The sequence below is a fragment of the Mandrillus leucophaeus genome, unplaced genomic scaffold (assembly GCF_000951045.1).
Source record: "Mandrillus leucophaeus isolate KB7577 unplaced genomic scaffold, Mleu.le_1.0 Scaffold582, whole genome shotgun sequence".
Lineage (NCBI taxonomy): Eukaryota > Metazoa > Chordata > Mammalia > Primates > Cercopithecidae > Mandrillus > Mandrillus leucophaeus.
In genome coordinates, this window is record NW_012106275.1 from 723,415 (window position 1) to 829,872 (window position 106,458).

Here is a 106,458-nt window from a genome sequence, read left to right on the forward strand (position 1 = left end):
CCTGCCGGCCTCCGCCGCCCGCCTCCACTCTAGCGCCCGCCGGCCACCCGGAACGTCCGCGCCCAATAAAGCGTTCCTCCAAAGCGTGTTTGTGCAGTTGTCTGTATCCCCGTCTCTTGCAGTCGCTCTCATGTTAAAAAAAATCTTTGACTTTTCTTTTTCTGACTTCAGCGAAAATCCCGCTCCCGGTGCCCTTAGCCCAGTTTCATTCATCCAAGTTGTGGCCTTTCTTGCGCCTCCAGAAGACACTTTATTCCCCCTGCTTTTGATTGATCTTGAGGTAGATGATTTCACGTTTGGAGGGATGCTAAGCGAACCAGCAGCCCGTTCCCTTCAGGTGACGGCGTGGCCAAGGACAGGGGCCCGCGGCCCGGAGGCAGCTCACTTCGTCCTCTGTCCTGGGTCATGTACTCCTCAAGTCGTCGCCGAAATCCCCATTCTCCCGTGAATTCGGAATTCGGTAACGTAGTTTGGTGTATGGTTTTGTGTTTTTCCTCCACCAGGTGTAATAAACAAAAATCATTGTACCACGTCCGAACTTTGGAAGCACAGCTTCCTACAGCGCTAGAGGGGTGGACGGATTTTTACGTTTGAATCAGGCTCTGGGTCAATTGCGAGGAGTATTACCAAGTTTGATTGAACTTAAGCTCAATTGATAAACTAACAATCACGGAGCGTCGGGAGATTGTTAGGAAGTGTGCTTTGCATACTGTTAACGGGGAAAGAACTCGAGTGCCTCTCTATCAGGTCCAGACAGCCTGGTCAGGCATGCCATTGTGTCCCCCAGCTTGTTCTTCATGGATTTGGAAGAAGTTAAGATTGTATTGTTCAGCCTCTTGAATATCCCTCTTGGCCCTCCTCATCCCTTACCGGGATATGTAACTCGGAAAGGATAGGAGCAGTGAAAACAAAATATTATTAAAAGGGAAGATTTTTAATTAGGTGGAAGTTGTTTAAGCCCTCCCTTTAACCTATGTGTTTTAGGAAATGTAGAACCTGGGAAATTCGTTACTGAAATTCCGTTTGTTTACTTTCCTTGTCTTGGGGAGGTAGCAGGTGATACTGAAAGAGGCAACCTGTAGGCATAATATTTGTGCATTCTGTAACCCTTTGAAACCTTTGAAATGAAGACTTGCACTACCCTTTGTTTTTGTCATAGTTGCCAGTTATCTTGGTTAACATAGCTGCAAGTATAAGTTAAATGTATTTCTTTTACCATACTGTTTTATGTCCTGTAATAACATAGCCTTTGGATGTGGAGCACCCATTTTTTACTCTAGTTCAGATCAACCGAGTGTAATTTGGTTAAAATAATTGATAACTTTCCTCGTAAATCTTCCGCATGAGGGAAGGGGGCAAAAAAAAAAAAAAAAAAAAAGAAAAACCCTAGAAAGTAGATAATAAAGGTGAACTGCCTCTTGGAGAAAGAGGCCCCATGGCAGTAGATAGAAGGCTGTAACAATGGTGACTTATGTACAATGGTGAAGTTATGTTGAGATCCTTGACCTAAATAAAGTAATATTAAACAACAGCTTCTCACTTATTTGTTCAAAAACCTATCTGTAGCTTGTAAATGTGTCACAAACAAAGACTTTCAGGTTTTAGACCAGTTTGCTTGCTTTCAGTGTAGGAAAATAGGATTCTAAAATAGGAGGACTATTTGGGGGGAAACGGATTTAAAAAGTTAACTCTAGGCTTATGAAATGAAAAATGTGACTGTGAGTTTGCACATCGGTAGCAGGCCCTGGAGAAAGCACAGTTTTAACCTGAGGCACTTTGGGCTTCTGTTGCAAGAACGGTATTACTGAAGCTCCTCAGTTCTAAGTTGCATATCTTTCACGTTTTTAGATTCTTAAATGTACCTCTTTACCCCTTTAATATGATATATTTTCCTTTCCTCCTCCAAATCATTTATGCATCTTGGAATTGAGGAAAATGCTGTGTTAGGCAACTTTAACAGCGGATATGGAAGTTAAGAAACTATAGGTTTTCCAGCCTTTGGACTCCCAGAGCTGCTCTCCTGTTTCTTCTCTGTGGTACTCAGCCTGGAGAGCATTCTTAGTCTGTTTGGAGAGTATTAACTCCTCCCTGTCCTCATTACTTTTTTTTGACCCTAGCTTGACTCCTTTAAATTGAGCTTACTAAATTTTAAAATTTAAAATACAGATCATGTGTTGGTTCTCACAGTATCTGCATTGTAGCAAAGTCAATTGTGGGAACCCCCATTGAAAGATTTCAGAGTGTATTATGTGGAATAAGTCCTATTGAACTATAAAATTGTACAATTAGTCACCCAGAAATTCCAATACTATGTTTTTCTCAGTTTGTAAGTGGGAGTTGATTATGAGCATCTACTTTTGTATTTCCAAGTTTGGGCATTTATGAATGATACTAGTCTTTCTAAGAAGAAATTTATTTGCAGGTACCATTTAGCTTGATTTTTTAAAAATGTGTGTGCATAAAAAAAATTATTTCTGTTTTATCTCTACTTTAGCGTGAGAAGTGGGTAAAAGTGTGGTTAAATTCTGAAATATGACAGTAAAGTGATGGATGTTGTGAAACTAGGCCTTTAAAGGTGACAAGCAATTTGAAAAACTAGTTGTTTAAACCAGTCTTAGACCATATTTATGGAAGAGTCTCCAGAATAAAAAGATTTCAAAAGTCCTGTTACACCCATACCAGATACCTTCAAGAGAGTTTTATTAATTTCTGGAAAACACAGTATTCAAAGGCTGTAATGTGAAAGGACATAGCCACAAAGGAGAGGCCAAGGCTGCAGTCCCAGATAGCCTCACTTCAGCGTGAGGAAGACCTTCTCTGACAATGGAAAAAGAAATGGATTGCCTGTGAGATGGTGAGGTCTAGATCCACCTCTACCCTGCCCTCCTGCAGTGAGAACTTTGAGGTAGATGAGGAGAAGGGATCATACATTTGGTGAGAGTTTTCTTGAGAGTGGGAAAATGGTTGAAGCCCTTTGGTTTTACTTGATAATTAGATTTTAAAGGTTGGTGTTTCAGTTAGGTAAAAGGCTGAAGTGCCAATACATGAATGGTAAAGCCACATACTGTGTAATGTAGAGGAGTTTAGGAGAAAACGAAACTTTGTAGACACTTTTTATGCCTTGGGTATACAGGAAGAAGAAATTTGAGGAAAGCTGTGCAATACATATGTATTCTTTAGTTATTTACTTTATGAACACCAATTACTTCTCATGCCCTTTGCCCTGAAGGTGTTCACAGTTGGCATATTTAGATTATGAAAGCCCTGGGATAATACTTTTCCTGAAATCTTCTCATTGGTGGTCAGGAATTTTTACGTGAAGAATTAAAGGTTAATGGCTTAATAACTAGTTCACTTGCTAAATGATTGCATGTACAAAAATATAATATTTTATATTTAAGATAGCTCATTGAAATAGTACTTTGTAGGGTAGGGAGTTTTATGTAATCTGAATTTAAGTTCTGACTTGGTTTAATTTAAATATAGAAAAGTATAATAATCAGTTCCTAAAATGTAGAAAACAGTTGGTTTTCTGGTAGGGTGATGAAGAGTTTTTCTCTAAACTAGCAAGCCTTTTTTGATTAGAACACCTGGCAAAAGTTTTGTATTTGTTGTAGAGAAGTTAGGATGTTCTGAAAGTAATGCCTATGAAGCGCCTGTATTTTAGATACCTTTTGGAGATGGAGGGTGCTAATAAACTCATGTATTAGTCAGGTCAACCCTAGGTCCTTGTGGCTTGCTTAGCTTGCTTGGCAACCATTTGCCAACTGGGAAGTAGTGAAGTTTCTGCTGTGTGTTGGTGGGAGACATCAGTTCAACCCGAAACATCTAGCTGTCAAGTGGTCAAGTCTTTTTTTTCTTCCCATGGGCCCTCCCTAAACAGCTTAGCCTTGTATCTTTAATAATCTCTTTGTGTTTTATCTGCTTGAAACCAGGCAACTTAAAATAGTTACCCAGTAACGGAAGACTTGACCCTGTGAACAATGTTATACTTTGATTTGGTATTAAATTTTCTTGGGTTACAGCTTATTGCCGCAGCAAGCTATTGAAGAAGGAAGGAGTCCTGTTCCTGCCCCTGAGCTACAGCTAAGGTACAAGGAATGGCTTGGGGGTAAGGAGTCCTTCCGCACCAGATCTGGTTTGTATGTGTGAAGACTGCTTGTCAGAAGTTGACATTCTGCGCTAATTTTTTTTCTTAATTCATGACTCATACATTCAATACTGATGTTTCTAGATTTTAAAAATCTAGGTTATATCTAGTATTGTATGCAGACTGTTATCGAATCTTCCAACCTTTTAGATTATAAAATCAGTTTCAAGAAAATTAAGAGTTCAAAAGCAATGACTGGGAAATTCTGAAGTAATATCTTTAATCTAGTGTCTTGCTGTGTTTGTACTACTGCATGTTTAACTCATCTGAAAGAAACCTGGAATACCAGAATGGGGTTTAACATCAAGGTGGAAGGAAGGGTAGAGAACAGATGATAAAATACTGTGTGATTACTCATGTTATAAAAAGGTGTTGCTATTTAATTATCAAACTTTTCCTGTTTCATGTTCTTAGCTTTGGTTAGAATTTCCAGTATACTCATGAGTTTATCTGTTTTTAGTGGAAGGCAGTATTTTTAAGACACGTGTTATCAACATATGTGGTTACCTCTTAGGGGAATCCTTATTTAAGGAATTAATCAAATTAATGAATGGTAAGTTATCAATTTGTCTAAAGGAAGAACTGCCCTTGGGTTTGGAAAGTAACAGTTAATTCAACCTCTTATCCTTTTTGTTGCTCTGAAATTAGAGCAGGGGTTGGCAGCCTGTGGCTTTCAGGCCAGATCTCACCTGTCACCTGTATTTTTATGGCTTGTGAAGTAGGAAAAGATTTTACACTTAAATAGGTGGGGAAAAAAACAGCAATACTTTATGACATTTGAATTTCATAAAACTTTCACTTTTCAGTGTCCATAAGTAAAGTTACATTGGAACATGACCCTGTCTTTTGTTTATATTTATTATCTGGTCCTTTACAGAAGAAATGTGGCAGCCCCTGATTTAGAGTGTATAGACACAATTTTCTAGGTGCAACATTTTTCTTGGCTTCTCATGGTGCTGTTTTCTGATGTTACTCCCCTGATTTCTCCCTTCCTCCTCCTCTTCTTTTTTTTTTTTTTTCCAGACGGAGTCTTCCTCTGTTGCCAGGCTGGAGTGCAGTGGCGCGATCTTGGCTCACTGCAACCTCTGCCTCCTGGGTTCAAGCGATTCTCGTGTCTCAGTCTCCTGAGTAGCTGGGATTTACAGGCACGTGCCACCAGACCCAGCTAATTTTTGTATTTTTTTTTTGTATTTTTTTTTGTTTGTTTGTTTAAGTAGAGACAGGGTTTCACCATGTTGGCCAAAATGGTCTCAGTCTGACCTCGTGATCCATCTGCTTTGGCCTCTCAAAGTGCTGGGATTACAGGCCCTGTTCTCTTTATGTACAATTCCTTTAACCTTCATGTGGATAATTTGCTGCCTTTTTTAACAAGCTGACAACTCTGGCATTTCCTTTTGTCTTCTGTGCTGGTTATGGCCTCCTGGGTATCCCCTTGGCACTGCAAACTCAGTGTAGTTAGAAACTTAAATGTATTACCTATCCCCGAAGTTGCCTCTGTTATTGCTGATTTCTGTTTATCGCTTCTCTGTCTTCTGTCATCTGGGCCTGAACAAATCCAGTTCTTTCTTTTCCTGCAGTCTCCATCACATATAGTCTTCTCTGCCCTAGTTGAACTGCTCATGGTTGTTTCTTCCTTAGACTCTTGCAGTTTCTTAGCTGGTCTCCTGACATACTACTGAGGGGAGGATAGCTAATACCTGTAAATACACTTGTAGTGCAAATATATGTCCCTGAGATACTTTAAAACACCTAAATAGGTGCACTTTTGACAGGGAAATGGTAGAAAGCATTGTTAAGTGATGGCTTTCTGATTCCCACACTAATTGATTGTATCAACCTTGTTGCTGAATTACTGCATACTTCTCATTTTCAAATACATGCAGCATGAAGTCGCATCTGAGGCTGCCTCAGATATGACTCCCAACTTATTTTTTTAACCTCATCTTCCAGTTCTTTTTCCAAATTATTTTATATGCCCAGTAAACAAAATTGTGCAGATTCTTATACCATTCCATTTTATTTTATTTGGTGCTGGCATCTTGCTGTTTCACTGTTTGGAACGCCCTCCCTTTCAACAATACCCCACCACTGCCATGAAAAACCAGTCTCATGTTCTTCCAAGTTCATTTTAACTCATTTGGTACATTAAACAAATGTCAAGGGCCTGCACCATTAGGAGTATAGACTAATCTTTACTTTGGTTGCATGAGTCTCATCACATGTCTCCTATCACATGGATCACTTTCTGCTTTGTATTATAATTAATTGGTGAATGTGTTTTACCCCCTTTGCTAGATTACAAATTCTTGAGAGTTGAGTCTTTCATTTCTGTTCTGCTATGTTTTACATATATGGTAGATACTCACTAAGCTGCCTTGAGGGTTTACTACTCTCATCTCTCTAAAATAGTTATTTGCTATGATACAGCGTGTTGACCTCAGGCTAATAGTTTGCTTACAAGTCAGTGCACTTTGCTCACGCTGGGTGAGTTGTATGTTTGCTAGAAGTTGTGTTGATTTCCAAGACTATTTTATGACAGATAATCTTGTTTCTATAAAATAATTCAAATATCATGTGAGCTGATGAAATGAGTGCGAACCTTTGTTTCCTGAAAACCAAGTTGGATTCTTTGGGAAGACTTGATAAAAGGTGAGTCATTAAAATAATGGCTATAGAATTAGATATGGCTGAATGACTCAAAGTTTGGGAGGAAAAATAATAGGAGGATTCTGTATGTGGAGTGTTTTACAAGGATCTTTTAAAACTTTCCACTTTAATGAAGCTGAAACTGGAAATTGTAGATAATGCCATTTATAGATGTCACTTAGATCAAGCAGAAGGAACTCAAATCATCAGGGAACTCCAAGTCATCGATTCCATTCTCCAAGTGCTTGTCATGACCCCCATATTGAGGTTGGCAAATGAATGTATGTTTGTGTGTTAAATAAAATACTTAATAAAATACTTAAGGTACGTATATATGGTTTTATGACTGGATATGGCTTTGGGTATGAAGGCTTCTGCTTTATAGAAAATAGCTGATTTTTTTGTTTTCTCTTATAAATGAGTAGAAAAACCTTGTAAGATCTGAAATGAAGACACTGGATGTGTTACCATAGGATAAACAAAAGACTGGCATTGGGAGACTAGAAGGAGCTTTAGAGGCAGCTGGGACTGGGTTTTGGATTCTAGCACCTACTTCCTAAGGACTTTAACCTTTTGGATCCCCAGTTCCTTCTTCATAAAATGGAAGTAATTCATTTGGGAGGGCATTTGAAGATAAAAGTGGTTATGTGACCTTAGAGGTGGTTAAGTGTAGTTCTGTCATTAAAGTAGCTTCAAGATCTTAGGCAAGTTGCTGTGAACTTCATTGCCTGGTTTTTCATTATTCCCAGTTTATTAATGAAACCCCAAAAGATAAAAGTTATTGTTATATCTAAGTTTATTTCATCAGAATCCCAAACTAGATCAAACCTGAAATACAGTTCTTGCTCAGTAAATGTTTGAATTAGTGGTATTGGTACTTACTACTCTGCTCTCATCTATTATTGCCATGAGGGGTATGGGACTGGTTTTGCCAGCTTTTTTTCTCTCTTCCTACTACCAGCCAGAAATCCAGATTTTATAGGAAATCTGTGTGTGTGGTTTTGTTTTGTTTTGTTTTTTAAGATGTTGCCAACTAATTGAAGAATACGTAGGTACCATGGATCAAATGTAATGTATCTGTGGGTTAGGTTGGCTCTCAGTTTGTAATCTAGATATTCAGATAATTAGCTGTAGGTAGCCTGTAAAGCTCTTAGCATCTATGTTGACAAAGCTCACCTTGTTAATTGGTCACTGGTTTACAATAGGACTAATTTCAGTGATGGCAGGCACATTCAATTCTTAAAAGTAGTATCTATAGTTAAGGATTGTTGGGTTGTATATGTCCATTTAGGCTAAAATGTGCATGTAGGCTTCAGAGCTGCACCGTGTAATCTGTCGGGGAGTGATATTCGCAGTCCACTTTTTCTTTCAGTGTCTGAGTGATTGCTTATTTTAGGCATGTATTAGTACAATATGATTTGTACACATTGTATTAACCTCTTAGGTGTTTGAAATACTATTGGCATGCAAAGATTGCTTTGTCTAGAAAATATTTTTTTTTGCTCAGAGTATATCTGTGGAATTAAAAATAGTTTTCCCGTGATCCTTGGAAAATAGTATTACCATGAAAAAAATTCAGGTGCTCTCTTGGTAAAGAGTATAGAGCAGGGACGTGATGACATTTTTATTTTTGACCAGGCTTTGTGTTTCCATGAAATAGAAGCCAAGTTATTACCTTGACTAACTTTACTTTTTTTTGTCTTTTGTTTCTTTCACTCCCACTCCAGATAGATAACATCAAATTGCAAATAAAACGAACTCAGATCCCAGGTTGTTCTTACCTACCTTTTGGCCCATGGTATAATTGACTTGTTTTGCTTTCCCTTCCAATCATTTTTACTGTGATTACAGTCCCAGGTAAGGGAATTTCTATTCACTTTGGGCATACTTCAGTAGAGGTTGGTGTAGATGAAATTGCAAGTGAAATTGCAAGTGAAAGCACAGACTTAGCAAAACTTTCTTTATTGCAGCCCTCAATCCTCATAAACTGGCATTTTTCTGCTTCTGTCCCAGAATCGAGAATTCCTGGTTTTGTCTTTGTTTAGACTTCAGTTTTTAAAAGTTTCTCTGTAACACCTACCCTGGTGGTTAAGTGCTTTAATTTTGTCAGCTGAAGAAACCAAGTGCAGTTATAGTAGCCAGGTTGCTGTGGATATAATCCAGTTTGAGAAAATTCTCATTGTGGTGATCAGAAGTGCAGTGTTATGGTTGCATTTCAGCTGCTGGGAAGATGCTCCTGCAAATCCGTGTGTCGTCTTTGCTTCCATTAGAAAGGTGCAGAATCAGTATAAGTTCCAGATATCTGCTCCCTTTTCATTTTGTGCTCAGATGCCCTATGTATGAATTCTGATTATAAAATATCTGTTTGGTCTGGTTTTGATTCAGATTTAAGGTGAATTTCTGTTGCTCAGTTGAAAAGCTAAATTTGAGAGTAGGCTCTGTCAGGCATGTTGTAGGAAAGGTGTATGGCACTGAAGTGTGTGGTTTTGTTTTTTAACTGCTTGACACTGTTAAGTAAGCAAATGACCCAGTCATGGGTTGTTTTGATTGCCTTTCTTCTGTTGGTGTACTGCTTGCCTTCTGTTTTGTTAATAGTCATATGAGAAAACAGTTGCATGAAGTATAGTATCTTGAAGCTTTAAGACACCAAGTTTCCATTAGGGAGTCTGTCTTGCAGACTTTGGTAGCATTATTGGTCTCGTGGGAATGCCATTCTCATGTGTGGACTAAGTAAGGGCCAGGAGTTTTTGCAAATTTTGTGTGTGTAAGAAGATTGAAGAAAACATTTTTCCTAATGTCATTTTCTTAAGTATTTTATCTGATTAGGATGGACTCATTGGAAACTACTGATAATTTCTTTCTTTTTTGATGGAGTCTCGCTCTGTCCCCCTGGCTGGAGGGCAGTGGCGTGATCTCGGCTCACTGCAAGCTCCGCCTCCTGGGTTCCCGCCATTCTGCTGCCTCAGCCTCCCGAGTAGCTGGGACTACAGGCGCCTGCAACCGCGCCCGGCTAATTTTTTGTATTTTTAGTAGAGACGGGGTTTCACTGTGGTCTCGATCTCCTGACCTTGTGATCCGCCCGCCTCGGCCTCCCAAAGTGCTGGGATTACAGGCGTGAGCCACTGCACCTGGCCAACTATTGATAATTTCAAGATTTCCTGTCAACTGGCATCCAAAGAAAACAGTTGTGACCCTATTTCCCTGGATTTTTATATCCCTTTACTTGTCCTGTGTTTGCAATGTAAGAGGAAAATCCAGCTGCCTTTATAATCTAGAATACCACGTTTCTGTTTTTATTTCTTAGGTTTAATTCAGGGCATAATTTCTACCAGTCCATCCAAATACTGTTAAAGTTACCCTATTTGTGGTCTTACTTCTTACTTCTTGAGTGTTATATTCTCCAAACGTTAGAGAAAATTAGAAGGTTTTAAAGTTTTCCAACTAAAAAGTATCTTTCAGAGGAAATACCCCAATTTCTGAATCTTCTGTTTATGACTTGGCCTGGAGAATTATAATCTGGTCTACCAGGAAGATGCTTGTGCTTAGGTTTTCTGCCTTACTCACATGGAAAGATGAGTAGAAACTATTTCCTTCTAGAAACAGTTTTTTTCTAGAAACATAAAATTGGAACCAAGTAGGCGGAGAACAGAAAAAAACACAAAGTTGACCTGTTAGGATGTTTTACCTCTATAAACCTTAAAGTTGCTAGCCTTTGAGGGAGGCTGGATGAGTTGATAATAATAACCTAACCTTAGCAGTTGATTGAAGTAGGGGTGCAGGGGTTATGTAGGTGTGTGTATGTATTTAAGATATATGTACACACATATATGGATATTATACACACACACATATATACAATTTTCTCGAATTCTTAGCCATCTTAAGGTTAGGTAGAGTGATTTCCATTTTACAAATGGAAAAACCGAAGAATTAAAACACAGACTTGGACATACGTAACGGTAAATACAGTAGTTTAATGAAACTTTATATTGTACCCATTGCTCAGCTTCAACTGTTAATTTTCAGTCTCCTCACCTCTATTTTCTTTATCTTAAAATTTTTTTCCGTTAATTTCTGTTGGCTAACATGACTAAAAAAATTTGAAACTGTAAGAACAGTTCATTTAACACTTGTATGATTTTTGCATAGATCACTAATTGTTAGAATGTGCGTTATTTATCTTTTTTTAATCTGCATTATTTTGAGAGTTGCAGACATCTTGACATACCTTTCTTAGGAATAAGGGCCTTCTTCCTAACCACAACATAGCTATCACATTCGAAATTGACATTGATATGATACTACCACCAAATATTCAATTCATATTGAAATTTATGCCATTTTTCCAGTAATAGTTTTTAGTGTTTTAATTCAGTATTCAATCAAGGATCATGTATTTACTTGTTTAGTCTCCTTGAACAGTTCCAAAGCCTTTGTCATTAATAACAGTGGCACTTTGAGGAGTTTTGGAGTCCAGGCCTACTGTTTTGCAGAATCCCTCACTTTGGAGTTGACCGTAGTTGGTTTTCATGATTAGAGTTAAATTAGACATTGTTGACATGAATGAATATTCTGTAGAGATGTCAGTGCATCACATCGGGAGGCATACCACTTTGTTAAGCAGTCATTTGGTTAGGTGACATTCACCAGAATGCGCCATTGTAAATGTACCCTATTTCCCTTTTGTATTAAGTGATCTACGGAGTAACGAACTTGAGACTGAATATTTTGTTCTCCAACAATCTTCCATTGGTTTTAGCATCTGTTGGTGACTGAATCAGTTATTACAGGAGTACTTTAAAGCAAACCTAGGTATATCATTTCACCTGTAAGTAATTAGTATGTAAGAAATAAGGACTTTTAAACAACTGTAGTGCCTTGATCACACCTAACTACAATTCCTTAACACCTAATGTTCGTGTTCAAATTCCTTGAATTGTCTAAAGTGTCTCTTTGCAGTTTTGGTTGACTCTGAATCTAAACAAGGTCCACAAGTTATGTTTACTTGATGACCTTAAGTCTCTTACTCTGTAACAGCTTCCCCCACTCTTTACCTTTCTGGATTTGGATGGTCACTTATGCTGTTTATATATACATTCTTCTATTCCAGGTAATTTCTCTAGACCCATAGGTAGAAATTTGATTAGATTCAGCTTTTGTTTTGTTTTGTAAGAGCACTTAAGTAGTCTTGGGAGGGATAGATCACATCAAGAGGGACACATGTTTGCATTTTAGAGAAAAGATTAATTCTTGGTGTGGGTACAGATATTATCAGCCTCATCCATCCATTTTGAAGTCTCCCAGCAGCCTTTCTCCTGAAGGTTGTAGCATCCCTGTACTCATAGCCTGGGTGCATTACTTCAGGGCTTACCGGTGGTGATTTTTCTCATTACATTAGTCCTTTTGCATCAGTTAGCTGGATTTTATCTGACTTGTGTTTATTTGTAGGTTTAGTGTGTGTGTATGTCTTCCTGAAAAGTGTTGTAAAAGAATGCTTTCTTCATCTTTATTTCAGAAAGGATGTTCATGAACTCCCTTAGTGATCCTCTCAGATGTCCTCAGTTTTCTCATTTGTAAATTGGGAATCATCATGTCTGCCTCTTGGGGTTTTTGTGAGGATTAGATGAGCTCAAACATGTAGTATGAAAATAGTGGTTGGCACATGGTGTTTGGTAAATGCTAGTTACTAAGATAACTTCTTTAGTTTTGTGGGAACTGAACCCAACTGTAATGGAGAGGTGGAAGAGGGAGTTCTTCATGAGTTCGTATCAGGGTGCTTGGGTTTCTGTTGGGTGAGCTGAAGGGAATTGTTGCTTGCCGGCACTGACCTGCTCTTTCAGCTGTGTGGAAACAATTGCCAGACAGACACGCACAGGAAAGGTCTGCACATATCACTGCACACTAGGAGGTGGATGTTGACAATTGCAGCAGTAAAACTCGAAACACATTACACAGTGGAGTTAGCACAGTGAAGGGAAGTGGACCAGTCTGGTGGTAGGCGGTAGGTTGAGGGAGATGGTGGCTCTAGAATATAGGTTTTTACTATGTCATGGTCCACTTAGATTTTTATCTGAGTGAACGTATTTGCCTAGTCCAGTTTGCCTTGTCATTCCACATACCCTCAACTAGAGCTATTTGAGATTGCAGATCACTGGTGGGGGAGGGAGGAGACTATTTTTCCCTTTAGGCCTCTTTAATTTGCATCTCTTGTCGCTTAAAAAGCTTACTGTCTACGGTAATATAGGATATTGGAAGTTTAGCAGTCTTGATGGTGAAGAACTTAGTTGTTAATATTTGATTTGTTTATTTAACAAACATTTGAGCACCTGTAATATGTAAGATGGTGTTCTGGACACTAGGACACATCAGGGAACAACACAGAAAATTCTGCCCTCATGGAGTTTACATACATGGTAGTGAGGAGACAGAAGAAACGTTTAAGTTTTATAGCATGTTAGGTGTGGAGTACTGTGGATAAATACAAAGTTGGAGAGGAGGCATTAAGATGGTCAGGGAAGTTAGTTTGTGCAAAGACGTAAAAGAAGAGGAGACAAGTCTTGTGGAAATCTGGGGTTACAAAGTGTTGCCTGCATAGGAAATAGCCAGTCCCAGAGGCTAGTTTGGTCCATTGTGATGAAAGGGTTGACTGCTTGCTGTGCTTGTGCCTTGTAGTGGGCCAAGGGCAGAAGCATGGAGACAAGAGGCCAGGACAGTGATCTGGGTGAGATGGATTGGTGATTTGAACCAAGGTGCTAGTAGTTGTCTTTGATTCTGGATGTATCTTAAGTAGAGCCAACAGGCTTTGCCGATGGATTGATTGCATGTGGGTTGAGGGAGAAAGTGAGCAGTCAAGGATGACTAAAATTTTTGGACTCAGCAGTAGTGAGGATGAAGTTGCTATTCTGATATGGGGAGGATTGAGAGTAGAACAGGTTTTTTTGGGCAAAAGCAAATTATTCATAACCCTGAACAACAGGCAGCTACAACACTTCATCCATTAAGAGCAGTTGTCCATAGATTTTACTGTGAGAACCCTCGCATCTGTAGATTGTACAGCTAATTCTTTCGGCTTAATGTTTTAAAGTTTTGGGAGTTGATAGATAAAGATTGGCTAAGATAGAATCCTATGACCTGTGATGACTGGGTCAAGTATAGAATATGCCTTAAGACTTACTATTTTTCCCCCTCTGGTGGAATGACTAACACTGATAAAAAGAATGAAGGCAAAAAGCCTTGAACTTGGATGATGAGAACATAGATGGGTCTGGTCTTACAGCTGACTCATCCGGGCTTTGCTGTATATGAAGCCTATGCCTGGGACTTCTTTTTGTTTTTAATCTCTTTGTTTTCTCCATACACATCCATTCATATGATCACACAAAGATTTCAACTGGTTTTTATCTTACGTGCTGTTTGCAGTCTTACTTTGTTAACAGTTGTTATATACCCATCTTGGGTATTTTCAAGCACAACTTTTTAAACATGCATGATCTTTTATCAATATCGTTAATGTTTCTTCCTGTCAGTAATGTCCTTTTCATTGAAGGTAGTATTGCATAGTGATTAAGGGCAAAAGCTATTTAGACATACAGATGGGAGTGCACATCCTGGCTTTAACACAAACAACTGTGGCCTGGAGTGAGATATACTACCTCATGGCTTCAGTTTTCTCATCTGTAAAATGGTCATAATAATTGTACTTATCTCATGATTGTTAAAAGGATTAAAACAATGCACATAAAACTAGACATAGTACCTAGATGGTGTTAGGACTTAAGTTAGTGTAAGTTTTTTTTTTTTTAATTTCCATTATTTATAGTTCACTTATCTTTGATAAACAGTCTTTTACAAGCAGATAGTGTTGAGCTTCTTGAATTCTCATTGAGTTACACAAATGTTTTGGTCGAGATTACATAGTAATAGGCATTACTGCTCTGTTATTTCATATTTTCTTTTCTTTTTGAGACAGATTCGCTCTGTCGCCCAGGCTGGAGCACAGAGGCGTGATCTCGGCTCACTGCAACCTCCGCCTCTCTGGGTTCAAGCGATCCTCTCGCCACAGCCTCCTGAGTAGCTGGGATTACAGGCACGTGCTACCACACCTGGCTGATTTTTGTGTTTTTTGTAGAGATGGGGTTTTGCCATGTTGGCCAGGCAGGTCTCGAACTCCTGGCCTCAAGTGATTCACGAATCCACCTTGGCCTCCCAAAGTGCTGGGATTACAGGCGCGAGTCACCATGCCTGGCCTGTTATTTCATGTTTTCATTTATCTTTAAGAAAATGGGTTGTTGGGAGTTGGCTCCTATATGTGATCTAGTATCTTTCACATAAAAGTTAAAACCAGTAGTAGTTTCGTAGTTGTTCTTCCCTCATTGACTGTCATATCCATAAGGTCTTATTTCTCTGAGATTTCTTTAAAAAAATTCATGATGAGCCAAACTTGTTGGTAGAATCGGGTTAAAATGAATATATCTTGGGCGGAGTGTGTATGGATGAAGTAAATCTGGTGGTTTATGAACTTTTCTAGGTGAATAAGATTTTATTTGAGGAAATGGTTTACTTGGGAAATTATCCATTCTCCCCACTCCTGTCCCGGGAGAAACTGATAAAAGTAGAGCTGTTTTGGTGGTAGAGGGTTGGGAGGAGGGCCGCAGTCCCTCTCTACTCTGCCTCAACTTCATGCATCAGAATACAGCTTTAGTACCATTTGAGTCCAGTCAGAGCTTTGTATAATTATTAACTTTTAAAAACTTGAGGGTGCAAGTTTAATAGAAATGTTTTGTCAAAAAGATTTAAGGGCAATTCTTTATATTTTAGGTACGGTTAAAGCATTACGGTACAGGTTGAATATCCCTTATCTTAAATGCTTGGGACCAGAAGTGTTTGGATTGTGGGATATTGCATATTACTTGGTGGCTGAGCATCCCAAATCTGAACATCCCAAACCCCAAATGCTCCAGTGAGCGTTTCCTTTGAGCATCTTGTCAGTGCTCAAAAAGTTTTGGATTTGGGAGGAGCATTTCAGATTTTTGATTTTTGGATTATAGATACTTAATCTGTAGTGTTGTCTTTAGCTCCACTTACAATTTAAAACTGGCTGGAGTTCAGGCCAGTTGTATTAGGAAAACCTGTTTTGCTCTGTGTTACTGATGAACCGCTACAATACCCTAGCTCCACATTTTTAAAGTAAGCAAGGGTTGAGGACAGTCCTGTGTGAGTACACATACACTTTGCACCAAGCATTGGTAGTCTATTCCACAGCTGGAATTTGCTCTCCTAGACCTTGAGTCAAGGTGACAAAAGTGAAAGCTTGTATGAAAAGTCTTAAGAATTTTATATAAATTTTTTCTTTTTGTGTTTTACTTGAAGTGATTTAAGTAGGAGCTAATAGTTGATGAGACAGTTGGGAGTCTAAAATGTTAGAGCTGCGTCTTTAATGCGTTATTTTATCTAGTTCTTCTATATATAAATAACTTGGGAAGATTCTAATATGCCTTGCACATAGTTGACAGTTTAATTTGAAAGGAACTAATATTACTTCTAGTATATTCAGGTTGTAGGGAGTAAACTGACATTTACTGAGCCACCCTCCCCATTGCACTGGGCAATACTAGCTTTCTGTGTTACTTATTCCTTATAAATCATAAGGAGCAAGTTGGTTTCATTTTAAAAGCTAGACAGTTGAGGCTCATAGGCATGAAGTTGTTGCCTGAGATCCTACAGTTAGGAAGTGACGGAGCATGGATCCCACCCCTTAAAAGCTGTGCTGTTTTCTTCTGTACCATGCCACCTACATAGATGTGGTACCTACACCCACCTCCCTTCTTACAGAATCATGAAATCTGTCTTGTCTGTTGGGGTGGGGAGAAAACAAGCTTGGGTATGCCCATGTTTTTTGTTTTTGGTAGGTTACACAAAAGTGATTGTAATTCAGGTAATTAGGTTTTCAGAGGTGTCTGTGTGTTCTATAACCCTAAATTATTAGCTAAGTGAATATTTTTCGTTTGGATCAGAGGATGAGCAGGACTTACCACGCTTACCATTGACAGAGTGCTGGGCTAGGCGTCTCAGATTGTACCTTGAGTGTGTGGTTTGTAAATTGACTCCAAAGCTAAAGAGGTGGTTGTTTGGTCACATTTAAGATTATTGCATTCTACTCTTTGCAGGCCTGCCTGTGTCATTGAACTTATTATGACTTGAAGCCCTGACTGAGTATAGGAGATAATTTTTCTTGTTCCTTTTTTGGTTTTTATGGCAGGTGATTTTAAATTTTATTAGTTTTTATTATTTATTATTTTTTTGATAGTGTGCCCATATATCCTGCAGTTTACAGATAGTTCCAGAATAATTTTCTGGTTTGGAAAATAAATGATATGGTCACCCAGATAGTACAGGAGAGATCTGGTCATGATAACTAATTACATTTTGGTCAATGTGGTTATATCACCTGAAGAAGTGGTTATTTAAATTTGGTCTTACCTTTTTGTCTCTATTTGGTCTATTTGGTCAAATGCAGCAAATATTTACATTTACACTTCTCTATTTGGATTAATTCTTCAGTTGCAATTTAATTTATCCAGATACATGGAATAGAACTAAAACTGCATTCTAATTCTTTGCAAAACAATAAAATACTACTTTCTGAGAAGGCTGCCTTCTCTTTTGGGAAGAAGGGGAATCTGCTCTGTTTCAAAGCACCTGTGTGTTCAATGTTTGGCTCAATCTGCTCATCACCACTAGGGGACTGTTTCTTTTTGCATTCTACAAGTATAGTCCCATTACAGAAGCTTTTTAAGAAAAAAAATGGACTACCAAGGAACCCACTTACAAGCTTTTCATAACTGTACCTATTTTATTGTCTTATAATTTTTACTTGAGAGGTTTGCCTGAATGGTGAACTGTGACAATAGGCATATATAAATATAAAAATACAAATTAAAAAGCCTCATGTTAGCTGAAGATTCTTCCATGTATATTCTTGTAAAAATAAGGGAACCCTGGACAGTGCTCATTGTATTTTTTCTTTAAAAGGAAGAAAAACATATATATATATATAAAACATACTGTATATTCAGAACCATTTTTAAGGAATGTACAGTTTATCTCTTGAAAGACTGAAATTCAAGGCTGTGACTATGACTAGAGTGTAAAATATAGCTGTATTGCATTATAGTATTTTATATATTCCTACAAACTAAATTGACCTGTTTTTGGTTTTGTTTTTCCTTTTCCAGTCTTTACCAGGTGCTGGTCTCTGCATGTATTTTAAGTTGGAAAAATCTAGAAACCTACCCACAGACTGGTATGGTATCCAGTAAGAAGGGAACTGTCTGCAGTGGCTTTGAAGGATCTGAGGAAGCCTAGGCCGAGAGTTGAGAATTCAGCCTTGAGCTAGTGTTAGGCTATTCTCTGCTACCTCTCCTGTGGGCAGAGCAACTTTACTAGAGAAGTTAGGAGTTAGGGCTAGCATGAGAACTTCATGCAGTTTGAGCATTCATCAGACAGCAGAATGTAGCTTCTATATCTACCTTGCATAAATCAGATTTGACAGTGAAAAACAATGTTACTGATAGTAACAGTGCTTCCCAGTGATTGAGGAAGTGCTTGTTTTCTTTTTGAGCACTTTGTTCTCTGAACAAATAAGCTGCAGCAGCTACTATGACGCATAACCCACCCTATTTCCCCCCCAGTTAAAACCACAAATACCCAATGTTTTTCTTTCCCTTCTTTGGAAAGCATGGTTGCTACTGCCATTGGGAAGAGTGATACCTGATTAGCCAGGTAGCCTTCTGAAAATTGAAACAAGTGGCCTGAGGATGAGGTGGATGGCTATTGGGTAGCAGAGAGCCCTGGAGGCAGGGTTTCATAACTGCCAACAGCAGTTTTCCTTGTAATTGACACAGCAGTTTTCATTGTAATTGACAAGCTTCCCTTACGCAGAAACATTTAAAGGTACCCTTTTAAATAATGTTTGCTAGTCATCTGATTAGATTTTATTTAAAATTTACATGATTCCTCCTACATAATGTCAAAGCATTTGTTTAAAAACTTGAAAACTTTTGGGGGTGGGGAAGGTGGTCATGGAAATACGATCATCTTCAGGATTTGGCAGGTGTGAAGTGATACAAATCTCAACTTTCAAGATTTTTTTTTTTTTGCTTTTCTCTGGCAATCTTATTTATGCCAGCCATTGACACTTAGAAAGCATTTAAATCACTTTTCATAGCATAATTATTGTAGTGCTTAATGCTTTAAAAAGGCATGCAGATGGGATTGAGACATTTCTATCCAGGCAGCTTTTTCTGCATTAGATCTAAGAACCTAATTTTGTAGGGCAGTGGTCTCTAGGCATTATGTTTAGCTCCTTTTGTCAGTGAGAAGTGTGTTGTAAAGTTTCTAATACTGTGGTCTGCTGTGAACAGTTTTGAGAACAGGGAGCTTTAGTATCATTTATAGGACTTAAAAGGAAAATGCCTAGATTCATCAGAAAAAGCATGGAAAAACATTTTGCTCTGAGGTTGCTTTACTGCAAAAGGAGAAATCACTTAGAAGTTAATGTGTGGAAGGCATTAGGTTGAATAAAAATGTTTTTTCGTATTGATCTGTCAGCTACAATTACAATTAACTTTGAAAATTCAGTATTTGTCTCTTTTTCAGGAGAAAAGACATCAAATTAATACGTTTAATTTTAGGTAAATTTAAATGTCTGTTTTGCAGAGTGATTATCTTAATCCAGAACTGAGAAATTCCTGATGGTCCTACTGAAGATTTATCTAATGGTCTACAAATGTCTGTTTTGTTGAGGTTTGGCGGAGATAATAATAAATCATTTTTTAGTCTTCAGAAAACTTTTCTCCTCTTCCCTCTTTTCTCTGCTTCCCTATACCCTTCAACAAAAAGCATTAAAAGGAAAAAATACTCAATAAAATCACCTTTAGTCAGTGCTATTATCCTCTCAGAGGTTCTTTTGGAAATATTGCCTGATGAAAAGGAAGAGAAGGAAATTACCTCTTTTAAAGTTTTCTTTTTGTTTTCTTGCAGCGTCTTCTAACTAGCAGAAATAATACAATTTTTGAGTTGTTTTGTAAGTTGGATGTTTCTAGTTTTGTGTGGAATATCTTGTTTCCCATTAGGGCAGGGGACGTCTCACAAGTTCTAGGTTACTGTATGACTACTATATCCATTTACTGGAGTTTAAGAAGCTTTGTAACAATACATTTCCAGAGACTGGGCAGTACTTGGTTTTCTATATTTAAATTTTCTGAGGGTAGATGATAACATCTAGTAAACACCACCAGGTTCCATCCAGGACCCTAACTGGCCATAAAGTTAGCCCCATACTCTCTTAGGATTCATAGTATTTTAAGATTTCATTTTTGTGCCCTTATTATTAATTAGTGTTTTCTTCCCTTTAGGGTGCTTTAAGATCTTAGTACCTGTTCCAATCTGAGACTACCACAGTAAGACAAGAGAGGGCAATGCTGTGGTAGGCAGTTAGCTGCTGAAGTTAGGCCACTTAGTTATGAAGTTGATTAATTTTTGTCCTTAGTTCAAAATGATTAATATTCTCACTGACATAAGTATCAGCTGTGATCATATAGATTGCTCTTTCCTGTGGAACTGAAGTGTATTTAAAATTTTTTTCTTTTTATAAAGAATGTCTTGTTGCGCCATGTTTGCTAGACTGAAAGTTTCCTCATCACGTGGTGAGACCCTCCTCTAATTCAATCTTTGTCTTTTGTCTTTGCTGCCTTGCAGGGTTGGTACAGTAGGCTTCACTAGACTTAGCTGCAACTCAGAATTTCTCCTCCAGCACCTGAGTAAATGCTGATGGTCTTGTGGAGAGTGGATTAAGAGTACGAGCTAAGTTCTCAATCCCAATTAAGAAGCGGAAAATTTAAACTGTCTTCTTCAAAGTTTATCACAACCACCACCATCAAGACAGCAAACCAAAGGACAAAGACTTTGACCTGCTGTGTTGCTCTGTGTAGTCCAGTTCACGTATGGTTTACAGACTTGGCTGGGGTTACTAAAAATAAATAAAGTTGGACACTTCTGTCATTGGACGCTATTATTCACAAGTTACCAGAATGAGAGCTGTACTGGACACAGCAGACATTGCCATAGTGGCCCTGTATTTTATCCTGGTCATGTGCATTGGTTTTTTTGCCATGTGGAAATCTAATAGAAGCACCGTGAGTGGATACTTCTTGGCGGGGCGCTCTATGACCTGGGTAGCAATTGGTGCCTCTCTGTTTGTGAGCAATATTGGGAGTGAGCACTTCATTGGGCTGGCAGGATCTGGAGCTGCAAGTGGATTTGCAGTGGGCGCATGGGAATTCAATGCCTTACTGCTTTTACAACTTCTGGGATGGGTTTTCATCCCAATTTACATCCGGTCAGGGGTATATACCATGCCTGAATACTTGTCCAAGCGATTTGGTGGCCATAGGATTCAGGTCTATTTTGCAGCCTTGTCTCTGATTCTCTATATTTTCACCAAGCTCTCAGTGGATCTGTATTCGGGTGCCCTTTTTATCCAGGAGTCTTTGGGTTGGAATCTTTATGTGTCTGTCATCCTGCTTATTGGCATGACTGCTTTGCTGACTGTCACCGGAGGCCTTGTTGCAGTGATCTACACAGACACTCTACAGGCTCTGCTCATGATCATTGGGGCACTTACACTTATGATTATTAGCATAATGGAGATTGGAGGGTTTGAGGAAGTTAAGAGAAGGTACATGTTGGCCTCACCCGATGTCACTTCCATCTTATTGACATACAACCTTTCCAACACAAATTCTTGTAATGTCTACCCTAAGAAAGAAGCCCTGAAAATGCTGCGGAATCCAACAGATGAAGATGTTCCTTGGCCTGGATTCATTCTTGGGCAGACCCCAGCCTCAGTATGGTACTGGTGTGCTGACCAAGTCATCGTGCAGAGGGTCCTTGCAGCCAAAAACATTGCTCATGCCAAAGGCTCTACTCTGATGGCTGGCTTCTTAAAGCTCCTGCCAATGTTTATCATAGTTGTCCCAGGAATGATTTCCAGGATACTGTTTACTGATGACATAGCTTGCATCAACCCAGAGCACTGCATGCTAGTGTGTGGAAGCAGAGCTGGTTGCTCCAATATTGCTTACCCACGCCTGGTGATGAAGCTGGTCCCTGTGGGCCTTCGGGGCTTAATGATGGCAGTGATGATTGCAGCTCTGATGAGTGACTTGGACTCTATCTTTAACAGTGCCAGTACCATATTCACCCTTGATGTGTACAAACTTATCCGCAAGAGCGCGAGCTCCCGGGAGTTAATGATTGTGGGGAGGATATTTGTGGCATTTATGGTGGTGATCAGCATAGCATGGGTGCCAATCATCGTGGAGATGCAAGGAGGCCAGATGTACCTTTATATTCAGGAGGTAGCAGATTACCTGACACCCCCAGTGGCAGCCTTGTTCCTGCTGGCAATTTTCTGGAAGCGCTGCAATGAACAAGGGGCTTTCTATGGTGGAATGGCTGGCTTTGTTCTTGGAGCAGTCCGTTTGATACTGGCCTTTGCCTACCGTGCCCCAGAATGTGACCAACCTGATAACAGGCCAGGCTTCATCAAAGACATCCATTATATGTATGTGGCCACAGGATTGTTTTGGGTCACGGGACTCATTACTGTAATTGTGAGCCTTCTCACGCCACCTCCCACAAAGGAACAGATTCGTACCACCACCTTTTGGTCTAAGAAGAACCTGGTGGTGAAGGAGAGCTGCTCCCCGAAAGAGGAACCATACAAAATGCAAGAAAAGAGCATTCTGAGATGCAGTGAGAATAATGAGACTATCAACCACATCATTCCCAATGGGAAATCTGAAGACAGCATTAAGGGCCTTCAGCCTGAAGATGTTAATCTGTTGGTAACCTGCAGAGAGGAGGGCAACCCAGTGGCATCTTTAGGTCATTCAGAGGCAGAAACACCAGTTGACGCTTACTCCAATGGGCAAGCAGCTCTCATGGGTGAGAAAGAGAGAAAAAAAGAAACGGAGGATGGAAGTCGGTACTGGAAGTTCATAGACTGGTTTTGTGGCTTTAAAAGTAAGAGCCTCAGCAAGAGGAGTCTCAGAGACCTGATGGAGGAGGAGGCTGTTTGTTTACAGATGCTAGAAGAGACTCGGCAAGTTAAAATAATACTAAATATTGGACTTTTTGCTGTGTGTTCGCTTGGAATTTTCATGTTTGTTTATTTCTCCTTATGAACTTAAGGATATGGTGAGACACTAACTTAAGACAATACTGACTGGTCTTTGGGGAAAAAAAGTTATGTAACTGTTGCATCTCTCAGGCATTGTTTACGCTGTAGGTTTTAGCCAAATTTTACTTAGCAGAAAATCATCTATTTACAAGACTTTATTTTCCCGGAGATGGATGAAAGTAAATCTTCAACTTAAGTGAAGCAAAACCTAACAGACTGAATTGTGCAAATGTGGTTTTAAATTTTGCATACCAAAGTAAGGAGAGACCAATTATTCTCACAGAGCACTTAGAGCAGAATATATGTTACGTTACCATGAATTAAGGTATACTGTCTGCACTGCCAAGTCTTGGCAGACCTTCTTACCCTGAAGTAGAAGATTTGCTCATTTCTAAATTTTTTTTCTGTCTCTGTAAGCCCTCCTACCATTAAGAAAAACTTATTTCTTAGACATTGTACTATTAGTTATGTACTGAAAATTGAATGTGCTTGTGTGATACTTGTTTCAGGACAAGTTTGTTTGCCAGGTTCATTTTGTTAGCATGAGCCTACGGATTCTGATTGCCAAAAGAAAGAATGTTTTCCTGTAGGTATTTTTGTACCACCAGTATGGAATGTTAGGGAAAAACTTTGTTCCAGTTCCTTTTTTTTTCTTTCTACTTTCAAGTTTAAGTGAACCATACTGAAATGACCAACAAGTCTGCCTGTAAAGTTACATGTCATGATTGTATTGTTAATTGATTATGGGGGAGAAAATGAAGTAAATGTTGCTGATGATCCCCATATTTATTGATCATATTAAGGACCAGCCCCTAAGCAGTGTTTAATTAACTTACGCTAATCAGATGATTACTCATATATTCTGCTAATTTTCTAGCTTTGTTCTTGTTATTTGGAAAAATTATTAGCCAAATGCCTTCCTAAGTGGATCTAGTTGGAAGATATGTCCGGAAACCTAAAGAAAAATTGACGCTGCCTTTGTGTGCTGGATTGCTCTACTTGATTAGATCATGATATATCAAGGTTGAATTTTTAGAGGGAAAATTTAATTCTCATATCTTATTGCATCCTTGCCGAGTTTTTCCCTGATTTTTCTTTTCCTCAAAAGACTTGCCATCTGTACACAACCTCTGTGTTTTTGTTATAGTGACTTAGAGCATGAGGATATTTCAATGCAAGCTGGCCATCAGTAACAGAAAACTCAGTGCGTACTTTGCTGTTGTTAGGTTGTCAATATAGTCTTTCTGTAGGATGGATAGCATGTTTGAGAGGTGCCAAACAAGAACTTTTGGGGTTAGTAGTGTGTCTTGTGGAGGGTATTACAGGACTGTGTAATTATAGGACTCTAACTTGACATGGCTTGGCACCCACTTGCAGCTAGTGGGTGGGTACAGGGTACAAAAGATGTTAGAGAAAAGCTCTGCAGATTATGTACTTCTGTGTCTTTGTGTGCTCAACACTGTCCTTTGTCCTCCATGAAAGATGAAGGAAGCAAATTATGTATGTACTTTCTTTGACTTTCTTTAATCTCTGATACTTTTTAGATTGCATGATTTTACTAGACTTGTATTTAGGGAAATTACTTTCATAAATACTTTTGTAGATTTTGAACTCAGTCTTGTTTTTAATTTTTTTGTAGTCTATAAACTAGTTTCATTATGATGGACTTGATTAGTCCAAAGTTAATTTTAGAGATCATCAGGTAGCATAGTGTCTTCCCATGATCAGGAGGCTTTCTGATGGACTGAGTCTGTAAATGAAAAAATAATTTATGTATGAATAGCATGTATATCTGAAGAGCTTAGACTGCTAGAGTGCCTTGTAGAATTTTTTTGTCAGTTTTATTCTTGAGGTTTATAATTTGGGGGCCAAATAGAGATCATCCTTTTCTTGTTTGGAGGTTGAGGCTGCGACATGTTCAAGGTTATGAAGTCTTATTTGGGAAGAACAGAAACCAGGTTTCCAAATCTGGTCTTATGGTTTGTTTAGATGTGTCTGGACAAATGGTTTGTCAATGTTTTGTCCTATTTTCTCAAAGGAACTGTTCTTCCTTTGGGACAACCTTACGGTGTTTGGGAAAGTAATAAGATCCTGGATTTTTCAAATTAACATTAAGTTGTAAGAACTAAAATTTTCTTTGAACAACACTGCTTTTTAATTTGGTGATAATTGACATATTGGCTGGGCAGCCTTTCTGTCTCTTCCATATCCAGCGTAAATGAATAGGAGGTGTTTGTGATTTTTTTTTTTCCTCCCTTTATTTAACATTGAGTCCTAATAGTTTGGAGAATTAGGGTCCCTCTACCTTCTTTCTGCTCTTAGTAAGATACATAAGGTACATCATCTTGTGTCTGTGTGTATATAGCAGTAGGTCAAGTTTAGAGTACTAAAGTCTGTAAATAAGGAATGACTATTAGCATATTCATTAGAGTTGTTTATTCTTGCCAGTATAAACATCACTTTATTTAGACTAAAGTTCCTGAAGCTTGTCTTTCTTATTGCTTCCCAGTAATAGATAATGTGCTCGAGTAAGTTTGTGAATTGCTGATTGCAACTTCATTCAGGGACCAGTCTCCAGTCTATATTTCATTAGAATGATTGTTCCTGGAATGATACGTGGACTGTCTTAAGCTAGCAAAGTGTTCATACTTTACACTGATTAAATGGATCCTAAATGATGACATTGGTCTTTAGACATTAACATGTGTATATTTTTATATTAGCTCAAGCTAAGGTTCAGAATTGAAGGTTGATATTGACTAGAATAGCTAAAAGTCAAAATGAGGTGAGGACACTGGTCTTGGAAGGTAGAGAAAAATAAATGTCTTACCAGGTGTTAATGGTATCCCCAATTCTTAGACTTTTGTCTTCTCAGGAAATTTTCGTCCCAAGATCTGATGAGAAGGGCGTATTACATTGGTATGCAGGATGATTATTGCGTATTTTGTGGGACCTCTAATTTCCCTGGTAATCTTTAAGAATATTCTGTTCTGCCACCCCCAGAGAGTAAACACTTGAGCCACTTTCTGCTTCACCAGCTATTCTTTCCCGGGGGTAATTATGCTTTGTCTTCAGATAAGAGAAGCATCAAGCAATAGCAGTGGTGCTGTGTCCTTTGGCCTAAATTCAATAGATCTTATCTCCTAGGGCTTCCTTTTCACTTGGCTCAAAGGATCTATTGTCTTTGGCACAAAGAGGCTGGCCAGGGTCATGTAGCCGTAGCTTTTAGGGATGGTACCTCAAGAAATTAGCTGGGACCTATCACTCTGAAACTTCACATTTTAAGAACTGAGTCGAGGGAGTTGTTATGCACTTCTGTAACCTGAGGCTAAGCAAGGGGTTCAGTCTTGTGAGGGCCAATTGAGTGTGTCTGTATTCGCAGTCCATGGCTTATTTCTCTATAGTGGGCATATGGATCTTCCCCTCTGACTTTGAATATCATTTGGTGTAGCCTATGGGTTATTTTCATTCTTTATCACCAAGTAAAGTGGCTTACTGGCTACTCAGTTATTTGCTACTCAAAGGTTAGGTCTTCCCTGTTCCTGCTTGGCAGTGTTAAAGCTTACAGGGTTACCTTATGTTGATTCCCCTGGCTCATTTTCATCAGAGGCATGATGACTGGAAGGGGATCACATGGGTCGCTGGTGGTGACACCTCACTATTTCCTAGGTTTGAGTAGAGAGATGTACACAACACCATTCCTGTTAAATTATGTGACCACAGAGACTTGTCAGGACAAAATTTTCCTAAGAAATCAGAAAAATGATTAAGTGAGATAAGTACCTGGGTGACACAGACATTAGCCCGTTGGTAAAAGACAACAAATATTAGTTTAAAATCTGCATATGTAGAATCATTTTCGTTGGATTCTAGAGCTTGAAGCACCTTGATTCTCAGCTACTTTAAACTCCTCCCCATATAAATTAGGGCACTAATAAATAAGATTCAGCTTGTTAAACCCTGATTTGATGTCTGAGCATTATAAAGTACAAAGTTTGTTAATACAGTAGAGATAATTTAGTAGAAAAATGCTTTGAGGCTTCAATATTTGTAAGATTTTGCATTAGCCAGGTGCTAGGTTGTTGAAGGCATTTCATTGTTGATAATAGCCTGAGCAGACTTCTTTACAAATGGGATATATTTCTATATGTGTATATGCCCACTTACCATTCAGAGAGACTGGTCTTTCTCTTTGTCTTCCTTCACATTACTGTGTCAGTTCTACACCTAGTCTTTTCAGCACTTAGCAAATTCAAATTTTGATTTGTCAGCTTAGTTCACTTTAAGGCATATTCGCATGATGTGTGAAAGTGCCATTTTGCCCCAGGATTGAGGACTTTTAGATCCAAATAATGATTCATTAAATATAATTATGCTTTAGGTATACTGCATTTCTGTTAGCTTAAAATGTTAATTCTCGAGAATGATTTTCTCACACTTTGTGCTGGCTAATAATAAAAGCACTATTTTATTCTCAGAATTCCTTTTTCAAAAATTAGGGATAGAGCAGTAGTGATCATTTATGTGAGCCCCTTTGAAATGATGGTGTCAGAGTGCAGAGAAACAATGGAGTTTGTTTTGATGCCAAAAAAAGTTTTTTTTTTTCAGTAAAAGTAAAAATTTGGGATTAGTTGGCATACAGAGGAACCCTTTTGTACTGGAAGGTATGGGGCTGGACTGTGAAAAAGTAATCTTTCGATTGCTAGACTTGGTTAACTTAGGACTGCAAATCTTTTTCTTCTCTCAAGGTCACTTAAAATGGAATGTTTTTGTCAGACTGTCCTCTGTTGGAATACTTTAGCTGTTCAGCTACTTATAATGTTTTTATTTAAACTTCTCTCTCTCCGATGCTGGGAATAAGGCTTTAAATTACTGATTCACCTTTAAAGGAATGTTGTGAGAATTGATGTAATTTGTGTTTCTGTTTCCATCTAAACTTCTTTATAAAAAGAGGGATTAGTTTTTTTGTTTTGGGGTAAGCACCTAATTTATCTGGTAACCAACAACCCTAACCATTGGCATACAGTCTTTCATTCAGAAATAAACAAAAACTGTTTGGTGTATCTGTATGATTGCTAATCTTGTACACTTTACTTTTTGGGCAGTACCATACATAGTCTGAGGCTGTTGACTTAAACCAATAACCTTACTTTATATAATGACTCTTAAATTTGGTTACCTGGGTTCACAGCCTGCTTGAAGAGAAAGGATGCTAGAATAAAGTAAGCAGCTGAAGAGCAAGCAAATCAAGACAAAACACAGTGGTCTCAGATTCTTCGTAGTGTAGGAACAGTGGTTTTGCTCCGTACCACCGAAAAGCACTGTAACATAATTGTTGCCCATGATACTGAAGCTCTCCCCCTCACTTCTAGGTTGTTTACATTCAGAGCTCTATTAATAAGAGGAATACTTATTACAGTGAATTTGACAACAGCACAAGTTGGCAGTAGCTATCCCCAACCTAATTTATCTTAGTAAATTCACCCTGTTTCCTAGTGCTGCTGGATAAAAGGATAAAAGTGTTTACTTTTTATTGCTCTTGGACAGAGTAGTCTAGATAAGTTTTCAATTTATCAACGTAGCTTAGACTTTTGTAAGTGGAATGTTCACTAGTAACTCATCTTTTTGTTGTTATAATTGGAAATAGAAACGAGGCTTATTGCTATTGTAGAAATCCCAAACTGGCAAAGGCCAGTATATGTAGTATTCCATAATATAACCAGCTTATGAAATTTACGTGTTTGGATTAGTGCCTTCTGGTTACCAGTATTGACTCTGCTTGTTTGCACCTTTCCGTTCTTAACAGAAAATTTGTATTTGTTATTCCTTTTAAATTTTGTCATAACTAGTGAAGGAAGTAAAAAAAAAAAACACACACACATGCATTATATTTACATACTTTACTTGCAGCCTTTATTTAGTTTCATTGAAACCAAGTAGTTCTGTATTTGTGTTGCAGCCTAAATGTTGTTTCTTTTATATCCATAATTAAAAATTTAAAGTTACTTATGTTCTGTGATCTTAATTTTGTTGTTTTTCCATTGTAGGTTGATAGGTATATCTGAGAACAGGTACGTGACAACAGTTTATATTCCATGATAGAAAGCTAAAGTCCATAGAAAGCACAAAATCGTGTTCACACATTAGTGTATCCACACATAGAAAGCACAAGACTAATAGTATTCTCTGTGTCCCGTAAGTGCCAGTCATAAAGGCCACCAGGTATTTGTCTCAGAGTTGCTATGAGGACTACAGTATTGATAAGCCCAAGACAATGCAGTATCTAAACTGGTCCTAATTGTAAGGGATCCAAAGGAATGATCTCAATAAGTTTGTACCACATTGATAGAGGGAGAGAATATAAATGTCAAGAATGCCAAAATTATATTTGGGGGTTACTAGCTAAAATGGGGTTTGAGGACTTTTTACTGCAACCTGAAACTGGAGACACAGGATGGATATCTAGGTTTTTGGTGGGTGAAACAGGTGACACATTTCTGCTTTAAGCTGTAGTGTCATTGGGGTTTTTTGTAAAAAAAAAAACTTAAATCTTTTAAGAAATATTACCTCTTATCAACAGTGCCCCCCCAAACATGCAGAAAGTCATACTTTTAACAGGGCAAATACTACTTGTCTTTGATTTTTTTGTGTACTTTTGTATGTGAGAGATGAAGTTACCTTTATTTTTTTCCTGTACTTGACTGTGCTTCATTTTAATAAAGGATAATTTTATCTGAGTGTTCTGAGCATCAAACTAATTCTGAAGCAGATTTGCTAGAGGTGCTACTTTGCTTTTCACAGTGGGATGGAGAGGATTCTTTCACCTGTCCCATTAACCCTCTTCTAGTCTAGATGAGATGAAATCTGTTAATGTGTGTGCAAAAGAGAACGTATATTCTTCTACTCAGCATTGCCCTTTTCCACCTCCTCACTTCACCTCTGAGTAGCTTGTTTATCAAGAATGAATGAATGTCTTTGTCTTAAATTTTGCCCATGTGTTAAAAGATGTAATTCTCAGAATGGGAGAGAAATGACTACCTTTGTTCCTACTCTTTTATATAATTATCTCTTTAGGGAAAGACTTGGTCAACTCTAATATATCTATAAGGAAGACTATATCTGGTGTGGACTAATATGAGATGTTTTAGAAGAGTTAACCTGAACACTTTGAGGGAGAGATTATTCTTGCCAGCAAAAAGCTAGCCAGGTATGAGCCTACCACATTATTTGAGAATATCAAACCTCAGGCCTGGGGGGATGAGGGGAAGAAGAGTACCAGAAATGCAGGAAAAAGAAGTTTGAGTAACATCCTTGGCTTAGCAACATGTGATAATGCAAAGCTGTTACAACCTGTTAATCCTACATACTATGTGTTCTGTACCTTTACATGTTTTTAAATTTAAGATAGTTTGTTAGAAGTGTACAAAAGAATGCTTCTGGAGATTTCTTTGGCAGAAATGCCTTTCATTTATAATTTCATGGAGAACTGCTTTAATTAGCCTAGGTGAAAAGTAGTCCTAGCAGTGTAAATATGTATAATTAGAGTTTTCTAATTTCACTGTGAGATCTCTAACTTTTGAGTGGCAAACAGATCAAGTCTTTTGCTCATGGACTTTTCTGTGGGGTTATTAAAATGCAAAAGCTTTATTTTTTTTAAATAATGCCATACTCCGTTAGTGTCAGATGATGGTATGGAATTTGTTCCCTTGCTTTCCCCCACTGTTACTGCTTCAGTTTTTAGATTGCCAGCAGAGTTCAGAAGTAGAGCAGGGATTTACCCATTCTTTGCTTGGACATTCCATTTTCTTTTGTCCAGACCCATGTTGGCAATCACGTATGAACTGTGTTACACTTCTCAGTGCTTTTTTTTTCTTTTTGATAAGATGGATATCAAAAATAGTTGCTGTGCAAAAGTTAGTAGTCTTCTTCAAGAAGAAAACCAATTCTTTTTCTAATAATATCCTGTGAAATTGCTTCATTCATTCATTTATTTTTAAGCCAAATGTCAGCAGAGTGCTGCTGCTTTTATCTAGTAATTTTGATATGTAAGTATTAATGCATTTTTAAAAGATGTCTACATTGAAAAATGTTCTTCCCAGTGTCCTGCTTATGATGTTTTATTCAGATTTTTTGTAAGAGACCAGTTAGTACACTGGGGGTGTGTATTGTGTACATGTGTCATTTTTGTTAGACATTGTTGACCAAATGTGATTATAAATGAAGTTGATGAACATTAATTTTGTTATTAGTGAGTTTTTTGAATTGTAAGTGGATTTCCAATTTACCCTCTGTTGTTCACAGCTTTTTTAATTTTAAGATTTGACTAATTGGATCCATCTCATTGTACAGTGTTTTAGTTGCAAACAGAAAGTAGAATTTGGTATAAAGCAGGTTATTTCTATATTGAAAGGAGTACAGTTGAAATTGTAGATTTAAGATTGTTAAAATCATGACAATTCTAACTTGTCTATTCTAACCTACTGTGTACAATCTGATTTTTTATAATTGTAAACATGTATGATCTTGGTTTCATGTGTTTTTGAAAGTGTTATTGTTTAAAAAATGAAAAAAAAAAAGCATATCTGCTAAAGAGCTGTCAGTTTTCATTACTGACTCTGTAAAATACACTGTTCCTTGTGTACTGTGTGTTATTTTGCCAGCTGCTGCATTAGCCTTCAGAAGTATTTGGAAACTTAAGATGAACTACATTTCTTGCAAAGTACATTCCTTTCTGTGGTATTTTGTCCTGTAACTGAAGTATAGTAATTATTTTATGGAAATGTTAGCAATTCTGTACCAACTTTGAATAAAATGAAAAATTTATATTTCTGTGACTAAGTATTTTCAGTATGAACACCTCCACAATGTAGTGTTCTGGGTCTCAGAGTTGAAAAAGAGTTTGTACCTCAGTTTCTTTTGCCCTTCGCCCATGAATGGTTTCCAGTGAGTTTCCCTCTACTAATTTTTGACATTTTAAATCTTTGTAAACACTGACTCACAGGTATTGACTGAGAATAGGATTATATGTAAAACGTAGAGTAAATTAAAATATTCTTAATTTTTTCACTTCTAATTTTGAAATTTCAAGTTACAGGAAAGTTGTTAAGAATGGAATGAGGAATTTAGGACTTGACTTCATCCAGGCTCACCAGGGGTTAACATACTGCCTGCCACATTGGCTTTGCCATTCTTCTGAAGCATAAATATTTTTTCTGAACCATTTGAGATACTATTTGCAGACATCGTTCCCCTTTACTCCCTGAGTACTTTGTGTGTATATTTCTTAAGAACAGTCACTCATAATTATCAAACTCTGGACGGAAACAGTGATTTTGAATCAAAAGACTATTCAGATATTCCTGGGTCTAGTAATGTCTTTATAGCAGGTGTTCCCCCCCTTTCAGAAGCCAGTTCATTGCATTTAGCTTTTATGTCTTTTGCCCCCTTTAATCTGGATCACTTACTGGCTTTTGTCTTTCACAGTACTGACTTTTTTTTTTGGTGGGGGTAGGGTGGGAAATGTGACTTGCTCTGTCACCCAGGCTAGAATACAGTGGTGTGATCTTGGCTCACTGCAGCCTCTGTCTCTGAGCAATTCTCGTGCCTTAGCCTCTTGAGTAGCTGGGATTACAGGCTCTCGCCACCACACCTGGCTAATTTTTGTAGTTTTAGTAGAGATGTGGTTTTGCCATGTTGGCCAGGCTGGTCTTGAACTCCTGACCTCTCAGGTGATCCCACCCTCCTCGGCTTCCCAAAGTGCTGGAATTACAGGCACGAGCCACCATGCCCAGCCTGTATTGACATTTTTAAAGTAATACAGGCCAATCATTTTGTGACTGTCCCTTTTCAGTTTGGGTTTATCTGTTCCCTCTTGATTAGATTCACAGTATGCATTTTTGGCAGAAATACAAAAGTGATGCTACACCCCTAAAGCTTCACATTAGGAGGCATTGGATGTGTTGTCCCATTATCGTTGATAGTAACTTTGATACTTGGTTAAGGTGGTGTCCACCAGGTTTCTCCCATGTTACTATTTTTTCCCTTTGGTAATACGTAATTAGTGGGGGGATACTTAAAAACCATGTAAATAACCTATTTCTCATCAAACTTGAACCCCTGGTTTTAGCATTCATTTATCTAGGAATCCTGCCTAAGTTGTTACTATGATGGCTATTTTCTAGCCTGTTTTTGATGGGGAGGATACTGAACTCAAGAGCTTCCCCTTTTCCCGTTCATTTGTCAGTATGAACTCCTGGATTATTTTGTTCAGTGAGTTATTATTCATGATTATTTTGCTTAGATGTTTCCAGATTTAGCTGGTTTCTTTATCTATAGTTTCTTTGTCCTTTGTGATGTTTCCCTCAATTCTTGAGTGCTTTGCATTTTCCAGCGCAGTAAGATGTCCTGGGTGCACCGTGTCATTTCCTTGCCTCAGTCTGGGGATTGGGCATTTAGTAAGAGTGGCTTGGAGTACTCACTGCTGTAGGGGTCTCATGACTTCTGGGCCCTTTCAGCGTACAGAACTAGGAAATATGCATAGAGTCACATGTCTTTTTTTAATTATTTTTATTTATTCTTTATTTTTTTATTTTTTATTTTTATTTTTTGAGATGGAGTCTGGCTCTGTCGCCCAGGCGGGAGTGCAGTGGCACAATCTCGGCTCACTGCAAGCTCCGCCTCCTGGGTTCTTGCCATTCTCCTGCCTCCGCCTCCCGAGTAACTGGGACTACAGGTGCCTGCCACCACACCCGGCTAATTTTTTGTTTTTTTAGTAGAGACCGGGTGTTTCAGTCAACAATGGATGACATATATGATGGTGGTCCTACAAAAGAGTGGAGCTGAAAAGTTTCTATAGCCTAGTGACTTTGTAACGTACCATAACGTGTTACTCCTGTTGGTGGTGGTGCTGGTGTAAACAAACGCTGCTGCCAGGGATATGAAAGTGGACGGTAATGTCTTAAGCTTTCACGCTCACTAACCACTCACCCAAAGCAACTTCAGTCTTGCCAGCTCCATTCATGGTAAGTGCCCTTTATGGGTGTACCATTTTTTATTTTTTATACCATATTTTGACTGTACCTTTTCTGTGCTTAGATGGTCAAGTACTTACCGTTGTTGTGCAGTTGCCTATGGTATTCCCTGCAGTAACTGCATGGGTTTGTAGTGTAGGAACGGTAGGCTACACCACATAGCTTAGGTGTGTAGTAGGGCACACCATCTAGGTGTGTGGAAGTACACTTTATGATCGTACAAAACAAAACTGCCTAACGACACATTTCTCAGAGCATGTTCCTGTCGCTAACTGTGCACATCTACAGATGCCTCCAGTTCTAAACCAACTCCAGTGGTTTCTTCTTAGCCTTCCCTCGGTGTTTGTATTTCTCTTCTCCAGCAGTGAGAAATCTGATGATACTGATGCAGCTCATTTTGTTGAATCCTGTAACACCTTAGAATTAATTTTTGCATGGATCGAGTCTTTATTCTACCTCATATTTGTTTACAAGTTTGGCTGAATGTAGAATTCTACCTTCTGAAATTTGAAATCATAAGACCATAGGAATTTTCTAGCCTCTAGCCTCCGTGCTCTGAAGTTTCAGTTAGGTGCCTTGACAGAAGCTTTTCTTGGACAGTGCTGGCCCTGGCAGGGTTCTTTCAGAACGGCAGCTCCGCTTGGGGACTGTGATTCTCCCTGCTCTCTTCTGCTTAGAGCCCCTTTTGTTTAGCTCTTGGACCTCCTTGACTGGTACACTTGGTTTCATACCTTTGCTCTTAATTATCATCTCTTTTTGCTCTTTCTAGGGCAGTTTCTAAACTTTATCTTCCAACCCTTCTGTTGAAAAAGAAGAAAGTTTCTGTCAAGTTTTTCAATTTTAAGAGCTCTTTTGTTCCCCAAATCTTTTTTTGTAGTCTCTTATTCTTGTCTTATATCTTGTGTCTTCTCATCTCTGAAGGTACTGTCATCTTCCATTCCCACGTTATTTACTTCAAGATAGTTTTTTTCTGTGTTAATCTTCCATGTTAAAGGCTTTTCTCCAATATATGCTGATCTGCTTATTTTTAATAGGGTGGAGCATGCTGACATCACGCTTGGGCCTGCAATGGCCTGGCCGTGTGTTGGGTTAAGTCCTGTGATATCTTTAGAATAAGTCAGGCTTTCCACAGAATGTTTTGAATTTTAAACTGAAGGGTAAAAGGCCTTTTGCCATGATTGTGAGAGCCAAGTGGGGAAAGAACACAGGGGCCCCAGCGTTCACAGCGTGCATTTTTTCCTTAATCTCTTCTTGGTACAGTACTGCCATTTAGAGCTGTGCCTGTGCCCTCCAATGCAGAGCCCTCTTCTGTCTGCCACAGAGTATAAACCTTCAAATATGCATCTCAGGATCCAACTAGTCCTTCAACTTTCGACCAATTGTATTTATTTTAGTGTCACTTCACCCCCACTTCCCAGAGGTGCCCGGTGTTGGTTTGGTGGATTCTTAGTTTTTCCCATTGTTGATTTTCTACTTCTGCTTCCTTTCTTCCAAAATATTATTGCTGCTGTTTCTTCTCGTATTCCTGTAAGGTTGTACCTGGAAAAAAAAAAAAAAAATCCTGCACAATAGGTGCATCAAAACATCCCATTGTTTACTTTGAATATGTATCGTTTTTATTTGACAATCATACCTCCATAAAGCTGAAAAAAATCTCTTTACAGTAGTTCTAGTAGGTTTTCAGGTGGGAGCATAATTAGGTGCTTGTGTTGAATCCTCTGTCTTGCCTGGAAATTCTGGTACTCATTCTTTAACCTTTCTAAGGTTGAAATTGCAGAGCCTATTGCCCATTTCTGCGCTTCCCTGAGATAACATGTTGACTACCAGAAGCACAGTTGGAGTTTTAAAATTCTGCTTATTTCTAAGTGCAAAATGATGAAAATTGTTCACATTTCAAACGGGCCTTAAAAACTGTGTAGTTGGCTGGGCACAGTGGCTCCTGCCTGCAATCTCAGCACTTTTGGGCGGCTGAGGCTGGTGGATCACTTGAGCCCAGGAGTTCGAGACCAGCCTGGGCAACATAGCAAAACCCCATATCTACAAAATACACAAAAGTTAGCCACATGTGCTGATGCACACCTGTAGTCCCAGCTGCTCAAGAGGCTGGCTACTGAAGAGGCCGAGGCGGAAGGATTGCTTGAGCCTGGGAGGTTGAGGCTACAATGAGCTACTGTTGTGCCACTGTACTCCAGCCTAGGCAACAGCGTGAGATCTTGTCTCATTAAAAAAAAAAAATAAGACTGTATAGGTGATTCTTTTATACAATGTGTGAATACCACCCATCAAAGCTATTTTATTGTTTTAACATACTCTATAAAATGACACATGTACAGTGTAATAAACACGGTTTATTTGTGGTAGTTATGTTCTGTAAATTTACCTCGAGGGCTGCATGAGTGAATTCGGAATCATTGGCCCTTGCGTTAGATTCATTCCAGTGTGTGGTCGTGTCATTTTTGTCAATCAGTACATCACCTTGATTTATGTATGTTTCTGTTTAAAGACACCATAGTTACTAATTGTCGATAACATTGATAACAATGATAATTTTGTGCTCAAGACCCATAGCGCTAGAACTCATGCCTGCATGAAGCTTATCTAGCATAAATTTTTTTCCCTAAGGCACATCCTTAAGCTTAGGAACACTAGACAGCCCTTCAGCACTACACTTGGGAGCCATTTTAAAAAACAAAATGACCCCCAGAAAGCACACATGCAGAAAACATGGTACTAAATAGACGGCAAAAGGACACTTGTTTATGATATGTCAGCTGAAACGAGGGCAGGACATTGCCTTTTTCTACCTCAGCTGGGAATGTGTACAATAAGCAACTGTAATTTTCCACCACACTCTGCACGTGTGCATATCTACAGATGACTGCAGTATTGCTGGGAGTATTGATTTGGGGGCTACAAATAAATTCTATCAAGTAGGCAAATTGGCATATATGGATTCCATGAGTAACGAGAATCACTTGTAATTGTGAAGCAAATACCTATGTCACCACACCACCCATAGGAAATAGAACATAACCAGCACCACCACCCCCTTCCCGCCAAGGAGACTCATTCCACCTTCAGAAAGTTCTAAACTTTAAGGGATTTTCTGATTGACCTTAAATCTGTCTCTGGCTTTTACTCCCAAGTTCTGCCTCTGAAGTGTTGTCCCCTCCCCCACTTTTATTTGAAGAGAAATGTTGAAGATAAATGTGCTCCGAAGTCTCAAAATCAGACAGCATGTTTTTCACTCTGGGTGTACAGCACAGGGCATAGATTTCAGACCCTTCGCCATCTTGCTCTTCTGTTTTTTCCTCTGGATAACTTCGAGGCAGTTGAGGTTCCTTTTCATATGTGGCCTCCATGTTTCAGTAATTGAGGAGAGACACTGCTAATAGTGCAACAAAATGAGAGCCACCATTCCCTAGGGCTTGCCCCCTTTCCAAGTCTAATTTGGAATCTCACTGGCACACCCTAAGGTAGGCCCCCTGTAAAGTCCTGTTGTCTCTTCATAGGGCTTGCTGACTCCGTTTCCAGTTTTCCATGGCTTTTCAGAGTTGAGGTTTTTTTGTTGCTGTATTGTTCCCCATGTGCTTCAGGAGTTGAACACCCATTGGGTTTTGTATTTTAATCCCAAGAATTTTTAGAAGTTTGGATATACTGTTAAGTGTTTCTGCCTGTGCCTTAACCTTTGTTTGTCTTTTGTCTTATTAGTTCTAGTTCTTTTACACTGCATCTCTCCTTTTGACTAGTGGGATGTGTATTAACTTCATTATGCATCTCAGTCTTTCAAAAAATATTCTGTTTTCCTCTTTGCAGTGAAGATCTTTTAAATTTTATGACTCAGTATAATCCTTTCTTCCTTTCTAGTTGTATTAAGTACAGTTAGCAACTTTTATTTCTCAATTTTCTATTTATTCTTTGACTTATATAGTCATCAAACATTTATTGAACATGTATTGTAAGCCAGGTTCTTTGGACCTCCAGCATCTAATAACTATGAGTAAGAAGCAGCCTTGAAGAGGTTTAAGCATGGGGACAGACTCCTAAATAATTACACTTGCAAGATGTATGTGGAATGAGAGAGATACCTACGGGGTTACAGAAGAAAGGCACATTTATAGAAAGTAGCTGGATCTTTTTGAAAAAACAGTTTCATTGAGATAAACTTCATATATCTTACAATTCCCCCATTTGAAGTGTACAATCCAGTGGTTTTTAGTTTGTTCAGAGTTGTGCAACCATCACCACAGTCAGTTTTAGAACATTCATAATCATTAGTCGTCACTCCCCAATTCTCCCTCCCCACACCTATTCTCTTCCCACTGTCCCCTGGCCCAGACAATTACTCATCTGCTTTCTGTCTATATTTGTCTATTCTGGACACTTTAAAAACTATTCCTCCATCTGTGATTATGTATCATTTGACTGTCAGCTCCCAGTCCCCCCTCCCCATAACCACCTAAGCCTCTGGTAACCACCATTCTACTCTCTACTTCTATGAGACCAACTTTTTAAAATGTCATGAGTGAGATTGTACAGTATTTGTCTTTCTTTGCCTGTCTTATTTCATTTAGCATAATTCAGAGAAACACAAAACTACATTGAGGCTGGGCATGGTGGCTCATGCCTATAATGCCAGCACTTTGGGAGGCTGAGGTGGGTGGATCACTTGATGTCGGGAGTTCGAGACCAGGCTGGCCAGCATGGTGAAACCCCGTCTCTATCAAAAGCAAAAACAAACCACATTGAGATATCACCTCATACCTGTCAGGATGGCTATTATGAAAAAGACAAAATACAAATGTTGACGAGGACATGGAGAAAAGAAACTGTTGCACACTGTTGTTGGAAATAAATTAGTGCAACCATGGTCGCAAACAGTATGGAGATTTCTCAAAATATTAAAAATAGAATGACCGTGTGATCCAGCAGTCTTACTACTGGATAAACAGAATAAAATCGGCATCGAAGAGGTATCTGTATTCCTGTGTTCGTGCAACACTATTCACAATAGCTGAGATGTGAAACAACCTAAGTGTCCATCAGTGGATGAATGGATAAAGAAAGTACGGTATACATACACGGTAGAATACTCTTCAGCCATAAAAAGGAAATCCTGTGCAACAACATGGATGAGCCTGGAGGACATTATGTGAAGTGAAATAAGCCAGACACAGAAAGACAGCACATGATCTCCCTCATATGTGGCATCTGAAAAAGTAGCTGATGCATGTTTTTATTCCTGTAATTCCTTTGTGTTTGTGCCCTTTCTCTTCCCTGCTCTGCAGAGTGGAGCAGTTCATTAGGCGCCTTCCTCCCACCACTTGAATTTGAGCAACACTGCAGTTGGCCTAGTTTATGGACATGCTTTTGGTCTGTTTAGCAAATTATCGAAATCTGACTTTCTTGTCAAAGTCCATGTTTGTCATTCTATGAATGTATGATTTTAAGAACTTCTCTTAACCCAGTCCACCAGGTGATATTTTTGCTAAACTTTACGTGGGTATGTAGAAGATTCATTTTCTTATAAACCTTTTGTCTCTACCATCTAAATCTTTGGTTGACTGCTCCCTCCCCTGGTTTTCTTGTCATACTAGTGCTGTCTCCCTTCTACCCTGTGAAGAGGTTGAAATATAAGGCGAAGGCAGGGAACTGAATTGTGCATGAAGGCGCGCAATCAACAAGGCAGGTGGCTCAGTAATGCCTACCTGATTCCTGTTCCCACTATCCATTTCACAAGCTTAGGCATTTCCTTTCCTTTACTTGCTGTCATAGTAACCAGGACTCCTGCCAATCTTCCCGTTTATCTTTTATCTGTGAGTGCATCTGAAGGGGGATGGGGAGTATAGAAATGGAAACCTCTCAGCAAGAGGATCATGGACTTTAAAATGTCCTCAGAATAGCAAGCAGAGTACCTTCATTTTGGCTTGTTTCTAGCTGATATAGTAGTATTTACCACAAATACTGGGGTTGTCATTTCTCCATTTCACATTCAGACAAGAGTCCAATATTGTTGGTGAGAAAGAGTGAAACTTCTATGTTCCTTAAATTAGTGTTGGAGAAGATCGTTGCTTTAAAATCTTTTACAAACTGCAATTCAGCCAGAGTCATTCATCTTTGGGAGGATGAGAAGCCAGCTAGCTTCCTACTGGAGTGTGGTTCTCACTTTTGTTTGCACCTGGGGAGCTTTAAAAAAAATCTTAGTGTCCAGGATTTTTGAATCCGTAAGCCAGTTGAATTGAAATATCTGAGGGTAAGATGCAGGCATCTTTATTTTTAAAGCGCCCAGGTGATTCCAGTGCTGAGGAATTCCTTGGTAATTTCTCCTCTTATCCTTTGACTTACCCAAAATCATGAAAGGAATGATTGATTATATGCAAGTGAGCCCCCAAATTTGTCCTTAAATGAGTGACATTTGAATGATACTCTTTGATTTGAAACCTCAGAGATTAGTTGATTAAGGAACAAAGGTATATTATCATTGAACTACAGAGATTAATGTTAACCAAGGCACGTGACTAATACATAGCTGACAACTAGTAAGTTCACACAAGGTTGGATCTCCTATAATTATGTCTTCCCTCTTGCCCAGTGCGTTCGTTTTTTTAAATGTATTCGCTCATAGCCTTTTGATTCCGATGCTGATATTGATGGCTTAGCATGCACTTGGTACAGGCGCCCCTTGGATGGGTAAGTGTAGTTTATGACTTAAGGGCATTTTGCCTACCTTGCAGCTCAAGTTGCTTTACTGCTCAGTCATCTGCTTTTTACCTTTGCAAATTCAGCCATGCATTATCTCACTGAGAAGATAACGATGCCTCTGCCTTGTTCTTGGGTCCTTCGTTTTGGCCCAGGATTAATCTGTGCTGAACTCAGATCAGTTACTGGACCAGTCATTGGCTTCTTGCTCCTGTTTTCTTTTTAACCTCCATTCTTCGCTGAGTTCTTTTTGTTTTCATCATGTAGCCCAAAGAATACTTCTTAATGTTGGATTTCCCAGGTCTCAAGAGCCTTATTCCTGGCCACATGGCCATAGAATGGGCAGGCTCCTGTTTCCACATCCCTTGGCTTCATTGGCCACTGTGGTGTCAGGGCCAGACTTGGTCTTGTCCTGTCACGTCTTTTTGGTGCGCTCTGATTCTGGGACCAGTACTTCTGGATCACAGTTTTTCCTCTCATTCCCCAAGAGACAGAGTAACCAGTTGTAATAATTAATGATGCTGGAAGTACCAGCTTGCAAGGCTCTTTCAGTAACCTCTGGAAGCCACGTGTTTATACCTCTCTGATTATTACTATATTATTAAAAGCCTGGATGGACATGGAGTCAGTGAATGAGTTTTCAGTGTTCAAGTGTAGATCTGGGACTTGAAGACAGGATTTACAAATTATGGCATCCGTGGCAAGATAGTGGTTGGGATAGACTTAGGAGAAGAAATTCTTTTAAGGAAAAATTGAATTTGTTTCAAAAGAAGTTTGTCTCTGAAACACCTTTTTAGTTGCTCATCATAAAAGAAATCAGAGTGTAAAAAAAAAAAAAAAAGGAATACTCCACTTGTTTTACTATCTAAGGAAGACTAATACCTTGCATAGTCATCCATACTTTTTCCATGTTTGTCTACATAGTCCTTTTTTCTTTTGGAAAATATATGGATGTACTCTCCATGCTGATTTTATTTTATTAAAAATGTGTTTATGCCAGTATGTGAGGATCATTCCCCACCCCAACCCCGAAAGGGTTTCACTCTGTTACCCAGGATAGAGTGTGGTGCCACAGTCATGGCTCACTGCAGCCTCATCTTCCCTGGTCTCAAGCAATCCTCCTATCTTAGGTCCCTGAGTAGCTGGGACTACAGGTGTGTCCCACCATGCCCAGCTAATTTGTGTGTGTGTGTGTGTGTGTGTGTGTGTGTTTCGTGGAGATGGAATTTAACCATATTGCTCAGGCTGGTCTCGAACTCCTGGGCTCAAGCGATCTGCCCGCTGCAGCCTCCCAATCATCCATGTTTTTTTTTTTTTTTTTTTTTTAAATTTCTGTAGGTGTTTTTGGAAACAGGTAGTGTTTAGTTACATTAATAAGTTCTTTAGTGGTGATTTCTGAGATCTTGGTGGATTTTTTAAATGGTTGTATAGTACTTATTCAATCAGTGGAAATCATTTATTGAACCAGTCTCCTATTGGACAATTAGATTTCCATTCATTCACTATCGTAATAACTTTATGAAGAGCATTTTTCATAGCTAAGTCTGGTACATGGGTATGGTAGTTTTCTTAAATTCCTAGAATGCCGGGTCTGTCCCGCAGACCCTGGCCTATGGATGAAATGAGTACTCAGACACAGGTATGCAATGTAAGAGCAGCTAGTTGACTGCCTGGCTTTAGTGGCCAGAGCAGCCCCAAGAAGCTGGAGCTGCTTGGTTTTGTTCAGTGCCCGCACAAGGCTGAAAACCTAGAGCAAACACAACCTGTAGGTAATTAACACTTGTTGCTCCCCTTTCAGAGAACGTCATGTGGGCGACGATCAAAGGTCAGTTCCCGGTCAACATAAATAAGCCTGTTTAAGATAAAATTCCCCTACACTGCCTTGTACCTACTCCTCGGCCTCTGCCTCAGGGTTATAGAACTGCTGCCTTCAGCTGTTCTCCCCTTGGGCTCTGCAGAACCTTCCAACCTTTCAGAAGGTTTGGGTCCTTTCCCTATAGTTTTTCCCACCACTCTGACTGATCCCCCACACTAGAAGTCGCTGTGGGGTTAAAGGTATACACATTTTAAGTTAATATATGTTGCCAACTTGCCTTCCAGAAAGTTTACATTTTTTACCAACAGTGTAGGTGAGTGAGTGAAGAAACTGAAATCTTACTGTTCTAGGCAAAATAGTGCCATAGGTGGAATAAAACAGTGGCTTCTACCTATACTAAATTTAGTACCCATGTTGATTCTATCCCAAATATAAATTTTGTCAGAATTTTCTCCCTTCCTTTCTTTTGTCTGCTGTTAGTTCAGACCCACTCTGAGAGCACCCAAAGTAGACCTCTTTCCCCTCCTGACAGGGTTTCCATTTTTCAGGGTCTGGCTGAAAACTACTTTCTTTAACCAACCAGTTAGTAGTAGTAATTCCTTCTTCTGAGTTCTTGTGGCATCATTGCTTTTCACATCAGTATTGTCTGTGTTTCAGTCTGCCTTTTATGAGTAACTTACAAGTATATGTCTTCCTATCTGTATCGCAGACCTTTTAGGGACAGAGACTTGGTGTTCCATTTCCCTGCAGCTACCCTTTTGGAAATGGGCTTCCCAGCGAGCAGGTTGGACATACTTGTCTTGAGGAAGACACTTTGAGAGGAATGTTTCCAGATAAATGTTAAGTTGAACCAAAATGGCAGTTTCCTAAGTTTCACCCTACATTTCTGATACCCACAGAATTTGGTCTGCCCGTAAGAGATCATTCACTTTGCCCTTTAACTCCACATGCAGGTGTCAGGATGTATGTATCTCCTCTGTACACCTGACTTGTGCCATTTAAGTTATTTTAAAATGACTTCCCCATAAAGATGCTTGATGTTTTCTTGCATGTAACTGTTTCTTAGAAAGATGATTATATAAATACCATATTCATGAGTGCTTTTTAGTTAATACATACTTAAGCAATTCTTAAAATTCTATACTATAGCCTAACAATTAAATGACCACTTGAAAAGCCTGACTGATTAATCTGCAGTATTTTTTTTTCAACATTTTTTTAAATTTTAAAATTTGGGGTATTTTTGTTTTTGCAGAGCACACAGCATTGGTTTATTAAAATAGTTTTTCTCTGCATTATACTTTGTTATTTTCTTATTACACTTTATGTACAGTTAGACCTTTGAACAGTGTAGGGGTGTGCATAGTTGAAAATCTGTGTGTAAACTTTTGACTCCCCAGAAACTTTACCAATAGCCTACTGTTGACCTGGAAGCCTTACCAATGTTATTTCGTATGTTATGTGTATTATATACTGTGTTTCAATAAAGTAAGCTAGAGAAAAAGGAAATTATTTTCCCAAAATGTTGTGACTCTTCAAAAATTTTTCTAATATATTTATTGAATAAAATTTGCTTGTAAGTCTTGTAAGTGGACCTACACAGTTTCAACCTGTATTGCTCCAGGGTCACTGTATAGTAGAACAACTAGTACATTAGCATAAATCTAGTCAGCAGCATTAACTTTTACTAGGAGTACATGTATTCTTCATCACTATGCAATTGCAGTTTTCAAAACTGGCTTCACTGCAGAATGTCCTTCAGACTACTAGAGTAGTATTTAGTCTTGGTAGGGGCTTTAAGAAGTTGTTGAGTTCACCCTCCCACCCATGCAGATGTTACTCCGACAGCCATCCTGTATCTATTTGTGTACTTCAAATGATGGGAAGGTCACTACTTCATAAGGCAGCCCACTTCATTTTCATGCAGCCATGTATTTTAGGAAATGCGTTCTTGTTTACAAAATACGGCTTGGTTTCTCTATTTTTTACCCTTTGATTCTAGTCCACTCTTGCGATCCAATCAAAATAAAACAAATCTACCTTTTGCATAATAGCCCTGCAGATATTTGAAGTTAGCTGTTGGGTTTTTCTCTAAGTCATCTTTTGTAGGCTAACCATTAGTTTTAGTAATTAATATAAAAAATTAGCTTTAATTTTTTCTGGGATTAATTACCTTTTTTTTAAAGTATTATACTATTTAGTTAAATTTTGGGATAGTACTTTATCTTACCTAATCAGCAAATAATTATAATAATGTAATTTTAACATTTATATTTGTATGTGTACTGTAATTTGATATTTGAAGTGTATAAAATATTTAATGTTTAATTTCACTTCTAGATGAATTGTAGGTATTTTTGAAATACAGTACTGGTGTGAACAGCATTTTGGTACTGCGTGAAGTAAATGGGAAAACATTAGTATTGTAATTTTGCCTCAGTGGTACAGTTGCCACCTTGGCAGTGAGCTTTGTTGAATATGAAAAGTGGCTTCAAGTTATATTAGAGATAGAAGGAAACTTAGAGTTCCTTGAGGAAAGATAGGAGTAAGTAAGCAAGAGACCCTCTTAAGGAGGTACAGTTGTCACAGCTATTTCTAGCACCTGTTCCATGATGTGTGGACCATTTTAGACTTTGGGAATACAGTCATGTACAAGATAAACAAAAGTCCTTGCTCTTCTGTAGCTTCCGTTCTAGTTGGTGAAAGAATATTTTTAGATCGCTGTAGTGCTGTTAGAAGTAAAAAAGAATGACATCAGGAGAACTGGGGGATGGGGGTGCATTTCGGGTGATGAAGATATCAGAATGGGGGGGCATAGACTTTCATCAAACTTTGTATGCCTGCAGCAGATGTTGAGAATTGCAATATGAATGTCGTTTATTCATGTGAAACTTGTAGCAACAGGAAAATTGAGAACTACTAATTTAGCAGATGAGGAAACTGAGGTACAAGTTTAAAATTGATAAAATTTAATAACTCATTCACTAATGAGTTATTAATGAGTTTGTATAACTCATTAGTGAATGAGCTAGGACTAGAGTCGTAGTCCTAGTTTTCCTAGTTCCCATTCCCATTCATTCATACTTTTCTGTATTTTTTTTTCAAATGAATGTTTTCAGCCCTCAGTCTGTGCCTTGCCAAAAGTGTATTTCGTTGGCGCATTGGTAGGTTGAAGGAAAGAGTTGAAGGAGTTGCTTTCAGGTGGGTGAGAGAAGCCCCTCAGAAGCCTGCACAACTTCTCTTAGAGTAGTTGGAATTGAGTGGTTCAGAGACCTTATAAATGAGAATTCTGGCAGCAAGATCATTGGCTTCCTGTAAACTATATGCTTTTATAAGTTGAACATTGTGCTGGATTGAGCAGAAATTTTTCCCCTCTAAGCGTAAGAATTTTATTTTAATACATCTGTAGGTTTCACTAAATGAGGAACATTCAAGTTGGCAACCTGCGTTGATAAAGACACTAGGAGCTTGGTGGATGGAATAGTGGATTAATGGAATCAGTTCCGAACCCTACAGTGAGTTGAACAGCCAAATTGATGGTGTTTGTTAGGTGGTACCCGATGTGTCTACCTGATGACACATCCCATGAGGAATACACCCTCTATACGTCAGTCAGTGGCCCAGGCTCATGGTTTTATTTGTGGTGCAGTTTAGGGTGAGTGGATTAAGGCCCTGCCAGCTTCCCTCAGCCCATCACAATGTAGAACAGGGGTTGGCCAGATAGTAAATAGTTTAGGCTCTGGGGCCGTATGGTCTCTTGTAATTACAGATCTACCTTTAGCACAGAAGTAGCCATAGACAGTATGCAGATGTATGAGTTGTCTGTGTTCCAGTCCAACTTTATTTGCAAATACAGGTAGCAAGCCAGATTTGGCCCAAGAGCCCTGGTTTGCCAACCCTGCTTTATTGTGAGGTAAGGTCTATGGGGCATTATTTTTGCTCCTCCTTCTACCTTTCTTTTTAGACTTCTGGGTGTTTTGAAATTAAAGTGAGATGAATGTGGCCATTCCAGTAGTCTACAGTTTGACCTTGACATACCAAAGGCAAAACAATTTTTTTATTTTTATTTTCCTGTTACATTCTTGTTAGGTAGCCTTTCCCCTTTTTGAGACAGATGTAAGAAGAAAATGTTTTTACTTTATGAGCTCTTACTTCAGAAGAGGGTAATGAGTTTTATACTGTAAACACTTCAGTTGGAACTTAAAAAGATATTGAGATATATTCCTTTTTAATCAGGCAAAACTGGAATTAAAATTTATTTGGGTAGCTAATCAGAAAACTAATCAATCAAAGGTTTTTTTCTTTTTTTTTTTTTCAGTGCAGGTAACAAAGCTGAGACCCCGCTCTTTATTTGGATAGACTGTTCCTTTACCTTATCATAAGTTAATTGATGTAATGCCAGGTCAAGAAACAGCATTTTCAGTGAAATGAAATACTGTGCTGCTGTTAATAATGAGTCCTCTGCAGATGTATGGTGATGTCTTTGTGAACCATAATGAAATGTGAGAAGAATATAGTCTTCATATGATTAGAACTGTCTAGGAATGTGTTTGATACAATCGTAAGGGTAAATTGCCTTAGACTTTTTACCTAGTGTTAATGGAAAGAGATTTTGACCTCAATTTTTATTGTCTTCAGGAAATTTCTGTTTTAAGATGGTTAAATATATAAACAATGATTCAGTAGGAATTTTTAAAATCCCTAATGGACTTCAATATGAAAAGAAAGTAAAGAATGTTTTTTTCTAAGCCTTAAAGCCAATACTTAGCACATTTCATACCATTTTAGCAGGACTTGTTAGAAAGAACATTTTAAAAATATAGTGGATTTTGTTTGGTTGCCAGAATGCACACTTAAACTTGTTCTGCAGTTTTCTCTTCGTTTGATCCCCAAATGAACCTCTGGAAGGTAGCCTTTTCTTAAGTCTCCTCCCGCACTTTAAAATCTCCCTGCTTGCACCTCTTCATGTAGGTCTTTGAGGAGACGTGCACCTTGTCTTTGCCAAGGTGCGCCTCTGGCTCGCTCCCGAAGGGTTTCCACAGCTTTCCTTATCCTTGCAGCAGGCATTTCCACTTACTAGCTGCCCTGTCAGCATCTCTCTAGAGATCCAGTCCCAAATCTGTAAACCTTCTTGGCTTTGTGTGTGTGTGTGTGTGTGTGTGTGTGTGTATGAGAGAGAGAAGATAAAATACGTAACAATAAGACACTAGACCATAGAGTAGTTATCCAGTAAATCATAGCTGTCATTGTTGTTATTTTAGAAACCCTACATTTTATCCTCTTGCATGGTCCACTCCTTTTTGACTACCAATTGCCCATGTGTTTTCTCCTAAAACACGTTGCTCAAGTTTCTTGTCCCTGGAGCCCTGGCGTTTTCTCCTCCTCACCATTGTTCTCACACCTCTACCATGGGAACCTTGGCAGCCTGCTTTCTGGCCCCATCTTGCTAAATGCCTGTGTAGCTACCACACTGCAGCTTTTTCTTGATCTCTGTCCTCTACCCTGTTGTCATTCTGGACGAGGCAGTCTCCCGATTTTCCTTGTCCTGTTTGACGGTACGTTTTCTATTTGCTTCTCTGACTTTGAGTTGTCTTGTTAGCCCCTAAATGTTTGTGCTCTGCAAGGTTCCGCTGGTGATCTCCTTTCCTCTCACCCTCCACCCTTTCTAATGATCTCACCTCCTCGGGCTTCAGAGAGCCATCTGTGCAGGTGACTGTGAAATGTGTATTTCTCATCCACCTGCTTTGAGCTTAAGATTTACATCTGGAGAGGTCAACCTAGGGGAGCCATGGCATCTGAGATTCAGTGTGTCCTAAATCAGATTCATCTTTTACTGTCCTCACCAGCTTCTCCAGCTCTCCTTTTAGCTGTAATGACAGTTCCACTCTCCCAGGCACCAGATTGTGGTGCTCTTCTTTGCCACATCTTGCCTTCGTTCTCCACATTGTATTCGTTGCAGTTTTCAGGCTTGTCCTTATAAAGTATCTTTTCTTCCAAAAATTCCTTGTGTATACATATGCATAGAGAGATATCTGGAAAGAAATTCACCAGAAAGTTTAATTCACCATCCAGTCTATCTCTCAGTGATGGGATTCTATATTGTTCAAGCTTTTTTTTTTTTTTTTTTTTTTTTTTAAATAACTGGCCTTAATTACTCATAGACTTGTGCCCAGCATATATCCAGTCTGTCTTCTCAGCACTCCCTTGCCCTGAACCCCATCACTGAGGCTCAGTTGCTGGTTCATTCATTCTTTGTACCTCTGGTCATCATTTTCCAGGCGCCTTTCAGGGAAAGTTTTTTCCTTAGTGAAACCCTTCTCCCAGCTGAATGTTTCTTCCTTCCGTGAACCCTCTGGTCTCCATGCTATTTCCTGTGTTCTGCCCTCTGCTCTCCATACATGTGTATTTCGTGATCTGTCCTTTATTAGATTGTAAGCTCCATGAGGGCAGAGATTGGGTCTTAGTCATCCTTTCCCCCTTTTGGTTACAATCTCCCAATTTTTCTTTGGGAGACAACACCTTTTCCCCTGGCTACAGTTTTGGTGGGATGGGCAGTTCAAGTGTCCTGCCAACAAGATGCTCTTCTCCTGGAATTTGAATTTTGAGTCATGGGATACAAGGACTGACAGTGATTGGCACTGATTCAGCCTGGCCGAGGTGCTCTGAAGAAGCCACTCATTAGTTCCTGCCTCCCAGATCCCTGGAGCTGCCCTGGTCCCTGAACTCTCCGAAGCCTGGTTCTTCAGATATTCCTTCGTATCTGTGAGCTATCTCATATCCTTACAATAAATTCTCTCTGTTTTATTTTAAATTAACCAAAACCAGCTTCTGTTGCTTTTACCCAACGATCCCTACCAGTAGAGCTGTTATGATTGGAACTGAGCAGACTTAATTATTCTAGCTCTTATATTAATTGTGATTTTTTTTTTCTTTTCTTTAAAAACACAAACAAAAACAGCCAGAGACTGCTGCTGCTTTGAAACGTACGATAGAGGCCCTGATGGACAGAGGAGCAATAGTGAGGGACTTGGAAAACCTGGGTGAAAAAGCACTTCCTTATAGGATGTCTGCCCACAATCAGCAGCACAACAGAGGCGGGTAAGTTTCTTCCTGAAGTGCTTGGAAAACGTTTTTGATAGGCTCAGTAAAGAGTACTGTTCAGTTACTATTAGAAGTTCTCAAAATTTCACATTCAGACCCCCCTTGCGCCTGGGTGTCCTTTGTGCACACACTCTAGCAGTGTTGTGTTGCAGATGGGATGCGATATGCTGGCCCTTCATGGAGTATGATCTGAGTTCAAAACTAGGCCCTCCTAGGAACAGAGGGCTTACCAAGTCTCGCTTGTGGAACCTTTTCCTGTTAACCTTAGCACTGTTTTCCCTGACATTTCTTTAACTTTTGCCTTTAAAATACTTTAGTGAACAGTGCTGTCCACATACGTAAGTGTATCTGGTTTAAACATATGGGTTGCAGATGACAGAATGTGCTGCTTTTGACTAACGTATGTAACCCAAGCCTAATCCACAAGAGAAAAATGGTTATACCTACTCCAAGTATTCACAGTTTGGAATTTTGTCTCCTACTGTGTACAGCAACTTCCTCAAATATATGTCACAGATTTGATTCTGTAGTAATAACTATCTTTGTAGAAGTTCTTTGAGAACAATTTGTAGAATAGATTTGAATCTTCTCATGTTGTAGGATTTCCTAGGAGTGGGTGTTAGAGAAGATGGGAATCAGGTTTTAGTGCAATGGGAAAAGTCCAAGAGTAGAAGAGTCAGCTCCCTCTGGCGCTCAGCAACTCTGTGGCCTTGAGGAAGTCACCTAGTTTCTCTGTTTCCGGCTTCTTTGGGCACAGAACGGAGGTAATGGGTCTCCCATATGCATTGCCGCAAGGACCCACCAGACAGTCTCTGCAGATGTGCTCTGCGGCAAGAATGCTGCTTTTAGTCACGTGAATCTAGCTGTCTTGTGCAGATATAGTACGTGTGATAGGGCCTGAATGGAGTCGCGTCTCACGTGGAGGCTTTCTTACTGCATTTAAACCTTCTGCCGTGCTGCAGATTTCATCTTTTGATTGCTTCACCTTGTTTTGTGCTAGTGTTCAGCTTCTTGAGAATACCTCTGAAGAGAATGCCTGAGGCGTTGCTAGGCAACAGGAAATGCACAGTGGCTAGGCTTCTTCCACAATCATAATAACAATGAGGGATGGAGAGCATGTGTGTCTGTCTGTCTGTTTCTTTTAAACTTAATCACAAATGGGTGTGGTTTTAACAGTACAGTTATGGATCTTTTTGCCTTTTTTGTTTAAAGAGGAGCATATAAAATCTGTCCACAGTTGTTGGATGGAAGGCAGTGATTGGAGAGAGAAGTCAGTTTCTTCACTCAGTGTGGTACTTCCAGGGGTTTCTGCCCTTTTTTCAAGTAGAGGATTTGACTTTGTTGAGAGCTGGCATGACTAGCGTCCCAGGATCTCCACTAACACGTAGTCTGGGTAATGCTGACGTCACTTGTCTGAGGACCAGGCTCAGGAACCGCTGTGTTCACTCAGTTCATTTTCAGACCTCTGTGTGCAATGGTGGGGGTTGGGGGTGGGTAGCCGTTTCTCTTTATGGGTGAAATAAATTCAGGTCCTGGAAGAGCCCACTGGGACCAAGCCAGAACTGCTGAGAACACTAGCCCTACTTCTGGGTTCCCCCCGCAAAGGTGCATGTGCCTCGCTGAGGAATACGTTGCAGTCGCTTAGTTCATTGACATTTAAAGATTTTATTTCCGGTTATTTTACTTTCAGACTCCTCAGCAAAGGAGAAGCAGTGTTCTGTATTACATATGTGTATTATATATAGACACAGAAAGGTGGTGCCCAGCTGCAGTGGGGGAGGTTCATGCTATAAGCCTATTTTCTGGGATAAATCAGTGTCTGGTGTTTATTTGTTTAAGGTAATGTTTTTTAAAGTGTGGTCTCTGAAACACTAATTTTATAGAGATGCTCCATCAAAAGAGAAGTAGGGTGTGTGTGATCAATTAGATGTGGGAAGCCTTACATGATCTAATTCCTTCTAGAGATTCATAGTGCACGTTGGCACATAAATGATGAGGAGCCCTTCAGTAAGATCCGTTTATTTATTCACTGTATTTGATTATGCTACCTTTTGTTTCTATAATACTCATGAATATTCTCCACAGTGACTTTTGGGAAATGGGGATATGAGAGGCAAGTGTAGTTTGGAGTCATCTGGATAAAGATTTGGAATTGGGTGGTATGTTTACATGTCTGCAGCGTGGAGCTTAAGGTTAGTCTGATATTCTCTTGGCTTCAGGCAGTGACCCCATAATCACTAACCATGTCGGTACCAGGCATTTTGTTCATTTGGCAAATCCTTTATGTGCATTAATCCACAGCCACAGAAAGTGTTAGAAACGTGTAGTAAGTGGATTAGGTACTGGGAGGCTCGCTTTTCTGAAGTGGTTGAGAAAGAAACAGTGGTCTTACTGGTTACATGTTTAGCATTCGAAGTTTTGACTCTTTTTGAACAGCCCTGGAGGCCATGCCATGTATCTGAAATTACGGCAAGACTCTGATTTGAATCCTGACAGTGGTGTGTGAGAGCCAGCTTTTGGCTGGCTAATGGAGTGAGCCCAGACGTTTCTGAGAATCCACATTCTATCATGGTACAGTTGGCATCATGTGTTTGTTGCTTTTACGTTTTGTGGGGAGAAATGGTATGTCCTAGTGGTGTCCACAGGTCTCAGGTGGATTCTCACAGTTGTCGTGGTTCCTGGTCTCAGGGAGTTTTCAGTCTCATCAGAGAGTTGACTGCATAATGCTAACCTAGGCACCAGCTGATGGAGTGTGTGTGAAAGTGCCCAGCACAGCAGGGAGTAGAGCTAGGACTGGGGCTGGCAGGTAGGCACCTCTGTTCCAATGACTTCACTGTATATTGGGCAATTGCCTCTACTGTTCTCCCATGTCCAGTCCCTGCTCCCCCCGCAAATCAACCCCCTTATCACATACATGCCCTGTAGGCTGGAAGACAAGAGTAGGTAAGGGAGAACCTGTGGCTTTAGGGTTATCTGGGAAATCTGGCCAGAGGAGGAGGGTATACTTTAGAAATGGTACCTGATGTTTATTATTATATTAAGACTATTTCCAGTTTATGCCGAAAATAAAAATATAGTCGTCATATTTCAAATATTAATTTGGTCAGACTCCACTTTAGAAATAGGTTATGTTCCAGAAATTTGTAAGTCTGTTGTTTATAACTGAGAACTTATTTTCCCAGTGGAACAACTTGATGGTTAAGTTCCCAGACTAGTCCACAGAAATTGTCTTAATTCATAATCTCTGAAGGTCAGTAGGAGGAGTCGTTTGTGTTCAGCTGAGGACCATTTTAAACTTGTTTTTGAAAATGCAATTCAAGGTTCCCCCCGGCAGCAGAATGGGGCCTGGTTTGGATCACCCTTATCAGGGATTGGGACAATATCTCAGGCCTCTAACTTACTAACACTAAATAAACCATTGGCGCACGACCTGGAACTGGGTGGCTCAGAGGCCTGGGAGTCACTCCCGGCTCTGGATTTGCTGGGGTCTCTTTCGGGCCTCCGAGACTACCTCCCCTTTGTGTCTGCACATGCTCACCCTGACACCCTCATCTGCTCTGCAGGACAGACAAGGTGTTGGTGTGGAAAATTCTTACTGTATTCCTGGGTGTCTGAAAGGCAAAGATGTCATTTGTGCTAGAAGGGAGCAGTGGCAGGAGAGGCTCATTTAGACCCATGCTAAAAAGGGGCAGGTATCTTACTGAATCATAGTAACAGTCACCCTTTGCCAGAACCACGTCACTCACTCCAGGGCTGCACGGAGCTTGCAGTTCTCTTTCCACTAGATGGGGCTGAGCTGAGACTGAGAGGAAACTATACAAGAAAGTGCGGTCCGTATTTCAGCGTTGGGCTTGTGTGCCTTGTAAAAGGATGCCTCTGCTCTGTTTCTACCAGGTCTGATTTTACAGCAGTGAGATTGGGCTGGCTTCCAAATGCCTGTGTATAAGAACTCTTAAGTAGAAGGTGTTTTTCTTGCCTGTTTTGCCCCTTTTTTGCCTGTTTTGCCCCTTCTTTGCCTGTTCTCATCTACATTAACATTTGGATAGGTGCTTATAGCAGGGATTTGCTGGCCTACATATAAGATGCCCTTCTATTTACGGGTAAGCAGAATGATAAAAATAACCAGCTCCATGGTGAATCAGTGGAATTTTACTGACTTGCTTCCCAAATGTGTCTGCAGCTTACTCGAAGAGCGCTGGCACCCTCTCTAGAGGAGATTGATTCTCCTCTATAGCTTTCCCGTTAGCTAACATTTCCATGTTCTCGTGCCTTCCTGCCAGCATTCTGACCCCGTTCTCGTGTGTAGGTACTCCACACCAGGTTTTCAGACAGGGCTGCTGTGGCCTTGGAGGTTTCTTTTTAGTGGCAGTGCCCCAAGATTTGTAAGGATTCTGCAGCAGGTTTAGTGTTAGTGGTTTTGAAAACATATGAGACCCAACAGATATAAAAAGAAATGGGGCTTTTCCATGCAGAGGGTACCTCAGTTTGAAGGTGAATAATTCACGGCCTCGGTGAAGCCTGAATCCAACAAGGTTTAACTGAGATGGTCTAGGAACTGGCATTTAGACAGATCTGTTTTCTATCTTCAAAAAGGCTCAAGGATGCTTCAGGGCTGCAAAGCCCTCCCCTCCCCCTCCCCCGTCCCCGCACCCACTGTGAGCCACTGAGTGCTTCAGTGGAAATTTCCACTTGTCTGCTAGGGAGAAGGGGAGGGTGAGAGAGACAAAGAATGTAACTCAAATTCAAGCAAGCTCTTTTTATGGAAAACTTGTAAATACAGGGTTAAGACGAAAGTGAATAAAGAAAATACAACCTTTACATTTAAGGGCACTATAAGAAAACACATTTTTTCCCCCGAACAACTAGGGGAGTGGGGGAAGGGCTGGCAGCTCCAGGCAGTCTGCATGGGTGACTGAATGGTGGAGGGGCTAGTCCTCTCCAGGGGAGGGGCAGAAGGGACATGAGAGCTGCTGACTTACAGCCATGCTGCTGTGAATGGAGTGTTTTTGATGGCATTGTTTTCCAGTATTGGGCGCAGTCTGTCTTGGGGAAGCCATTTCCTCTAGTGTTTGCAGATCTCTAGAGGGTTTGGGCCATGTAGTACAGAGTTTTGGAGCATGTGAGTGTCTTAAGAAATACAAAGGAGGGCACATTATCACCTTGAAGATCATGTGGGAAGTTCTACATAGGAAGAAGTTCACTGTTGCTCCAGCTTCCGAACCTCTGGTGTCTGCAGTGAGAAATGCATCAGTGTACTGAACCTTTCTTGGTTCCTTCTTGCCTGGCATCAGTCATCTCCTCAGTTCCACTTCTGCAGAGTTAGTGTCCATTAAAGTTACATGCTTTTCTATAGAAAAGAGAGATGCTTTTGTGAAGCTGATAGCAACTTTATAGAAGTGATTCTATAATTAGCACCACACATGGGAAAACAAACCTTTAAAATGTAAACACTGCTTGGCTTTGTGTTCAAGGTGATGCTGGTGCTTGCATGGATCCTGGCTACCTGGTATGTGGAACAGTGTCACTTGTGCCATGTAGCACATGGTCGAAGGTGCTGGGAATGTGTAACGTAATTAGATTTTAGACTATTTTCCCAAAATGATCTGTCTGTTTATTGATTCAGTCACCAGAAGTAGAAGTGGAAAATGGAAAACTAGCTATTTGAAGAGCTTTTGTTCAGTAAGAATGTCAGTTTTGGGGCATGTCTAGGCAGTTGCAATGCAGTCAAATCCAAACGTTTGTACCTTGAGTCAGGAGTTGATCGTGAGTCCACGTGCGTTAGGACTTCTGGTCTTGTGTTTTGATTCTGCCTAGTTTGGCTGGGGAAGAAGCAGACACTGATAGTTCATTGTGGCTGCGGAGTCCTCTTGATTCTCTCTTTTCCCAGGGTCAGGAGGAAGTTGGGACAGAGGGCTCTAACTCCCCTGGAGACACTGAGCCCCTTTTCTGGTCACCTTCCCTTGAACAGCAGCTCCTCTGGTTGTTAGAATGGTTTCTCCATGGCAACCTTCATGAGGATGTAGGGAGCAGGTATCAAGGGAGTTCCAAGGCCATTTTTTCAGCCTAACTTGCATTTTTGTAGGTCTCTTGTGGACTTGTGCTGTCATGAGAAAGGGATCCTCGCAGGCATCAAAAGCCGCCCAGCCCCACTACTACACACAGGTTGTTTCTAGGCCTTACTTTCTTCATGTGTAAAAATAGAAATGCGAGACTGTACTTAGTGTTGTCATAGCTGTAAAAAATCTCATTCTCAGTCCTTAGGTCATCTGTAGTTAGCAAAGCCCAGCAGTGAGTCGGGTCCGTAACCGCCATGTCATTGCCACAGTCTCCCACAGGACTGCAGTGGAAGCCGCTCTTACAGGCTCTCTGCCCAGCTGGGCTGCATATTCCAGGAGGATGAGACCATGTGTGCCTCATCCCTTTAGCCTCCTGAGGTTTGCTATAGTAGATGCTCATGAACAAGTTAAGTTTGTCCAGATAAAGAGGTAAGAAGAAAAGGATATGTACTGGAAACAACCAGGAATTGGTCAAGGTCGTTCCTGTATGAGAAAGCCATAATGGACCATTTGTCTGTGTACTTGGGTCACTGAAGCAGGCAGAGATTGTCTTTGTCATGGACTTCTGGTCAGTTGTCTCGTGGCCTGGGAGGGACAGCTTGGTTCCCTGGGAGAAGAGGTCAGGAGGGGCTTGGTAAGAGGTTCAACTTTGGAGAGTGGTGAATACAGTAAGGTCTGCCTGTCTCGGAGTCACTTCTCACCTTCGCTATTTCGGTGGCATTTTTCTTTCTGTGGAAACTTCCACGGTGTAGCGGAGCTGTGGGAGTGGAAGCAGTCTTTGCCCACATCAGCCCCGGGTGCGGATCAGCAGGATGACACGCATGAGATGCCGGTCACCAGCTGTGCATACCGGCTTGTGCTCATTTGGTTGGTTGCTGAAGGAGCGTTGTCATGCCTGGTGGCAGGAAGTCAGAACAGTTAAGAGGGTGAAGGCAAGAGGGGTTTTGGTAGCAAGAGGGAGCCTCCCGAAGCTAGGAAAGCCCAGTGTTAGGACTTCCAGGTCTTTATCTAGGATTTCTCTTTATCCTTGAGAATCCTCTATCATGTGGGTACTAGGTAGCAGGAGGTACAGTATACAGAGTGGGGAGCTGTGGGGTCTGGACTCTCACTTTGTTACCTGGGGCCTATCACTTCCCCTCTGGGCTTCAGTTTGCTCATGTGAAAGGTTTGAACTGCCTTGTCTTTATGGTCCTTTCCAGCACTTCCATTCTGTGATTCTGTAACCCATTTGGTCCCAAAGCTATCTGTGGTTTCTTGTGTCTTGGAGTCAAAAGACCTGCTCTGTTTGAATTCTGGCAGTGACCACTTCATAACTGAGTGACCTTGGGCTAATTACTTAACCTTTTTGAGTCTCTCTTCTTAACTACATTAAATCGTAAGACTCAAAGGAGGCAACGTGTAGGAAACCACTTTGAAGACTCCTAGAGGAGTATTGTTGCTGGGGAGAGGACTGTTGGACCCCAACCAACACTCGGCACCACTTTCTCTTCTTCCCTTTCCTCAATTGCCACACGGAGTGGAGCTGCCACTTCTCTTTCATGCTCTTCCTCAAAAGCTGTCTGAAAGCTGTGACAGCACTTTGAAAATTAGAGAGTCTCATGAAAGACATTTCTTTGTTAAGTTCGGAAATATGAGGTTTCTGATATATCTGGCTTCCAGTTTCCATCCTTGGGTATTCGTTTTACCCTTATCACAAAATAGAATCCAAAAGCTTTGGGTGTATTTCTTAGGATTTTTGAGTGAGTGCTGAGTATACAGAGAACACTTCCAGAGGGCTGGATGAGAACTGATTAGTGGACAGTTGAGTTGGTTGTTGGCATCTGTAAACATACTTTCTCTTAGAACACGTTGAGACTCCTAGGCTAGCTCACAAGCCTCTAACCCTGTGAAGCAGTTGAATGGAAAATGGAGGAAAGCAGTGCTTGCTATGAACAATATCATAAGTAAGACCAAGACAGCCCCAGAGGTGCTATTTGAATAAGTTGAATACTTGACTTTAAGGAAGGGCAGGCTTAACCTGTGAACTCTCTGGAGGGAGGGACATGGAGCACTCGGCAGTGGTGGTGTCTGGGTTACTTGATGGCCAGAGCATGTCAGGCTCTTGCTTCCCTCCTGATGCATGGCATTTCAGCAGCACATTACTCTAAGCACAGGGCTTCAAGTGGAATGAAGCAAGAGAGGAAGCCTTCTAGGGAAACTGGACAAGGCCGAGGAAGAGGAGGGAGCTCAGAGAAAAACTACTTGTTGTAGACTTCAGTGTGGTGGGAATGTTGGCAGACAGGGTGAGGTTATAACTTGTCTGTGGTAGATTGGAGGACATTTTGATGAATACTGAGTGAAAGAGCAAATGGATAAATGGGAAGGAAAAAAGTGTTGGGGTGAGAGTTCCCTATACTGCCCACCAGGTGGCCAAATGGAATTATTGCAGGGCAGGGGGAGTGACTGGCTAAAAGGCTGAGGGTTGCAAGGAGGAGGTGATTTGAGGTTGATCACACTATTTTAAGCTCTGTTCCAGAGCCTAACTCAAAGTAAGTAATCAATAATTAAATCTTGAATAAACAAGTAATTCATAAGTTGGGTCATTGCAACCCTATTACCTGCTTATATATGGAGTAGAAATAAGCAGGTGGAATCAAACCTTGGAAAATGTGGCCAGGATTATGTGTAGTTTTCAGAGTGAGCCCAAGTGGCAGTCTTGTCTGAGCAAATGGGCAAGTCACTGCTTCAAGAAGTTTGTGGGAGCCAATTTCTACGCGCACCGGAAGACGGAGGTCCTCTTTCCTTGCCTAACGCAGCCATGGCTCTGGTCCCAAGAAGCATCTGAAGCGGGTAGCAGCTCCAAAGCATTGGATGCTGGATAAATTGGCCGGTGTGTTTGCTCCTTATCCATCCACCGGTCCCCACAAGTTGAGAGAGTGTCTCCTCCTCATCATTTTCCTGAGGAACAGACTTTTAAGTATGCCCTGACAGGAGATGAAGTAAAGAAGATTTGCATGCAGCGGTTCCTTAAGATCGATGGCAAGGTCCGAACTGATATAACCTACCCTGCTGGATTCATGGATGTCATGAGCATTGACAAGACGGGAGAGAATTTCCGTCTGATCTCTGACACCAAGGGTCGCTTTGCTGTACATTGTATTACACCTGAGGAGGCCACGTACAAGTTATGCAAAGTGAGAAAGATCTTTGTGAGCACAAAAGGAATCCCTCATCTGGTGACTCATGATGCCCACACCATCCGCTACCCCGATCCCCTCATCAAGGTGAATGATACCATTCAGATTGATTTGGAGACTGGCAAGATTTCATCAAGTTCGACACTGGTAACCTGTGTATGGTGACTGGAGGTGCTAACCTGGGAAGAATTGGTGTGATCACCAACAGAGAGAGGCATCCTGGATCTTTTGACGTGGTTCACGTGAAAGATGCCAATGGCAACGGCTTTGCCACTCGACTTTCCAACATTTTTGTTATTGGCAAGGGCAAAAAATCATGGATTTCTCTTCCCCGAGGAAAGGGTATCCGCCTCACCATTGCTGAAGAGAGAGACAAAAGACTGGCGGCCAAACAGAGCAGTGGGTGAAATGGGTCCCTGGGTGCCATGTCAGACCTTTGTACGTAATTAAAAATATTGTGGCAGGATTTTTTTTTTTAAAAAAAAAAAAGTTTGTGGGATAGTGGATTCATTTGTACCATTTTTATTTCGTCGCTTTAGGAACTCTGGGAGTCTTCATCAGCTGTAATTGCTCCCTGTTGCCCCCATCCCACATCAGCTTATTCACCAAGTACTGCCCATTCAGCTTCTTAACTGCCATTTTTAAATCAACAGCTTTATAGAGATAATTAGCATATAATAAACTGCATATATTTAAAGTGTATATTTAATAAAGTTTCACATATGTATACATCCACAAGTCACCACAGTCAAGATAATAAACATATTTGCCAACCCTAAAATTTCCTCCTCCCCCTTTGATTCCTCCCTCTACTTGTCCTTCATCCCAAGCAGCCACTGATCTGCTTTCTTTCACTGTAGATGTTTTTCAACTTTATGATGGTGCAGAAGTGATGGCAGATACAGTAGCACCCGTACTGGAGTACTCAAACAACCATTCTGTGTTTCAGTCTTAGTAAATATTTCATAAAATTACATAAGCTGTTCAACACTTAATGTAAAATATGGTTTGTGTTAGATGATTTTACACAACTGTAGGCTAATGTAAGTGTTCTGGGCATTTGGCTAAGTGATGTTAGGTTAGGTGTATTAAATGCGTTTTCAACATAAAATATTTTCAACTTATGATGGGTTTATCGAGGTGCATGTATTTTAAGTTGAGGAATATCTTTTTTTTTTAGACCTACATAGATAGAATTGGATGGTATGGTCCCCTTTTACTCTAGTTTCTTTCCCTCAGTGTAATTGTTTTGAGATCAGTAGTGTGTATCAAGTTTACTCCTCTTCATTGCTGAGTAGTATGGCATTGTGTGTGGTGAATTTTTTTTTTTTTTTCCCCAGTTTGGGGTTGTTATAAGTACAGCTGCTGTGAACATTTGTGTACAAGTTGTTGTGTGGACACATGCTTTAATTTCTTTGGGGTAAATACCTAGGAGTGGAATGGCTAGATCATAATGGTAGGTGTATGTTTAGAAAAATGCCAAACTGTTTTTTCAAAATCGTTGTCGTTTGCATTCCCACCAGCAATGTATATGAGAGCCGGTTTTTCTTTTCTTTTCTTTTCTTTTTTTTTTTTTTTTTTTTGTGGTGGGGTAGGGCTACCCCAAAGGACAGACTGGTTTATTGGGCAGCAGCCAGGAAAATCAGCAGTTGGACTTGGCCACATGCTCCAGCTCATCCTTCTTCTTGATGGCATAGGAGTTGGAGGAGCCCTTGGTGGCATTGATGAGTTCATCTGCCGGGCACTCAGCAATGGTCTTGATCTTCTGGAAGGCAGCCTCATGAGTGCCTGTGCACAGCAACCAGGTGGCCTGATTCACATGGTGCAGTGGGGACACGTCCACAGCCTGTCATCTCACAGTGCCTGCTCACCCGATGCATGTGGAGTCCTCCTGGGGCCCACCATTGATGATGGTGTTCACCAGGGCCTGCAGAGGGTTCTCGCCTGTGAGCAGGTGGATGAAATTGAAGGCACGCTTGATGATGTGCACAGTCATGAGCTTCTTGCTGTTGTGGCCGTGCATCATCATGGAGTTAGTGAGGGGCTCCACAGTGGGGCAGTGAGCTTTGCAGAAGCATGTGGCAGCATAAGGCCCTGCACTGTGAGGCAGGTACTTGGCATACTTCTCCTTCACTGCAATGTAATCCTGCAGGGAAATGTCACTGATCTGCACATCATCATTTGTGCTGCATCATTGATCTACACATCATCCACTTCCCAGAGAGCTTGGTGTCAGGGGTCTCTGCCACCACTGGTGCTGCTGTCTCCCACTCGGTCATCCTGAGGGCACAGCCCGCGTGTCTCTGTTGCTCAGTATGGACCTTGTGCCACCCTGGAGTGCCAGTTTTTTTTTTTTTTTTTTGAGACGGAATCTTGCTCTGCTGCCCAGGCTGGAGTGCAGTGGTGTGATCTCTACTTACTGCAACCTCTGCCTCCCAGGTTCAAGCAATCCCCCTGCTTCAGCCTCGCGAGTAGCTGGAATTACAGGTGCCCGCCACCATGCCTGGCTAATTTTTGTATTTTTAGTAGACATGGGGTTTCACCATGTTGGCCAGGCTGGTCTCGAACTCCTGACCTCAGGTGATCCACCCACCTCGGCCTCCCAAAGTGCTGGGATTATACAGGCATGAGCCACCGCGCCCATGGAGTGCCAGTTTTTTCACATCCCTGCCTACACTTGGTGTGGTCAGCCTTTTTAATTTTATAGCACTTTAGTAGGTATCTCTTTGTGGTTTTAATTTGCATTTCTCTCACGACTAATGGTTTTAGGCATCTTTTCATGTGCTGCTTTGCCATCATACGTCTTCTGTGAAATGTCTGTTCAAATCTTATGACCATTGTTCAAAAATTTTTTTTAATTAAGTTTTGAGTTATTTGTATTCTAGATACAAGTCCTTCATCAGACTTGTAATTCACAGATCTGAGTGGTTTATCTTTTTATTCAAACAGCCAGTTTTTAATTTTGGTGAAGTCTAATTTATCAATTTTTTTCTATTATAGATTTTGGTTTTGGTGTTGTGTCTAAGGAAACTTTGCTTAATCCAAATTTACAAAAGCTTCTAATTTTGTAGCTTTATATTTTACATTTAAATCTGTGTTCCATTTTGAGTTAATTTTTTAAATGGTACAAGTAGGGAATAAAGTTCCCTTTTTTTGCTTATGGATACTGGATTATTTTAGCACCATTTGTTGTAAATCTCTATGTCTGTACTCTCTGTTCTAGTCGTTTGCTCTCTCTGTGTATTCATACATGAATATCATACTGTCTTGATGGCCATAGCTTTATATTAAGTCTTGAAATCAGGTGGTGTTAGTCCTTCAACTTACATTCTCTGTCCGAGTTGTTTTGACTGTTTTAGGTCCATTACGAACTTTCTAATCAATTTTCTAGGGTTTTGATTGAGGTTCTACTGAATCTCAATAGATTTTATTTGAATAAAATAAATAATCTCAATTTTTGTTTAACTTGGAGAGGGTTGACATCTAAATTTTGAATCTTCGTACCCATGAACAAGATACACCTAATAGGTTTTGTTTCTTTTAGCAACATTTTGTAGTTTTGCATACCTTTTGTCTGATTTCTCTGTAAGTATTGAACATTTAATTCAAGGTCTGATTATTTGTTGCTAGCATATAGAAATAACATTGATTTTTATATCTTGCAATCCTGCTAAACTCATTAGTTTTAATTTTTTTAATAGATTTTTTAATACTTTCTTGAAACACAGTCATGTCATATGCAAATAAGACAGTCTCACTCTTTCCTTATAAGTCTGGATACCTATTCTTTTTCTTGCCTTATTGCACTGGCTAGAACCTCCAGTTCAGTGTTGAATAGAAGTGACAGTGGGCTTTCTGGTTTGTTCCCAGTCTTACGGGAAGAGCATTTAGATGTTCACCAGTTGGTGAAATATCAGCTGTAGATTTTTCAAAGATGCTCTTTATAAGTTTGAGGGAGGTCACTTCTATCCCTAGTTTGCTGAGATTTTTTTTTTTTTTTAAATCAGGAATGGCTATGGATTTTGTTAAATGCTTTCATTTGTGTTTGTTGAAATGATCATATGATGTTTTCTTTTTTAGTTTGTTAATATGTTTTAGTTTGAATTACATTTTTTTTTCAATCTTGTTAAGCCAGTTAACAGGATGTTAAGCCAATCTTGCATTCTTGGGATAAAGCTTGCTTGGTCATAGTATGTTGTATTTTTTAATATATGATAGTAGTCAGTTTGCTAAAATTTTGTTTTGAATTTTAAAATGTGTATTCTTGAGGGACATTCGTCTGATTTCTTGTAATGTCTTTGGTTTGGGTATAGGGTAATGCTGGCTTCATAGAACAAATTGAGATGTGTCTTCCTTTTTTCTCGATGAATTTGTATCAGAATTGGTATTTTTGCCTTAAATGTTTGGTGTGGTTCACCAGTGAAGTCGTTTGGGGCCTGTAGTATTCTTTGTGGGAAGCTGCTAAACTTCATGTATTTCTTTAATAAGCTATAGGGCTTAAGGGTTTAAACTACACATATTTCTTTAATAACATATAGGGCCATTCAGCTTATCTGTATCTTCTTGAGTGAGGTTTGGTAGTCTGTGTTTTTCAAGGAATTTGATCATTTCATCTTGAGTTGTTAAATTTAATGCTTTTTTTTGAGACAGGGTCTCGCTCTGTCACCCAGGCTGGAATGCACTGATACAATCACGGCTCACTGCAGCCTGGACCTCCGGGGTTCAAGTCATCCTCCCACTTCAGCCTCCCCAGTACCTGGGACTACAGGCACACACCACCATGCCTAGCTAATTTTTGTAGTTTTCGTGGAGATGAGGTTTCACCATGTTGCTCAGGCTTTTCTCAGACTCCTGGTGTCAACTGATCTGCCTGTCTAGGCCTCCCAAAGTGCTGGGATTACAGGTGTGAGCCCCAGCACCCGACATTGCAAAAGCTTTTAATAATATTTCCTATTATTTTAATATTTATGAAATCCGTAGTCGTTTCACCTTTCTCATTCCCAGTGCTGATAATTTACCTTGCCTCTTTTTACTCACCAGTCTGGCTATGGAGGCATGTCAGTTTTACTCATCTTCTCCATGAACTAGTGTTTGGTTTCATTGATGTTCTCTGGTTGTCTTTTTTCTGCGTTAGGGATTTCTCCTCTCTCCCTCTCTTCTGTCATCTTACTGATTTAATTTGCTCTTTTCCCAGTTTCTTAAAGTAGAAGCTGAGACTATTGATTTGAGGCCTTTTTTCTTTTCTTACCTAGGCATGTAGTATATATGAATTTCCTGACAAGTATTGCTTTCATGGCATCCCCCCAATTTTGATTTGTGGCATTTTTCCATTCAATTCAAAGTACTTTGTAATTTCCCTTTTGATTTCTCTTCTACCTGTTTGTCCAGCTTATTTAGATATCTGTTTAGTTTCCAAGTATTTAGGCATTTTTCCAAGATTTTTGTGTATAACTTGAATCCCTTTATGTTATATGGCCCAGAGTATAGTTGACTTTGATAAATGTTCTGTGTACACTTAGGAGGAATGTCTATCCTGCGATTGTTGGGTAAAGGGTTCTATAAATGTCACTTAATTCCAGTCGGTTAATGTTGGTGTTCACTTTTTCTGTATCCTTGGTGATTTTCTGTATAAGTAGTTCTATCGATTACTGAAAGGGGAATGTTAAAACGCTTCAGCTGTGATTCTGGACGTGTCCATTTCTCTGTTCAGTTCTGCTGTTCTTATATGTTGAAGCTCTGTTATCTGGTGCATGTATATTTAAGATTATTATATCTTCTTGGTGAACTCGTCATTATGTATTGTCTCTTTTTATCCCTGGTAATCTTCTTTGCTCTGAAGTCTGCTTTGTCTGATGTTAGTATAGCCATTTGAGCTTTCTTTTGATTAGTGTTTTTGGACTAAGCTTGACTTAAGAGTCACTTGGTAAATTTTCTTACAAGTTTTGAACCTCTTTGCCTTTGTCTGGAATTACACAAGGTGCCATCCCTTTTCTCATAAGTTCCTTCCTTGCTGAATTTGTTCCTTTTCAACTTGATCTTTCTAGCTTCCTGTGAGAGTTCCACATTTCATGCTAACACCACCATGGTCAAAGATTTACTCTGGACCTGCTGCGTGTTCATTCGGGGTGCTAGGGATAACACCAGAGCCTTTCTTCCTATGGCAATTGTGCTTTAGTGGAGTGAGGCAGACAGTAAGCAAATGCACACTGTGCCAGTGGTGAGGACGTGCTCTGTGGAACAAAACAAAGCCGAGAGTGAGGGGCCTTGGTGGAGCTAGGAGGGTGCTGCTTTAGGAGAGTGGGCACACAGAGCACCTCTCTGAGAGAGTGACATTTGGACAGAGACATGCTTAGAAGCAAGGGATGAGCTACATGGAAGTTGGGCAGGGAACATTTCCAACAGAAGGGCCAGTGAGTGCAAAGGCCTGGGAGGGGAATGTGCCTGGGAGTCCTGAGAACCACATGTATGGCTAGACAAGGCAAATGATGCCGAAAAGATCATAGTTTTAACCAGCTAGAACATTGCAGGATTGTGAAATACTGCGCTGAAAACTTATCTTTAGTCACATAATGGTCCAAACCAAATAGTACAAGGGAGGTTTAACCTTTTAGGTCTGCGAGGAGCAGGGAGTGGGTAGGGATGGGCTCTTTCCTTGCACTGTCATCCAGCAGGCTGCTGAGGACCTTGTCAATCTTTGAAGACCAGTGAGCCGTGCAGGATGCCCATCGACATTAGTCTGGTTTGAGTGATGAGTGGTAAATTCTTTTTCTTACTTCCAGTAATTTTCTTTTTGTTCCTTGTCCATGTTGAACATAGTTATAGACCAGTCCCACGCCTTTCTTAATCTTTTCCCATATTTGTGGGCTCATGGTTCTCTTAGATGTGTTAGTTCACAGGGAAAATCCTTTAAAAAGTTAGAAGAATAGCTAATAGATGTTTTCACACACACACAACATTCATTAATAGTTTGGAAAATTCAGTCTCGTCCATGGATTATAAGTTTCCCCCATACTTTCTAGTACTTCACACCATCTGTAGTGTCACAGTGTATTTTTGCTGCCATAAAGCTGGTTTGGATTCATATTTTCACAAGAATGTAATGGGAAAGACCATAGAAAAAGGGAGATTGGGCGTAACACTGCAATTCTGTTTAGCTGGTCAGCTGGTAGTTTCTATTGTGACAAAGGTATGTGTTTGTGTGTAGTTGATGTCTGTAGTGAAGAGTACAGTGGAAACATTGACCAAAATAGTAGAATTGTTACAATTCAAATGCAGACACTCACAAGTTTTTATTTTATTGCAGGTATTTCTTGGTGGATTTTTATGCACCCACCACAACTGTTGAAAGCATGGTGGAGCACTTGTCTCGAGACATAGATGTGATTAGAGGGAATATCGTCAAACACCCTCTGACCCAGGAACTAAAAGAATGTGAAGGGATTGTCCCAGTCCCACCTGAAGAAAAATTATATTCCACAAAGAAGAGGAGGAAGTGAAAAGATTTGCCAGATTTTAGCCGTATCCCTTCACATTTGAGCAGCATGGATGAGAAGGAAGAGTTTGCAAGTTTGGCCTTTATATAAACATGTGTTGCAGGTGCTGTTTGATTTTTCTAAGGTATTTTTAGCCCTTGATCCCCTTTGCTTGTGAGAGGTGGGGAACTGCTTATTGACAGCTTCTCTGTAACCTGCAGTACCAGTGGATCATTCTTGATTTTGTTTTCTTTAGTGTCATTTCTTTGTCAGTGAGGACTTTTCCCCTTATAACAGTAACACCATTTTTTGAAGAGCAAAACTTACAATACCTCCTGGGATCGTGAGCTAGTCATTCAGCCTGTATAACCATGTGGAAATAAAAATTGATGACCAATGTATTATATGGACAACTTTTGCCTTGAGTAATAAACTTGATTGTGGGAATACAGGAGGTGTTTTGTCCCTTTACTTACCACAGCGCGGTGCACTTCCAGGGCTCTGCAGCTCTGGTCTAGCTGGCAGTGTCGGGGAGGCATTACCCAGTACCCACTGGGGTCCAGAGCTTGGGTGGGGCAGGGGAGGAGGGGTGTGTCTCTCTGTTCCTTACTGGGTTCGCTACACAATCGGTGACTTTTCCCCGCACACCTCACTCGTCGTCGTGGTGGGTGCTGCTCTTTGTGGTGGGATGTGTGTTCTGGCGCAGTTCAGCCTTCATGCTGCTCCCTGTCATTCCTTTGCCACTAGCACCTGCCTCCTCCACTGTCCCTCAGCCCAGGGCAGGCCTCTTGTAGGAAGTAGTCTCCTGGCAGTGGCATGGCTTCCAGGATGGGTGAGGATGAGGCTGTTTCCCAAAACAGTCATCTGCATCTCATCCTCGGTCTCCTTGGGGCTGATTGGAAAGACTTGACCAGCCCTTCCTCCTTCACAGGGGTGCCCTGCACAAGGTGTCTGGCACCATCACAGATGATGGAACTTCTGTGCATAAAATGTTGGGGGAAGTGCCAGTTCTAGGAATCTCTGAAAAGCACGAAGGAGCTGAGAGTTCTGGCCTCTGCCTCATTTTTAACCATGGCAAAACCGGACGATGGAGAGATGTGCAAGAGATGCCCAAAGCGCCAGAAGGGCCTGGTCTCCCAGCTCTGGCCCAGCGCCTCCTCCCTCTATAGCAGCTGCCTGTGTCTGCACTGGGTCACCAGTGTTGTCACCTTGCTTATTAAGAACTCAGGTGGTATCCAGCTTAACTTCCTCCAGAGGCAAAAAGTTATAAAAAGTCTCTTTGAAGAGCAATAATTCAGTGAAGAGGCTCATTAAGAACTGTAGACTGGAAATAAAAGGGGTAAAGGATTATCTGGGAAAATAGGCTACTTCTGTTTTATTCAGAATTTCCTGAAAGCGCAGGCCCTCGGCCAGGGCTCACGAGAGCACCAACTCTCTAGCAGACACTTTGCGTCCGGATGTGCTTTGACCCGGTGCGATCCGAGGTCCATTTTGCTTGGAGTTTATTAAATGCACGCCGCGTGCCGTGCTGCACACTTTTGTCTGTTCCCTCAGTTACTCCTTTCAGCAGCCCCAGGAAGGCAGCATTGCTATACCTGTTGTATGGACCAGGAAACCCCCACTCAGATTTGCCCTTGACCCCACAACTGCCAGTGATAGGTGGAATCTGGAACTGGGGATCCTGATGCCGTCTGTTTTTTTCCTTCCTGTAACAGTAAGGTTGTCTTTGCCCTCTCAGGTTCAACGAGGCACTTGGGTGTCTGGGGTGAATTGTCACCACTCAGTGGCGTTTGACTTCGTGGCCCGAGTGTAACAATGGCACTTTCTTTTCCTACACTTGCCAGTGCCTGACAAGACGATTGACGCCATTGGGTATTCCAGGCTATGCAAGTGTTCAGAATCCTGTGGCACAGTTTAGAGAGCATTAGGAAGGAGGCTGGCAAAGTAGGGCAGCCGAGCAGCAACCAGTTCCCCTCCTTGGAAGCTCCAAAACAAAGCCACCGTCTTTCCCCTGGGAGCGGTTGGTGCATAGCTGGATCCTCAGCAGCTGAGGGGCCCTCACCCTCTGGCAGCCGCTGGCCTGTCGGGATGCCTAGTGTTGGAGCAGCGTGCGCGGGTGGGTGGTTTCCAGGCCACTTATTTGTGAAGAGTAGAGCATCCGGTCTCCCTGCCCAGGCTGGTGGTGGTCTGAGGCTCTGTGGTCCTTCAGGGGACGATGATGGGCAAAGTGCTGGCGGCAGAGCAGTGGACAAAGGCCCTGGCCTCGTGGAGCTGAGAGTTGGCATGGAGGTAGACAAAGAGTGTATGGTGTACTTAGCGGCACAGGAGGTGCTGGGGGCAGTGCAGACGATGGAGTGGGGAGGGGACGTGCAAGCTGAGCTCTGAAGGGTGAGGAGCCAGTTGTGTGATGTGACAAGGAATTGAGGGGCCATATCTGGGAGACTAGAGGCCCATGAGGAGTTAAACGCAAAGGGATAGAAGGTTGCCAATGGGAAATGACGCACCAAAGGCCAAAGGCCAGCCTCGGGTGAAGCACCAGCTCCAGGATGCTCCCTGGGGGCTGGCGTCCTCAGAAAGTGCATCTTCCTGGGATTTGCAGCCTTGACTATTCATGGGCCTCTTTGGACAGGCTCAGTCTTCCAGCAGTACTTGGTTTGATCCCACCGATACTCTTGGCTTGACCGGCTGCATTTTAGGACAGCAAACTTAGACTTCTGAAAGGAATTTAAGAGGAACATCAACATTTAAGATGCGGTGCTCAGGATTGATGACATAGGTGATATTTATCTTCATGATGCTGTCAGCACTCAGAGTCAGCCCTTCCCTCTTCCAGCATCTCTGGAAGGGCTCATTTTTGCCCGTGGGCCCTGCCCCCGGCTGGAGGAAAGTGCGCTGGCTCCAGTCTACCAAAGTGGAGCTTCTGAGCGTCTGCAGTCCCAGGTCCAAAGATAGTGGCCACAGTTGAGGCCTGTGACAAGCCAGGGGATTGTTTATTGGAGGTGGCCCGGGGAGGTGGGAAATGAGACGGAGCCAGGGGCCCAAGAAGCTAGTCTGAGGCGTACCTTAGAAGCTGCTCCGTGACATTCACCACGGTGGAACCATTCACGTGGATCGTTCACGAAGTGTCTGTACGGAGACAGGCGCTGTACCATGGAGTGTCAGCAAAGGACCATGGAGCCCAGTAGACTTTTGCTGAAAGACCAAATGTATGTTGGTGGAGGTGAAGTCTTTGGTTAAAAGATTAGAGAGTATGGAAAACATGAGCCGCCCTTCCAAGCTTTTAGTTGAGTCTGGAAGAGCCCTGGTGTGCCCCCACCCACCTGAGGGATCCCACAGTGCTTTCAGCAGGAGCTCAATGTGGATATTCCTTTACCCTCCCGACAGCTCCCTGAGCCAAATATTCTTCTGTTTTATGAATAAGACACCTGAGGCTTACAGGATAATAGGTAACATCCCCAAGGCCACACAAGGAGGAGTTGGGGTTGGGAGTCATGTCTCTCTTTCCAGAGCCGATTTTGGCCTGCTTACAGGCTCCTGGAGGTAGACGTTGCCAGTCCCTGCAGTCCTGATCACGCTGCGAGGGGCTGGCTCTGGATGACCTGCTCCTCTGGGCCCTTCCAACCTTGCACCTGGAGCTGGAGCTCCTTGGGAGTGTTTTAAATCTCAGGTCTTCAAACGGAAACCCTGAGAACGTGAGGAGAAAATGGAGAAAATGGGAGACCAAGCATCCTTTTCTCACGATTCTCCCTGCTCTGTAATTCCCACTGCTCATTTCTCTCCACATTGTTCCGGAGGTGTCTTTTGAGAGTACACACACGGCAGGTGCTGCTCTGGGCAGGACACAAAGATCAGAGGGGCAGTGTTCCTGGCCTCAGGGCTCTCACAGATGTGGGGGTTGGACCGTTCAGCTGTTTAAAACACAGCCCATAGTAAATATCATAACACATGTTTAAACCAAGTGCTAGGAAACGGGCCGGGGGGTGGAGAACTAGATTGACTAGTGCCTGGAATGAGAGTGGGGCCAGGTGGAGAGGTGGCGAGACGGCATGGTGGGCTTTGGGAGCCCCTGGCAGGAGGGCAAGTACAGTGTGATGGTGGGAAGGATGGTGGAAATGTCAGAGCTGCAGGGCTTGTGGCTGGAGGTAAGACTGGGAAGTCAGGTTGCCTAGTGTTTCTTGAAAGATCTTTACAAAGAGCCAAGAATGAGTCTTGTGCATGTTAACTTACTATACGATGTGCCTCCTAATTGAGAAACCCCATGCTGCCTGCATATTTGTGAGGAAGGAAATAATTCCACGGATTTGCCATGGAGAAGTACAAAGAGGGCTGAGGCAAGGGGTGCAGATGTCTACAAGAAGGTGGGCAGTGTTGGATTAGAGAGCGCGAGTGCTTGCTAGGCGACCCCTTCCTGAACGGCGTGTGCTTTGAAATGTGCGTAGGAGCGTGTGAAAAGTACAAATTATTCTCTCTCTGCTGTGGTCTGGGCTACTGCCATTTGCGTTAGGAGGTCTCAGCAGAGAGATGACTGCACCTGTAATGGCCTTGTGAAGCTACCTGCCAGCTTGGCCTGTTTTCTGCATCTGGGAGCAGACAGGTGGTGTTGATGGTGGGAAGTTTCCAAGGCAATTTGTGGGATTCTTGGTCACCTTGAAAAAAAACTCAGTAGTGGAATGATCATAGGACTGGGTTGGAGACCTGCTCAGAGAACTGTCCACCCACCAGTCTTGACCATGTTCAGTTTCTTTTCCTGGCCTAAGTGTTCTCACATGGAAAACGTGGCCAGTGAAGCAGATGGTCGCAAAGAGCCTGTCCTAGTCTCTAATGACCGGACTGAGTTTTACTGCTTGGTTTGCTGAGGAGTTATTCCATCAATGATTTAGGAACTTGGTAGTTGGTAGGATATGGAGGTGGGGAAGGGTTAAAATAATTTCTTAGAGGCTTATTCTTTGCACACTTCTTTTCATCTTCTGATAAGCATAGCTGTTGTTTTCATAACCTGCCAGTGGATTCTGTGGGGCCGACTATTACTCTCATTCTAAACAGAATAGGCCTGTCTTTAATCACAAGAAAACAGCAAAGGAGTCCCAGAGGTCAGCACAGTCATTTGCTGGGCTCAAATTGCCAGCATTCTTTTTGTTCTCTGAAAATGAAGCTTTAAGCGACACGGGCTTACAGCCAAATACAGGCAAGACACATTCTGTTAGTCGCAGGAGGAAAACCATGTCGAAACTAAAAGTCCATACTGGTAGTAAAGTAGTTTTTCGAGAGCTACACCACAACCCCCAAAATTGACCTCTTAAGTTTAAAGTGACAACAGTAATACCTGGATAATCCTGCACATTCCTAGCGCCACCACAACCCAGTGAGATTAACAAAAGACCCATGGAACCAAACTTCATCTCCAAAGTATTCAGGTCAGCTGGGCTGCTGAAGGGGAGCAGCCTTGGTGTCTGGGCGTGGCATCTGAACCCTTACTTCCAGAACACCAGCATCCTCACATTTCTCAGAGAAAGCAATTCGCCTTGAGACGATTCCATTGTGAGTGGAAGAGACAAGGAGGCATTGTTCACCAGACAATGCCTGAAGTAAGGATTATGCAAAATGGACTCTTGACCTCTCTGTTCCAAATAAATGGGAGACTCCATAGTTTCCATAAAGCTTGCATTGAGCTAAATGATGTGAGTTGGATGTAGCATCCTTTGTCCAATCGGATCCCAAAATGTTAAGCACCTCGTTGTGAAAGACCAGATATTACACTTTGGCGGAGGTGTTGGGCTCCGTTAATCGATATCGTGGATGCTCATTATTGGCAGATTCTGTATTTGCGAGTCTGCTTACCTGCTAAAATTTATTTGTGTCCCCAAAATGAATACCCATGGTACTTTCGCAGTCATTCAATGGATACGTGTAGAGTAGCAAAGAATTTGAGTTGCTTGACAAGTCAAGTCGAACAAAGCAACACTCTGCCTTCTTGTTCCAGCTCTCATACTGTAAACAAGCGTCTTTTTCACTATTTAGTGTCATGTTTTTTGCATTTGTGTGCTTTTTTGTGGTGCTTTTGCTGTTTAAAATGGCCAAGTGTAGTGCTGCAGAACTGTGTTCTAAGCGCAAGAAGGCTGTGATGTGCCTTCTGGAGAAGATACATGTTAGATAAGCTTGTTCAGCCATGAGTTCTAGTGCCATTGGCCTTGAGTTCAATGTTAATCAACGGTATGTAGTAAACGTCTTTAAAACGAAACACACATAAAACAAGCTCATGTATTGATGGGTTGACATACGCGTTGTGACCAGAGGCTAACCTAACCCTGTATTTCCCGGTTCAGGGTTCTCTAAGTCAGTGTTGATGGCAACTTGAAAGAACGTTAACTACTGCACATAACAAGAATTAACTGTATTTGATGCTGGAATTTTGCTTTGTTTTCTGCTGAGGGTCTCTTTGACATCTGTCTGTAAATCTCCAACTTTTATCTGCAATAAAGGGGAGTTTGATTCCCACTATTTTTCTTATTCTGCTTGTCTCTCACCATCCTGCCTCCTCTTCTCATGCACACAAACTTTCATTCTCCACCATCTCCCATCTACTAGGCAACTGTGACATCTGCGTGAGCCAGGGGACTTCTCTTTGAAAGGAGCCCTTAGAAAAGTACCTTGGCAGAGAGTTTGGTGGCCAGAAAGGGCCAGACTGTACTAGGAGAGCCTGGATGCGGTGCTCCTGTTACCTTCCAGCCTCAGGAACAGGCAGATTGGATGGGGTTTAGTGAGGCCGTGGAAAGGGATAATTAGTAAATATAGCAACTCCCCTCTGCAGGCACCATGACAGCTCAGGAGTTTTCGAATACTCTCCAAATACAATACATTTTAATTACTTTTAAAACACCAGCAAAGGGTCATTCACAAAGCAAAATCAGAAGGGATTTTAAAGGCGCTGATTTTATAAAGTTAGCAGTTAAAACATGTTTTAAAAGCTTGTTCCTCTTCCATATACCTTACCAGATCTAAAAATAATATGAAGAAGTTATTTATAAATGTGGCTAAGTAAAATGCTAAAGAAATCTCTGTTAACTGCCTAGCCATAAAGAAATGGTTTTGGGGTTAAAGCTCTGTTCTGGTAAGCATGACGCTGTAACAGTGAGTGTCCCCACCTTGTAGCGCTATTCATACTCCCTTTCCTTTCCCAAAACTGGCACATGGATTGAGAAAATAGAAACCTATGTTTGTAAAAATCCAAACATACCTAAAAATAACAAGTTAATGTAACAAATTTGTGGAACTTACCACTCAGATTTAATAGATACTGTATTTTTGCTGTATATCTTTCAGAGCTTTTATTTTAAAGAAAATATTAGATATAGTTGAAATTCTTTGTACCCCCTCTTATCCTATTCCTTCCCTCAAGAGGTAGCCATGTCTAAAGTCAGTGTAATAGTCTGTTCTTGCACTGCTGTGAAGAAATACCCGAGACTGGGTAATTTATAAAGAAAAGAGGTTTAATTGGCTTATGGATCTGCAGGCTGTATGGGAAGTGTGGTGCCGGCATTTGCTCAGCTTTTGGGGGAGGCCTCAGGAAACTTACAATCATGGCAGAAGGAGAAGTGGAAGGAGGTATGTCTTACATGGCTGGAGCAGAAGGAAGAGAGAAAGCAGGGAGGGACTATATACACTTTTAAACAACCAGATCTCACGGTAACACTATTGCCATGACAACAATTAGGGGGATGGTGTTAAACCACAAGAAACTGCCGCCATGATCCAATCACCTCCCACCAGGCCCCTCCTCCAGCACTGGAGATTACAATTCAGCATGAGATTTGGGCAGGGACACAGACCCAAACCATTATCAGTCAGTGCGTATCATTTATATCCGTATTTTATATTTTTGATACATACATATGCAGCTACAACTCATTATTGTTTTGTGGATTTTTATTCGTGGTATGCAAGCTTCAGTAATAGGCTTTGTTTTTTTCATTCCTTCACTCATTTTGAGATCTATCATGTGGATACTTGTTGGCCTAGTTCACTGATTTCTCCTGTCATATAGTATGCCATGTGTGACTATATCCCAATTTGTCCACTTGTCTATTCGTGGGCATTTCCAATTTGACAGTTTCAAGCAATGCTGCCATGGACTTACTGCTAGTTAGCTATCTCCCGGAGCATATATGTGAGTGTGCGAACTGAGAAGAACTGCTGGCTAGAGAAGGGAAGAACTGGTTTGTTAGGTATTTTCATTTTCACCTCCGTTATTAACAAATTTCTCTCCAAAGCCATTGCATCGGTTTACACACCCATCAGCAAGATTTAAGATTTCTGTTTTCAAGTACCTCCCACTATGTGGTATTATGTTTTTTAAAGCCTTGCCAGTCTAATAAGTGTCAACAAGTGTCTCTTTAAAGTTATATTTTCTCTATTATTAATAAGCATGAACTTTCATGGGAACGGTCATTCTGAGTTTTTCTTCCTGTTAATTGCCTGTTTATAATATTTTATAAACATAATAATTTGCTGATTTCCTTCCTGGATTGTTTGTCATTTTTCTGACCTAAGAAAACAGAAAAGCAATGCTTACTATACAAGTGCAGTTCAGAGAGGGTTTAAGACCACTACCATGAGGCCGGGTGCGGTGGCTCACGCCTGTAATCCCAGCACTTTGGGAGGCGGGCTGATCTCCTGAGGTCAGGAGTTCTAGACCAGCCTGGCCAACATGGAGAAACCCCGTCTCTACTAAAAAGTACAAAACTTAGCCGGGTGTGGTGGCAGGTGCCTGTAATCTCAGCTACTCAGGAGGCTGAGGCAGGATAATTGCTTGTACCCGGGAGGTGGAGGTTGCAGTGAGCTGAGATTGTGCCATTACACTCCAGCCTGGGTGACGAGAGCAATACTCTGTCCCCCCGCCCCCAAAAAAAGACCACCATCATGAATTCTCCATGCTTCCCCTTGCACTTCTGCTTCCCTCTAACAGACCCCTGCTTCCCACCTCCTGACCCTCAGAGCCTGGCTCTACTAACTACCTTGAGAACTTTGGGACTAATATTACGATGCCCTTTATTCTTGTTGATGACAGTCACCGTGAGAATCCCAAGCCCTCCAGACGATCCCTCACCCTTAGCGACCCAGTCTCCACTCAGCTTCATACATTCCTTCCTTTGACTCAACTTCCTCTCCAATCCTGAAACCTGTTCTCAGTGCCCCTGAAAGTCACAGTCATCAGTGGTCTCTGGTCACCACCTCTTCTGTAAACATTTCCTGCTTGTTGCTCCAATGGAAACTGGGGCCCCTTAAAGCCCCTGCTTCCCCCATAGCCCTCTCAGGAGTGGCTCTTTTCTCTCCCGCGATGCCAAGAGGTAGAGCGGGCGTCTCCGATCCTCTTTGTTCCATCCAGACCATTGCCCCCTTGCCCTTCTAAACCCTTAGACATGAATCTTATGCCATTGGGCTAAACTGTCGGGGATTCAGTCATCTGTGGTTCCCCAGGCCACCTCCTGTGTTCCTTGAAGGCTTCAGCTCCCAGCCACCGTTACTGTCTCCAATCCAATCTCACATGACCCTGGGTGACTTAGGTGATCCTTTCCAAAAGCCTGGCCTCCTGGCTACCCAGTCTTCTCCCTACCACCCTGCCATCCATCCACCATTAGTCAGCCACTCCCGGGTTACACCTCAGGCCCTGTCATGGCCAGAAATGGCATTATCCGGAGTCCTAATTTCAAACATCCCGCTCTTCCTCCTTGCTCATTCCCTCTTATACCCTGACTCCAACCCCATTCCCTCAACTCCACAGGGGCCCCACTCATCCCAGTGGCTATCCATTGTCTCTCCTCATGCCCTCACTGCCCTCCCACCCTCCTTACATTTCAAGCCTACTGCTGCAGTCAACTCTCTGGGCCTCTCTTGATATTCAGACTCGACCACAGCCTGCACCTATGGGCTGGATGTGCCTGGGGAAAAGCACATCTCTGCTGACTGGTCTCATGGCCACAACCACACAGGGGCCTGTGGTGCTCCTGGGGGCACACGGCTCCCCAGACCTCTACCTTCCCAGGGAACTAGGTCCTTCTTTCCCTTCTCAACCTTCCAGCACCTTTGGGCCCTCATTTTACCTCTGCTGATTGGCTTTGTTCCCTATTTTACTGAAAAAATGGAGGAATCAGAAGAAATATTCCACGAATGTTTGAACCACTTCCGCTGTCCTGTGTCTGTGACTGCACCCTCCAGCCCCGCTCTGGTGAATGTTCCTGATGCTGCGTCTCACTGAGGTGGGGGTCGGGGGAGGGGTGCTCCCATCTCCTGTGCCCAAGGTCCGGTCCCCTCGGATCCGCTGGGGGCTTCGCCCCACAAATTTCCCCCACCCTGCTGCATCAACAAATTGGTCATGCAGTTTGATGGTCATTCCCACCAGCAAGAAACTGTTGATTTTTCCTGGAAAAAACTCAAAAGAGGCCAGGTGCAGTGGCTCACGCCTGTAACTTTGGGAGGCTAAGACAGGTGGATTACTTGAGGTCAGGAGTTCTAATCCAGCCTGGGCAACATGTTGAAACCCCTCTCTACTAAAAATACAAAAATTAACCGGGCGTGGTGGCATGCACCTGTAATCCCAGCTACTCGGGAAGCTGAGGCAGGAGAATCCTTTGAACCTGGGAGATGAAGGAGGTTGCAGTGAGCTGAGATCTCGCCATTGCACTCCAGCCTGGGTGACAGAGCGAGACTCCATCTCAAACAAACAAAACAAAACAAACTCAGAAGAGTTAGCTGCAATTCCTGTCATTTCCTCTCCGTCTCTTTAATGAAATAACGGTTAACGAAGAAAAGCCAAGCTTTGTCCCGAAAGCGCCCCCCACGCCCCTGGGACTCCCCTGCCTCCTGCTTTGCCCCACAAAGGGAACTTCCTTGGGGTGCCGTGTGCCCCACGGTGGGTTTACCAAGCTGTCTACATCAGGGCTGTAATGTGTGGTAACTGAAGGAACAGTTTGGTGGCCCGGAATGGCATGCTTAGGGCCAACCCAGGCCTTCCTTGCAGATGACCCTCACGCTGGCTGGTTTTCTTCCAAATTGGTGCCAATCTAATGATGTTTCCATGCTCAAAATTATGTCAATGGGGAGAATGGGGAGATACTGGTCAAAGTACACAAAACTTTAGTTAGACGGGGGACGAAGCTCAAGAGATCCGTCATACAGCATGGTGACTAGAGTCAATAATAATATATTGTATATTGAAAATTGCTAAGAGAGTAGATGTTAAGTGATAATATATTGTATATTGAAAATTGCTAAGAGAGTAGATGTTAAGTGTTCTCACCATAAAAAGTATAGGAAGTTATGTATGTGTTAAATAGCTTGATTTAGCCATTCCACGATACACGCATATATAAGAACATCAGGCTATACACCATACATATACACAATTTGTACTTCTCAATTGAGAAATTAAAATGTATATATACATCTCAACCCAAGCCTTCCTGTCTGAGCACTGTTGTGTGCTTGTGGCTGTGTTGTTCTCCCACTTGCTGAGCTGATTCTCTTCAGGGTAAATGAATCAGTGTGGGTAGATCCATTTCATTTTGCCTCCTAGGCCTATCGGAACCGCTGCGAGGACTGGTTCTGACGTAGGAGCTGCTTTTGTGTTGAATTGGGTTCGTGACAATGGTGACAGTCAGATGCTATGAGGGGTGAGGCCACCTTGAGCTGGGGGAGGGTGTGGGGCACTAGTTGTCCACCCATGTTCCATGTTACCATGTGAAAAAGTAGGTTACAGAGCATGTCAGTACAGCCTGTTCTCTTCTTAAAAGAAAATTGGCAGGGCGCGGTGGTTCACGCCTCTAATTCCAGCACTTTGGGAGGCTGCGGCGGGTGATCACCTGAGATCAAGAGTTTGTGACCAGCCTGGCCAACATGGTGAAGCCCTGTCTCTACTAAAAATACAAAAATTAGCCAGGCGTGGTGGCACACGCCTGTAATCCCAGCTATTCAGGAGACTGAGGCATGAGAATTGCTTGAACCCAAAGAGTCGGAGGTTGTAGTGAGCCGAGATCACGCCACTGCACTCCAGCCTGGGCAGCAAGAGCAAAACTCAAAAGAAAAGAAAAGAAAATTGTCTGGGAAAAAAAAAGACTTAAATGCTGAGCACCAACATATGAGCTGTTGTTATCTCTGAGTGTGATGATAAGGACTTTATTTTCTTCTTTTTAACTCCAATTCCTAATTTTTAAAACCAAGGACCCTGTGTTAAAAAGCCTATTAAAAAAATTTCCAATGACAGTCAAGAAAGACAGGACTAGCAAAATAGTATAAGAAACAACCTAAACGGTGATCACAGCAAACTTCCCTAGGTTGTAAACATGAGAGAAATGCCAGGCTTTTATTTAGAGAAAGCTAATTTGATTTGGAAGATCGTCAACCTGGTTTACGAAGTCATTGTCCCTGGGCCTTATTATGTTCTTTCTGTTCTTAGGAGAGACCTGAACGGAAAGGTTCTCAGCAAAGCATAACTAATAATGGAATTAAGATGGTAACAGTTTGGATTGTTTAGCCTAACAGAAAATGATGGCTTAAAAATGGTCTTTAAGTTAGTCAAGAGGTTTTAGGTGAGGACATTGACCAATTGTTAGCCATTTTCATAGAGGACAGAACAAGAAGAAATGGCCCTAAATTCATAAAGGGAGAGCTTAAGAGCGATCCCTGCCAAGGAGGCTGATGACACACTGGCTATTGATGAACACTGGGCTCCCTCAGTCTAGGAGGACTCAAAAGAGGAGGCTCCATCTGTCATAGAAGATCGAGGGGTATTTTCCTGAGGCAGGCTGGCCAGAAGGTTCCTTCAAGTTCCAGACCTATGATATCTTGACGAAGGTGTAAACGTACCTAATCCATTCCTGAATGACCTGTCCTGGAACTCAATGTCTCTATTTTTGGCCAGGCCCAGTCCTGGGAGAGCTGGTGGCCATCTGTGTGATTGGAGAGCTGCCAAAATACCATTCCTACTGTCGGGCCATGTCTGAGATCCTATCGGGCAATAGTTACTTTTTGGTCATCAAGAACCCGATGGGGCCTGGGCGCCGTGGCTGGCTCCTGTAATCCCAGCACTTTGGGAGGCTGAGGCGGGCAGATCACAAGGTCAGGAGATCGAGACCTTCCTTGCTAACATGGTGAAACCCCGTCTCTACTAAAAGTACAAAAAAAAAAAAATTAGCCGGGCGTGGTGGTGGGCGCCTGTAGTCCCAGCTACTCGGGAGGCTGAGGCAGGAGAATGGAGTGAACCTGGGAGGCAGAGCTTGCAATGAGCCGAGATTGCACCACTGCACTCCAGCTTGAGCGACGGAGTAAGATTCCATCTCAAAAACAAACAAATAATAAAATAAAAAGAACCCAATGGGGTGTGAGTGATGCACTTATGGTTTTCTTCTTCTTCTCCTTCTCCTCCTTCTTCTTGAAGTAATATTTGGGGATTTTGAGATAACTAATGAAGAATTTTCTCTCTTGAGGAATTGTTAAGAAAAATTATCCAAAACTTAGAACTAAGGCAAAGCAGAAAGGGGCATGTCCTCTCAATGTTGTGCTGGGACATTGTTTGACAGGCTGACCCAGGAGTTACTTTATTTTGAGGGAGAGTATACCTGTGTTTAACTTTACTGTTTACTAGATGATAAGCCTAAACACAGTGAAGTCACACGTTAACTTGTTAATTTCTGTTTCCTAGAAAAGATAACCAGAAAGGTTGTGGTCTTATTCCTGTGTAGGACATTAACCAGTTTGTGTGTGTGTGTGTGTGTGTGTGTGTGTGTGTGTTTGAGTCATGGCTTTGCTGTATCACCCAGGCTGGAGTGCAGTGGTGCAATCACAGTTAACTCCAGCCTCCACCTCCCAGGCTCAAGTGATCGTCCGCACTCAGCATCCCAAGTAGCTAAGACCCAAGGCTGCTCGCCACCTACACCCAGCTAATTTTTTTTTTTTTTTTTTTTTTGGTAGAGACGGCGTTTTGCCTTGCTTCCCAGGTTGGTCTTGAACTCCTAGGCTCAAGTGATCTACCCACCTCAGCCTCCCAAAGTGCTGGGATTACAGGTGTGAGCCACTGTGCCTGGTCTGGTTTTGTATCTAACCTAGCAGTCCTCGCATTCTTTGTTCTTAAATGCTGATGAATTCCATTACACAAGTGCTCTTTGATTCCTCTTTACTATCCTATTGGCTTGCTCATTAACAAGTTCAGTGTTCATTTTATATTTGTGTGAGAGTCACGTGTTTAGATTTTGAAACTTAATACTTTGACAGGAAGGAGAGGAGACATTAGGGCAATAACTTTAAGAGTGTGACGTTGATTCTCCTCTGCCTGAGATGAATATATGGTCATTCCTTGAAGCAGGAAGATGCATCAGTCCTCAGGTGACCCATGACTAGTTAACCCCTTGGTGAGCAAGAGCTAATTGGATTTTTTTCCAACCTTAACAGCTAGCTAAGCAAGGTCTGCCTGGTGGGTTGTGGGTGAAGCCACCCTGGGAAGCCAGGGTGGGAAAGAGGGAATTCTTCTTTGTTGTTTTTCGAGACAGAATCTCGCTCTGCTGCCCAGGCTGGAGTGCAGTGGCACGATCTCAGCTCACTGCAACTTCCACCTCCTGAGTTCAAGCGATTCTTATGTCTCAGCCTCCTGAGTAGCTGGGATTACAGGCACATGTCACCACGCCTGGCTAATTTTTGTATTTTTAGTAGAGACGGGGTTTTGTCATGTTGGCCAGGCTGGTCTCAAACTCCTGACCACAGGTGATGCACCCACCTGGGCCTCCCAAAGTCCTGGGATTACAGGTGTGAGCCATCATGCCCAGCCTGGAAGGAGGGAATTCTGGCTCCTGTTGTGACTGGGGTTCTGAAACAAGAGCCCTGGTGGATGCCAGGGTCAAACTGGAGAATCAGATTTCAGAGGGGAAGGAATTCAGGGAGAGACAAGTTCTGGCGCAGCTGCGGGAGAAGGTGGCTGAAGCGGGGTGGAAAGCTCATTGGAGCAGAGGAGTTAAGGCAGAGAGTGGCTGGGAGCCAAAGGAGCCACCTGTGGGGGTGCTGAGCTCCTCCCTGACAGTGACAGGCCCTGGGGTGGCAACAGTAGCAGCTGCTCTGGGCTGCCTGGAGGGAAGTGGAGTGCTTGGGGCAGAACCAGGCCTCAGCCATGGCCAGAGGGTGGAGGGGCCCCGGGAGGGAAAAGGGTGTCAGCGAAAGTCTCTTTTAAACAAAATGGGGGGAAGGAGTGGGGGGTGGGGGTGCATGTTACAGATCTATACGGGGAATGAGGGTCTAGGACAGAGTTGGTTTTTGTTTTGTTTTTTGAGACAAGGACGCACTCTGTTGCCCAGCCTGGAGTGCAGTGGCACGTTCATGGCTCACTGCAGCCTCAGCCTCCTGGGTTCAAGTGATCCTCCCACCTCAGCCTCCCAAGCAGCTGGGACTACAGGCACCTGCCATCACACCTGACTGATTTAAAATTTTTTTTTGTAGAAACGGGGTTTCACCACATTGTCCAGGTTGGTCTTGAACTCCTGGGATCAAGCCATCCCGCCCACCTTGGCCTTCCAAAGTGCTGGGAGTACAGACCTGAGGCACCTCGCCAGGCCAGGGCCAACATTTTGGACCAAGCCAAACGATTTCTAGGATGAGAGGCATGAAGGGAGGAGGCCATGAGAGACCCATCCATCCACCGTGAAAATTATCTGGTGACATCAACAGGAGGTCTGAGTGCCTGAGTGAGGTCGCAGCCTACCCTGCCCAAGCCCAAAGGCACAGGGAGGGCAACCTCAGACACCCGCTTATAGGGCAGGGACGTCTCCTGTTAGGCTTTTCTCGGGAAGAAAAAAGGGAGGAAGTGGCCTCCCCTGCCTCACCCGCCCGCCGCTGCTGAAAGTTGGAGGCGGCTGACGCACCTGCCCAAGCCATAGAACGCAACAGCGGTGCCTGCAGCCTGTGTGCCTGGAGGGCTTATTTTGCTGGTGGTCCATGATCTGCAGATGGTTTAACTCCACTCCTGTCTCCCACGCTGGGGCTGCTAATCTGTCCAAAACTCAGCTGCCTGCTGGTCTCTACTGCGGAGGGCTTGGGGCCCCCACTCAAGGGGCCTGAGCTTCTCAGAGGCGTCTCCTGAATAAAACAAAACGCCGTGTGCTGCGCGCTTTGTGTGAGGGCTGCTTCACTGTGTCTCTCGATCACAGCTGCAAATTCCAGTTTTATCTGTTGTGTTTTGAGCCTGTTTGCCTTTGATTACAGTTTGGTTTTGAAAGAGAAGAGGCACACACTATCCAGCTCCCTTTCTTCTCTCTCAGATGGAGCAATAAAGCTTTTTTATAGTGGAATTGGTTTTTTCCATTATGGCGCATTTAATTTTATTATTCTACTGCCTTGCATTTTGAATTGCATAGGGGAAGAAACACATAAAAGAATACTCCCCCGGTCTGCCCCCCTAGTTGATTGTGGGGAAAAAAAAAGATGTAGCATGATGATTTTGTGCCTGTGACCAACAGAATTACATTTTAGGTTTGAAAGGACTCTCCATGTGAATGCTGTCAATGCAACAGAAGCGGATACAAGATTCAAAGTATGGCCAACCCCTGGCATCACACGCGAAGTCCATTTCCTCCATTGCTCATAGTTCTCTCCAAGGCCGCCATGTGCCGCAGAGCGCGGTCGCTTGGGCTTCTGAAAAGAAACTGAGTACACTATTCATTTTGCACTTCCGCCTTTCTATTCAAACCAACTGAAAACATCGTTTAATTCTAGCTTTGGTTACAGCCACTGTGGCTCCCAGTTACTTCTTCATCACCCTGGTCTTTGCTTTCTTGCTCTGGAAAGATGACAAGGAAAACCTCCGTCTTTGGAATCAAGTGTGTTCCTTACTTGCTCAAACAGACTTGTAAAAGATCTGGTTGTATTTTACACAAAGCCTTGTTACATTTAAAGTTTTCATTCTTAGGTCTGAATCTACATTTCTTACCATTTTCTTTTTCTTTATTTTTATTTTTATTATTATTATTTTTTTTGAGATAGAGTCTCACTCTGTCTCCCAGGCTGGAGTGCAGTGGTAGGATTTTGGCTCACTGCAACCTCGGCCTCCCGGGTTCAAGCAATTCTCCTGCTTCAGCCTCCCGAGTAGTTGGGACTACAGGTGCCCACCACCACGCCCGGCTAATTTTTATATTTTTAGTAGAGACAGGGTTTCGCCAGGTTGGTCAGGATGGTCTCGAACTCCTGACCTCAGGTGATCCGCCTGCCTCGACCTCCCAAAGTGCTGGGATTACAGGCGTGAGCCACCACACCCCGCCACCATTTTCTACTGTGTTTTCTTACGACAGAGCTGGGCTGAGTAGGTATTTAAATAAGGGGCTGATGCCTCTATAGTTATTTCTAGTAAGGAAAATGGAATCACGCAGGAGGGCACGTGCCTTGCCTGAAATTCCTACAATTTAGGGGAAAGGCTTTGATCACACCCTATTGCTTCTGTTTCAATTTGTACAAATAAAAGAGAAGCAGCCATGTCTAATCTGTAAGATAGTTTTAAAAAAAAAAAAAAAAAGGGAAGCAGATGGCCAGGCATGGTGGCTTATGCCTGTAATCCCAGCACTTTGGGAGGCCAAGGCAGGTGGATCATGAGGTCAAGAGATAGAGACCATCCTGGCTAACATGGTGAAACCCTGTCTCTACTAAACATACAAAAATTAGCTGGGCATGGTGGCACATGCCTGTAATCCCAGCTACTTGGGAGGCTGAGGCAGGAGAATTGCTTGAACCTGGGAGGCGGAGGTTGTGGTGAGCTGAGACCGTGCCACTGCACTCCAGCCTGGACAATGCAGCGAGACTCCATCTCAAAAAAAAAAAAAAAAAAAAAAAAGAAGTACATCTAATTGCTCTTAGGTTTAGGATAAGGACGAAGACTGATCTGCTTCCTGCTGACAGGGGGTGCCGTTTTGGGGAAACGGCAATCGGAGCTCCCTCAGAGGCCTGTGTAAGGGTGCCTGGCAGAAGGGGCTATTGTCAGAGGCTCCAGTTGCATGACCGCTTGGAGTTTGATGGCCTGAAGGCAAGAAGAGACAAATGGGGTTATTAAAAAACATGTACCAATACGAAACAAGTGGAGGGGTAAGGACAGCTCAGAAATTCCAAGGCCTTTTACCAGTTTGCACAGGGAGAGGGAGGCCCAAAGCCCAGCTGGTTAAGAAAACTTTACCCTTTTGCCAGCATGTTGGGCTTCTGGGTTTCCTTCTCCTGAACCCAGTCCTAGGCCAGCCAGTTTAAGGTTTGGGAAATTCACTCTTTCCAGTTTGGAGGATGCATCTGAGGGGAGTGTCCTGTAGTACAGAGACACAATTACCTATCAGTGAAGAGAGGACAGAGGAAAAGAAAGGAAAAAAAGAAGGCATTTTTTTCAAACGAGTCCCAGGGGTTCAGAATGCATTCTAAAGGGGTACAGACTGAAGATGAATGGCAACTTATCTAGAAAGAGGGGAGCAGGTATCCCTGATTCCCTTCTCTTCCTAACAGATACCCGGGGTACTTGAGGGAGAAGGGGAAGAGCATCCTCTCTCCCCTTCCATCCTTGCATTCCCCAAGTCCTGGTGACCTTGGCAGGTCCTGCCGTGAGTGCCAAAGCGACTTGCACCCATGAAGCAGGGAGGGCCTAGAGAATAGAAACTATCTGCTCTCGCCTATGTCTCTTTCCCACCTACTGTCAGTAACCTTGGCGTTCCCTGGACCTCATTTATGCCATGGATATTAATGTGGCCTTTATCCATGAAATAGGAAACTTGGGCTTGGCTTAATCGGCAGGAATCAGGCACCCTCACCTGTGCTGTGCCTTTTAACTTCTGTTTTTGTCTGCATCTGGATCTCTCAGGTCCAGTTTTCTTTCGTAGGACTTTGACCCAAAGCTTGGAATTGAGTTTGGGATAAAAATATGTCTCTGGGCGGTTGCATGGACTTCTTATCATAAGCTGAATGCTAAGGTGAAGATGTGGAACTGAGTCCTCCAACGAGAGAGGGAAGGATGTCCTGCGACACACCCAGATAACTGGTAGCTATAGTTATGCTTTCTGGGATTTGGGTGCATGCCACTTGGCTTTGGTTAGCTCCCTTGGCTTTACTTTCCCCCCAAAAAGCCTCTGGGTGATGGGCATCCTATTTATTCCCATCACCTGGCAGGATTTGCAGGATGATTACTCAGAACTAGAATATTGATCCAGATTTTTACATTACCCATCCCTCTTGTTCTTTCTGAGCTGCAGCTGGAGATTGCTGGTTGGAGAAGCAGGGTTAGTCTAAAATGTAGGCAAAAACATAAAAACAACTAGTGAGTTTAGAATTTAATGACAAATAGAAGTTTGGAAACATGATTTCTCTCTCTCCAGTCCTCATGTTTGTTAAAAAAAATCAAATTATCATAGGACTGAATGGTTTGCAAAAAAAGTTTAGTCTATTCTTGGCTTGATTATTTGGGTAAAGTGCAGCAAGAATAATTATTTCTACATAGGCCTTTTGGATTGGCTTTGATGGAAGTTTGTTCCACAAGAAGTCTCAGATAAGACCTTTTAAAGCTGAGCCCAACTGTGGGTTTGTATCCTCAAACACCTGTGAGTTGGGTGATTCTCTCCTCTTAAGGTCCCAAGATAAACTTGGAGCTAGCTCCTAGACCTGTTAGAAAGTGACATTCTTTACTGACCGCAGGTCAGGAACCCTGTACAGAGACTACATAGATGAGGGTATGAGGCCAGTTTCCCCCATGGGGCTTTTATCAGCTCTGCAGATTGAGATTGACTCCTTAAAGGGAAGCATACCCTTCCAGTCAGAGCCTTGGTAAAATAATTGCTTTCTCCAATTGTGTCCTGTTGCAAAAGAAAAATGGATTCCTATTGCATTGATGCAAATAACTACATTGCCATAAGAATACTCACAGATAGTTTCCAAATTCTACAGGAACCAGGCAGACAGAAACAAACATGCTCCACATTTTTGTTCATAGGAGTATACATTACTCAATTACTAAAGGCCGTAAATAGTTCAAAACAAGTTTCCTTGACTATGAAAAACAAAACAAGGATCAGCAATATTCCAAGAAAAAGTCAAAAAGTTTGCCTCAGCTTCTGAGTTCAGCTCATTTAGTTAACTCCAGTTTTGCTTGATATTTGTGAACATTTCTGCTTTTTATGAGTCCTGTACGTTTTCCTTTATTCCAAAGTCACAATCTCCAAAGTTATCAGAAATCTGATCATCTCAAATACAATCAGAAATTGTATCTGAAAGCACCTGTCAGAGTCTTGTAGCCTGTTATAAACCATCTTTTGAAAAGGATTAAAACAAGACAACAATTGTCTATGAATAGCAAAATGTCCAGAGTAGTTACAGTTAGAAACACAATTGACAAAGAAGTTTGGTTATCTCCGTGGTTTACAATAACATAAAAACCTTAATTATGATTGATAGCATATACTCAGACATTAGAATTTTAGAAATCCCATACAATTTTGGAACATATATTAGCATTATTTTCCAAGATATAACCTAAAAAAGATTGAGTGTCATTTTGGCAATCCCATGCACCTAAACATGTCAAATAATCCTGTTTACCTCTCTTTTCTGGACACTCCAGGGGACATCTGAAGTACTCAAAAAGCCAGATGTCAGGAAAGACAATTTTGAAACTGAAGTTTGATTTTGGGAAGGCTAGTAAGTGTTCAAGGTTTAAAACATTTGCTATTGTGAAATAGAGTTCCAGATTACCATAAGTTATTTATTTTGCCAAAATGATGACTTAGAAATTTAAAGAAACAAAAAGCTTTTATAAACCTTTATAAATTTTGCCAAATAGCAGATTAGAATTTTAAGAATTCCTTGTTGTGTTTTTATTTCAATGCTCAATTTACAGAAAAACCATATATTTGAAATGTTTGTTCCCCGGTGCCATAAAGAAATAGCACTTGAACATATTCTCTCAGCAAGACCATTTTTATATTTTTTGCAGAAAGGGTACACTTGCCAGCAATTTTGCCATGAGAGTATATCAAACAAAGGAGACAGGGTCATTTATAACCTGACACGTCCACCCTACTGCTATGTCTGGTTTTCATTGGCTGCAACGGGACCTTACGTTTTGTATTTGTCCTGATTGGCTAGCAACTTAGAACTTTTTGAAAGAAGCAAAGGCAGAGGAGAACAAAGAAAGGAGGAAGTAACTTGTGGAATGCTGAGAAAGGTAAAAACACCTTTAAATAAGGAATAGGGACAGGCTATGACCTAATGCTTGCTCGAACCAGTATAAGCATGCCAGGCAAATATTTAGGCTAAATTGTGAGACCTAAGAACATAAAGTATATTGATTTTTTTTATTATGGCTAGCAGCTATTTAAGATTGTTAGCACAGGTCTTTGAATAAATTTTGCTTTTTTTTTTTTTTTTTTTTTTTTGAGACGGAGTCTCGCTCTGTCGCCCAGGCTGGAGTGCGGTGGCATGATCTCAGCTCACTACAAGCTCCGCCTCTCGGGTTCATGCCATTCTCCTCCCTCAGCCTCCCAAGTAGTAGCTGGGACTACAGGCGCCCACCACCTCGCCCGGTTAATTTTTTGTATGTTTTTAGTAGAGACGGGGTTTCACCGTGTTAGCCAGGATGGTCTCAATCTCCTGATCTCATGATCCACCCGCCTCAGCCTCCCAAAGTGCTGGGATTACAGGTGTAAGCCACTGCTCCTGGCCTAAATTTTGCTTTTAAGAGAAGTTACTATTTTTTCCTAATTAGATCGGGAGGAAAGTTTTTGAAGAGGAACCTTTATTTTACTTTTTACACATATGATACTCTTTTGAATTTAGCTAATATGTTTGCATAGAGATCCTCTTATGCAAGATTAATTTCCACAATTCTTCCACCACTTCTTCGAACCTTCAGTTTCTTCCTTATTTAAGTCAAAACAGTCTTTAAACCCTAGGTAAAGATTTACATTTCCATGTCTTCTTATAACTTTTTACCAAAAAAACCACATTTTACTGTTCTTACACACCTTGCATGTAAATCTATTTCTAGTAGTTTCAATTAACTCCTAGCAATTTTTAACTTTAAGGTAAATTTGGTAAGTTGCTTTATTTGTGTGCTAAGTGCAGCCAAGGTTTGACTCCAGCATAATTAAGGGTGTAGTTAGTTCCATATGTCCCCCGTCCCTACCAGTTGTGAAGCTGACAAGTCGAATAGTTCTCAAAACCCCGAAAGCATTTTGTAACCTCAAAACAATTAGCAAACCTTGCATCTGACCTGCATTTTACCAATAGTCTTTAGGGCTGTTTTTATTTCTTAATGATTAAAGTCACGTGAACTGAAAGATACCACAGTTTTTAACTTCCCTGTAAAACATTTTAGATCCAAGAACTCTTTTTCCAGGCATCACACACAGTACACATACAGACAGGCAGAAGAGAACCCAGTTGCTGGGTGGGGACCTTTAAGAGACAGGGCTAGGAAAACATGCAGGTATCAAACCTGAGTGGGCTGATCCCCTCAGGCAGGATTGCCAAAGCCTCGCCAAGCAATTACCAGCTATGCCGCCAGGATGTAAAGCAAGATGGAGGCTTGCAACATAAACCATACAGACATGTAAAGCACACCGGATTGACCTTAGCCCAAGACTAGCCCCATAAATCCTTTTTCACAATTAAAACTTTACAGAAAATACAAACAGTTGTAGTCGCAGGGAACCTGGACTAGTAAAGTGTCTTCTAAAAGAAAAAAACCTTTAAAGGTTAACTTGCTGACCAGGTAGATAAGCGGAAAGGAAAAAAAAAAAACAAAAACAGTTTAAAAATGCCTGGGGAAGAACCTCTTATTCTTATGGAAGTGGTTCCTCCACCAGGAAGACAAGTTTAAGCTTAATTACTGTCCAATAGGGTTAAACCCCTTGACCATGGAAAGGGAAGGCTATGGCAGCAGCATGTGGCTGGGAACCAGCCAGCCGGCTGTGTGGGACCTTAGGGCCATACTTTCCAGCCCTGGCAGTGTAGGGAGCTGCTGCTCAGTGGTAGGTCCTGAAAAGGAAGGAAAAGGCCATGAAAAGGCCCAGGAATGACGGGGAAGAAGGGGTGGGGGGCGTGGAAAAGGTTTAGAAGCAACAATGAGAGGTTTTGAGTCCCCATTTCACTCACTGCTTCTCTAGCCCCACGTTGGGCGCCAAAAATGTTGCAGGACTTTTCTTTAGTTCAGTTAAAGGTGGGGTTCTTCAAAAGTTCAGGCTCGCAGATGATTTGAATGGTGAGTAAGACAGGACATTATTGAGTGAAAAGGAAATAAAGGGGGAAACAGGGACTCTTACTAGGCCAGGGTCCCTGCTAGAGTGCTTCCCTGCCACCGCTCAAATTCCAGGCTCTATGCAGGAAGAGGAGGGGCCAAGCTCAGGCTCTCCCAGCTGCAAACGTTGTGAACTTCCTGAGGCTGCACCTCAGTAGGGAGGCTAGTTGGAGTTTCTCCAGGGACCCTCTTCCACCTGGCTGTCTCATCATCAGGTGACCCCTCTTCTCATCCCAAAGCACTGAGCTTTTGTCTATAAATTACAAATTTTGTCAGGAATTCCAGCAACATATTGACACTAAAAATAAAAACAAACCACTGGGGTATTTTTAAAACTTCAAATCTAGTAATTGATTTATACCAAAAATGTCATCATCATCATAATACTCATTTGTTTGTTATAGTATTATTCTATCTAATGCATGATAACCTTCAAAAGTAGTTGTGATCACACCCGTTTTCAGATGAGGAAACTGGAGTTTGAAGAAGCGCAATCCTTTTTGAAAATCCCCCCAGCTCTTGTGTCTCCAAAGTCTGGCCTTCCTCACTATCTTACGGTCTGCCTTCTGACAGTTTCTCAAATCTGCAAGGTCCACCATGTAGCTGGCGCCACAGTGGCATTTTCAGAAGGGTGCTACTTCCTGTAGGATGCACTTGAACTCGGGCAGCACAGCAGGGTGCAGTAATGGTGACAAGAATCAGCTGCAGTGTGGTTTTGATGTTTTCCAATAAACATTCCTCCAAGTGTGGGAGTTGGGAGGACAGTCCATGCCACTGTCTCCAGTGGGTGCAGTTCTACTTGGTAATTAGGTAAAAGATTTGGGCACATGCAGTTTTGCATCTGCACCCCATAATGAATGTGGGGGCAGTTCTGATTTCAGGGACAGGAGGAAACCATAATATATTCATTCATTCTAATTACTTGGGGGTTGTTCTTGCAGGTAGTTCTTTTGCTATCCCCCAAGGTTCAGATTGGGTCTGAGGCAAGCTTCCTGGGCCTGTGGGTACAGTTCTAGTTCGGTTTCAGGAGCAAAGTCACTCTGAGTAACTCCTATCTTTATGCCAGTGGCTTCTTCCGGTTCCCAGTCTGGCCTGGTCTTCCTGTGTGGACCCAGAACCCCAGCTCAGCTGGCTAAACCTATATTTGACTTTGATGGGCCTTGGACTGTTTATGAGACTTTAGCTACGGCTCACTGTTCTGTGTTATCCTTTATTTCCAGGCTTTCTGTTTGCTTTTGAGCTCAGTTAGGTAATAGAATTCCTTTTTTTTTTTTGACAAGGTCTTGCTCTGTTGATTAAGGTGGAGTGCAGTGGCACAATCATGGCTTACTGCAGCCTTGACCTCCTGGACTCAGGTGATCCTCCCGCCTCAACCTCCTGAGTAGCTAGGACTACAGACACTGGCTACCATGCCTGACTAATTTGTCTTTATTTTTTGGTAGAGACAAGGTCTCACTATGTTGCCCAGGCTGGTCTCAAACTCCTAGACTCAGATGATCCTCTGCCTCCTGAAGTGCTGGGATTACAGTCATGAGCCATCACAACTGGCCTATAACAGAATTCTTGTGTTTCATTCTCTTTCTCTGGTGGCTGGATTTTGGGAATTTCACCAGATTATGTCCAAGTGGGATTCTCTTTTTTGCTTTTCAAATTATTATTATTACACTTGCTTGGGACTTATAGTTTACATTCTGGTCCCCAAATTGGTTTTTATTCAATTAAGGAGCATTTTCTTCTATTTGTTTAAGTTTGTTTCTCCATATCTTCCCCCACCCTTTTTTCAGGAACGCCTGGTATTCAATACTTAATAGTCAATGTTCTCCCAGTAGCCAATATTCTTGAAGCTGTATTCCTGTCTCTTATATTTTTATTTATGATTTTCACTTCACTGAATTTTTGCTGCATGTTCTGAGACAGTTTCTCTCTGATCATTCAGATCAGCTTGTTTATGGGTACCATCAGGAGATGGGTTAAGGCTAGAGGATGGATGGAACTCTGCATTTTTCATGCTCATTGCTCAGGGATGGTTTACATCTGGATGGCAACAGGATCCCAGATCCCTTGTTGGGGATGCTACTTTGGTAAGTGTGCAGCTTCAGATTCTGAGTCTGACCCCAGATGGCGTTTCCAATCTGATGGATCCCAGGATGAATTTAGCTTCTAGAGGGAGTAGCAGTACAGACAGTTTTGAAGTTAACTTTATCCTTTGACCCTCTTGGTTATTTGTTGGACTCAGTTCTCTCTGCTGCTTAAAGGACCCCCGCTTGCTCATTACTCTGCCGCCTGTTCTGGTTATTGTCACTGCTTGTCTCCAGGTCAACTTCCTCACAAGCCTGTGAGTTCCATCCACCTTTGCATCTGTTTTAGTCTGCTCAGGCTACCATAACAGGATACCACACACAGACTGTGGGGACTTAAACAACAGACATTTATTTTCTCACAGTCCTGGGCACTGACAGTCCAGATCAAGGTGTTGGCGGGTTTGGTTTCTCCTGATGCCTCTCTGCCTGGCTTGCAGATGGCTGCCTTCTTATTTATTTATTTACCTTTGAGACGGAGTCTCGTTATGTCTCCAGGCTGGAGTGCAGTGTGCAGTGGTGTGATCTTTTGCTCACTGCAAACTCCGCCTCCTGGGTTCAAGTGATTCCCCTGCCTCAGCCTCCCAAGTATCTGGGACTACAGGTGCGCGACACCATGCCCAGCTAATTTTTTTTGTATTTTAGTAGAGACCAGGTTTTGCCATGTTGGCCAGGATGGTCTTGATCTCCTGACTTCATGGTGTGCCTGCTTCGGCCTCCCAAAGTGCTGTAATTACAGACGTGAGCCACCACACCCGGCCATGTCTTCTTGACGTGTCCTCGTGTGGTCTTTCCTCTGAGTGCTGCACTCCTGATGTCTCTTTCTGCTGTGTCCAAGTTGTCTCTTCTTCTTTCTCCTTTCTTCTCCTCCTCCTCCTCCTCTTCCTCTTCTTCCTCCTCCTCCACCTCCTTCCCCTTCCTCTTCCTCCTCTCCTCCTCCTCCTCCTCCTCTTCTGCTTCTTCTTCTTCTTCTTCTTCTTCTTCTTCTTCTTCTTCTTCTTCTTCTCCTCCTCCTCCTCCTCCTCCTCCTCCTTCTTCTTCTCCTTCTTCTTCTTCTTCTCCTTCTTCTTCTTCTCCTTCTTCTTCTTCTTGTTGCCCTGTTGCCCAGGCTGGAATGCAGTGGTGCAATCTCAGCTCACTGCAACCTCCTCCCCCCAGGTTCAAGCGATTTCCCTGCTTCAGCCTCCCAAGTAGCTGGGGCTACAGGTGCATGCCACCATGCCTGGCTAATTTTTTTGTATTTTTTGTAGAGACGAGGTTTCACTGTGTTGACCAGGGTGGTCTCAAACTCCTGACTTCAAGTGATCCACCTACTTTGGCCTCCAAAAGTGCTGGGACTACAAATGTGAGCCACTGCGCCCAGCCAAGTTTTTTCTTATAAAACACCAATCAGATTGGATTAGGGTCCACCATAACAACCTCATTTAACCATAATTGCCTTTTTAGAGACCTTGTCCCCAAATATAGTCACATTCTTAGGTACCAGGGGTTAGGGCTTCAACATAATGAATTTTGGGGAGACACAATTCAGTCTATAACACACTCCTAGATGGCTTATAGTAGGTGCCCAGTAAAGGTTGAGTGCCTGATTAAAGCTTTCCCAAATGTATTCTCTTTCACCATTTTGATTTTCAAGCAAATTGTGATGCCTAGGATGGCATCACATTTTTTTCTTTTTCTTTTATTTATTTTTACATAGAGTCTCACTCTGTTGCCCAGGCTGTAGTGCAGTGGTATAATCTCAGCTCACTGCAACCTCTGTCTCTCAGGCTCAAGCGATTCTCCCACCTCGGCTTCCTGAGTAGCTGAGACTACAGGAGCACACACTCCACACCCAGCTAATTTTTAAACTTTTTGTAGAAAGAGGGTTTCACTATGTTACCCAGCCTGGTCTTGAACTCCTGGTCTCAAGATATCCATCTACCTTGGCCTCCCAAAATGTTGAGATTACAGGCGTGAGCCACTGTGCCCAGCCCAAATTTTTTCTTACGCTAAATTAAGAACTATTACTATCTCTATTGCCTATTTTCAGTTTATCCTTAGTCAGTCATTTTTTTTTTTTGTAAGCAATTCTATAGTGGTGTGGATACATGGTCTTTATATTTTCTTCTATTTCATGGTGAAGAGATGAGCTCTATGCCTGTGGTCAGTTTCAGCTCATAGTCTCTGTGGCAAGACCACTGAATTTTTCACAACAGGCCTCTGTGTGTTTCTCTATGGGGATTTGAATTGTATTATAGCATGCTGGATTTATCTTCTTGGGAATTTAGTTTCTTTTTTATTTCTAAACATGTTTTCTCCATTTCATTGTATTTATTCTTGTGCTCTGCCTTAAGCTCTGACAAATTTGAATTTTTCAAAAGCACAGAGAAATGCATTATGTCAGTTATTTGCAGGTGTTCTAGTTTATAATAATAACAAAAAGGTGGAATTAAACATCTTTTCCTTTGGCTATTCCATTCTTTTGCATTCTTCATTTTGGTATTTTGCTTTGTCTCCTCATTGAATTTTTGATCTCTGAAATAGCAATTTAAAATAACTATCCAATGGTATATGTACCCACAACAGTTTGTTGCCAAGCATGCAAAATGAATGGATTCCTTATTCACATGTTAAATGCCTACATAGCAGAGTCTATGTATAGAACTGAGACGGAAGTCTGGAATTGGGTCTGATGAAGGATACCATCAAGATGACAGCTTCCAGTGCATTTAGAATTTCATTGAATGTAACAGTTCACCAATGCTATCTGATAAAACAGTGTGATTCTCTTCTTTACATGGCCTCAAGAGCCCATAGAAATTCACATTCTGGCCATTCTGAACTTCTTGCAATGACCCACACTTTCTTTTTTCTTTTCTTTTCTTTTTTTTTTTTTTGTTTTTTTTTGTTTTTGAGATGCAGTCTCACTCTGCCACCCAGGCTATTCTGCCTCCTGGGTTCAAGCGATTCTTGTACCTCAGCCTCCTGAGTAGCTGGGATTACAGGTATGTACCACCATGCCCAGCTAATTTTTTTTTATTTTTAGTAGGAATGGGGTTTTACCATGTTGGCCAGGCTGGTCTTGAACTCCTGACCTCAGGTGTTCTGCCCACCTTGACCTCCCAAAGTGCTGGGATTATAGGGGCGAGCCACCACACCCAGACCATGACTCACATTTTCTATGCTCTGGCTTGTGAGCATGACTTTCTGCCTGCTGAGAACACTTTTCCTCCCCTGCTCACTGGGAAGCCTTCCCAAACCCAAACTAGCCTAGGTGTTCTTCAAGCTCTCTTCAAGAGCTTCCAAAGATCCTTGCTACTTCTCCTGAGCATATACTGGTTTGCAAGTAATTGTCGATATGTCTCTTCCTTACTTTTGGCTAAGCATTCTTTCTGTGCCATGGACCATCCTAGGCAGCTGATGAAGTCTATGGATCTTTTGCCAGAGTTATGTTTTAAATGCATAAAATAAAACACATTGGGTTCTAGTTCAGGGCAAGATGGAGTAAGCACACTTCACCCTGATTCCCGGTGAATGTTGCTATAAAACCTATACAAGAATGTATGAAATAGCTACTTAAAGACCCTGAAAAGCAAAGGGTAGCCAGCAAATTGGTAAAGAAGACAGAACTCAAGTACCACTGAACTGGTGGTGAGTTACCATTTTTCCCCCCTCCAGAATCACCTGGTCTGGATTCAGTGCAGTCTGAAAACCCAGAAGTGGGCACTGGTGCAGACAGAGAGCCCAGGCGGAGCCCTCTAGTGTGGCTTGAAGGAGGGAGCAGAAAGGAAATCTCTTAATACTTAGAAGGAGTGAAGAAATCCCCTATTTTGTTTTGCTTTTTCTTTTCTTCATTCTCTTGTGTCCCAGCGCCCAGGCAATCCTGTGGTAACAGGGGCACAAGAGCTCACAGGAGCCCAAAACTCTGAGGCAGGAGAATCTTTCCTGTGATCAGAGGAGCGGCTGTCCCAAGAGAGTGAAGAAAACCCCCAATGCTTTTTATTTTTCCACTCTGTCATCCTACTGCTTTTCCCTGGACACAGATACAGTTGTGGGAAGTATAGCAGAACAGGCTAAGTAGAGCCCCCGCTTTCTGACCAGATAACTGAAATATTGAGCTCCTGGGAACAGGAAAGTATTGGAAAGTGGGAAGACCTGGGAAAAGCAACCCTATAAAGTTGTTTATGAACTTCTGGACTTACCGCTGGGATATACAAGAATAGAACTTACCCTAAATAACATACATAGACTAAGATAACTGAACTACAAAATAAACCACTGCCCAGGTCTCAGACTGGTCACTGGATCGTGTACATGTACAAAGGGATAGATCTGAAGTATTGGAAAACAGAACTGATATTGGAACCATAATCCATAGAAGACCAGTGGGACTTGTGACCTGAACTCAGCCAGATCGATTCCCTACTTTAAAAACAAGCAAAACAAAACAATATTCTCTATAGGATTTAGATAAGATCTAGATCTTATAATCATCAAAATATCCTGGATACAATCAATAATTACTCAACACGTATGAAGAATTGATAAAATTTCAACTAGTATGGAAAAAGATGATCAACATGCCAATGCTGAGATGACACAGAATTTAAAGCAGCTATTATAAAAATACTTCAACATGTAAGGGTAGACATTCTTGGAATAAATGAAAAAAAGTCTTAGAAAAGAGATAGAAGACATAAGGAAGAATCGAAAGGGGATTTTAGAAGTGAAAAATACTGTAACTGAAATAAAGACATCACTGGATGGACTCAATGGCAGAATGAAGACAACAAAGAAGAGTGAGTGAATTTCAATATAGACCAATAGAAATTATGAAACCTGAACAATACGGAGAAAACAGATAGAAAAATAAAGGCGAACAAAGGTTTATGAACCCATGTGGAAATACCAAAAGTCTAACACGCTTGTAATAGGATTGGTAGAAAGAAATGAGAAAAAATGTGATACTTTAAAAAATTCAAAGAAATAATGGCTGAGGTCAGGCATGGTGTTTCACACCTATAATCCCAGCACTTTGGGAGGCAGGCTGAGGTGGGTGGATCACCTGAGGTCAGGAGTTCAAGGCCAACCTGGCCAACATGGCAAAACCCTGCCTCTACTAAAAAATACAAAAATTAGCCAGGTGTCATGGCGGATGCCTGTAATCCCAGCTACTTGGGAGGCTGAGGCAGGGAGAATTGCTTGAACCTAGGAGGCAGTGGTTACAGTGGGCAAAGATCGTGCCATTACATTCCAGCCTGGGCAACACAGTGAGACTCCATCTCAACAACAACAACAACAACAACAAACAAACAAAAAAAGGCTGAAAATTTCTCAAATTTGGGGAAAACCAGAAACTTACAGATTCAAGAATCCCAGGAAATCTCAAATAGAATAAACCCAAAGAAATCCATGCCCAAACACATTCTTATTAACTGCTGCAAACTAAAGAAAAATATATTTACAGTAGCCAGAGAAAACCAGCACATTACTTATAGGGCAACATAATTCAAATAGCTACAGATTTTACAGAAGGAAATGGAACATTTTTTAAGTGCTAGAAGAAAAGAACTGTCAAACTACAATTCTATATTCAGTAAAAATATCCTTCAGGAATGAAGATAAAATAAACACATTCCCAGGTGAAGAAAAATGAAGGCTTCGTTATCACCAGCACTATTGTTACAGAATGTTCTTCAGGCAGATGGGAAATGACATCAGAAGAAAAGTTGGAATATCAAAAAGATATGAAGAGCAACAAAAATGGTAGATACCTGGGCAAACATAATAGACTGTTCTTCTTCTCTTGAATTCTTTAAAATGTATTTGATGGCAGAAAGCAAAAATGATAACATCGTCTAGTGGAGTTTTCAATGTATTTTGATATAACAAATAAGACAACCACAACATAAATGAGGGTGGGTAAAGAAACCCATATATGGTGGTGATATATCACTTGAAGTCATAAAATATACACTGACTGTAAAAAGTTAAGAATATATATTTTAATCCCTAGAGCAACTACTTAAAAATTACACAAAGGGACAGTCAACAAAAATGCAATAGGTAAAATAAATAACTAAAAAATATTTAAGTAAACAAAAAGAAAGCAAACAAAGGGAAAACATAGAAACTAAAAATACAGAGACAAACAGAAAACAAACAATAAAATAATAGGCTTAAATAAAAACATCAGTAATTACATTAAATGTAAATGGATCAAACATACTAATTAAAAGATAGATATTTAGAATGGATTTTAAAACATGACTCAATTATATACTGTCTACAAGTATATAAGTAATACAAGTGTGTTAATTGTACTCACTTCAAGTATAATGACATAAGTGGGCTAAAAGTGAAGAAATATATATTCAAAAGATGTATATTATTAATCAGAATGAAGGTAGAGTGGCTATAGTAATATCAGACAAAGTAAGACTTCAGAGCAAAGAAAATTACCAGGGATAAAAAGGGGCAATACCTAATACATTTCATCAAGAAGACACAACAATCCTAAATCTGTATATACCAAACAGCAAAGCTTGAAAATACATGAAGCAAAAACTCACAGAACTGAGATAAGAAATACACAAATTCATAATTATAGTTGGAAACTTCAACATTCCTCTCTCAGTGATCAATAGAACTTAGTAAACAGAAAGTCAGCAAATGTATATTATAGAAAATGGAACTAAATGATAAACAATTGTTTCTAATTGACATTTATAGAATACTCCACTCAATAACAGCAGAATACACATTTTTCTCAATTTCACATGGAACTTTCACCAAAGTAAACCATATCTGGGGCCATAAAACAAATTTGTCACACATTTAAAGAATTTAATTCATATAAAGTATAAAAAACAGAATGATAAGAAAATTTATGAACCCTTAGAAATTAAACAACACACTTGTACATAATCTACAGGTCAAAGAGGAAGTCTCAGGGAAGTTAGAAAATATTTTGAACTAAATGAATATAAAAATATATCAAAATTTGTGGGATGCAGTTAAAGCAGTGGTTAGATGGAAATTTCATCATTACAATGCATTTGTATTAGAAAAGAGAAAGGTATCAAACCAAAAATCTAAGCTGCTTCCACAAGAAATTAGAGAAAGAAGAGCAAAATAAACTCAAAATAAGCAAAAGAAAGGAAGTAATAAAACTAAGTATATAAATTTAAAAAATGAAAACAATTTCAAAAACAATAGAGAAAAATAATGAGGAGTTCAATAAACCTCTGGTGAGACTGACAGAGGGAAAGATAGAACACAAGTTACTGATATCAGGAATGAAAAAAGGGTTATCACTACACACCCTACTCATAAATTTGACCATTTAGATAAAATGGATGAATTCTGCAAAAGACACAAATTACCAAAGTTCACTCAAGATGACATGTAGATAACTTAAATAGCACTATTAATATTTTAAAAATTGAGCTTGTATTTTAAAACCTTCTATAAAAGGATTCTTCAGGCCAAGATTCTAGCACACACCATATAGCATATGCTACCAAATATTTAAAAAAGAAATATGACAAGTTCTACCAAATATTTTCTAAAAATAAAATGAATTGTACATAATCTCTTCCAGAAAATAGAAGAGGAGGGAACACTTTTTAACTCATTTTATAAGGCCAACATTACCCTGGTACTGGAACCAGACAGATGTTACAAAAAGTACAAAACAATATCCCTCATGAACATATATGCAACAATTCTTAACAAAATATTAGCAAATATCCATTAATACATAAGTATTCAAAGAGATAGTCAATAATATTGACTTTTAGGGAAATGCCAGCTAAAACCCTGATGAGATATAACCTATGGAATGAGACACACCTATTGAATGGCAAAAGTAAAAAATATTGACAATACTAAGTGCTCACAATAATGCAAAGCAATTGGATTTCTCATACACTGCCAATGGGAATGCAAGATTGTACAGCCACTCTAGGATCATCCTGCTTCAGCCTTCTGAGTAGCTAGGACTACAGGTGGGCACCACCACGCTTGACTAATTTTTAGTATTTTTTGGAGAGACAGGATCCAGGTTGCCTGGGCTGGTCTTGAACTCCTGGCCTCAAGCTGTCCTCCTGCCTGAATCTTCCAAAGTGCTGGGATTATAGGTGTGAGCTATTGTGGCTGGCCCTACTTTGCAGTTTCTTACAAAGCTACACACAATTAACATATGACTCAGAAATCCCAAGTGAACTGAAAACTTGTATTCAAACAAATCCTATGCATGAATGTCTATAGCAGCTGTATTCATTATAACTAATAACAGAAAACAACCCAATGTCTTTCAGTGGGTCGATGGGTAAGTAACCTGTGGTACGTTTCTACAATGGAATACTACTCAATTTAGCAATAAAAAGGAATGAACTATTGACACACCCAACAACTTGGATGAATCTCAAAGGTATCGTGCTCAGTAAAAGGAGCCAATCTCAAACGTTGTACATACTGAATGATACACTTTATATAAAATTCTCAAAAAGGTGAAACAAGTGACAGAGAAGAAATCAATGATTTCTAGCAGTGAGAGGTTAGTGAAGACAATGTTGTAATTTCTTCCCATCTAAATTCCTTAGACCTCTGCGTTCTAATTATGAACCACTGGGAGGGAGGGTCTATGTGCCCCAAGTAAAAAGCCTGCTGTATGCTATATGCTGTGTAGGAATTGTATCTTTTTTGTTCATTCTTCTATGCCTCATGCCTAGCAGAGTAAATTGGCATAGTGTGGGCACTCAGTTATCTGGCGAACAAAAAAATAAATGAATGAACAAACTATGAAATGATTTCAACATCCAAAAATGCATTGAGAGGCTCTAAAAACGTTAAGAAAAATGGGCACATTTTGTTTAATCCAACACGTGATCACTGTTGATAACTGTGGGCTGCACTCTCTCTAATGACTCTCCTAACTGTACGCTTCTGTATGGGTTACTGACCAGGTTTTGTCTTGTGTGGTTCTACCTGCACCATTTCTGAGCATTTCTCCTGCTTCTGTCTTGTTGAAGCAACACAATTAGATACACAAATACCTTCTCCAGAATTATGCAGCTACTATCATCAAAGATGGTAGATAACTGCCAATGATGTACACGTTGGAATTAGTGTTTGAGATTTATCATACACTAACATATGACAGGACTTGGTGGGCAGTGCTGAGATAATAATGAGGCCTTGCAAATGGCCATCATTCAGCATTGCAGGGAGTCCAGGGTGAGAGGCAGGACTAGGCTAGCTCAACAGAGTGCTTGGCATGAGGGGGCAACATGGGAAATGTATGGGGACTCGAAAATTATAGTTGGTATGAGAGCCAGAGGCCCTTTGTCTCATCCCTCACCAGGAGTAGGGGCCCATGGAAAACTCAGTCACCAGAAGGTTCTGGGAAAGTTGTAGATACCGAATGAGTTGCTACACTACTGACCCTGCCATGTGCCAGCAATCTCCTTGATGGTCTCTGGGCAGTCTGTTATATAGACCTGAATAAAAGATTGGGAAAACCTACAGTATCCTATTTCATCAAGTCCAGTCTACAATGCCTTGATGGTAAGACCAGCCATTATTTTATATACCAATAGGAGAGGAAAAACACTGCCAACACACTGTGACAGATGCCTTTAATGACAGTCCTGAATGACATATGAATCAATGACATCAGATTCCTTTTAAATTAATCTTCATCTCTTCTAGAGATTTGGCAATGAAACAAATAACTCGGCAATAGAAAGTAACGCAGCGTGTCCAACTGGTGGGTATCTTCCTTTGCGAGGTTTCTGGTGCCGTTGGTTGTTTCTTTGCCAGAAAATATGGACTCATGATCATTCCTTCTGTGATAAATGTCGTTCACTAATACCACCTTTGCATCCTACTGCTTGGTGTCTGTACCTTTCTGACTACAAAATAGCTTGTTATTTCAGTGCTGAATCATAGTGAAATTTCTTTGGGGAGATTCCTACACAGCAGTTAAACTCTGAGGTTAAACTAACAAATGCACAGATCTCAATCAAAGTGGTGACAATGTGAACAGCTACAGGTGGGTGGATGCACATGGCCGATAGCTTTTGAAAGATGCTACTGATTAAGATGCATCTGGATCTCAGCGATGTTAGCCTGTGAAAAACTGTGCCTCTTAAAATCCATACAATACAGTAATTCTGTCCAATTCAGTAATTTGGTAGGGAGAGTTCTGCACTTATGACACGTTTTTTGGACATCCTTTGTCTGCTGGGGAATGTTCTAGGGCTTCAGTGGGAAACAGGCTGACTCCCCTGCCCACATGGAGCTCACACTGAGTAAGGAGAACAGACAATAAAGGAATAAACAGGACAATGTTCATGTTATTTTAAGTGCAAGGAAGGAAATAAACAGGAGGCTGAGATGGAGCCTCACAGTGAGGCGGGTACAGGATGTACATGAGCATTTGTGATGAGCCTTCTGATTTCCAACTAAGTCAACACTTGGATGTTTGTCTGTAAGAGTCACTGGCAGCCTGTAGGGCGATCACCTGTCCCTAGGTTTGCCCAGGACTGAGGGGTTTCACGGGATATGAGCCTTGAAGTCCTATAATGGGCAGACGCCAGCATACTAGTACAGTTCGTCCCCCTATGGGGATTCTAACTCAAGTTTCCTTGTAGTTTAATATTTTTATTACTATTTCCATGTCTAATGAAGTCTGATACTTAACCATCCACTGTGGCTTTTATTTTCTTTTGCTCTCATCTCTCTTATTTTCCTAAAAAGAGATTAATTCAATAGTACAACTAAAGTCTTATAATTCTTAAATGCAGTTACTCAACACCACCAGTTAAACACCTACTTGAAGTCCTTCAGGGCCTCAATTGATAGGTCAGGGTAGCTATCAGGGGTAAGAACTGTCCATCGACAGCTAGAAGATCAGGTAGTGGCACAACCAAGCGTCCAGCAAAGGTTGCAGCTGGGAGAAGGTGGGTGTTTACTAAGCAGGGATGAGGGCAGGGCGAGCTGCTCTGTTTTTCTAACTTTATTTTATTTTGGATGAACAATTCCAACCAAAGGCTTTGAAGAAGAGCAATTTTCTTTGCCTTTGAAATGAGTTAAAGGCAAAAACAACTCCATCCTTTCATGTTAGGAATCATTTTGGTAAAATAGCGCGGCTTTCTGTTTTCACTAAATGACAAGCTGAACTCTGGATTGCAAATGCTTTCATGGCTATTAGAAGTCTAGTTTGTTTGTTTTTTCTCTTTAAAACAATGAAATGCAAATTCTTGGCTTTCTCTTCAAGCAAGGAGCGGTGAGGGGAAGCCACTCTGGAGGCTGGATGCAGATGTGGCGTTGTCACTGACACTACAATGCTTCTTAGTTTTTGCAAAGTCCCAGTGAACTTCATGTTTGTTCCCTGCCTTTTTAGTCTCAAGGTTGATGTATAACGACTCCTGTGCCTAACGTAATATTCCAAAACTACCATGTCCTTTCCATTCTTTCCCCCTGACCCTGTTGTGTTTCATTTTCTTTTTCTTTTTTAAAAATTGAATTTAACTGAATTTTTAAGTTCAGGGATACATGTACAGGGCGTGCAGATTCCTTACATAGGTAAACATGTGCCAATGGTGGTTTGTTGCATGTATCAACCCATCACCTAAGTATTAAGCCCCACATGCATTAGCTGTTTATCCTAATGCTCTCCCTTCCCCAACCCTGCTGTATTTCATTTTCCTCTCATATCTCATGACCACATAATTCCTTCTTCAATGACAAATTGTATTGAATGCAGTGGCCAGTCTTACAAGTGCTGTAATCTGAATGAAAAAATGAAGCTTTCCACTTGATCACTGTGGTATATTATTATTTTTAAAAAGATGGAAGTTGTCATATGACAATGGAGGCATTAATTCTCTAACGTATTCCAAAACTGTAGCTCATATTTGCCAAGAAAACAGAATGTGAATGTGAAGCTGTGTTTGTGCTTGAGGCAGGAGGAAGCAGAAGGAGACCAAAAAGTCGCCTTAATGTTAAGCAAAACTTTGAATCAGCATTTAAATTAGATATGCCTTAACGGCTGATGTTATTTGAAAGCTGAATAGCCAATGTCAAAAATAGATTTTCCTTTCTTTCCAAAGTGCAGATGGGGTCCAGAAAGGGGCTAAAATAACCACATGCCTTTCTTGGACTCCTGACTCTCACCCCCCAAAGGGTTTTCTTGTGTAGGAACCAACAATTCCTTGGATGGAAACACTGGATAGGCTAGTCATTATTTTGAGATTGAAGGGACTGCAGATTCTTGGCAGACCTCTGTTGTTTTTCTAGAGTTGTAGGCAAGTAGTTGGACAAAAAGCAAGAAGCTGATCCATGTTGCTGGCTTTGGATTCTTTGTGAACAAATGAGACAAGGTGAGTAGCTGCCCTGCTCAGCTCCCTCTTCGTTTCGGTGTCGGGGGAGGTGGGGGAAAGGTTCTGATGACTGCAATCCTGGTGTCAGATCTTGGTCTGTTGGAAAACAACGGGCTCGCCGGCCCCTGCAGGAAGACCTAGGCAATGTCTGCATGCTGCCAGTGCAGCCCATGGAAGGGTTAGAAATAGTAGGATTGCTTGTAGAGAGAGAACAATCACTCAATTGTCAGATTTTTTTTTCACTTTTCATCCACACGCTGGGTGGCTTTGTAGCACAGTCGGAGATACTGTGTTGAGGAGTCTCTGCTCATGGCAATGTTTCCTCTGTTCACTTTCTGCTGCTTGTGCATTGGAAAATTCCATCATTTAACACTGGGATTATATGTCACCATTGCTGAAATCATAGACAGAGTCCACTTAATTTGCTACGAGCATGAGAAATAGCCAGAGAATGGGAGAAGCATAGCATTCCCTTGTATAAAGAGAGGATTGAATAAGGTCAGTGAACCAAAGAGACAGCAGGTCACAAACGCTCAGAGGGTCATGAAAATCTTCCCGGGTTTCCTGTCTTTAGGAGCAAAACGGATGCCTGATTAAATTTTTTTTAAAAAGTATTGAAGATTAGCAATGATAGTTGTTTGAGCTGGGTGAGATATTTGAGGGCTCATTATACTACTTTCTGTACTTTTGCACATTTTTGAAAATTTCAAATGATAAAACATTTTTTACGAAATATTTAAATACCTCCCTGCTTCATCTCAGAATGATTCCAGAGCCCCTGAGTGCGTCCCATGTACGCATGCGCGGCAGTAGGGGCTGCTCAACTGAGCATGCTCGTGATTTGGCCTCAGTCAATTTCACTGTGTGCTGAGCCCTCAAAGATGCTAACTCCTGTGCGGTTTCAAATGGTCTTTATTCTTAGCCATATGTTCTTTGGCCCATATCCTGAATGGTTCATTTGTTAAAGTCTAGAAGCATTAGCAACACAGATGTTGAAATTCATGTTAATAATTCAGTAAATTGCCTCATGATAATCTTCACTTTATCTGAAGATGGCCTTTGTCTCGTCAAAGTCTGCCCCTGGACCTCAGAAACCCAGTGTTACAGAAAAAAAAAAAGACAGGGACTGTTATGTCTAATTTTGGTTTTCATTTATAGAGAACAAATGGTTGTAAAGAAGTGATTACAAATAGCAGCTAGCTGATATTTTAAGCACAAAATATAAGAATTTCAGACATGAGGTCATGAAAGCAATTTTTGATGCCTCAATTCCTGGTTAATTTCAATTTTTATTTTAATCTGAGCACCCAACAACTGACACAAAATAACTCTTTTATTGACATCCTCCTTGTGTCTGGTGGCCCAGAAATGGTTATCTTAAAATGTATTGTGTAGTCACTGTTTCCTGGATCTTGTGGACACAGAAATGGTAGAAGGTTCTAGAAATGAGGCATGTAGGCACATCGTAAGATTTATGGGTTTTAGCCACACACTCTTGAAACTTGATGTTAATCTCCACATTTGATTAAAAGTTAAAATATACTGATTAAAGATTATAGCTAACATGAAATTTATGTTGATGAAATAGAAAATATTTTGACTATCATTTTCTACTTTTGCATACACACTATACTGGACATCTGCTGTGTATATCTCTCACCTTCTGACCCATCTTCCACACCAGCCATTGCTGGGGCAGCCAGCTTAAAACAGGTATAACCAGCAGGTGCCTTGTTTCAGCTGCACTGTGTGTCTCCTTTTCTGCCCTGGGCCTCTCTGATACAGTATCCTGGTATTGAGGCTTGTGCAACCTGGAAGTATAAGGCAGTCAACACTCTATGAGGAAACTCTTGGCCAAAAGGGGATGGGAGTCTGTAAATCAGTGCTCCCTTTTTTCTTCCCCTAGGCTGCAAATTCAGAGAATCCTCCCAGATGAGATGGATCATGTCACCACCTTCTTTCCCTTCTTCCCTGCTTCACACCCTCAGGCCCCGACTCCTGTCTGCTGAGATCACTCTCCAAACCAATCTTCCTTTACAAAGCCCTTGTTGCAGGCTGTGCCTTCTGAGGGGAACCCAGGCCAAGACACTAAAACGACACACCAACGTGAAGACACGAACACAAACTGCTAAGGGATTGGTTGGATTGCATATCTCTGTGAATGGGACTCAAGAGAAGTTTGGGAAATGCTGGACCAGATGACCCTTGCAATCATGGTGCACAGAATTAAAACCGTCAAGGTCCCCCATCCATCTCTGAAATGGATGAGAATCTGAGTCTTCCACGAAGAACAGTGGGAGAAGATGCCCAAGCCTTATTAAACTCGTGGAATGTCTTTG

At 41.4% G+C, this 106,458-nt stretch overlaps 2 protein-coding genes and 2 pseudogenes across 4 annotated transcripts; 3 read left to right on the forward strand and 1 right to left on the reverse strand.

The window, feature by feature from the left end:
* Window positions 1-18,006: 18,006 nt before the first annotated feature.
* Window positions 18,007-24,047, forward strand: SLC5A3 (solute carrier family 5 (sodium/myo-inositol cotransporter), member 3). Its single transcript, XM_011999128.1, has one exon. The coding sequence runs from the start codon at window positions 20,887-20,889 to the stop codon at window positions 23,041-23,043; it is 2,157 nt and encodes a 718-aa protein (XP_011854518.1). The 5' UTR covers window positions 18,007-20,886; the 3' UTR covers window positions 23,044-24,047.
* A 22,097-nt stretch (window positions 24,048-46,144) lies between these two features.
* On the forward strand, window positions 46,145-66,837 carry MRPS6 (mitochondrial ribosomal protein S6). Its single transcript, XM_011999148.1, has 3 exons — window positions 46,145-46,195; window positions 49,543-49,682; window positions 66,221-66,837. Exons 1-3 carry the CDS (start codon window positions 46,145-46,147, stop codon window positions 66,411-66,413), a joined length of 384 nt encoding a protein of 127 aa, XP_011854538.1. The 3' UTR covers window positions 66,414-66,837.
* On the forward strand, window positions 58,522-59,385 carry LOC105553158 (annotated as a pseudogene). Its single transcript, XR_001008109.1, has one exon. The product of XR_001008109.1 is annotated as a 40S ribosomal protein S4, X isoform-like (transcript).
* LOC105553157 lies at window positions 60,507-61,196 on the reverse strand (annotated as a pseudogene). The gene has a single exon (XR_001008108.1). The product of XR_001008108.1 is annotated as a 40S ribosomal protein S5 pseudogene (transcript).
* Window positions 66,838-106,458: the final 39,621 nt, after the last annotated feature.

Bases quoted from the DNA above. Each gene is read 5' to 3' on its own strand.
- MRPS6 (XM_011999148.1), top strand. From the start codon at position 46,145: ATGTGTCTACCTGATGACACATCCCATGAGGAATACACCCTCTATACG. The intron at 46,196-49,542 runs GTCAGTGGCCCA...AAACAAAAACAG, and splicing joins AATACACCCTCTATACGTCA to CCAGAGACTGCTGCTGCTTT. The intron at 49,683-66,220 runs GTAAGTTTCTTC...ATTTTATTGCAG, and splicing joins CAGCAGCACAACAGAGGCGG to GTATTTCTTGGTGGATTTTT.
- SLC5A3 (XM_011999128.1), top strand. From the start codon at position 20,887: ATGAGAGCTGTACTGGACACAGCAGACATTGCCATAGTGGCCCTGTAT.